Source organism: Bos javanicus, chromosome 19 (assembly GCF_032452875.1).
Source record: "Bos javanicus breed banteng chromosome 19, ARS-OSU_banteng_1.0, whole genome shotgun sequence".
NCBI lineage: Eukaryota > Metazoa > Chordata > Mammalia > Artiodactyla > Bovidae > Bos > Bos javanicus.
Window position 1 is genome coordinate 16,425,330 of NC_083886.1, and position 144,179 is coordinate 16,569,508.

The 144,179-nt window shown below is 45.0% G+C and overlaps 2 protein-coding genes across 8 annotated transcripts; one reads left to right on the top strand and one right to left on the bottom strand.

The window, feature by feature from the left end:
- Positions 1-13,085: 13,085 nt before the first annotated feature.
- Positions 13,086-14,491, bottom strand: ZNF830 (zinc finger protein 830). Its single transcript, XM_061390385.1, has one exon. The coding sequence runs from the start codon at positions 14,489-14,491 to the stop codon at positions 13,370-13,372; it is 1,122 nt and encodes a 373-aa protein (XP_061246369.1). The 3' UTR covers positions 13,086-13,369.
- A 20-nt stretch (positions 14,492-14,511) lies between these two features.
- Positions 14,512-50,505, top strand: CCT6B (chaperonin containing TCP1 subunit 6B). 7 transcript variants are annotated; one of them, XM_061390383.1, is made up of 14 exons: positions 14,512-14,595; positions 16,643-16,706; positions 17,259-17,393; positions 20,231-20,404; positions 26,509-26,612; positions 30,315-30,425; positions 30,587-30,746; positions 37,503-37,585; positions 38,085-38,181; positions 38,707-38,854; positions 45,871-46,004; positions 47,747-47,849; positions 49,754-49,826; positions 50,319-50,505. In XM_061390383.1, the coding sequence occupies exons 2-14, from the start codon at positions 16,704-16,706 to the stop codon at positions 50,389-50,391; spliced, it is 1,398 nt and encodes a 465-aa protein (XP_061246367.1). In that variant the 5' UTR covers positions 14,512-14,595; positions 16,643-16,703; the 3' UTR covers positions 50,392-50,505. The 7 variants fall into 7 exon arrangements, with proteins under 7 accessions (XP_061246367.1, XP_061246361.1, XP_061246363.1 ...); XM_061390377.1 differs by having other exon boundaries at positions 14,580-14,819; XM_061390379.1 differs by lacking the exon at positions 50,319-50,505 and adding an exon at positions 48,421-48,513 and having other exon boundaries at positions 14,580-14,819.
- Positions 50,506-144,179: the final 93,674 nt, after the last annotated feature.

Genomic DNA, 144,179 nt, shown 5'->3' on the forward strand with positions numbered 1-144,179 from the left:
TCCTGTGACACCAGTTCAATGTTCTGAAGTTTATTGTTTTTGTTTGTTTTTTGTCTTTGGCTAAGTCCCAAAACATGGCTAAGTCCCAAAACACGCGCGATTCTACTTCTCCGACCAGGAGTCAAACCTGAACGCATGCCCTCTGCAGTGAAGCCCAGCATCCTAACCACTGGACTGCCAGGGAATTCCCAGTGTTCTGTAACTTAATTCAGTTCTGGTGCTCTCTACCTGGAGCTAGAGTCAGGCCTCACATTTAAGGGCTCAGTTACCTGAGACTGCCCCCTCCCACCATGTCGATGCCAATCACAAATCCAGATTGTTACCTGTGCTTCTGACTGTCTATAGATCGGAATTTCCCAAGACCACATCCTTGGAGTTCGATTAATTTGCTAGGGCAGCTGACAGAACTCAGGAAAGCAAATTACTTACTAGATTCCCAGTTTATTATGAAAGGATGTAGCTTAGGAAGAGCCAGACAAAAGAGATGCACAGGGCGAAGTATGTAGGAAGGGGTGGAGAGCTTTTATGCCCTCTCTGGGCGTACAGTCCTCCCAACACCTCCCTCCCAGCACCTATGTTCCCCAGCCCAGAACCTTCTAATGCCATACTTGGGTTTTGATGGAGGCTTCGTCATATAGGCATGATCGGTTAAATCAGGGGCCATTGGTGATTGAACGTAGTCTCCCATCCCCTCCCCTCCCTGGAGGTCAGGTAGCAAGACTGAAAATTCTAACCCTCTAATCAGGGTCGGCTTCCCATGTAAACAGCATCTATTCTTGTTGTTCAGTCACTGAGTCGTGTCTGACTCTGCAACCCCATGGACTACGGTGTGCCAGGCTTCCCTGTCCTTCACTATCTCCCAGAGTTTGCTCAAATTTTTTCCAGTGCATTCTTTTCCAATCCATTCTTGAGGGCCTCATTAATATAAACTCAGGTGTGGTTGAAAGGGACTTATATATATATATATATAAAACAAAGGACACCATTGCCACTCCTCTCTCTAATCACTCGAAATTCCAAGGGTTTTAGGAACTCTGTGCCAGAAATGGTGATGAAGGCCAGCATGCATATTTCTTATTATAAATCTTATAATAAATCTTACTATAAATCACAGTATCACAATAATAAAGGCGAGACTGTCCTCAGGGAGTACTCAGACTCAGAGAGTAAAGCCCAGTACCCAGAAAGAGTAAAAGGAAGGCTGGGGGAGGAAACTGACTAGGTATTAATAGATACCACATAACTAATGTGGAGAAAGAAATAGCAACCCACTCCAGTATTCTTGCCTAGAGAATCCCATGGACAGAGGAACTTGGAGGGTTCCAGTCCATAGGGTCGCACAGAGACACAGAGTCAGACACGAGTGCAGCGACTTAGCATGCACGCATGCACATAACTAGTGAGTGGGAGTGATCTGACCCTAGACTTTTGATCAAAGTCCTGCCGGATATCTTTCTTTTTTTTGTAATTTTTTTTAAGTATAATTGATTTATAATGTTGTGCTAGTGTCTACTGTACAACAGTGAATCAGTTATACATGTATTTAATCTTTTTTTGGATTCTTGTATAGGTCATTACAGAGTACTGAGAAGAGTTTCCTGTGCTATACAGTAGGTCATTACTGGTTATCTATTTCATATGTAGTAGGGTGTATATGTCAATACCGATGTCCCAATTTCTCTCTCCTCCTGCTTCCCCCCTGGTAACTGTAAGTTTATTTTTTAATCTGTGACTCTATTTCTGTTTTGCAAACGAGTTCATTTGTACCATTTTTTTCTAGATTCCACATGTAACTGCTGGATTTCTTACACTGTTTACAATACAGCCAGGTTGCAGTTTTCTTGATGGTAAGGGCCATGTCTTAAATTTATTTACTTTAAAAATTTTATTATTACTTTATGTATTTTCGGCTGTGGTGGGTCCTTGTTGCTGCGACTGGACTTTCTCTAGCTACGCGGGGCTACTCTGTCCTTGTGGTGCTCGGGCTTCTCATTGCGCTAGCTTCTCTTGTTGTGGAGCTCGGGCTTGAGGCGTGGGCTTCAGAAGTTGCATTGCCTGGGCTTAGTTGCTCCGTGGCATCTGGAGTCTTCCCAAACCAGGGATCAAATCCGTTTACCCAGCATTGGCAGGCAGATTCTTAACCACTGGACCACAAGGCAAGTCCAAGGGCCATGTCTTCGAATATTTATTCAACTAACATTATTTGCGTGTAGGTACTAAAAACATTTACATGCGTTTAGCTCAATTAATCTTCTCCGTAATCCCAGAAGATAGAAACTGTTATTCTCTGTGTTTTGTAGTTGAGGAAAGTAAGGCTGAAGTAACTTAAAAATAATTTACAAGTAATTTAAAAATAGTGGAACTCGGGCCTGGTGTATCTATTGTCTCCCAGTTGGAATGTCTGGGAACTGAAGTCATCCTTCTTGCTCTGATCAGAGACCACTAAGGAGTACAATTTATTGCCGGTGAAAGGGGAGGCAGGTGAGGCAGGGCGATGTGGAGAGAATGTGACAACAAACTTCAAAATATTTGACTTCCCTGGACTTCCCTGGTGGTCCAGTGGTTAAAGGGGACTTGGATTCAATCCCTGGTCAGGCAACCAAGATCCCACGTGCTGCGGGGCAACTAAGCCCATGCTCTGCAGCAAAGAGCCTCCAAAGCAAAAAAAGAAAAAAAGAAAAAAAAATTTTGGCTTCCCAGCCCAACCAAGGTCTCTGAACAGCACCAGGTTCCCTTAACCTTGACTGTAAACTTTCCAAATCTGAACTTGCTATTTGCAGGTATCCTCTCCCATTTCCCACATTTTATTATTAAATAGAGAACACTGGACTGGGAATCAAGTTACACCTACACTCACTTTAGCAATTAACTTGCTGAGTTACCTTAGACAAACAATTAGACATTTAAAATGGAGGTGAAAATAGTTGTTTTCTCCAGGGGGTGTTGAGACTGGAAGAAAAGTGGGCTTCCCAGGCGGTGCTAATGGTAACCTGCCAATGTAGACATAAGAGACTTGGGTTCAGTCCCTGGACTGGGACAATCCCCTGGAGGAAGGAATGGCCACCCACTCGTGTGTTCTTGCCTAGAGGATCCCATGGACAAAGGAGTCTGGAGGTCCATGGGGAGTCCATGGGGTCGCAAAGAGCTGGACACGACTGAAGTGACTTAGCATGGTCTGAAGATTGCTAAGTAAATAAACCTCTCACTATGTAAATACAAGGTAATATTTCATAATTTGTTGTCGTTTAGTCGCTAAGTCGTGTCTGACTCTTTAGCGACCCCATGGACTGTAGCCTGCCAGGTTCCTCTGTCCATAGAATTTTCCAGCAAGAACCTACTTCAGGGGATCTTCCTGAGTCAGGGATCGAACCCGTTATCTCCTGCAGTGGCAGGCATTAGCAGGCGGATTTTTTTTTTACCGCTGAGCCACCAGGGAAATGATGCAGGGTTGAATTACTTTACTTCTGAGCATCAGTTTTCCATCTGTAAGATGAAGATACTGTATACCTTACAGGGTTGTTGGGAGGGTTAGAGATGGTGTATGTTAAGCCCAATGCCAAACACATGGAAGGAATCTAGGGAATGGTAACTATTATTAATAATAACCTGACAACCTGGTTTGATACTCTCTTATCACCACATTTGGCAGAACAACAAACAAACAGTACTTACACACACAAAAAGCATCAACCACCACCATCCACTACCCAACCAGCATGGTCCGCTGAACTCCCCTAAAGGTGACCGATGGCTCCCCAGGGGTGCTTGAAGCCCACCAAAGGCTGTGGCAAACTGGAGGTGCAGCCAGATGGAATTCTGTTCCTCCTTTGAGGCTGGGAGTGCTTTCAATGCAGGATGATGGCTTGGTGCAAAGACTCACTGGGAAATAGCTTTGACTGCCAAGTGACAGGGGTGAGCCAAACGAGATGGTAGCAGGGAAGGGGCTGAGAGCAGCTGGGAGACGATGGTCTTAACTCTGCTACCGAATCACTTTATTCCTCCTTTTCTCCACTTGAGAGGCTTCCAGGCCATCAGGGCTGCCCACCCGCTCCTGCTAACATATGGACATCCTTCTTCCCTCTTAGCTTGTTTGGTGCCAGGAAGAATTTGCTTTAGTTGCTAAATGCAGAGATGGCACATTATACTATCGGGGCTATGGTGTATACATTCCTTGTGGAGCTGCTCTCAGTTTAGATAAGGGCTTTCATATGTCTGAGAAAGGACACGCAGGACAGATTTTGCTTTTTTTTTTTTTTTTACCATGCCAGGTGACTTGTGGGATCTTAGTTCCTTGACCAGGGGTTGAACCCTGGCCCTCGCTAGTGAGAGTGCAGAGTCCTAACCACTGGACCACCAGGGGATTCCCTATGAGGCAGATTTCTTTCTTTTTTTTTCAAGCATTTATTTGGCTGTGCCGGGTCTTGGTCATGGCACGTGTGATCTTCAGTTCCAGCTTACAGACTTAGTTGCAGCCTGTGGGATCAGTTTCCTGACCGAGGATCAAGCCCTGGTGCCCTGCACTGGGAGCGTGGAGTCTTAGCCACTAGACTACCAGGAAGTCCCAAAGCAGACTTGTTATCCCTTTGTTTAAGTACTGAACTGACTTCTGTTTGGGTTCCGATGTCCATCAGTCAGTTTGCTCTTTTGATCACTTTTCCAAACCACTTCCTGCCTGATGGGTATTATTCACTCCACAGATATTTATTGAGCCTTATTATGTGCCCGGCATTATTTTAGGTTGTGAATAAGACAGATGAGCTCCCTGCCCTTGTGGGGTTTACATTCCGGTGAGGAGACATAAAATTTATGTATCAATAAACAAGCTAATTTAAGATAGTGATAGCAACCCACTCCAGTATTCTTGCCTGGAGGATCCCATGGAGAGAGGAGCCTGGCAGGCTACAGTCCATAGGGTCACAAAGAGTCAGACATGACTGAAGCGACTGAGCACGCAAGTTTACTGAATTCATAGGGAAGATGTGGTAAGATGACAGGCGGTGGGGGTGGGATGGCTGTTTACATCATTTGAGAAAGGGACATTAGGACTGGGAACTGAAGGATGAGAGGACTGCCATACTAGTTCAGATAGGTCCTGAGCAGAGGGTCAGGCGCAGGTCCTGAAATGGCATGTTTGGGGAAGAGAAGGTTAGCTGCTGAGCCCAGGGACACAGAGAATAAAAGGGGAGCATGAAGCACATGAAGTTAGAAAGTAGTTCACAAAGTGGGGGTCCCCTGGATCATATTTAGCTCACATGCTGTTTTTGAGATTTCACTAAAAACAAAAATGATCTTGACTTGCAATTTCTCTTGGAAAAAAACAAAACAAAACTTGGCCATGCCAGGCCTCTATTCTTGAATAACATTTGATTTCAACACAGAGCAGTTATATGCTCACTTGTCTGCTCCCAACCTCTTTTAATGAGGCTCAAGGTCAGCAGTAGGTCAAATAGTAAATATTTGAATTAGGAACTTCAGAGCTACTAATTGGACTATAAAGAAAGCTGACTACCAAAGAAATGATGCTTTTGAACTGTGGAGTTGGAGAAGACTCTTGAGAGTCCCTTGGACAGCAAGGAGATCCAACCAGTCCATCCTAAAGGAAATCAGTCCTGAATATTCATCGGAAGGACTGATGCTGAAGCTGAAACTCCAATAACTTTGACCACCTGATTCGAAGAACTGACTCACTGGAAAAGATCCTAATGCTGGAAAAAGTTAAAGATGGGAGGAGAAGGGGACGACAGAGGATGAGATGGTTGGATGGCATCACTGACTCAATGGACACGAGTTTGACACAAGCTCTGGGAGTTGGTATTGGACAGGGAGGCCCAGCATGCTGCAGTCCATGGGGTCAAAAAGAGTTAGACACGACTGAGCGACTGAACTGAACTGAACTTCAGAGCATCTTGTAGGCTGGAAAGGGCCTAGATTCTTTTTTCCCCCCTAAGTGTGATGGAAGCATATAATGAAGGGTTTTAAGTGACAGAGTGACTTGATCTATTTCACTCTACTTTGTAGATAACAGATTGTGGCTGGGAGCGGGACAGCCAACAATTAATGCAAAGGCTGTTGGTGGTGGTTAGGACCAGTGGAGACAGAAATAGACAGATTCTGGGCATATTTTAGAGGTAGAGTTGCCAGGACTTAACTAATACATTAGATTTGGAAAAGAAAAGGTAATGAAGGATGCGTCCCAGGAGAAAAGTCAAGCCTGGGGATATAAATTGGGAGTCATCAGTATATGGGTGATACTATTTTTTTTTTTAATTTGAAGTGTAGTTGGTTTATAATGTTGTGCTAGTTTCTGCTGTACAGCAAAGTCAATCAGTTATACATGGACATATATCCACACTTTTTAAGATTCTGTTCCTGTAAGGTCATTACGGAGTGTTGAATAGAGTCCCCTGTGCTCTACAGTAGCTCCTTATTATCTATTTTATATTTAGTGGCGTGTGTGTGTCACTCCCAGTCTCCCAGTTTATCCCTCTTTCTCTCTTTCCCCCCTGGTAACCATAAGTTTGTTTTCTATATCTGGCACTCTGTTTCTGTTTCATAAATAAGTTCATTTGTATCCTTTTTTTAAGATTCCATCTATAAGCAATATCATGTATTTGTCATTCTCTGACTTATTTTACTTAGTATGATAGTCTCTAGGTCTGTACACGTTGCTGCAATATGGATGATATTTAAACACACGAGGGCCTTCCCTGGTGGTACAGTGGATAAGAATCCACCTGCCAGTGTAGGGGACATGGGTTCGATCCCTGGTCCGGGAAGAGTCTACATGCTGTGGAGCAACTAAGCCCATATGCACCACAACTACTGAAGCCAGTGTGCCCTAGAGCCTGTGTTCCCCAACAAGAGAAGCCACCCCAATGACAAGCCTGCCCACCACCACAACGAGTAGTCCCAGCACAGCAAAGACGACCCAGTGCAACCAAAAATAAATAATTTTAAAAAACAAACCAAAACAAACCCGTGGGAATGAATGAGGCCACTGAGGGAGGAAATGTAGGTAGGAAATAAAATGTAGAGTTAGAGGAATTTTGTTTTTCTGTTCAAATTTAAAGTATCTAAATTCCTGGTATCATGCAGGCTACTAGAATCTCAACATTGAACAAGCAATCTAAGGTCATCTGGCCATCATTCCTACCCAGATGAGTAAATATGTATTTACTCAACCCCCCCTACATAATGTTCCACCAAGTTGGCACATCATTGTCAAGAAGCATACTATTTCCATTAAGACCTTCCATTCATTAGAAAGTGGCTTTTCCTCCTGTCAAACTTTTACATCTGCTAAGTCACTTCAGTCGTGTTCGACTCTGTGCGACCCCATAGACGGCAGCCCACCAGGCTCCCCAGTCCCTGGGATTCTCCAGGCAAGAACACTGGAGTGGGTTGCCATTTCCTTCTCCAATGCATGAATGTGAAAAGTGAAAGTGAAGTCGCTCAGTCGTGTCCGACTCCTAGCCACCCCATGGACTGCAGCCTACCAGGCTCCTCCATCCATAGGATTTTCCAGGCAAGTGTACTGGAGTGGGGTGCCATTGCCTTCTCCGAAACTTACATAGGTGAATATATATATATCTCTCTCCAAAAAGGGACAGTGTTGAGAGTAAAAGAACGTACTAATCATAATTATACCAAGACACCTGGGACTCTCCTGGACAAATCTTGTAACAATACCTTAGCCATCTCTGTCTCTAGATTGGCAACTGGATGACTTTGGAGCAAGTGAGTGAGTGTCGCTCAGTTGTATCTGACTCTTTGCATCCCCATGGACTATAGCCTACCAGGCTTCTCTGTCCATGGAATTCTCCAGGCAAGAATACTGGAGTGGTTTGCCATTTCCTTTTCCAGGGGATCTTCCTGACCCAGGGATCAAACAGAGGTCTCCTGTACTGCAGGCAGATTCTTTACCATCTGAGCCACCAGGGAAGCCTACTTTTAAGAGACATTTCTAAGTATAAAGACAGGTCAATTTAAAAAGTATCAGCAGATACATGCTTGACTTTATCTTATAATCTAGAGATAATACATTAGAATATGTAATGTACCCGTACACCTTTTCTATAGAAAGTACCCACATGTACACATTTATATCCATGTATGTCCATGGGATTATCCAGGCAAAAATACTGGAGTGGGTTGCCATTTCTTTCTCCAGGGCATCTTCCCAACCCAAGATTGAACCTGCATCCTCTGCATTGGCAGGCAGCTTCTTTACTACTGAGCCACCTGGAAAGCCCAGAAGAGGGAATTAAGGGGCATTAAACTATTAGCCTAAGATCAAGTTAGCATCACTTAAATCAGCATAACTCGTTAGCAAATTAGTAGTAGCATGGAGCAGGGTTAGACCAGATGCTACTAGTAGAAATACTTTCATTGCTTTATTTACAAAGTTCAGTTTATAAACCTCTTTCACATGCATGTGTCATTAGACTCTCACTACACTCTGCCAGGTATCATCATCATTTTCTGGTACAGCAAACTAAGTGTCAGAGAGGCCACTTGCCCAAGATCACTAGATGTTAAAAAGTAGAGGGTGGGGGTAACTCTATTCAGTATCCTGTGGTAGATCATAATGGAACAGAATATGAGAATAAATATATATAACTGAATCACTTTGCTGTACAGTAGAAATTAACATAGCATTGTAAATCCACTATTGTTCAATAAAAGAAAAAGAGTGGGAACTTGAACTTGTCTTTGGTTTTCTCTTGATAAGTCTTGTGTTCTTTCCATTACTCCATACGAATCTACTGAGTGCTACATTAAAAGTTTTAGGCCTAAATTATACTTTTTCACACAGTTTTAATTCCATAGCATCTAATTTTGTTCCCTGGTGTATAAAAAGTAGTCATTACCTATCGTTAAGTGAGATATATGTGAAAGTATATTATAAATCGTAAGGCACTAATAAACATTTGAAGCCTAGTTTGGAGATTGGCATTTTTTTCTCTCCCTCCAAGTTGGGGGAAATATATTCAGTTGATAAGTGAAATGGGTGAGAGGTGTACGAAGTAGTACTTACAATCATTCTAACACAGGCATACCTCATTTTATTGCACTTTGTAGTACTGCTTTTGTTTTTACAAATTGAAGGTTTGTGGCAACTTTGCATTGAACTAGTCTATAGGTGCCATTTTTCCAACAGCATTTGCTCATTTTGTGTCCCTGTGTCACATTTTGATAATTCCCATAATATTTCAAACTTTTCCCATATTGTATTTGTTCAGTTCAGTCACTCAGTCGTGTCCGACTCTTTGCGACACCATGAACCGCACCACGCCAGGCTTCCCTGTCCATCACCAACTCCGGAGTTCACCCAAACCCATGTCCATTGAGTCAGTGATGCCATCCAACCATCTAATCCTCTGTCGTCCCCTTCTCCTCCCATCTTCAATCTTTCCCAGTATCAGGGTCTTTTCAAATGAGTCAGCCCTTCACATCAGGTGGCCAAAGTATTGGAGTTTCAGCTTCAACATCAGTCCTTCCAATAAACACCCAGGACTGATCTCCTTTAGGATGGACTGGTTGGATCTCCTTGCAGTCCAAGGGACTCTCAAGAGTGTTCTCCAACACCACAGTTCAAAAGCATCAATTCTTTGACGCTCAGCTTTCTTTATAGTCCAACTCTCACATCCATACATGACCATTGTTATGGTCATCTATAATCAGTGATCTTTGAGGTTACTACTGTGGTCACTGAAGGCTCAGATGATGGTTAGCATATTCTACAAGAATTTTTAAATTAAGATATGTATCAATACTTTTTTCCAAGACAAAATGCTATTATACACTTGATAGACTACAGTAACTTTTTTATGTATTGGAAAGTCAAAAATTTGTGTGACTTGCTTTATTATTATAGTGGTCTGGAATAGAACTTGCAACATCTCTGAGGTATGTCTGTAAATGTTGGATGCATTAGTGTGTGTGCCCGCATGTGCGTGCTCAGTTGTGTCCATCTCTTTTGTGACCCCATGGACTGTAGCTTGGCAGGCTCCTCTCTCCATAGGACTTTCCAGGCAGGAATACTGGAGTGGATTGCCATATCCTCCTCCAGGGAATCTTCCTGACCTAGGGATTGAAATGTCTCTTGTATCTCTTGCATTGACAGGTGGATTCTTTACCACTGTGCCAACTGGGAAGCCCTGGCTGCATTAGGGGAAAAGTGAAAGTGAAAGTGAAGTCGCTCAGTCATGTCCAACTCTTTGCAACCCCATGGACTGTAGCCCACCAGGCTCCTCCATCCATGGGATTCTCCAGGCAAGAGTACTGGAGTGGGTTGCCATTTCCTTCTCCAGGGGATCTTCCCGACCCAGGGATCGAACCCAGGTCTCCTGCATTGTAGGTACACACTTTACCATCTGAGCCACCAGGGAAGTCTTTAGCGGGGAGTTTCTAAAAAGACAACATGACAAGAAGACATCTTTGGGACCAGTTCTTAGAATTTGGAAACATGGTTGGTATTCGTGGTCTAATGCAAAACCTGTTTCACATAGCTCTAAGAGGTATAAAGAAGCTGTCCAAGGCATGGAGGATCAAGGATCCATCAACTCCTGTTGCTGTCTACATCAATCTCAGATTCAACAAGAATTCACTGGCTTTTGATCAAGGCCCCATTACTCATGCTCTGAGTTTTGAGAGCTTTTGGGTCCTCCTAAAAACCCAGTGGGGGGCTTCTATGCTTGGCACTCCTTAAGCTCTTCTTTAACTGTTACAGTAAAGGACTCAATAACCTCAAGGCTACTCAACTGTTAACTGAGTGAAAGTGCCAACTCCTTAGAGAATGGCATTCAAGGTCCTCCTTGGTTTGTAACCTACCTTTACAATTGCCACTCCCACTGTTGTCAGGAATAAACACTGCTCCAGTTAAACTAAGCTGCTCACTACCTCCTGAGGATGTTCTATTTTCCATTTGGATACCTTTATTTTTTTGGCTGTTTGGTGCAAAATGTGGGATCTTTGTTCCCTAACCAGGGATCCAGCCCATGCCCCATGTGAAAACTAATTTCACATTCTTTTTACTTTTTCATGTAGGTACTAGAAAATTTAATATATGTATCTGGCTTGCATTTTATATGTGTGTATGCTCAGATGCTGTTGTATATGACTTTGAGACACCAGGACTGCAGCCTGCCCGGCTCCTCAGTCTGTGGAATTCTCCAGGCAAGAATACTGGAGCGAGTTGCCATTTCCTACTCCAGATTTACCTGACCCGGGGATCGAACCTAGGTAGCCTGCACTGCATGTGGATTCTTTACTGCTGAGCCACTTATTTTTAATTAAGAATACGTTTTTTTAAAAGATCTTTTTTTACATGGACCATTGTTAAAGTCTTTATTAAAAAAAAAATAAAGTTTTTATTGAGTTTGTTATAAGATTGCTTGTTTTATGTTTTGGTTTATTGTCCTCAAGGCATGTGGGGTCTTAGCTGCCTGAGCAGGGATCAAACATGCACCCCCTGTATTGGAAGGCCAAGTCTTAACCCCTGGACCCCCAGGGAAGTCCCTTGAATTACAGTTTTAATATACAGTGCTCCTCTAGATCATTAGCCTACTCTCTTAGGCCTGTGTAGAAGTGAGCCTACCCTTCAAGCCCCACCTTGTACTTTCTCACATCCTGAAATAATGATAAATGATAAAAAAAATTCTAAGCCTGGGTTCATATATTTGATGCACATACCCTTTACATTATCAAACTGAAGTTACTGTCAGATCAGCTGGACAGATCAGGAAAGCAAAACCTTTCTGCCAATGGCCATAGGACAATTAAAATGCTCTGGAAGTGTTAAGATAACTTCTTACAGGCACCCATACTAGAAAAACTCCAAACCCCTGAATTCCATCTATATTTCTCCTATTGTTCTTCACTTGTAGTCACTGTTAGCTCTTCCTGTGAAATTCTTCAATTCTATTGCCTTTCTTTCAGTACATACCTAGTTAGTCTTAGTTGCTTTGCTTTTAAAGTCTAGTTTCCATGTAGTTTCCCCTACCCATGTTCATTCCATTCTATATACTGCAACTAAAATAATCTTCCATATTTTTTGCAGATATAACTCTTGGCTCAAGAACTTTCTTTTTGCCCAGTGTCTGTAGGAAGAATTCTTTTGTTCAACATTCAAGGTTTTTTCATACCTTAACCCTGGACCTAAAACCTGGGCTTCAGGGAAATCAGATTGAGCTTATGTAAATAAATCACTTAGAACTCTGCCTGGTTTATATTCTAAGAAAGTCTTAGCTATTACCTCCTTCCTACAACTGATAGAACCTGTTAACTCTGAACCCTAATTTACCACAATGTTTAACAATAAAATCTAAGATTAGGTGTAATATAAATAAAAGATAGTATTTCTTTTATGTGACAGACAGTAAACTTGTGGGATGTGTCATTTAAAGAAAAAATAAAGCCTGGGAAAATGTAAATGTGTTCTGGATTTAGCACAATGGTTCCCAAATTTTAGCCTTATTAGAATAATGGGAAGCTTGCTTTTTTTTTGGCCAAGCCTCACAGCTTTCTGGGATCTTAGTTTCCTGACCAGGGTACCAGAGACTGAACCCACGCCCGTTGCAGTGGAAATACAGACCCCTGACCACTGGACCATCTGGGAATTCTCACAGAAGTACCTGGGAAGCTTTCAAAACTAACACAGGTGTCTGAGCCCCACTCTAGCTTTACTGAATCTCTTCAATGGTAGGGGCACATGAATTTTTAAAAAAGTTTCACACATGATTCATGTACACTTTTAAAAAAACTACATGAAATTTTCATGTGCATCTACAACCAAGAATTACTAGTTTAATACAGAAACTCTGGATTAAGGAAGTTGGTTATGCTTGGCATGTATTTTTCACTATGTTCTCCTGGAACATAGTTTTATAAAAGAGAGAACTAATTAGCTCTGAATAACTTATGTGTTCATGAGCAGTGTTCTTAAAAACAACAAAATAACCTTGAATTTGATTTAGGGAGTTGGAAAAGAACAAGTCATATATACCGCAAACGCCACACTGGTTTTCATTTAAAAGCTTGTCTGTTAGTCTGACTTCTATTAATTTATAAATTTCAAACCAGAATTCTTAAGTAAATATATATTTAGTATGTACAACATTTACAGTTTTTACAACCCAAACTTTAGCTATATAAGTGTGTGAAAAAACTGGCATTTAAGTATGTAATAATTCAAAAACACCTCTACCTCAAAAATATTTTACACTAATTTTCCAAAGTGGTCTCTTCGCAGACTCATTGTATCTCAATAATCCAGTTAGGTTACCAAATCTCTAGGCATGGAGTAAAGGGTACTGTACTGAGACAGCACTTTCTACACAACAGTACAAAATCGTAGGTCTCTGAAACCCTATAACAAAGCTCCCTTCACTCTCCAATCCTGAGACAACAAATCCTGTAGTTCCCCCTCGTCATCGCTGTCAACATTCTCCTCTTCCTTTTTCTGCAGTTCTTTTATGGTCAGAACCTCTTTAAGCTTATTTTTTATTTCATCCTGGCGATTCCGCAGCTTTTCCACTCGACGGTAACACTCTATCTGCTCATCGATCTCCCCAATCTGCCGGTCCAACCGTCCCTCCTCATCCTCTTCTGCAACTATGGCTTCGGAAATGGTATTGACCTGTCTCATAGCTTTTTGAAATTCGTCCCATTCTTTGTCCATCTGGTCCTTTGGGGCATCAACCTTTCGTACCCTCGCATCTATCTCAGGGTCGTCAAAAAACCCTTCCGGTAATGCTTCCGCAGTGTTTTCTCTTCTTTCCACTACTTTTTCATGTATTTCTGCTTTCTCAATTGACCCGGAATGAGGGATTAAAGGGGCCTTGGGAGGATTTGTATCCGAGAAATTGCTTGGCAGCCTGCTACCAGTTGCCTCCCGCGAAGAGGAAAGTGAGTGTTCCTTGCTCTGTGAAGTGGACGGCTGCTTACAGGCATCCCCCTTCTTCCCTTCTCCTCCTCCTCCTCCCTTCTCCTCCTCCTCGTCTTCCTCGTCATCATAATCAGGGAGTAAACCGAGTCCCGAAGCCTTACCGACGGTCGCCCTAGTGGACTCCTTTCCGGCTTTGTCAAAGTTGGTGGGCAAAGCGGACGTGGAGGGCTGTACCTGAGGAACCAGGGAGGCCTTCGCTCTTTTGGCATCTTGGCTTTCAGAGTCCGGCGCCTTCCTCTTGGTGGACTGAGGCACTGCGCTGGCAGACGGGCCCTGGTCTGCTTCCTTCGCGCCTTTCAGCTCGGCCACTTTCTCTCGGTGCTGTTTTCCCAGGACGTGAGTCTGCCACAGGAGCTCGCTCTTAACCGGAGTGTTACACAGGGCACAACTCAGCTGCCCCAAGCGGTTGTACTTCGCGAATGGAGATTCTATCCGTTTCCGGTTGGTGCTCAGACGCTGCTTCTCCTTCATCAACCGCCGCAGTTCGTCCTGATTCACCACTCGCTTACCCGCGGGAGGCCGAGCTGAGGCGGACGACGCCATCTTTGCGATCCGACCGGAGGCGATCCTGGCTTCCGTCCCGGCGACGCCTGATGACGTAACTTCCTGTCCGGACGCGGATTGGCTGAGGCTGCGGGACGTGAGAGGTCGCGCCTAGATTTCTTTCAGTAACGTATATTCCTTTAGTAACAGGCGATTTTTGCCTGTAGGGTCGCTTCTCCGACATTCTGTTCATGGCTGCGATAAAGGCCATAAACTCCAAGGCTGAGGTGGCACGGGCCCAGGCGGCCTTGGCCGTCAATATATGCGCCGCCCGAGGGCTGCAGGATGTGTTGCGGACCAACTTGGGTCCCAAGGGCACCATGAAAATGTGAGACGGCCGTTGGAGCGGCGGTTAGGGCGTCGGGGTTTGTTGGGCATCGGGGCGCCCTGTGAGGTAGAGGTTCCGCAGAATTTGGAGCGGTGTGGACGCATTTGTGGGCCTGTTTTCCCTCGTTTTCATTCCTGCCCTGAGTTCATCTCCTGCCTGATCGAGGAGAAATGCTCCCCGAAGAAAGGGCTCACGAGTGAAGCGGCGACCACCCCCCGCCCCCATCCCCCAACTTCTTGTTTAGGTTCATATGTAATTAAAAGTTCATTAAGTGTCTCGAATGAAACAAAAGCTATCTAGCTCTCTTGCCTTTAAAGAGTTTGGGTTTTGTTTGGCAGTGTGCTGTAATGGAGAGGGCTCGGGCTCTGGAGCCTGGCAGGCTTGGGTTCAAATCCAAGTTCTTTAGATTTTAAGTCCTTAGACAAGTTGTACGCTCTGTGCATAGGGTTCATCATATCTATTCATCCTTTAGCATGTATTTATTTAGGACCATTTGCTTTAGAAGAGAGTGGGGATGGGAAAGAGACTTCCCTGGCTGTCTACTGGTTCAGACTCCAGGGTTCCACTGAAGGGGCAGCGGTTAGATACCTGGTGGGGGAACTAAAAGATCCCTCATGCCGTGTGGTGTGACCAAGAAAAAAAGAGTGAGGGAAAGAGACTAGTGAGGGCAATGATGAAGTGTAAGAGGAGAGATACAGTCTCAGAAGAATGAGCAGAGTAATTAATATTAACAGTAAAAGAGGGCACTAATTATGTCTAGTTGGGATCCTGGGAATACAGAGATGACCAAGATACAGTTTCTGTTCTTAAGGAATTCTGATAGAGATGAATGTGCTAATGGTTATATATATATATATATATATATATATATATATATGTATATATAGCATATATTGTACTGAGGAAAGGGATTGTAACTGATGACAGAAGGGAGAAAGGAAAGCTTCTCAAATAATAGAATTTTTCCTCAATCTTGAAAGAGGATTAAAGTTCACCAGTTAGAGAAGGGAGTAAAGGCCTTCTAGGTAGAATAACTTCAGGACCAAGAAAGCCCAACGGTATAAATCTAACAGAAACGAAACCAAACATGATTTATTAAGGGAACCACACGATTTTCCCACAAGATCTCACTTGGTAGAAGAAGTAGAAAAGAATAGACATTCCCCAAATTGGGAAAGGTAAACTATGTCATTGTTAAATAGCTTGGCTTTTACCTTGAAGGTGATGGAGAACATGAAAATCATGGAATTTTTTTTTTTTCAGGAAACTTACTGAATCACATTGTCTTTTAGAAAGATAAATGCAGTGTGGAGGGTAGATTCCAATTCAGAAATATTAGGATGCTAAGTAGTCCAGATTAGAGATGATGATGACTGGAAATGACAGGAGAGGGTAGATTCAAGAGACCTTTAGATTGTAGGGTTGACAGAACTTGATCTTATAAACACGAAAGATGAAGGAAAAAATAGTTCAGTGAGTGAATGTAACATTTCACAAAAATAAGAAACCTGCAGGAAATTCACAAATATGTGGTTTGTAGACTTCCAGGTACTCTTCGAAGTACCAAACCACTGTTCATAACTCATTGACTGCTTCTATCCTTAGACTTGTAAATCCTCCTTTGGAAATGAAATCACCATTGCAGTCCATCTGGGGAGAAGTGATATTGTGGGTTGCAAATGGTGGTAATTACTGTGGTATCCCCCATGATATAATGGAAGTTTTCCACGCCCAGTTACTTAAAGATAGTGGAGTGGCAAATACTGGAAGTATCTTGTTTGGCTCTTGCCATATGAGGTTAATAACTACTGTTTTCTGAACAGGCTTGTTTCTGGTGCAGGAGATGTCAAACTCACCAAAGATGGCAATGTGCTGCTCCATGAGATGGTGAGCTGATGTTGCTGACTTAATAAACCTTGATAAGTCATAACTGAGGACATAGTGGAATTTGTATATCTTTAAACCAAGGCCATAAGCTAAATACTGCTGTCATGAGATATGTTTGTTGGATTAAACCTTAGGGGAAAAAAAAAGTCTATTGACTGTTTTCAAATCTTACACATAATAGCTTAGGGATACTTCCAAATTAGTTACATTTTTTAAAGGCACTGCAGTATGTTCTTTGCAATCATGGGGAAAAAAATTCCTTGCAATTTTAGTAAATATATTCATCTTCAAGATTGAAGGATTTAATCTTATTTTGGAAATGTCATTGCATTCTGAAGCAGAGATGCTTTTATAAGGTGTTCAAACCTCATTAGTTCTCAGTTTTTAACTTTTGGTTTTGACATGTATTATGTATGATAATACAGAACTTGTGAACTAATAGAATGAAGCTTATTTAGTTTCTTAATTTTACTTTTGACCCTTATGTTATCTTGCTTGTGGTGGACTCTTTCTCTCATTCTCTCTCTTTTGTAATCTGCTTACTTTTTTCAGCAAATTCAACACCCAACAGCTTCCTTGATAGCAAAAGTAGCAACAGCCCAGGACGACATTACAGGAGATGGTACCACTTCAAATGTTCTAATCATTGGAGAGTTACTAAAACAAGCTGATCTTTACATTTCTGAGGTATTAGAATTTCATAGAATACACATTCATGTGGTATTTTTTGAATAGAAAGTTATTTTTTGTTAGTAAAATGGTTTAATTTTAGACTGCAATAATTAATTTTTATCAAGATATTTTTGGACAGTTATAAATGGAAATAACAATGAATCTTTTTGCCAAAATAATGCCTTTTTATTGAAATGATATACATAACCTTAACCCTAAAAAATATTTGAGATACATAAAAGTTAAAAAATTAGCCATGTACCCATGACTAATGGCCTAAGAAAGAAAATACCACTGATAAAGCTGAAACCAAATTATGGACCTTTAAAAAAAATAACTAGAGGAAAATTATTGAAGCTTATCCACATTGTGAATTTACCTGCCTTTCTAATTTTAGTTTCCTTTGTAAACAGTCTACTGTAGCCAGACTCCTTCATTCACTGGCCTGTGAAATAATTACATAATTTCTACCTCCGTGCCTTTGTTCAATTTGTATTGTTTTCTCTGCATTATTTATCTGTCTTTTCTAATTAAGTAGTTGAATTTCTGCTCTTTCAAGGACCATTTTAGCAAAGCATAATCTGGTCAAAGTGCTCAAAGGATCACTTCTTTGTGTTTCATTTAGTATTGGGAATTGTCTATTAATTCAGTGCATGCAACTTATTTTAGGATGCTTTTGGCTGTAAGCAGTGGAAACTTGACTAAAAGTCACTTAAACAATAAAAAATTTTCTCCCATAGCAAAAAATAGAGCAATAAAGCAGGCTTCTAGGATTCATTGATTAAAAATTTACCAAGTCATCAATTGCCCAGGTCCTTTCTGTCTCTTAGCTCTTGCACTTATGAAGCTGTTTCATCATGGGCTTATTTCCATCCTGAATGAAAGACTGTCAGAAGAGATGAGGCTCCCTGCTTCCCTTACTAATCCTCAGCAGGAGAGGACAAGAGAAAACAATTCAGTCAGTCATGGACTAAAAGTTCTTCCTTTATATGATTGGGCCAACATTGGTCGTATGTCCATCCTAAACCAATGACAGTTTTTGGGAAACTGACCTAATCTAAAGGTAATCAGGAAGAACTCTGCAGGAAAGAGGCCTGGGCTGAATCTTTAGGATAAGGAGGAGTGAGCCTGATCAAAGAGTGACAGGTGAGGAGAATGACATTCCAGGCAGAAGGGACAGCATGAGCAGAGGCGCAGAAAAGAGGAACAGCCGGTGTGTGTGCACAGCTGCAAGCAGTTTGGTGTTGGTGGAGTTTAAAGTGATGCAGACAGTAGTGAATAGGCACTTAATATTAACCAAGAAGAATATTCATATTAACATATTAATGAGTTAATTAATGGTCAGATGGGCATTTCAGATATTTAGGGGACAGTTTAAGAGAGTCAAGACTGATGTTTTTCCTAGTAGTCCAGGTGAGAAGTTGTGAGGTCCTAGGCTGAAGAAATGTTTTGAAGATGGTTAGTAACACAGGCTCTGGCATCAGGTCTTATGGGTTTAAATCCTGACTCCGGCTCTTACTAGGCTGGTGATCTAAGCCTTTAAGCCTAAATTTCCTCATCTGTGAAACAGGAATAATATCAGCACCCACTTCATAGTGTTGAGGGGACTGAAATAATACATGTAAAGTCCTTAGAACAGTGCCTGGTACAAATGCTCAATAAATGTCAATTTTTGAAGTTACTGTAGGACTGATGTAAATGAATGGAGGATGGGAATAAATTAGAACTAGTTCCAGCCTTCCATAAGTTTATGTATTACTTTCCAGAATAAGCAACAGTGTTTTTTCAAAAAAAATTTTGTTATAATGTCAGACCTATAGAAAATTTGCAAGAATACTCCAAAGGGTAACATTTCTCTCTTGTTCATAAATATATGTATATGTTATATATATATATATATATATATATATATATGTATGTATGTATATGTACCATATATACCATATATTTATATAGTAATATACATATTTTTTCTAATGGTATAAGAATAAGTTCCAGACATGGTGATCTAAATATTTCAGTGCATCTTTCTTAAAATCATGGAATTCTCATATATAACCACAGTATAGTGATCAAAATAGGACATTAATATAAACACATTGCTAAAGTACTATTATCTGATCTGCGGGTTTTGTTCAAATTTCATCACTTATCCCAATACTGTCCTTTACAGCAGAAGAAAATTTAGGCTCATGCATCATATTCAGTTGTCATATCCCTTTAGTCTTCTTTAAGCTGGAATAGTTCCTAAGCCATCTGTTGTGTTTCACGACATTGCTGACATAGCTACTTTTAGAGTATAGGCTGTTTTTTTTTTTTTTTTTTTTAATGAAAGTCCCTCAGTTTGGATTTGTCTATTTCCTCACGATCAGATTGAGGTTATGAACTTTCAGCAGAAATGGCATGGAGTGCTGTTGAGGTCTTAATGCAGTTTATCAAGAGGCACATAGTGTGTGTTTGTTCCATTCTATGATGTTAACTTTGAACATTTTGTGAAGGTGCTGCCTATCTGTCATTTTTCTCCAAACTGTGCTGGTTCTTTTCCTCTGCATTACAAGGAGTTTTGTGCTCATTTGGAAGAGTACTACACAACAATGTGTTATAGTTTTCAAAAATAAGAATAACTTTTGTACTTCTTTATACTGTCATAAAATGTAAACACTTTTTCCATAAGTTTGAGATTGTTTTAAATATGAAGCACTGAAAGAGTACTTTTATAAATTACATATCTACACTTATATTTAGTGGCATTGATGTGGGTAATTACTTTTTTTGGACAATCCTATTAATAGGAAAGGATCGTTACTTTTACTTTGTATAACTTACTTTATAGTTTTATGTTGTTGTGTTAGGGCCTGCACCCTAGAATAATAGCTGAAGGCTTTGAAATTGCAAAAATAAAGGCACTTGAAGTTTTGGAACAAGTTAAAATTAAAAAAGAGATGAAAAGAGAAATCCTTTTAGATGTGGCTAGAACATCTCTACAAACTAAGGTTCATCCTCAACTGGCTGATGTGTTAACAGAGGTATGTAGTTAAACTTTTGCAGAATGAGTACAGACTAACACATGGTGACATTTTTCTTTTTCTTATAAGATAATCAACTATTCGTGTGTGCTTGTGTGTGTCTGTGTGTGTGCACGTGCGCGCACGCTCAGTTGTGTCCTACTCTTTGCAACACCATGGACTCTTTGCTTCTCTGCCCATGGAATTTTCCAGGCAAGAATAGTGGAGTGGGTTGCCATTTCCTTCTCCAGGGGATCTTCCCAACCCGGGGATGGAACCTGCATCTCTTATGTCCCCTGCATTGGTAGGTAGATTCTTTACCACTGTGCCACCTGGGAAGCCCCCAGTCAGCTATGACATGTGGTCCTTTTGAACATACAATAAAATATAGAAGACAGACATTTATTTATAGGCTTACTTATAGAATAGATTTGATTGGTCAGAACAGTATGTGTAATTTTTCAAAAGTGTCATGTTAAACCTTTTGTTATTAAGTTGGGCTTGGCTACCTGTGGATCACCCCCTCTGGACACCACTGGAATTATATACTGGTCTCCTAAAGCTAGAGGTCCATATTTATTATGCGAGGTTGGGGACATAGTTTTGACAGTGTACCTTGTAATTGAGATTACCACTTTAATGAACATGAGGGAGTTGATAGATAATATTCAAATCTGGGAAATGTATACATGTTTACTTATAAAGGTAGAATATATAAATATATAAGGTTGGGAATTCTGGGAAAGTTTTTTTTTTTATCAGATACCTATAGTTTGATGATGTCATCATTGTTCCTCCGCTTTACTGTTTTTGAAACGAGTGTGTTAGTGTATCAGGAATGAAGAGATCATAAGACATTGACATATAAATCAGAATTGTATCTTACTAATTTACTTTGGAAATTAGAAACTGAACTGAACTGAATTTACTTTGAGAAATACAAATACCAGATGGACCGAAACACCTGAGTTCTTTCTACTCAGTTCTTCAGTTCAGTTCAGTCGCTCAGTCATGTCCGACTCTTTGCAACCCCATGCACTGCAGCACAATAGGCTTCTCTGTCCATCACCAACTCCTGAAGCTTACTCAAACTTATGTCCATCAAGCGAGTGATGCCATCCAACTATCTCATTCTATCATCCCCTTCTCCTCTCATTTTCAATCTCTCCCAGCCTTAGGGTCTTTTCCGATGAGTCAATTCTTTGCCTCAGCTGACCAAAGGATTGGAGTTTCAGCTTCAGCATCGGTCCTTCCAATGCATATTCAGGACTGATTTCCTTTAGGATGGACTAGTTGGATCTCCTTGCAGTCTAAGGGACTCTCAAGAGTCTTCTCCAACACCACAGTTCAGAAGCATCAATTCTTCGGTGCTCAGCTTTCCTTTATAGTCCAACTCTCACATCCATACATGACTACTGGAAAAACCATAGCCTTGACTAGATGGACCTTTGTTGGCAAAGTAATGTCTCTGCTTTTTAATATGCTGTCTAGGTTGGTCATAGCTTTTCATCCAAGGAGCAAGTGTCTTTTAATTTCATGGCTGCAGTCACCATCTGCAATGATTTTGGAGCCCCCCAAAATAAAGTCTGTCACTGTTTCCACTGTTTCCCCATCTATTTGCCATGAAGTGAGGGGCCAGATGCCATGATATTAGTTTTCTGAATGTTGAATTTTCAGCCTACCTTTTCACTTTCCTCTTTCACTTTCATCAAGAGAATTTTTAGTTCTTCTTCACTTTTCTGCCATAAGGGTGGTGCCATCTGCATATCTGAGGTTATTGATACTCCTCTTGGCAGCCTTGATTCCAGCTTGTTCTTCATCCAGCCTGGCATTTCACATGATGTACTTTGCGTATAAGTTAAATAAGCAGGATGACAATATACAACCTTGACATTGTCCTTTCCTGATTTGGAACCAGTCTGTTGTTCCATGTCCAGTTCTGACTGTTGCTTCTTGACCTGCATACAGATTTCTCAGGAGGCAGGTCAGGTGGTCTGGTATTCCCATCTCTGGAAGAATTTTCCACAGTTTGTTGTGATCCACACAAAGGCTTTGGTGTAGTCAATAAAGCAGAAGTAGATGTTTTTCTGGAGCTCTCTTGCTTTTTGATGATCCAACAGATGTTGGCAATTTGATCTCTGGTTCCTCTGCCTTTTCTAAATCCAACTTGAACATCTGAAAGTTCATGGTTCACGTATTGCTGAAGCCTGGCTTGGAGAATTTTGAGCATTACTTTACTAGCGTGTGAGATGAGTGCAACTGTGTGGTAGTTTGAACATTCTTTGGCATTGCCTTTCTTTGGGATTGGAATGAAAACTGACCTTTTCCAGTCCTGTGGCCACTGCTGAGTTTTCCAGATTTGCTGGCATATTGAGTGCAGCACTTTCATGGTATCATCTTTTAGGATTTGAAATAGCTCAACTGGAATTCTATCCCCTCCACTAGCTTTGTTCGTAGTGATGCTTCCTAAGGCCCACTTGACTTTGCATTCCAGGATGTCTGGTTCTAGGTGAGTGATCACACCATCATGGTTATCTGGGTCATGAAGATCTTTTTTGTATATTTCTTCTGTGTATTCTTGCCATCTTTTCTTAATATCTTCTGCTTCTGTTAGATCCATACCATTTCTGTCCTTTATTGTGCCCATCTTTGCATGAAATGTTCCCTTGGTATCTCTAATTTTCTTGAAGAGATCTCTAGTCTTTCCCATTCTGTTGTTTTCCTCTATTTCTTTGCATTGATCGCTGAGGAAGGCTTTCTTATCTCTCCTTGCTATTCCTTGGAACTCTGCATTCAAATGGGTGTATCTTTCCTTTTCTCCCTTGCCTTTTGCTTCTCTTTATGTCTCAGCTCTTTGTAAGGCCCCTTCAGACAACCATTTTGCCTTATTGCATTTGTTCTTCTTGGGGATGGTCTTTATCACTGCTTCCTATACAGTGTCACGAACCTCTGTCCGTAGTTCTTCAGGCACCTTGTCTATCAGATGTAATCTCTTGAATGTATTTGTCACTTCCACTGTATAATTTTAAGGGATTTGATTTAGGTCATACCTGAATGGTCTAGTGGTTTTCCCTACTTTCTTCAATTTAAGTCTGAATTTGACAATAAGAAGTTCACCTGAGCCACAGTCAGTTTCCGATCTTATTTTTGCTGACTGTACAGAGCTTCTCCCTCTTTGGCTGCCAAGAATATAATGAATCTGATTTCAGTATTGACCCTCTGATGATGTCCATGTGTAGAGTCTTCTCTTGTGTTGTTGGAAGAGAGTGTTTGCTATGACCAGTGCGTTCTCTTAGTGAAACCCTGTCAGCCTTTGCCCTGTTTCATTTTGTACTCCAAGGGCAAATTTGCCTGTTACTCTAGGTAGCTCTTGACTTGCTACTTTTGCATTCCAGTCCCCTATAATGAAAAGGACATCTTTTTTGGGTGTTAGTTCTGTCATGCGAGTGTATGTTCCTCGGTTCTTTGTCTCGTCACAACAAAGATTTGGAGCAACGGACCTTAAAGCCCTCGGCGCATCACAGCTCTCGGGTCTTGGACAAACCGTGTTACAGCTCTTAGGCAAATCAGTGTTACTAATACACTAAATAAAATACTCTATTTTATTTAGAAGATAGCAGGAGAGAGAGAGAGAGAGAGAGAAAGAGAGAAAAAAGCACACGCACGCAGGAGAGAGAGTCCGAGAGAAAGCGCTTTGGCTCCTCCTTGTGTATGTTTTTTCCTCCACCTGGGCCTGCCCTATGCAAATTGGGCTTAGCCAGGAGTGCTGTTTGTTCTGTTTGTTCTGCCTGAAGTCTTCACTCTGGCCCTCGGACCTTCCTTGTCTTTTAGCCACCACCATTTTGGACTCCTTTTCCCTATTCTACCTACCTAACAGTTCTAGAAGGTCTTGTAGGTCTTCATAGAACCATTCAGCTTCTTCAGCGTTACTGGTTGGGGCATAGACTTGTATTACTGTGATACTGAATGGTTTGCCTGGAAGCGAACAGAGATCATCCTGTTGTTTTTGAGATTGCATTCCAGTACTGCATTTTGGACTCTTTTGTTGACTATGAGGGCTACTCCCTTTCTTCTACGGGATTCTTCCCCATAGTAGTAGATATAATGGTCATCTGAGTTAAATTCACCCATTCCAGTTCATTTTAGTTCACTCATTCCTAAAATGTTGATGTTCCCTCTTGCCATCTCCTGTTTGACCAGTTCCAATTTGCTTTGATTCATGGAGCTAACATTCCAGGTTCCTATGCAATATCGTTCTTACAGCATCGGACTTTACTTCCATCGCCAGTCACATCCACAAGTGAGTATTGTTTTCACTTTGGCTCTGTCTCTTCATTCTTCCTGGAGTTATTTTTCTACTAATCTCCAGTAGCATATTGGACGCCTATCTACCTGGGGAGTTCATCTTTCAGTGTCATACCTTTTTGCCTTTTCATACTGTTCATGTGGTTCTCAAGGCAAGAATACTGAAGTGATTTGCCATTCCCTTCTCCAGTGGACCACGTTTTGTCAGAACTCTCCACCATGACCCATGCATCTTGGTTGGCCCTACATGGCATGGCTCATAGTTTCATTGAGTTAGACAAGGCTGTAGTCCATGTGATCAGTTTGGTTAGTTTTCTGTGATTGTGGTTTTCATTCTGTCTGTCCTCTGATGGAGAAGGGTAAGAGGCTTATGGAGGCTTCTTGGTGGAAGAGACCTACTGAGCGGGAAACTGGAACTTGTTCTTATGGGCAGGGCTGTGCTCAGTAAATCTTTAATCCAGTGTTCTTTTGATGGGCAGGGCTGTGTTCCCTCCCTGTTGCTTACCAATAATAAAACTGACTGGGGAAATCAAACTAAGAAATTAAGGCATTTTCTTGCTAAGCAGAGTCTATATAAAGACTGCTATATTTTCTGCTGTTAGAGTACATATTGGAGAAGGTGATGGCACCCCACTGCAGTACTCTTGCCTGGAAAATCTCATGGACAGAGGAGCCTGGTAGGCTGAAGTCCATGGGGTCGCTACGAGTCAGACACAACTGAACGACTTTGCTTTCACTTTCCACTTTCATGCATTGGAGAAGGAAATGGCAATCCACTCCATTGTTCTTGCCTGGAGAATCCCAGGGACGGGGGAGCCTGGTGGGCTGCCGTCTATGGGGTCGCACAGAGTTGGACACGACTGAAGCGATTTAGCAGCAGCAGAATACATATATCACCTGGCCCCCATTAGGGCTATCTAATTAGGGTCCCCATTCTCTTTTGGAGCTACAGAAACACTGTATACTCTCACTTTCCAGTGGTTTATCATTATTCCCCTTAGGCATCAAACCCCTAAATCATATTCCCTCAGTAAACTTTTCCAAGATACAGATTTTTTTCCCTTTATTTATATTTTAGGATGGTTATACTACAGCACTTAATTTCTGTAGTCAGTTATTTTAGTATTACTTTCTGAGTTAAGCTATAGGCTGTGTTGTGTTGTGCTTCTCAAATTTCATATCCCTGGGGATATTTGGCAGACTAAATGAGACATATCTTTCTGAAGTGTCAATTTACTTTACAATTTTGAGGAAAAGCATTATTTTCACATTAAAACAAATGTGCAACACAATGCTGTAAATCAACTATACTCCAGTAAAAATGAAAAAACAAATGTATATATTGTGGCATGACATGGAAAAATTTCACAGTAAAACAGACTTAAAAATTTCATGTTGTTAGAGCGAGCATATTTGACCTCTTTCCTTAGATTACATTTCCTTCTTTTCCATTAAGGTGTCCTTTGGTGGAAAAGTCTGAGTAGTGTTGGTATAGTAGGCTTGGCAGTTAAAGACACCTCTGATTTCTAGTCCTGACTCCACTACTACCTGTTAGACTTTGTTTTAAGACCATAATTCTTAAAGTCTTCCCTGTTAAATGAAGGGTTTGGACCTGATAATCTCTGAAGTTCATGTAGGCTCTAAAATATCCACTGGCCTTGGTTATCATTAGTGTCCCTGAGAAAGTGGTATTTTTTGTCTTGCCCTGTGTTTTGGAGCCTGAAGCACTTTATCTGCTTAGTCTAGTGATCAGCTACTAGGGCCAGTGGTTTCTTTCAGTAGACCAAATAGTTTACTGTTCTAATTCATTTCTCTTTCAGGCTGTTGTGGATTCTGTTTTGGCAATTAGGAGACCGAATTATCCTATCGATCTCTTCATGGTAGAAATCATGGAGATGAAGCATAAATCGGAAACAGATACAAAGTAAGTGACATAAACTTTGACAGTGCATAGAATCTAGAATACTTGATTATCTGCAGATATTCTGTCATTAATTTCATTAGTTACTTTTATTCAACATCTTTCTATTTGTTTAGCATATATTAATTGGATACTTATCAGCAACCATTCACTTGTTTTAGGTGCTAGGAATGAAGAGTAAACAAAACAGTTTCTTTAAGAATCTTACATTTCCAATTGAAAGAGATAGCACATTATGCTAATAAGTGCTGTAAAGGGGCTAGAGCAGTTGTGTGTGTGAGCATGTGTGTGATTTTAGGATAGTCAAGGAAGAACATTGTGATGAGAAAGTAAACTAAATAGCTAAAGCGGTCTTTGAAGAAATTAGAGTGATAGCCGTGTGAACATCTAGAAGAAGAGTGTTCTAAGCAGAGGGAATAACAGTAGAAAATGTCCCAATGTAGGTGTGTTTTGAGGTGTTCTAGCGTGCCTGGGTCATAGGAAGAGAAAAAAAGGAGAAGATGGGGTCAGAGAGGTAAGATGGTCAACATTGTCTGAGTATGTATGTAGTATGTACTCAGAGTGAATAGCACCTTGTTGATTTTGGACTTGACTCATTTTAAACATTCTATTATGGAATAGTCTAAACACATACAAAAGTAGAATAGAATAGTGAATGAACTCCCACATATCTGTCACTCATCTTTATCAATTTTTAATATATGGTTCGTCTTATTTTTACCTTATATGCCCCCTTCCCTTTCTTTCTGTACTTCTCTTTCCTTTCTTTTGCCCCAAATTTGGATTATTTTGAAGCCAATTCAGATGTTGTATTTTATCTGTAAGTACTTTATTTTCAATATACGTGTGGGTGTTTTTACATATTTATAGAAGTTTTGTTTGGTTTGTCCTTCTTCTCATTTTGTATGGTTTCCTGTTCCCCGCAGATCTTTTCAAACTTACTTTTCACTTCTTTAAACATATAGCTCACGTTTAGTATTACAATATTTAAAGTTTTGTCTTTTCTGTTTCTGTTGTTTACTGTATTTTGTTGGTCCTCACTCATTGTGCGTTGTTTCCAGTGTGTGCCATTGATTGTGTTGAAAAAAGTATTTGTAGAAATAATTTGAGACCTAGGCTGAAGCGCCTTTGTACAAAGAGGATTTGAGTTTGCTGCTGCAAGAAGCCCAGAGACTACTTTAAACTAAAGCCACAGCTTGAGGTTTTTATTGAATATCCAGTTGTTGCAAATTCTAACTACAAGTTCACATGAGGGCTGCTGGTTTATACCCTGAGTATGTAGCCTTTGAAGTTCACTTAATGTGAAAAGAGTCTTCTACGAAACTCTTTACTTTGGATAATCCTTGAGCTTTTAATTCTTTCTCCCTCTCATTATAAGATCAAAGTTCAGATATGCTTGAATTGTGAGATGACTTTAGGGTGAGTACCTGCAGTTTTCTAGTTACCCTCTGGAGTTTCTATTTTGTTTTCAGTTTTGAAAAGAAAACTTTTGTGGCTCTGTACTGTTTTGTGGCTCTCCAGTGTTTTTAAGGGTTGTTGTTGTTTTTAATCCAGCATTTTTAGTTGTTTTTGGTAGTAAAATTGGTCCAAAGTACAATTGCTGAGGGCAAGAAGTTCTTTGTTTCTGTTTGAGAAGAATCTCCGTGGTTGTTCTGTGGCAAGGACACTGTGGAGCAGGGAGTGCAGTGCAAAGGCAGAGGCAGGAGATCTGTTAGGAATCTGCTGTAATACAGGGGAGAGATGAAAAAAGGTTTGCATCAGGGTACACTTAGAAAAAAGGAGCCCCGGGATTTGTTGATGGTTCCACACAGAATGTGACAGAAGCAGAGGATTCAAGATGTCTCTTGGGTTCTGAATGAGCAGCTGGAAAAGCAGAGATGCCATTTCTTGGGAAGGAGCAGGTGTGAGGCAATAAATCAAGAGCTTAGTTTGGGGACTGTTATGTTTTAGGTGCCTATTAGATGTCCATGTGGAGATGCTGAGTAGGGATTTGGAGGGAGGTGTCAGGCATTCAGGATAGAGGTCTGGACTGGAAATATTTATTTGGGAGTCATTGGTGTATGGATGACTGAAAGCTCTGAGAGTTAATTAGATCATCTGGAAAGTGATAAAGATAGAGAAAAGAGGAAGTTTAAAGATTGAGCCCTGAAAACTGCAGTGTTTAGAAACTGAGAAGATGAGGAGGACTGAACAAAGGAGACTGAAAAAGGGTGGTCAGTGAGAAAGGAGGAGAGCCAGGAAAGAGCAGTATTGCAGGAGCTAAGAGAATAAAGTGTTTCAAGAAGGAGCAAATAACCTGCTGTTGACAGTTTGAGCAAGTTACGAACTAATTGGCCATTAGATTTGGAGAATGTTTAAGGGGTGAGTGTGAGAGTCAGATTGAAGGCGGGCTCAAGAGAGAATGGTGTGGAAAGAAGTGAGGATGCAAATACTGACAACTCAGAGGAGTTAGCTCTAACGGGGAGCAGAGAAGTGGCACAGTAGCTGGAACGGAACGTGGGAATGGGGTCGAAGGGGAATCATTGTTTGTTTTAAAGATGAGAATTACCCTGATGAGGATGCTTGTGGAGGCAGAACAGTTGATGGGAGGGAAGAGGGGACAGTTGCAGAAGCTGAGAGGGGAAATGGAATTCAGTCCACAGGTTGGGGGGTCGACCTTAGAGAGGAGGGAGCATGGGCAGTTCATTTCTGTTCATAGGAGCTTGAGGTTCAAGTGCTGGTAGAGGTCGTGATGGGACAGAGTGTTTATTTTCTCAAGCAAAGTCACTTGCTGAGAGTGAGAAGCAGTGGAAGAGTGAAGGAGACTTGAAGAATGAAGAATACTGAACATGTAGTTTCTTTCCTTCTTCCTAAATAAAATGTCTTCACATTCAGTTAGGAGTTGGAGTAATCCAGTTAGAAGAAAATTTTGTAAACTTCCCTATAATTATGTTCAACTATTTAAAAAAATCACGTCTTTACATTAATGAATAACAAATATTGGTTATAAGAGATTCATAAGTAGAAATGCATTTCCTAGTTGGGTGTAAATGAATTTTTGAAAGTTATAGAAATATTTCCTCTTGAAAGGTCATTTGGAAAACAGGAAAAAAGCCCCCCGCTCCCTCCCCCCGCCAATTATCTCTGTTCCTACCACCCAAGCATAACCCTACTCTTAGTTTTCTTCTGTTTTTCCTTTTCAATGCCAAGAAGCTTATTAAGAATAGTGATAATCATACTTTATAGGTAATTTGTCATTCTCTGCTTATAAATATAGCTACCCCTGTAAATATTTTTTCCCTGTTATTACATGGTTTTCATGACTAGCCAATAGTCAAGTCCTTGTGTGCTGAACAATGTCCTATTGTTGGACATTTAGGTTAACAGTTTTTAGTTATTCCATATAATTAGTTTGAACAAATGTTCTTTAGAAACTCATTGTGTGTCTCCCTTTCATTACTTGATCAGCTGTGTCACATGTTTGAGGCACATAATTTAAAGAATAATTCTGGATTGACTTTTCATTGTCACTTCACAGTCACACTGTGTTAAAATAGGTTCTTTTTTCTAATTTTATGAATTATGTGTTGGGTTTAAAGCTGGTGTAAGGCAATAGTGTGTAACAATTGCTATGGCAGTTCTGTTACCACTTTAAAAGTATAATTTAATTTTATACTAAATTTACAGTGTATATTCAAAATAAGAAACAGTGCATATTTTTACTAGGTTGATCAAAGGGTTAGTTCTGGATCATGGCGCCCGCCATCCAGATATGAAGAAACGAGTAGATGATGCATTTATCCTTACCTGTAATGTATCGCTAGAATATGAAAAAACGTAAGTGTCCCAGTTACTCTTTGTATCCTTTGAAATTGTTTTTTTTCTAAAAGTGTTTTTTAGCCCCTATTTTTACCTACCAAATGTTTAATATAAACCCTTTCTTCTTTCCTGTTTTTCCCTGCCTTACCTTTACTAGCTTGTCTTTATTAATCTTCTAGTGAGGTGAGCTCTGGTTTCTTTTATAAGACTGCAGAAGAGAAAGAGAAATTGGTAAAAGCAGAAAGAAAATTTATTGAAGACAGAGTACAAAAAATAATAGACTTGAAAGACAAAGTCTGTGCTCAGTCTAATAAAGGATTTGTTGTCATTAATCAAAAGGTAAGAAAAAAGTTTAGATTTTTCACTGTTTGTAAATGTTCCTCAGTGTTTTGCCAAGTGTGGTTTGTGGGCCCCATGTTAGGGCATATCTGTGAGGTCAAAACTGTTTTCATAATAGTAATAATAATGCCTTTTACATTGTGTTGATGTGTGCAAGGATGATGCAAAGCAGCGATAGGTAAAACCACTGGCACCTGAGAACAAATCATAGCTGTAGCACCAAACTGTACTAGTCATCGTATTCTCTATTGCCACATCACCCGACATACAAAAAGGGCAGTTTCATTTAAGAATGTTTTGATGAAATGGGAAAACTTAATAATTTTATCAAATTTTGATCCTTGAAATTGCACCTTTTATTTTTTAATTGAAGTATAGTTGGTTTACAACACTGTATTAATTTCAGGTGTACAGCATAATGGGCTTCCCTGATAGCTCAGATGGTAAAGAACCTGCCTGATTCTTGCAGATTATACTCCATTATAGTTTATTATAAGATAATAGGTACATCCCTGTGCTATACAGTATATCCTTGTTGATATATATAAAAGATAAAAAATATAAAAGAAGGCTTATCTATTTTTTAAAAACTTAAAGAATTATTTTTATTTTTGGCTGTGCTGGGTCTTCGTTGGGCTTTTCTTTTTTCAGTTGCAGTGCACACGTTTCTCACTGGTGGCTTCTCTTGTTGTGGCGCAGGGGCTCTAGAGCACAGGCTCAGTAGTTGTGGCACACAGGCTTAGATGTTCTGGCATATGGGAGTTAGCCCATGGCCTGCGGGATCTTCCTGGATCAGAGGTCGAACTCCTGTCTCCTGCACTGGCAGGCAGATTCTTTACTGCTGAACCACTGGGGAAACCCTATCTGTTTTATGTACAGCAGCTTGTATGTGCCCATCCCATACCCTGATGTGTTCCCCCCCTGCTTTCTCTTTCCCCTTTGGGAACTACAGGTTTGTTTTCTACATCTGTGAATCTGTTTCTGTTTTGCACATACATTCATTTGTATTACTTTTTAGCTTCCACATATAAGTGGTATCATATAGTGTTTGTCTTTCTCTAACTTATTTCACTGAATGTAAAATTCTTTTGATCCATCCATGTTGCTACAGATGGCAGTATTTCATTCTTTTTTATGGCTGAGTAATATTTCATTGTATATATATATAGCAGTTTTCTCCATTCATCTGTTGATGGGCATTAGGGTTGCCACCATGTCTTGGCTGTTGTAAATAGTGCTGCTGTGAACATTGAGGTGCATGTTTTTTTTTGAATTACTGTTTTCTGGAAATATACCCAAAGTGGATGTATCCTTTTATAATTCTATGTCACAAAATTTGAGGTATGGACAAAATACTTCTGCTATGTATCAAAATAAGGGTCTTAAAGCTCTTGTGTAATTGAGTTGCAAGCTAACATAGCCACTTTTTTCATGGAATGCCATTTTTACTTGAAAGAATGACTGACAGGATGGTTATTTAGACATGGGTATTTGGTAGGTTTTTCTCAAAAATGACTGAAACAGTCTTGCCACTTCAAGGAAACAATAGACAGTATGTATTGGCAATAATAACATTTGAGCTTTCAAACAAAAGTTAGAATTTTGGAAAATTTGTATCTGTCACTTTGAGCTTGACAGTTTTCCAATACTTGAAAGACTTTTCTGATAATGTTAGTGATGACATTAGCAAATGTGATATTTTTGATGTTGTATAACCATGAAAATTCTTAAAGAGATGGGAACACCAGACCACCTTACCTGTCTCCTGAGAAACCTGTATGTGATTCAAGAAGCGACAGTTAGAACCTTACATGGAACAACAGACTGGTTCAAATTTGGTGAGTACGACATAGCTGTGTAATATCACCCTGTTTATTTAACTTATATGCAGAGTACATCATGCAAAATACCAGGCTGGATGAATCACCAGCTGGAATCAAGATTTCCAGGAAAAATATCAACAACCTCAGATATGCAGATGATATCTCTCTAATGGCAGAAAGTGAAGAGGGCATAAAGACCCTCTTGACGAGGGTGAAAGAGGAGAGTGAAAAAGCTGGCTTAAAACTCAACATTCAGAAAACTAAGATCATGACATCCAGTTCCATCACTTCATGGGAAATAGATGGGGAAACAATGGAAGCAGTGACAGATTTTATTTTCTTGGACTCCAAAAGTCACTGTGGATGGTGACTGCAGCCATGAAATTAAAAGATGCTTACTCCTTGAAAGGAAAGCTCTGACCAACCTAGAAAGCATCTTGAAAAGTAGAGACATCACTTTGCTAACAAAGGTCCATGTAGTCAAAGCTATGGCTTTTCCAATAGTCATGTATGGGTGTGAGAGTTGGACCATGAAGAAGGCTGAGCCCTGAAAATTGGTGCCTTTGAACTGTGGTGCTAGAGAAGACTCTTGAGAGGCTTCTAGTGACTGACCTGAACTGAATGATTTTATTTTAAAGGGATTAATAAATATTGCAGAAATGTCAATTTTAACTTTAGTGAGTTAAGTTCAGTCTCTCAGTCATGTAGGACTGTTTGCAACCCCATGGACTGCAGGCTTCTCTGTCCATCACCAACTCCTGAAGCTTACACAAACTCATGTCCGTCGAGTAACTGATGCCATCCAACCATCTCATCCTGTCGTCCCCTTCCCCTCCCACCTTCAATCTTTCCCAGCATTAGGGTCTTTTCCAATGAGTCAGTTCTTCCCATCAGGTGGCCAAAATATTGGAGCTTCAGCTTTAGCATCAGTACTTCCAATGAATATTCAGAACTGATCTCCTTTAGGATTGACTGCTTGGATCTCTTTGCAGTCCAAGGGACTCTAAAGAGAGTTCTCCAATGCCACAGTTCAAAAGCATCAATTCTTCGGTGCTCAGCTTTCTTTATAGTCCAACTCTCACATCCATACATGACTACTGGAAAAACCATAGCCTTGACTAGATGGACCTTTGTTGGCAAAGTAATCTCTGCTTTTTGATATGCTGTCTAGGTTGGTCATAACTTGTCTTCCAAGGAGCAGTGTCTTTTAATTTCATGGCTGCAGTCACCATCCACAGTGATTTTGGAGCCCCAAAAAATAAAGTCTGTCACTGTTACCATTGTTTCCCCATCTGTTTGCCATGACGTGATGGGACCGGATGTCATGATCTTAGTTTTATGAATGTTGAATTTTAAGCCAACTTTTTCACTGTCCTTTCACTTTCATCAAGAGGCTCTTTAGTTCTTCTTCACTCTGTGCCATAAGAGTGGTGTCATCTGCATATCTGAGGTTATTGATATTCCTCCGGGCAGTCTTGATTCCAGCTCGTGCTTCATCCAGCCTGGCATTTCGCATGATGTACTCTGCATATAAGTTAAATAAGCAGGATGACAGTATACAACCTTGACGTACTCCTTTCCTGATTTGGAATCAGTCTGTTGTTCCATGTCCAGTTCTGACTGTTGCTTCTTGACCTGCATACAGATTTCTCAGGAGGCAGGTCAGGTGGTCTGGTATTCCCATCTCTTGAAGAATTTTCCACAGTTTGTTGTGATCCACACAAAGGCTTTGGTGTAGTCAATAAAACAGAAGTAGATGTTTTTCTGGAGCTCTCTTGCTTTTTTGATGATCCAGCGGATGTTGGCAATTTGATCTCTGGTTCCTCTGCCTTTTCTAAAACCAGCTTGAACATCTGGAAGTTCATGGTTCATGTATTGCTGAAGCTTGGCTTGGAGAGTTTTGAGCATTACTTTGCTAGCGTGTGAGATGAGTGCAACTGTGTGGGAGTTTGAACATTCTTTGGCATTGCCTTTCTTTGGGATTGGAATGAAAACTGACCTTTTCTCATCCTGTGGCCACTGCTGAGTTTTCCAGATTTGCTGGCGTATTGAGTGTAGCACTTTCACAGAATCATCTTTCAGGATTTGAAATAGCTCAACTGGAATTCCATCCCCTCCACTAGCTTTGTTCGTAGTGATGCTTCCTAAGGCCCACTTGACTTTGCATTCCAGGATGTCTGGTTCTAGGTGAGTGATCACACCATCGTGGTTATCTGGGTCATGAGATCTTTTTTGTATATTTCTTCTGTGTGTTCTTGCCACCTCTTCTTAATATCTTCTGCTTCAGTTAGATACATATCATTTCTGTCCTTTATTGTGCCCATCTTTGCATGAAATGTTCCCTTGGTAGCTCTAATTTTCTTGAAGAGATCTCTTCCCCATTCTGTTGTTTTCCTCTATTTCTTTGCATTGATCGCTGAGGAAGGCTTTCTTATCTCTCCTTGCTGTTCCTTGGAACTCTGCATTCAAATGGGTATATCTTTCCTTTTCTCCTTTGCTTTTCGCTACTCTTCTTTTTTCAGCTATTTGTAAGACCTCCTTAGACAACCATTTTGCCTTTTTGCATTTGTTTTTCTGGGGGATGATCTTTTTTTTTTTTTCTTGGGGGATGATCTTGATCACTGCCTCCTGTACAATATCATGAACCTCTGTCCATAGTTCTTCAGGCACTCTGTCTATCAGATCTAATTCCTTGAATTTGTCTGTCACTTCCACTGTATAATCATAAGGGATTTGATTTAGGCCATACCTGAATGGTCCTAGTGGTTTTCCCTACTTTCTTCAATTAAAGTCTGAATGTGGCAATAAGGAGTTCATGATCTGAGCCACAAGCTCCCGGTCTTGTTTTGCTGACTGTACAGAACTTCTCCATCTTTGGCTGCAAAGAATAAAATCAGTCTGATTTCGGTAGTGACCCTCTGGTGATGTTCATGTGTAGAGTCTTCTCTTATGTTGTTGGAAGAGGGTGTTTGCTATGACCAGTGAGTTCTCTTGGCAAAACCCTGTCCGCCTTTGCCCTGCTTCAGTTTGTACTCCAAGGCCAAATTTGCCTGTTAGTCCAGGTGTTTCTTGACTTCCTACTTTTGCATTCCAGTCCCCTATAATGAAAAGGACATCTTTTTTTGGTGTTAGTTCTAGAAGGTCTAGAATGTCTAGAACTAACAGAACTAGAACTAACAGAACTAGAACTAACAGAACCATTCAACTTCAGCTTCTTCAGCATTACTGGTCAGGGCATAGACTTGGATTACTGTGATATTGAATGGTTTGCCTTGGAAACGAACAGAGATCATCCTGTTGTTTTTGAGATTGCATCCAAGTACTGCATTTTGGACTCTTTTGTTAACTATTAGGGCTACTCCATTTCTTCTATGGGAGTCTTGCCCACGGTAGTAGATATCATGGTCATCTGAGTTACATTCACTCATTTCAGTCCATTTTAATTCATTGATTCCTAAAATGTCAATGTTCACTCTTGCCATCTCCTGTTTGACTACTTCTAATTTACCTTGGTTCATGGACCTAACATTCCAGGTTCCTATGCAACACTGCTCTTTACAGCATCAGACTTTATTTCCATCACCAGTCACATCCTCAGCTGGGTGTTGTTTTTGCTTTGGCTTCGTCATTTCATTCTTTCTCGAGTTATTTCTCCACTGATCTCCAGTAGCCTATTGGATACCTACCGATCTGGGGAGTTCATCTTTCAGTGTCTTATCTTTTTGCCTTTTCATACTGTTCATGTGGTTCTCAAGGCAAGAATACTGAAGTGGTTTGCCATTCCCTTCTCCAGTGGACCACTTTTTGTCAGAACTCTCCACTATGACCCATCCATCTTGGTTGGCCCTACATGGCATGGCTCATAGTTTCATTGAGTTAGACAAGGCTGTGGTCCATGTGATCAGTTTGGTTAATTTTCTGTGATTGTGGTTTTCATTCTTTCTGCTCTCTGATGGAGAAGGATGGAAGCTTCCTGATGGGAGAGACTGAAGGGGAAACTGGTCTTATTGTGATGTGCTGTGCTCAGTAAATCTTTAATCCAATTTCTATTGATGGGCGGGGCTGTGTTACCTCCCTGAGGCCAAACTATGGTGGAGGTAATAAAGATAATGATAATGACGGCAAATCTCCTTCAAAAGATCTGGTGGAGGCTCTGCTGCACTCCCCGCCCCCGCCCCTGCAGTAGACCACCGCCAGCCCATCCCTCTGCTGGTGACTCCTGGACACTCAGGGCAAGTCTGAGTCAGTCTCTTGTGGGGTCACTGCTCCTTTCTCCTGGGTCCTGGTGCACACAAGGTTTTGTTTGTGCCCTCCTAGAGTCTTTATCCCAGTCTTGTGTAAGTTCTGGCAACTCTATGGTGGGGTTAATGGCGATCTCTTCCAAGAGGGCTTATGCAATACCCAGGCTGCACCCAGAGCTCCTGCCCCTGCGGCAGGCCACTGCTGACCTGTACCCCTGCAGGAGACACTCAAACACTCAAAGGCAGGCTCAGTCTCTGTGGGGTCTCCTGGGATGCACAGAGGTTTTATTTGAGCCCTCAGAGCATATCTGGTGTGTGTGGGGTTTGATTCTAAACGTGATTTCGCCCCTCCTACCATCTTGCTGGGGCTTCGCCTTTGCCCTTGGATGTGGGGTATCTTCTTTTGGTGGGGTCTTACATTCTGCTGTTGATGGTTGTTCAGCAGCGAGTTGTAATTTTGGAGTTCTCGCAGGAGAAGATGAGTGCACGTCCTTCTACTCCACCATCTTTTTTTTCCTTTTTTTCCATGTTATAATTTTAACTTATGATAAGTATTATAGATACAGATCACATAAACGAAAGCTCTTTGGGTTCTTAATAATTTTAAGATTGTGAAGCAGTGTTGAGACCAAAAAGTTTGAGAACTATTGGCTTAAAACATGCTTATAACTTTTATGCTAATTTGATTATAGGGAATTGATCCATTTTCCTTAGATGCTCTTGCAAAACATGGCATTTTAGCTCTTCGTAGAGCAAAAAGAAGAAACATGGAAAGGTAAGCTTGCTGATAATTATGTATCTTAAGTTTTTTTATAGATTAAATTGAAACTATCCTGTGTGTTCTTTTAGCTTTTATGTCAATGTTGTTGAACAAAAAGTAACATTCAGTTCAGTTCAGTTGCCTCTGACTCTTTTTGATCCCATGGACTGCAACATGCCAGGCCTCCCTGTCCATCACCAACTCCTGGAGTTTACCCAAACTCATGTCCATTGAGTCGGTGATGCCATCCAACCATCAAATAGTAGCATACACATTTCAAATTTTGTTCATAGTTTCAGTAAATAATGGAAGTGTTAAAAATCAAGATTGTTAATACATCTCAACTTTTTTTCATGAGATCCTCAGAAGGTTTTCATCTTCTTAAAACAGATTTGAAAATAATACAATATAATGACAATGCAGTCTTCTGTGTTAGATTATCTTTTTCACTTTTAACAAATTAGTCTGTATACTTTTCATAACCAAAGCTGTGATGTCATATATGTAATTTCAGACTCTCTCTTGCTTGTGGTGGAGTGGCTGTGAATTCTGTTGAAGACCTCAGTGTAGATTGCTTGGGACATGCTGGTCTTGTATATGAGTGCACATTAGTGAGTATTTCTGTGGGCAGTGGTTATAATGTGAACAGCAAACTTTAAAAAAAAAAACTAAACTTTTAAATTCACATTTTATGTTATGAGAATCCACAGGATACATCTTGCAGTTTATCTTTCTAAATGTTTGTTAATAGTTCAAATATAACTTAACTGTTTCAGCACATATTTGGTCAATGCTCTGTGATGTGCTCAGTTGCTTCAGTTGTATTCGACTCTTTGTGACCCTGTGGACCTCAGCCCGCCAGGCTCCAATGTCCATGGGATTTTCCAGGAATACTAGAGTGGGTTGCCATGCCTTCCTCCAGGGGATCGTCCCAACTCAGGGATGGGACCCATGTTTCCTGTGACTCTTGCATCGCAGGCAGATTCTTTACCTGCTAAGCCATCAGGGAAGTCCACATTTAGTTATACTTGATAAGAAAAATTCATATAAAGTTTGGATTCTGATAGTATCAGCTAGGTCTTGATTTCATAATGGCTTTATGTATTAAAGTTATATCTCCTTGTATTACCCTTTAGGGTGAGGAAAAGTACACTTTTATTGAGGACTGCATTAACCCTCGCTCTGTCACCTTGTTGGTTAAGGGACCAAATAAGCATACTCTCACACAAATCAAGGATGCTGTAAGGGATGGACTTCGTGCCATCAAAAATGCCATTGAAGATGGTAAGCTCTTTTTTGTGATAGATACAAAATTCGCATATTTTTAAAATAGTAATAATCTATTATGGGATGCATAGTATTTTAAAAGATATGAATGATTCAGTTCAGTTCAGTCACTCAGTCGTGTCCGACTCTTTGCGACCCCATGAATTGCAGCACGCCAGGCCTCCCTGTCCATCATCAGCTCCCAGAGTTCACTCAGACTCACGTCCATTGAGTCAGTGATGCCATCCAGCCATCTCATCCTCTGTTGTCCCCTTCTCCTCCTGCCCCCAATCCCTCCCAGAATCAGAGTCTTTTCCAATGAGTCAACTCTTTCACATGAGGTGGCCAAAGTACTGGAGTTTCAGCTTTAGCATCATTCCTTCCAAAGAACACCCAGGGCTGATCTCCTTCAGAATGGACTGGTTGGATCTCCTTGCAGTCCAAGGGACTCCCAAGAGTCTTCTCCAACACCACAGTTCAAAAGCATCAGTTCTTCGGTGCTCAGCTTTCTTCACAGTCCAACTCTCACATCCATACATGACCACTGGAAAAACCATAGCCTTGACTAGACGGATGTTTGTTGGCAAAGTAATGTCTCTGCTTTTGAATTCTCTTATTTCACTTCAGACTGTTTATAGTGAAGTTTTCTCCTTCAGGATAGTCTTTTCTATGGTTCATTTAATTAAAAAAAAATTTTTGACTGTGCTGGGTCTTTGTCTGGTTGTAGCGAGCAGGGGCTACTCTTCCCTGTGGTGCACGGGGCTTCTCGGGTGTTGGCCTCTCCTGTTGTGGAACACAGGCTGCAGGCGCACAGGTTCAGTAGTTGTGGCACATGGACCCTGGAGCTTGCAGCTCCAGTAGTTGTGGCTCCGCAGTTGCGGCTCCCAGGCTCTAGAGCACGGACTCAGTGACGTATGGGTTTAGTTGCTTCGGAGCATGTGGAATCTTTCCGGGCCAGGGTTGGAACCCATGTCCCCTGCAATGGCAGGCAGATCTTATCCACTGGACCACCAGGGACGTACTGAAATATTCTTAATAGTATGCTGCCTTTTTAATTAACTTCTATTTATTAAGTGAAAGAACTGATTTAATATTGTAGTATCATTTTTTATTTTTAGAAATTTATTTTTAAAACTATAAAAATGCTTTTACAGCTTAGGACCCATTCCATTTCCTCAGTGCAGTATAATTTTAAGAAAGATTAGGAAAGAATATTTATTGATAATTTATTACCAGCTTCCTTCTAAAAAGAGTTAGGGTTAGATTTTCAATAACATACTGTGTGAGAATAGTAAACACATCATGAAAAAATGCTCAACATCATTATTCATTAGGGAAATGAAAATCAAGACCACCAAGAGATACGGTTTCATGGTGATTAGGATGGCAGTAATCAAAAACCTGGACAATAATGAACATTGATGAAAATGTGGAGAAATTGGAACCTTTATACGTTGCTGGTAGAAACTGTTGGAAAACAGGCAGTTCCTCAAAGATTAAATGTAGAGTTACACTATGACCAGCACATCAGCTCTTAGATGTGCATACAAGTGAGGTAAAAATGTATGTGCACACCAAAAATACACATGAATGTTTACAGTAGCCAGCCAGTGGAAAAATCCAAATATCCATTAGCTGATGAATAGATAAATAAAATGTGGTATGTCTGTACAATGGAGTATTATAAAGGAATAAATACTGATATATGCTACAATATTGATGACCTTGAAAACATTCTATAATGTAAAAGAATCTAGGCACAAAAGTCTGTGTGTTATATGATTCCAGAAAAGGCAAAGCCATAAAAGTAGATTAGCAGTTGTGATTGTCAGGGGCTGGGGGAAGAGGAAATAGGGAATGATTGCTAGTGGGTACAGGGTATTTTTAGGAAAGTATTTTGGGATTAGAATGGTGATGGCTGCACAGTCATGTGAATATACTGGAAACTACTGGGAAGTACACTTTTTTTTTTGGCTGCATAGCACGGAATCTGGGATTCCCTAACCAGGGATTGGGCCCACGCCCCCTGTGGCGGAAGTGTAGAGTCTTAACCACTGCACCAGTGTAAAGGGCTGAATTTTATGGTGTGTGAATTGTATCTCAAAAAATAGAGTAACTCTGTAAACAACACATCAGATTTGTCTGATAAGCAAAAACATAAATGTGAAATAATGGTGAAACAGAAGTGGAGATGGAAAATTAGAACCTAGGAAAATAGAATATGGATATAGCAAACATAATAGTCACTGTAATATTTAATCTGCCAGAACATAGAGATACAATCAGATATATAGTTTTCATTATTGAAAAGGAGAAATCACAGCAGTTCCTAAATTGAAAAAATATGGGAGTTGGTATGAGAGCCTACTTCTTATAGTCACTTTTGATGAAAGCTAGTAGTAGTATTTGGAGAAGGCAATGGCCCCCCACTCCAGTACTCTTGCCTGGAAAATTCCATGGATGGAGGAGCCTGGTAGGCTGCAGTCCACGGGGCCGCTAAGAGTTGGACACGACTGAGTGACTTCACTTTCACTTTTCACTTTCATGCACTGGAGAAGGAAATGGCAACCCACTCCAGTGTTCTTGCCTGGAGAATCCCAGGGATGGGGGAGCCTGGTGGGCTGCCGTCTATGGGGTCACACAGAGTCGGACACGACTGAGGTGACTTAGCAGCAGTAGCAGCAGCAGTAGTATTTTTTAAAGAAGACAAACATATGATTCAGCATGAAGGCTTTGGTAGTTCAACCTGGTTCTTAGGCTTTAGAATACAAAGAAAAATGGACTATTTTAAAAAATCACTTCAACTTCTTAGTTTTTTAAGAAATAATTTATCTAGGTAATTGACATATTATGAACTACACATGTTTAAAGTATACAGCCATGAAACAGTCCCCTCAGTCAAGACAATGAATATATTTATCACCCCGAAAAGTTACCTCATTGCCCCTTGGTCATCCTTCCTTCCTCCTCTCCCTGTGTCACCCTGCCCGTAGGCAACCTCCTGGGTGCAACAGGAAGTCAGCTTTCTGTTGCTATAGATTAGTTTGCATTTTTTAGAATCTTGTATGAGTGGAATAATACACAATGTATTCTTTTTTTTTTTTTTTGCTTGGCTTCTTTTACTCAACATAATTATTGTAAATTAATTAATATTATTATGTTGATCAGAGTTCATTCATTTTATTGCTAGATAGTATTCCATTATATGAATATACTACAGTTTATTTCATCAGATTCACCTATTGATGAACATTTGGTTGTTTATAGTTCTTGGCTATAGCAAATAAAGTTGTTATGAACATTTGTATACAAGTCTTTGTATGGACATATGCTTTCATTTGCCCTGGGTAAATAGCTAGGAAAGCAACGCTATGTTTAACTTTTTAGAAATTGCTCAACTGTTTTGTCATGTACTGTTTTACATTCCTATTGGTTGTTCTGCATCCTTACCAACAGTACTGGGTATGGTCAGTCATGTTAACTTTAGCCATTCTAAAATTTAAAAAACCAAACTGTAATTGTAATTTGCATTTTCTTAATGATCATTGATGTTAAGCATCTTTTCATGTGCTTACTTGCTATCCATATCTTTGGTGAAGTTTCTGTTCAAATCTTTTGCCCTTTTAAAAATTGGGTTGTTTGTTTTCTTATTGTTGAGCTTGAGAGTTCTTTGTATATTCTGGATACAAATACCTTTTCAGATATATGATCTGTAAATATTTTCTGCTACTCTATAGTTTGTTCTGTTATTCTCTGAACAGTGTATTTCAAAGAAGAAATCTAATTTTGATGATGTATAATTTATCAATTTTTCTTTCATGGAATATGCTTTTGGGTGATATCTAAAAAATCTTTATCTACCCAAGGTCACAAAATTTTTCTTTTATAACTGTCAGTCTTAGGTTTGTGCAGTCTCTACCACCATCTATCACAGAACATCTTTCATCTTGCAAAACTGAAACTCTGTACCCATGAAGCAGTAACTTTCCATTCTCTTCTCTCCCAAGCTCCTGGAGACCACCATTCTACATTCTGTCTTTATGAATCTGACTGTTCTATGTACTTCATATGAATGGAATCATACAGTATCTGTCCTCTTGTCAATGGCTACTTGGCTGAGTATAATGTCTTCAGGGCTCATCCATGTTATATTAATAGCATGTTTCAAAATTTCCTTCCTTTTAAGGCTGAATAATATTCCATTGTAGATATATACCACATTTTATTTATCCATTCTTTGTTTTTTTCTTGGCCACAGCTTGTGGCTTGAGGGATCTTAGTTCCCCAACAGGGATTGAACCTGTGACCGAAGTCCTAACCACTGGACTGCCAGGGAATTCCCTATCCCCTCATCTGCATTGGCAGGCAGGCTCTTCACCACTGAGCCACCAGGAAAGCCCTGGAGTTTTCTTCATGGGAAGATTTTAACCACAAATTCAGTCTCTTTTATAGATACAGGACTATTCAGGTTGTCTGTTTTTCTTGAGTGAGCTTTAGTACTTTGTGTCTTTCAAGAAATCTGTCCACTTCATCTAAGTTAAGATCATACTGCCATGAACTAAATCTGATTTGCTGCCCATTTTTGGTAGGTAAAGTTATATTGGAATATAGATGCCCCTGCTTGTTTATGTATTGTCTGTGACTTTGTGGTACGCCAGCAGAATCGAATAGTTGCAGAAGAGATGGCATGGCCTACAGAGCCTAAAATATTACCTGGCCTTTTGCAGAAAGTTTGCTAACCCCTGATCTTTGTTTTCAAATTTACTGGCATTAAGTTGTTTGTAATATTACTTTATTATCCCTTTAATATCTATAGAATCTGTAGTGATAGATTTCTACACTGTTCTCATTTCATTTCATGGATCATTTTTATTTCATTGATTTCCACTTTGGTCTTTACTATTTTCCTTCTTCTGCTTACATTAGTTTTCATTTGTTCTTCATTGGTTTGAGACCTTTGTGCTTTTCTAATATGGGTCTTTAGTGATGTAAATTTCTCTTCAGTTACTGCTTTAGTAACTTCCCACACATATTGGTATGTTGTATTTTTATAGGAGAATGGGATCTGGGAAGTTTTCAAAGCTACTGGTAATGTTCTGTTTCTTAAACTGGGTGGTAGGTACATGGGTACATTTATTTGTTTATTCTTTATATCTTATGCATGTAAATACTCTTTTGTGTTTATTCAGTATTTAACAAGGAGCTTTTAGAAGTGTGAATGGGAGGTGAGGCTGTAATTACCTTGTGGGTAGATAATTCTCTTGAGCAGTTATGTTGTACAATGAAGCAGAGAAAGGGGGTTGTAATTAAAGAATGATGTAGGATAAAAGGAGAGATTCTCTTTGTGTTGTTTATTTTAAACATGGATGATTCCAAAGCAAGTTTACTAATTCAAAGAAGAGTAAATAAACTTTATAAAACCATACCAGCAGGTGTAAGAGTTATATCCTCAACTGAAAATTGATGTGTTTAACCAGAACTTTTGCCTTAGAATAATAACACCTAATTTTTTTCTCAAACAGTTTGGGTCTGCTTATACAAGGAAGCAAATACTTCCTTGAGTTCTGAGAATTTCATACCAAAAACTATGGCCAGTTTATGTTGGCCTAGCATTTTTTTTCAAATCAAATGCTGTTATTAGTTGTCTGCAACAGTAAATTTTAAGTAACTACATTTTAAGTGTAGTCATAAAGGAGAAGGATGAAGGTATGTCTGTTATTATAAACAATGAAATAAGCTGTTTGTAGCCAGCTGTTACCTGTTCAGTCCAGTCACTCAGTCATGTCCAACTCTTTGCGACCCCATGGACTGCAGCACGCCAGGACTCCTGGAGTTTATTCAGACTCACATCCATTGAGTCGGTGATGCCATCTAACCATCTCATCCTCTGTCGTCCCCTTCTCCTCCTGCCTTCAATCTTTTCCAGCATCAGGGTCTTTTCAAATGAGTCAGTTCTTTGAATCAGGTGGCCAGAGTAGTGGAGCTTCAGCTTCAGCATCAGTCCTTCCAATGAATATTCAGGACTGACTTCCTTTAGGATTGACTGACTGAATCTCCTTGCAGTCCCAGGGACTCAAGAGTCTTCTCCAATACCATAGTTCAAAAGCATCAAGTCTTTGGCCCTCAGTTTTCTTTATAGTCCAACTCTCACATCCATACTTGACTAATGGAAAAACCATAGCTTTGACTAGATGGATGTTTGTTGGCAAAGTAATGTCTCTGCTTTTTAATATGCTGTCTAGGTTGGTCATAACTTTCCTTCCAAGGAGTAAGTGTCTTTTAATTTCATGGCTGCAGTCATTATCTGCAGTGATTTTGGAGCCCAAGAAAATAAAGTTAGCCACTGTTTCCACTGTTTCCCCATCTATTTGCCATGAAGTGATGGGACCAGATGCTATGATCTTCGTTTTCTGAATGTTGAGTTTTAAGCCAACTTTTTCACTCTCCTCTTTCACTTTCATCAAGAGGCTCTTTAGTTCTTCATCACTTTCTGCCACAAGAGTGGTGTCATCTGCCTATCTGAGGTTACTGATATTTCTCCTAGCAGTCTTGATTCCAGCTTCTGCTTCATCCAGCCTGGCATTTCTCATGGTGTACTCTGCATATAAGTTAAATAAGCAAGGTGACGGTATACAGCCTTGATGTACTCCTTTCCCAATTTGGAACCAGTCTGTTGTTCCAATGTCCAGTTCTAACTGTTGCTTCCTGGCCTGCATACAGATTTCTCAGGAGTCAGGTCAAGCGGTCTGGTATTCCAATCTCTTTCAGAATTTTCCACAGTTTGTTGTGATCCACACAGTCAAAGGCTTTGGCATAGCACATCTGTACTGTGCTTAATTATTTAATGATGTATAACTTTAGGATGTTTCATAAGACATCTAAGTAATCACTGAGCTGTGTGACTTATTTTATTGCTCTCTGTATTTAAATACATTTTAGATGCAGGCAAGATAACAGAACATGAATATCTAGTTGCATTTTCCTCTGTTTCTTCTGTGTGGTATGTCTTGCCAATCATTTTTTCCCCCCAATAGGTTGTGTTGTTCCAGGAGCAGGTGCTGTTGAAGTGGCAATAGCTGAAGCTCTAGTTACATACAAGCACACGATACAAGGAAGAGCTCGTCTTGGAGTCCAAGCTTTTGCTGATGCTTTACTCATTATCCCTAAGGTACAACTATCCTAATGGCCAAAGAACAATTGGTTGAACATAAGATGTCTAATTAAATTGCCAATATTAGGTATCACAGTAGAGTAGGAAGACAGGTGTTTACTTTTATTTCCCCACATAGTTTTAGCTGAAGCAGGGAAGTTTTTAGTATAACAGCTCTGAATACTTGTAGGAGTTTCATGAAATGGCCAAATTACTACTTTGCTTCCATCTCTGAGCTCCAAAATTTGAAGTTAACTCCAAAAATTTCTTTCAAAAATACTTCATGATTAATCATAATGAAGAAGTTTAGAATGTAAAATTTAACTAGATTTTGAGTAGATCTTTATTTTTTTGGTGGTATCCAAAGTACGAGCACTTTAAATTATGGGAAGTGAGAACTTTTGGCTGTTTAGCACTTCCAGATACAGTACTAGAAAAGGAGAGAAACCAGTTTTTTTTTTTCCTGTGTCAATGGAAGGATGGAGAACTACCTTTTTTTCCCCCTTTCCCTTAATCTGTTTGTGAACCACTTGGAAACACAGAAAACTATTTCAAATATACTATTACCATGACTTAAAACATCTTACTAAAATACTAGCAAAATCTCTTTGATAACTGCTTTAAAATTATTCATAATTTGTTGAATTTTTGTGAATTAGATATCCGTAGTTTTCTTTCTCTGAAGAGGCAAAGTCAGTAGTAGTTGCTACACATTGGTAAATTTGAGTATACATTGGTACCTTTCTACTCACCTGCTGTTGGTTTAGGACCACTTGGAAATGAACTTGGCTTGCAGTGCAGGTGTCTCCATCTCTGTTGCTATAAGTCATGACTCCTCATGTGAACAAAGGGCACAGATATGTTACAAATAAGCAGATTTCCTTTAGAAAATGCTCAGGAAAAACCAGAAACCGTGTGGCTAGAGGGACCAAGCAAACAACAATACCTTTCTACTTCTTTCCATTAAAAAAAATCTTTTGCAAGGAGTTGTTATGGAGATGGACTCCTTCAAGGGCCCTTGTCTAATACTGGGAAATGAATTGTCCGAGGAGACACATGTACTGACAAAGCAAAAGACTATCTTGGGAAGGAGTGATCAAGCAGAAAGCAGAGTATGGGAACCCAGGAGAACTGCTCTTCCTCTTGACAGTCTCAGGTCTCTGGTGCCGGGGTTAGTTTCCAGGTTGTCTGCGGCCAGTCATCTTGCTTGTGCTCCTATTTGGTCCAGCCCAGGGCCCTTTCCTGGTGGGCGTGCACATGTCTCAGTCAAGATGGATTCTAGCCCGAGAGTTTCTGGGAGATTGTCAGGACATATGGTGGGCTGGTGTGGTCCCTGTTTTTAGCCCCTCCCAGAGTCTTCTGATTGGTCTTGGAGGCACCTTGTCAGTTGCCTGTTCTCTGTCAGGACGTCCTTTTGTGAAACAACTTATGCGAGTGGTTATTTTTATGCCTGGCCAGGGTGGGTGGTTTAGTCCTTAACAGAGGGAAATTAATTTAGCAGGCTGGGGTTGGGGAAACTCTAATGTCTTCAGAATTTAGTGTGATATACATAGGGGAAATGTTGAAGTGAATATAATAATTACTAGGTACACAAAATAATTAAATTTACATTAAGAATGAAATTCTTCAAAAGATGATGACTACTACATTATGGGTGTGTTTTCACAAGACTGGAAAGCAGTGCCTTATTTTTATCTGATATTCTAATATATATGAAGACATTCTATTCCAAATATTTATTATTATTTTTATTCGTATAGGTTCTTGCTCAGAATTCTGGTTATGACCTGCAGGAAACACTAGTAAAAGTTCAGGCTGAGCATTCAAATTCAAAACAACCTGTTGGAATAGATCTGAACACAGGTAAGACAGTGAGGAAAACTTAGCTGCTTCATAAAAAAGAGGTTATGCTACAGTGACCCAGAATTTATAGTAAGGGGGGATGTGGAGGTGGATGACTTTTGTATATTTTAAAAAAATTATATCTATTTATTTATCTTTGGCTGTACTGGGTCTTCATTGCTGCGAGGGCTTTTTTTTCCCTATAGTTGTGAAGACCAGGGGCTGCTCGCTTCTGGCGGTGCCTGGTCTTCTCATTGTCGTGGCTTCTCTTGTTGCAGAGCACAGGCCCTGGGGCTTTCAGTCTTCAGTAGTTGCAACACATGGGCTCAGTAGTTGCGGCTTCCAGGCTTGAGACCACAGACTCAATAGTTACGGCTCACAAGCTTAGCTGCTCTGAGGCATGTGGAATCTTCCCGGATGCAGGGAACCCAGGTCTCCTGCAATGGCAGGCAGATTATTTACCACTGAGCCACCAGGGAAGCCCTGACTTTTGTATTTAAAGAATGGGTGCCTTTAGTTTACTTTCGAACTTCTTAAAAGCAGATATTCATTTATTTAAGCAATAGTTATTGAGTGCTTGTTATTTGACCAGGGATTCACACAGAACGAAATAGACAAAAGTCCCTGCCCTTGTGAGCTTATGTTGCAGCAGGAAAAGATAGGCAGTAAATGATAACCTTAATAAGTAAGTACCTTTAACATTTTTAAAGGCAATAAATTATATGATAAAAATAAAGGAGCAGTATAAGGATGATTGTGGATGCTAGAACAAGAGCATGGGGAGGGTGTTTTAATTTAAAGAGAGTGATCAGAGTAGCCTCAGTGAGAATGCCTATTGAACAAAGTAAAAGAAAATTAGGAAATTAGCTACGTGGGAACTAGGGAAAGAATGTCCTAGGCAGAGGGAATAGCTGGCGGGAAAGCCAGTGTCTGGTGTTTTTTGAGGAGGAGACGGGAGATGAGAGAGGTGATAGAAGGTCAGATCACAGGAGGATGTGTGGACCAGTGTGCGGAGTCTGACTTTCTGTGGTGGAACAGGGAGCAATTTTGAGCAGAGGTGTGACATGGTGTGAATGTATTTAAAAGGATCACTCTTGCTATTCTGTGGTGAAGAGTCAACTGAACAACTGAAAGGAATTGCCATTGGCATTGGCTGCTTTGGAGAAGACTGTGTAGAGCAGGCTGTGGCTAGAGGTGAGCGTTGAGTTCCGACAAGGCTAAGTTTGAGGTATCTGTTGACTTTAAAATAGACAGTTGGATATACAAGTTTGACACTCAGGAAGGTGGCCCAGATAGGAGAAAACTTGGGAGTCATCAGAGTGTGTGTGTGTATTTAACATTAGATCTTTTGTTTAATTTGGGTCTTGTTGCACCAGGTGAGATCTTTCATCGCAGCACTCGGTCTTAGTTGCTCCGTGCCATGTGGGATCTTAGTTCTGTGACCAGGGATCAGATCCCTGTCACCTGCAAGGCAGATTCCTATCCACTGGACCACCAGGGAAGTCCCAGAGTGTATGTGTTTTAAATCCAGTAGATTGGATGAGATCACCTAGGGAGTGAGTATAGAGAGAGAAGAGAAGAATCTAGGACTGAGCCTTTGGGTACTCCGACATTAAGAGCTCAGGAGGAAGAGGAAGAACCAGCAAAACAGACAGTAAAGGAGCCACTAGTGCAGAGGAGAAAAACCAGGCAAGTGTGCTATCCTGAAAGGCAAGTGAAGAAAGAGCAGTGAGGAGGCTGCAGTCAGCTGTGCTAAGTGCTGCTGATAGATGAGGCCTGAGACTCGACCTTTGGATTCGACACCATGGAGGCCATTGGTGACCTTGACAGTAGTAGTTTTGGTGGTATATGAGATACTAGAATATATAGTCAATATTAACAGAATATGTCAAGACTGTAGTATTGAAATTGTTTTTGCTTTGCAGGTGAGCCAATGGTAGCAGCAGATGCAGGAGTGTGGGATAATTATTGCGTGAAAAAACAACTTCTTCACTCTTGGTAAGTTAATAAGAAGAGAAAGACTTTTAGGGACATAATTGTTAATATTAAGATTTTTCTATTATTTTTGCCACGCTACAGTGGAAAGTGGTGAAAAGGCATGGTATCCAGTTATTAAAACTGGCTTCTGTCATTTTCCAGTCCCTTTTACATTTAAGTCTAACTGTGTCAGTTATAGGAAATGTTAATATTACTGTTTATTTGAGAGAGAAAGGAAGGAAGTTTACTGAAATAGTACCACATGCATAGTGGGAAAAAAATCAAATGATGTGCTAAAAATGAGCTCAGTTTTGCTGGAATATAAAATTAGGCTTCTACTTTATCAACAAAGAAGATGGAATTTTAATACAAGAGTCTTTATTTATAATGTCTTTGTCTTATCTCACACCAACATCATTGCAGAACAAAGTGCCTTTAGTAGCTGGAGATTTCTGGGGGGAAAGGTAAGAGTGGGTTGGTGAGCTTTACTCACCCTGTCGTCTTTTCCCTCAGCACTGTGATTGCCACCAACATTCTCCTGGTTGACGAAATTATGCGAGCTGGTATGTCTTCTCTCAAAGGGTGACTGAGTTCAAAATCAACTCTTCTAGAAGCTGAGACTTAACACATCTTACATCCAATTCCCATTAGGGAGCCTGAGCCATTCTTAATTTTTACACAATAAATGCAGTTTATATTTGTTGGTCTTAGAAGTCTCAAAAGTATTTCATCAAGGTATAAAGAACATAGATATTTTCATAGGAAAGAAATATTGACGAAAATAGTTTTCCCTTACAAGTTCTAACTCCCTACTCTTTATTGTATGTATGATATTTTGATATAACAAGAAAAACATATTTGGTCTTTCTTTATCCCTAGTTCCTGGCACAAGATCTGCTAAAACCTTTGTAATTTCCTGAGTAATGGGGGTGATAGGAACATTTTTTATTATAATATTTAGTCTTGGTCCCTGGTTCCTAAGATCTTCTAAGACCCTTGAAATCTCTGGAATTCATGAGTGCTTTTTGTGCGCTAATGAGGTGAGTCTTGATGGGACTCTAGATGGCTTCAGGTTGGGGGCTGGTTACCAGAAGAACCAACCATGTGATCAGAGGGTTAGGACTTTAAGCCTCATTACCCTGAGAGGGAAGGGAAAGGGGCTAGAGATTGAGTTACTAATCAATTATACCTACATGATGAAGGTTTTGTAGACTAATCCCTAAACTGTGGGGTTTGGAGAGCCTCATAAAGAGCTTTTGGAGAGGTTGGTGAAAATATCCATGTGCTGGAAGGGTGGTACATGCCAACTCTGTGAAGACCAAGCTGCTGTACTCAGGACGCTTACGGACCACATCATATATACCTCTGCATCTGGCTGTTTATATTCTTTATAATATCCTTTATAATAAACTGGTAAGTGTAAGCAAGTGTTTCCCCGAGTTTTGTGAGCCGCCATAGCAAATTATCAACCCTGAGATGGAGGGGATTATGGGAACAGAAGTTGGACAGAGGTGTGAGTAACATGTGGACCCACTGCTTGTTGATTGGTGTCTGAGGTAGGGGGTGATATTGTGGAACTGAGCCCTTAACCTGTGGAGTGTCTGCCAAGTCTTGGTAGTTAGTGTCAGAATTGAATTGTAGGATACTCAGTTGTGTCTGGAGAGCTAGAGAATTAGTTGGTGTGGGAAAACCCCCACACATTTGGTTTCAAATGTTGTGAGTAGAGGAAACAATTTTCCTTTAATATGCTATTGCAGTTGCCATAAAATACACTCTATTCTGATTCCTGTACCTTTTGAGCAACTTTTAATGAAGAAAATATGGAGCACAGGTTTTAGAGCACTCAAGTCAATTTCCAATTTGTCATAGAGTCTCAGAGAAAAATGTTTTTTCTCTCAAAATTCCTCCAGTAACTTCCTGCTGCCACTCTTTCTGCTGATAAATATGACATCACTTTGTGAGTATAGCTTTGCTTTACTGATCCCTGAAAGTTTATTCTAAGTATAGTTTTATTAGATTTTACCTTGTTCTTTGGTGTGTATGACCAGCAACTTACACCACTGTTCTATTAATAGCTCTGGTAGCTCTCTGACTGGATGATTAGATAGGACAAGTCTCATCTGGAAAGATTGGGATTGTTGGCACCAATGCTGGGAAATTTTTTCTTGGCTTTGAATATAGCTATTCTGTATCAGTATTATTGCAATCTCTTTCTTATTCAAAATACTAGAATTAATATATCGTAGTTTTTATTATTTTGGTTAATGTCTATCCATGGATGCAAGTTGATGAGATTAAAATATGGCAGGTGCATTAATGGAACTTTGGCCTATTAGTGCATGTAGGGCAAAGTTCACTTAACCATTCGATGCCTTACTTGAAAGCATGTAGTCCTATATTCTGTTTTTCTCCCCCACTTAGTGTGTTGTCAGTATCTTTCCAAGTTAATAGCTGCACTTTTGAAATCCATGTGTCCATTCATCCATTCCCCTCATTTTTAGCTGTTTCTGAGCGTTCCAGTGTATGTCTGTGCTATAATGTATTTATGCATCAATGGGCCTTTGATTATCGCTAATTTTACGTCAGGGCTTCCCCGGTGGCTCAGTGATAAAGAATCCTGCCTGAAATGAAGGAGACAAAAGTTCTATCTCTGGGTCCTGAAGATTCCCTGGAGGAGGAAATGGCAACCCCTTCCAGTATTCTTGCCTGAGAAATCCCATGGATTTGAGGGGCCTGGTGGTCTAGAGTCCTTGGGGTTGCAAAAGAATTGGACACGACTTAGTGACTAAGCAACAGCAGCAATTTTACATCATTTAAACATCATAGCATTGAATTTTTATGTACATGTCTCCTTGGACACACATGTGAGAGTGTTTGTAGAGATTATACCTAGAAATGGAGCTGGGGTTTAGAGCTCTTCATCTTATATTTACTAAGTAGTTATACCAGTTTACATTCTCCCCTGTTTAGTTCCATGTCCCTACAACCTTGCCAAGTCTTGGTATTTTTAAACTTCAAATTTTTGCCAATCTGAAGAATATAAAATTATATCCCCTTGTAACAGCAATTGCCTTGATTACTAGTGAAACTGAACATATTTTCATGAATATTTTGACCATTTTCAGTTCTATAATGTTATCTATTCATATTGTTGCCTATTTTTTATTTTTTGGATTTTTTTTCTGGAATTAGATTATCTATCTATATTTCACAATATTTTCTCCCAGACTGAAACTTTTTCACTTTTGAAAAGTATACAAAAGAATTTGGTACACATACTTTTATATACTGAAATTTATCATTTTTTCTTTTTAGTTTATATTTTTTGTGCTTCTACAAAAAATTCTTTACTGCTTCATAATGTTTTCTTATATTTCATCACTTTTAAAAGTTTAATCACATTTAAGCTTTTAATTGATCTGGAATTTATTTTTGTATTCTATGGTATATGTTATGGATTCATTTCTCCGCCCCTGCCCCCGCCCCCCATATTGTTAACCAAGTGTTCTTACACCTGCTGATTTGTGAATATATACCAGTGTCCTTTGCATCCCATTTGACTGAAATATCTTTACTTGGGTTTTTGTTTCTCATTTAAATACTTTGTTCCGTTGGTCTAGTAATTGTTATTATATCAATACCACATTGTTTTACTTCTTAAAACTATAAAAAGTCTTGATGTGTGGTAGGGTGAGTTTACCAATCCCTTCTTTATTTTCTTCAAAATTGTTTTGGCTATTCCTAGGTAGAGGAAAGTGAAAAAGTTGGCTTAAAGCTCAACATTCAGAAAACGAAGATCATGGCATCTGGTCCCATCACTTCATGGGAAATAGATGGGGAAACAGTGGAAACAGTGTCAGACTTTATTTTTTTGCTCTCCAAAATCACTGCAGATGGTGACTGCAGCCATGAAATTAAAAGACGCTTACTCCTTGGAAGGAAAGTTACAACCAACCTAGATAGCATATTCAAAAGCAGAGACATTACTTTGCCAACAAAGGTCTGTCAAAAGTCAAGGCTGTGGTTTTTCCAGTGGTCATGTATGGATGTGAGAGTTGGACTGTGAAGAAAGCTGAGCGCCAAAGAATTGATGCTTTGAACTGTGGTGTTGGGGAAGACTCTTGAGAGTCCCTTGTACTGCAAGGAGATCCATCCAGTCCATTCTGAAGGAGATCAGCCCTGGGATTTCTTTGGAAGGAATGATGCTAAAGCTGAAACTCCAGTACTTTGGCCACCTCATGCGAAAGAGTTGACTCATTGGAAAAGACTGATGCTGGGAGGGATTGGGGGCAGGAGGAGAAGGGGACGACAGAGGATGAGATGTCTGGATGGCATCACTGACTCGATGGGCGTGAGTCTGAGTGAACTCTGGGAGTTGGTGATGGCCAGGGAGGCCTGGCGTGCTGCAATTCATGGGGTAGCAAAGAGTCGGACACGACTGAGCGACTGAACTGAGCTGAACTAAGATCTGTTTTCCCTCTTTTAGGATCAGCTTTTTATATGTTGTATGTTTTGATTAGAATTTTAGAATTTCAATGACTTTATATCAGGTAGAAATATATGTATTCTTCCCATTCATAAATATTTTATATCACTTTGTATCTTACTAACTGCTTCATTTTTTTTTTTTAATTTTAGTAAATGTTTTCATGAAGCTCTAAGTGTTTCCTATAAAAATGCATTACATCTCTGGTTACATTTATTCCTATGTATTTTTAAAAGCTATTATAAATACCATCTTTTATAAAAATTACATTTTTAATTGTACATTGCTGTACTATGGGCCTTCTGTGGGCTTTAATATATTGGCTTTTGTATTTCATAACCTTGCTGAACTGTCTTATTAGTGCAATAGTTTGCCTGTAGTTTATTTTGGATTACCTGGGTTGATCATAACAGGTTAGTTCTTTTTTCTTTTCACTTCTTATATTATCTCTACTATTTTCCTGTTTTATTGAGCTGCCTAAGACCTTTGTATAATATTGAATAGAGGCAATGATGGCAATTATGTTTATCCTGTTCTGCATTTAAAGGGCATGTTTCTAGCATTTTACTGCTTTTTGTTCGTTTTGTTTTTGCTGTGAAATCTTGGCAGGTAGTCAGCTGTGTAAAGTTAAGACTATTCCTTTGTATTTCTGTTTTGATAAGAGTTTTTTTAAAAACGTTGTGATTGTTGAGTTTTATTGAATGATTTTCTTCATGCTTTGAGTTGTTTTCTTTAATAAGTTTTCTTTCTTTTTTTTTTTTTTTTGATAGATGAGTGAGTGATTTATTAGGACACTTGTGAGGCTTACAAGCAGGCAGGTGAGAAATGCCACACCCGGGAACTCACTGGGCTACAGTTTTATAATCAAAGGAAAAGTGGGGAGGGGGAGAAGAACTTCTTTGTCTTTCGTGAGTAGATGTCATGCTTCCATCATCAGTTCCTCCTCCAGGTTAAGTAGGGATGTTTTTTTGTTCCTACATTGTCAAACTAGGTCCACAAATCACTGCTTTTCATGTGTGCAGAGAGCATGTCCTAGGGATCATGAACTTACTGAGCTCACAGGGCAGGATGTGTGGGTCTCATGCCACCATTGTTTTATTGTTTTGGGGCATGTCCCATGCTTCTGTTGCATGGTTTTGTTGCTAAGCAAGCCTGCTTGTTTAATAAATTTCCTAATGTTAAACTATTCTTGTATTCCTGCTACTGCTGCTGCTAAGTCACTTCAGTCGTGTCTGACTCTGTGCGACCCCTAGACGGCAGCCCACCAGGCTCCGCCGTCCTTGGGATTCTCCAGGCAAGAACACTGGAGTGGGTTGCCATTTCCTTCTCCAATGCAGGAAAGTGAAAAGTGAAAGTGAAGTTGCTCAGTTGTGTCTGACTCTTAGTGACCCGCATGGACTGCAGCCTACGAGGCTCCTCTGCCCGTGGGATTTTCCAGGCAAGAGTACTGGAGTGGGGTGCCATTGCCTTCTCCGTTGTATTCCTGAGATAAATCCTTTTTGATTGTGATGTTTGATCATGTTTGTTGATTCTAAGATGCAGACTTCTTACATTTTAACATTTCTGTAATTAGAACATGTTTTACAGTCAGTGGCATCTTCTAATTATTCTTGCTTGAACTTGGTTACCAGTTCAGTTCAGTTGGTCAGTTGTATCCAACTCTGTGATCCTATGAACTGCAGCACACCGGCTTGCCTGTCCATCACTAACTCCCGGAGCTTGCTCAAACTCATGTCTATCGAGCTGGTGATACTTTGAGTAGTTTTAGTTAACAACCATTTGAGGAAGGAATAGGAGTCTTAATTGTTGCCTGAAAACTTTCTGTTGTTAACTTCTGGTAAAGAAAATTTCAGCAGCAAAACTTTCTGAATATGCATCAGGGGCTTAGAAGAAAATGCAGAAACTATGTTATGAAATATTACATACCACCCATTCTTGATGGCAAGAATAAATATGAAAGCCTTTGAGTTGAAAAGTGATTTAGAAGAGTTGGACTACACTGTGAAGATCTTAACGTTATTTACTTTGCTTATATTTTCCTCATTATGAATGTATAAGAGTGATAGATAATAAAAGTAAGTGTAAATAAGTCTAAAAAACTCTTTCAGTGAGTAGAAAATAAAATGTGGGTGATAAGAAAGCATTATGTTATGGTTGAAGTGACAGGATTTTTCTTTTTTAGTATAAAAGTAATGGTATATCTTACAATCAGTGACATTTCTGATGTGGTGAAATATAGTATTAACGTTTTATATATTGCTGGACTTGATACTAATATTTATTTAGGTTTTTGTATGTATTCATAAGTAAGATTGGTCTATAATTTTCCTTGCTCACTATCCTTGTCCAATTTTGTTATCAGTGACATACTAGCCTCATAAAATGAGATGGAGAATTCTTCTTCTTTTTCTTTTCTTTGAAACAGTCTGAGTCAGTAAGATGGAGGGTTATCTCTTTCTTGACAGCTTGGTCTTAGCCCAGTAGTTTTTTAAATGGGAGGGATAGATTTTGGACTCTTGATAAAATTTTCTTCATTGCTTTAGGTCTTGAGTTTTCTATTTCCTTTTGAGTCTGTTTTCATAATTTATATTTTAAAGGAAATCTTCTATAAAATGATGCTTTTACCCTTTGTGTATTACTCTAGAGATGCTGTCCTTTTTTGGTAGGGTGGGCTGGTGGGTTGGGGTTGAGAGAGGGTAAGATTTTTCTAGTGTCTGTTTACTTTCTTTGTTTTTATTTATTTTTAAAAAAATATTAATTGAAGTATAGTTGATTTTTAAAAATTGTTTATTTTAATTGAAGTACTTTGTTTTGAGAACAATGTCTCAAAAAACAGCCTGTAGCTAGATTTTTATTATTTTAATCAGTTCAGTCTGACATTTCTTTTAACTGGCAAGTTTAGTTAATATTTTATGATTACTGATGTACTGAATTTACTTCTACCATACAATTTTAATACTTTCTGTTTGTCCTTTTTAATACTTTTTCTCCTTTACTACCTTCTATTGGATTGACCACATTTTTAAATTTAGTTTATTAATCCTTCTTTTCCCTCTGCTAGTTTGGAAATGATATATCTTATTTATTACTTTAAAATTTTTAACTTGTTAATATAGTTAATAACTCTGCTCCCCCCAACAATATAAAATCTTTAAAACATTTTAAATATAGTCATCCCCTCTTGTTTACCATGTGTTCTTATTCAATATTTTAGTTCCATTTTGTCTTTTAAATCCCCTGAATTAGTCATAATAATAATTATTGTTTTATACAACAATAAAACAGTTTCTGTTTATATTTTCCATTTGTTTTCAATTCATTTCTTTGTTTACCATTCTTCCTTGTAACTGTACTCTTCCCGCGGGGTTCGCTTTCTTTCTTTCTGATGTATGTCCTAGTCTTAGTGCAAATCTGCTAGTAATCTCTCAGTGTTTCTTCCCTCTAAAGGTCTTCATTGCCCTGAGCTACTGAGTAGTCACGTGTTTGACTGTGCGGGTCTTGGTTGAGGCGTGCAGGGCTTCTCTCTAGTTGTGGTCTGCAGGCTTCTCGGCGCGCTGTCCTCTCTTGGTGCAGAGCACAGGCGCTAGGCTCACAGGCTTCAGTGGCTGCAGCACCAGGGCTCAGGAGTTGTCACTCGGGGGCTTTAGCGCGTGGGCTCAGTAGTTGTGGCGCGTGGGCTTAGTTGCTCCAGGGTAGGTGGAATCTTCCCAGACCAGGGATGGAAACTGTGTCCCCTGTATCGGCAGGCGGATTCTTTTCCACCGCACCATGAGGGAAGTCCAGCTTCTACCTTTTGATTATTGTGAATCATGCTTCTATAAACATGTGTATGTAACTATCTGTGTCCTTATTTTCATCTTTTGATGTATACCTAGAAGTGAAAATTTTAGATCATTTGATAATCTGTGTTTAATTTTTTGAGGAACTACCATATATTTTCCTTTTTTAAAAAATTATTAATTGAAGTAGAGTTGATTTTTTTAAAAAACAGTCTACAACAGTTTTAATTTTTCTACATCCTCCCCAACACTTACCATTTTTTGTTGATTTTGAAAAATAATAACCATCCTAATGAGTATGAAGTCTTCCCAGGTGGCACTAGTGGTAAAGACTCCGCCTGTGAATGCAGGAGGTAAAAGAGATGTGGGTTTGATCCCTGAGTTGAGAAGATTGCTTGGAGGAGGAAAATGGCAACCCACTCCAGTGTTCTTGCTTGAAAAATTCCATAGGCAAGAGGAGCCTGGAGGGCTGTAGTCCATGGGCTCGCAAAGAGTTGAATGCGACCGAGCGACTGAGCACACACGGTAAGTATGAAGTGGTCTCTCATAATAAGCCATGTAGCTTTAAATGTGCTGCATTTTATATGGCATTTTTCTGTGTCTGTGAGTTGAGGGTGAGGTGGAGGGTTGTCCACACTGGCTAAATCTGCTTTGTGTTACAACTGCCAGGCCTAGCTATTTTTAATGCAGATTGTTTAACTAATTTTCTCTTTTGGAGAGTAGCCAACTTTCGAGTACATAAAAAATTCATAACACTTCCATTAAAAATAAAAAAGACTTTATCCTAAGTTTGTTTCATAAATCTCTGACTTTCACTTAAAGAATCATGAGCCAAGCACTGTTATCCTCTGCTTGCCATTCTCCCACTAACAGTTTGTTTCCTACCTATATATTTTTACTGTCCTTTCCAGGACAGCACTGTTTCTTTGAGATCACTTTATTGGTGCCATCATTATTGCTTCATGTTTTGATCCTGTCTGATAGTCATCCATTACTGCCCTCCCACAATACCACTGTCATCCCAGGGTTTTGGCTCTTGAACATAATTCAGTTTAATATCGCCAAGTATTAAGGCCTTGTAACAATCCATTCACTCTTCCTTTATGGCTGCCCATATAATTGTCAACGAGATCTAGGGGAACAAGGGTATAATCATTAGGGACATCCCAGTGATTCTGTAAATAGCCGTTGCTTTCCTTATCCTATTCTAGATTGAGGGCTTTAAGCTTATCAACCTGGAGACCAAGTGTCTCATGAATTAGATGTAATCTTCAATCATATTTTACCTGGTCAGATGTTTAGGCCACATAGGAAAGGGACCGAGATGGGAAACTGGAAGATCAGTGTTGTTGTGTTTAGAAAATCACTGATTTAGTGCTTTAGTGAAAAACAAACATATGCTCCGAAGCTATTTATACAGGTTGCCTTGCAATATGAACTTGATTGTGGATTCTTAACTATGCTGCTCTTGAGTTATTTCATGAATATTAGCCTTTCTTTAGAAAGGAGACGCTGGGACCTGAATTGGAGCCTTTACTGCAGGGCATTTTGTTAGAGGACAGAGAGGGAAGGGAAGTACCAGGGTGCTGGTATTTTCCTAGAGCCCACAGATGGTCAGAATTGTTTTCTCATGACCTGACTTGCCACCTTCTCCATGCTCAGCAGAGTCCTTGACAGTACAGAACTGAGCTGATGACAAATCACAGTGAACAATGACCGCAGTCTCATTCCTTCTGGGACTTTCTCAGCATTTCTCAGTTACTTAGTCCAAGAGTCAGCTGGCATAGCCCTGTGTCTACTCATTGCCTGGGCCAGGATGGAGCCAAGTGTCTTGTTGGACAAATAGCCTGTGGACCTGAATCTGGCTCCTCTCCATACCTTGGAGATAAATCTTGATGTGAGGTTGAGGAACAGGTTTGGGCCATATGCTTGCCTGGCAGGTGCTTCACAAAAGCTCAGGATGCATAAAGTAAGGCTTTAAAAGCAGTGAGCTTCAGAGGCTCTTTCCCGTTGCTCTTCCTACCTCCCTGGAGCTGCGTACAAGAGCCAGTTTGCCGTGCTGTGTTTGTTAGTGGCAGTGCTGTTGACGTCTGGGAGGCACTGTTTATTGTGGTATTGTTCTCTCCACTGTGGAATGTTTCACATTCTTGGCACCTGGGCACTAAGGGCTGGTATACCCCCATTCATTGTGACAGCCAAGAATGCCCCTGCATTTCCAGAGGTCCTATGGAAGATGGTCCCACTAAAGGAAGCTTGAACTGTCTATGATCCGCTCACTTGTGTATCATTGCTTGTATGCTTTGTCTTCACTAAACTTCAGCCTCAGTTAGTGCTCTTTTGACCTCACCCCCAGTCCCAGTCAAAGGATGTGACAGGCTATCCTGTGGGGAGGACGGTGTTGGAAACCCCAGGTCATGGTGTTGTCTTTGTGAAGCGGGGTTGTGCTGGCAGTTAAGTATGCTGGCTTAGGAGACAGAGTGCATGGGATCTTACTCCATCTCTGCTACCTATCCGCTGTGTTACCTGGGGCCAGTTACCTAACCTCAGTTTTTCCATCTTTAAAAGGGGGATAATATTGTTCCTATCTGATAGGACTGTTGCAGGAATAAGTTTGTGCAAATTGCTTCACAGACTGTTCAATTCATACTTTGTGCTTAACAACTGCTTAGCCATTATTATTATTTTTTTATGATCATCAATGATATGCATCAGAGAAGGGTTAGAGGTACAGTTTGTGACACACATAGAGTAAAATCGACTAGTGCAGGATAATCCTGCAAGCGTCTGGCTGTAGCCAGTAGAACTCAATAAGTGGTCAGCATCGCTTTGTCTGTAGGACCAGGATCACGCTGCCTGGAGGCTGGTTGGATGCCTGACCACGTGCCAAAGGGGGTGTCAAATGAGTGTTTACTCTCCTGTTTCCCCTTGGGCACACCTGAATCTCTACCCCAGACTCTGACTGATGAAACTTGGGCAGCTCTGGGCAAGGGGATAGGAGACTAATGTTGCCGAAAGACCACAGGCCTGTAAATCCACTTTCCCCTACAGTGCTGGGAAAGTATTTCTCCCCAAACACTGTACAACATGAACTGAGAGGCCTTTTTCTGTCAATCCAGATGGAATGTTCCAGAGACACAGGCTTGAACTTTCCACTTTCATGTGGGTAAGCTGAAGGAGTGTGAATTCATGGCACCAAGAACGTTATGATACTCAACCCTCCTGACCTCCTGTGGCTAAAATTCCAACATTAGCATTGAATTCTTTTGTATTAAGCATTATCTGCTTTCTGGTTTTTTGTTATAAATATGAATGTGCAGACAAGAGTGAACATGGCAGGCCTGACGCCTGTCCTTTGAAAGGTCTCCACGGTAGGTTCTTGGTTGGCATCTGGTACCTTGGATTTGAGGAGTATCCCACTGCCCTAACTGATAAGAGAGGCTCACTGTGCCTTAACTGTCAGCAAGACGGCTTAACATTTGCCTTCCTCTGGGAATCTGGAGTTGGGGTATGTGTCAGGCACCAGGTGCCCATATGACCAGACTCTAATAAAAACTTATGAACTTATGAATAAAAACCTAATGAACTTTCCTGGTTGGCAACATTTCACAGGTGTTGTCACAGTTTCTTGCTGGGAGAATTAAGAGTGTTCTGTCTGACTCCACTGAGAGGGTCCTTGAAAACTTGCACTTGGCTTCCTCTGGACTTAATCCCATACGCCTTTTCCTTTGCTGATGTTGCTTTGTATCCTGTTTCTGTAATAAATTATAGCTGTGAGTATGACTGTGCAGAGCCCTTTGAATTTTCCTAGTGAATCGTTGAACTTGGGTGGGGGTGGTCTTGGGGATCTCCAACACAGCAATATTCCCGATATTTAAGAAAACTGCAGAATAATATCTGAGCAAAAGTCCTCAATAAAATAGCAAGCCAAATCCAACATCACCTAAAAAAGATTATACATTATGACCAACTGGGGTTTATCCCAGGCATGAAAAGTTGTTTTGATATCCTCAAATCAATGAATATAATACTCCATATTAGAATAAGGACAAAACCCACAGTCACCTCAACATGCACACAAAAAGTTATTTACAAAATTCATGATACGATTCAGTAAACTTAGAGTGGAAGGGGAGTTCCTTAACCTGATAAAAGGCACCTGTTAAAAAAACCCACAGGAAAGAACATAGTTAATCGTGAAAGCCTGAATGCTTTCCACCTAAGATCAGGAACAATGCTAAGCAAGGATGTCCGCTCTCACCTCATTGATTCATTATATCACTAAGGTTTAGCTAGTGCACGTAGGCAAGAAAAAGAAATAAAAGGCATCCAGATTGCGAAGGAAGAAGTAGAATTATGTTTATTCACAGACACCATTATCTGGCATCTAGAAAATTCTAAGGAGTTGATATACACAAGTTGTAACTTAGAGTAGAGCACATTGTCAAGTCTGCACAAGAATGAGTTTAGGGGACTTTTTCCCAGGAGTCCTGAAAAGGCCTGGTGACTTGGGTCTTGGAGGCAAACGAAATGTTACATGGGAGATAAGAAATCTGTCCTCTGTCCAGTATAGAGTTAATTGATCTACTAGAGTGCGTAAATGGGGAGGAAGACAGTCTGCTCTGATGGGCATCCTTAAGACCAGAGCAGGGGATGTAGGGGTTGTTGGCTGTTTAGAACTCTACTGTGGACTTCCTTGGTGGGCCGGTGGTTAAGAATTCACCTGCCAACGCAGGTGACATGGGTTTGATCCCTGGTTCAGGGAGATTCCACATGCCACAGGGCAACTGAGCCTGTGTACCACACCTGTCAAGCCCATGCTCTGCAACAAAAGAAGCCACTGCAATGAGAAGCCCCTGCACCACAACTGGAGAGTAGCCCCCACTCTCCGCAACTAGAGAAAAACCCGTGTAAAGCAGAGAAGAACCAACACAACCGAATAAATAATTTAAAAAAGCCTCTCTACTGTATTGCTTGTGCCTTCTCATAAATTAAAGTGAACAGGCTCTTACCAAAGGGATGGGAGAATTGTGACTTTTGGAAACACGCAAATTCAAGTTTGAAAGCTGCTGCTTTCCCTTGCTTAGCTGTGGGATTTGGAGCAAACTGCCAGCTTCAGTTTCCATATGGGATGATGGTAATGACTACTGTATCTGTTAAGACATGCCCTTGACTTCCAGTAACTGGAATAAGTAACTTTAGCCATGTAGAAGTTTATGTCTTGAAAACAGGGAGCTCAGGGCTTGAATAGTGGTTCCTTAGTATCCTCTAAGGAATGTTCACCAGTAGGTGTTCATTGGTAGGACTTGTTCATTGGTAGGATTCTAAGGGTGTTCATTGGTAGGACTGATGTTGAAGCTGAAACTCCAATACTTTGGCCACCTGATATGAAGAGCTGACTCATTTGAAAAGACCTTGATGCTGGGAAAGATTGAGCGCAGGAGGAGAAGGGGACGACAGAGGATGAGATGGTTGGATGGCATCACCGACTCAATGGACATGGGTTTGGGTAGACTCTGGGAGTTGGTGATGGACAGGGAGGCCTGGCGTGCTGCAAATTCATCGGGTTGCGACTGGACTGAACTGAACTGAGTATCCTCTGGGATCCAGGGCCCTAATCTTTTTTGCTCCATGATTGTGCATGTGATTTCCATTTTTAAGGTTGCCTTTATGATCTGTGATGTCTGTCGGGACTTCAGCCATCATAACCAGTTCAGAACAGGAAACAGAAGAAAAAGGAGAAAGGGTGCAAACAGCCCACCTCATGAGGCTGTCATTGTTTTGTGGAGCCTTTCCAGAAGTCCCCCCATGATTTCCTCTGTAGTTTGTTAGCCACAGCTTAGTCTTATGGCCACACCTAGTTGGAATAAAACTTTGAAATGTCGTGTTTAGTGAGGCATGTGGACACTCTAGTTAAGACCAGGGTTCTCATGATGAGAGGTAGGGAAGCGTGAATGACTCTGGGTAGGCAAAGTGGTCCCAGCCACATCTTCCCCTGCTGAGCTGATGGAGGGCTCAGTGATGTCATCCCTGAAAGTACCAAGCACAGAGACGAGCTCATGTGTGTTCTTTCCTTCCCTCCCCCTGGCTCTAGAGTGCTTTAGCCAGGAGTAAGATGAGTGTCCTTTATTTATAGAGAGGGGCTGAGCATAGAGTGTAGGAGACAGGGTAACTAACTAAGGGATCCTCCCAAAGGCATTGTCTTCCCCACGACTGAATGCTTGGTCCAGTGCCTGCCACTTTATAATGTTGGTAAATGCTTTTTGGATGAAGGAAAGAGCGTGGGATTTGGAGTCAGGCAAACCTTGTATTTGAATTTTGGCTTTAGCACTTCCTGGTTAAGGTTACTTAACCTCTTGAGTCTTAGTGTCCTTATCTATAAATTGGGGAGGATGATAGTACCTGCTTCAGAGTCATTTTGGATCAAATAGGAAAGCACTTTGTTAAATTCCCAAGCACTGAATGGGTAGCCTCACCATTGACTTTTATGGCGAGGAAATAGTATGAGAGGCAAAATCTGTCCCCTGAGGTTCCCTCCTCCTCGCTCAGCCTGCTTCTCTTCACACCATCTTTGTTCTGTTTCTGCAGAGCTAATGAGTGTGGACTCTGAAGCCAGCTTGCCTGGGTTGAGTCTCGGCTCTCTCATGCGACAGGTTGACTCTCAGTGAACTGCTCTGTGCCTCAGTTTCCTCATCTATAAAATGGGAATCATAAAATAGCACCTAACTGGGTTGTTTGGAAGGCGAAAAGACTGAAGTTTTAAGAAGAGAGTGCCTGGCACACAGTGTTAGCTGCTATTACTATTTGGCATTCTCTTTCTCTCAGCCTACTTTGTCTACTTTTTTTAAAAAATGTTTTTTTATTTTTTTCCCTTCCCCATTGAAATTCACACCCCCTGTCTCTCATGAATGATGAAGCACCTCTTCCTCAGTCCTTGGAGCCGTCCAGGCAGCTCCCCCTCACCATTCCGCTTCTCTTTGGTGATGCCCCAGTGGATGACAAATAGTTTGCCACCTCCTTGTCCCCGCAGAATCTTAAGCAGCTGCAGAACATGAGCTTGGGAGTGGGAGGGCTTTGCTGTGGCCAGACTGGGAGGAAGACTCCTGCCAAGGAGGGGCTCCTGTATCCCCTGCCCCCACCCACCGTCACAGTGACCTCAGAGGCCATACATCACACAGCCCCACCTGCCTCTCCTGCCGCCTCTCTCACCCTCCCCAGCCCCTCCACTTCTTCCCAGCTACACCGGCCTCCTTCTTGCTCCTCCTGTCAAGCTTGTCTCCATCTTAGGGACCTGGCTTTTTCTCAGCCCAGAACACTCCTCCCCAGACCTTTGCCTAGCTGCTCCCTCACTTAATTTAATTACACTTCCCTTTTTAAAGAAGTACCCTGCCTTGGACTTCTCTGGTGGCTTGGTGGTCAAGAATCCACCTGCCAATGCAGAAGACACCCTCTTCCCTGGTGTGGGAAGATCCCACATGCTGCAGAGCAGCGAAGCCCGTTTAGCACAGCTATTGAACCTGTGCTCTGGAGCCTGGGAGCCATAGCTACTGAGCCCACCTGCTGCAGCTAGCAAAGCCTCCATGCCCTAGAGCCTGTGCTCTGAAACAAGAGAAGCCACAGAAATGAGAAGTCCGCACACTGCAACGGAGAGTAGCCCCTGCTTGCTGCAACTAGAGAAAAGCTCGAGCAGCCACAAAGACCCAGCACAGCCAAAAAAAAACATTTAAAAAAATTGCCTCATGCCAAGAGTTAACTCATTGGAAAAGACTCTGATGCTGAGAGGGATTGGGGGCAGGAGGAGAAGGGGACGACAGAGGATGAGATGGCTGGATGGCATCACTGACTCGATGGACGTGAGTTTGGGTGAACTCTGGGAGTTGGTGATGGACACGAAGGCCTGGCGTGCTGCGATTCATGGGGTCGCAAAGAGTTGGACACGACTGAGTGAACTGAACTGACTCATTCCCTCCTGAGATTTAAATAAAATGCTGATTTGTCCATTGTTCACCTCCCTTGCACCAGAAAGGAAGATGCTTTCTGTCCCCAGCTGAATCTTCAGTGCTGAGAACAGTCCTTGCCTCAGGGTAGGGGCTCCAGCAATCTTTGTTAATCTAATGATGGCTAGTTAATGCTGACCAAGGCACATTTTTTGTGGCTGTTTTCCCATTTGTTGAGCCCAAGAGGCATCTGAGGTAGATTAGGAGGTGGTGAGTTATCACCTGGTGGGGCTTCTGTAGCAAGGCTTGGGGTGCTGTTTGGGGACCTTGTGTTGGCTGACCCCCCTACTTTCTCCACTTCTGGCCCCAGATCATCTTTTCTCATAATTAAAGATAGTTGCAGTCAGTGTGCTTTATTGATTATGCCAAAGCCTTTGACTGTGTGGATCACAATAAACTGTGGAAAATTCTGAAAGAGATGGGCATACCAGACCACCTGACCTGCCTCTTGAGAAATTTGTATGCAGGTTAGGAAGCAGCAGTTAGAACTGGACATGCAACAACAGACTGGTTCCAAATAGGAAAAGGAGTACGTCAAGGTTGTATATTGTCACCCTGCTTATTTAACTTATATGCAGAGTACATCATGAGAAATGCTGGACTGGAAGAAGCACAAGCTGGAATCAAGATTGCTGGGAGAAATATCAATAACCTCAGATATGCAGATGACACCACCCTTATGGCAGAAAGTGAAGAGGAACTAAAAAGCCTCTGGATGAAGGTGAAAGAGGAGAGTGAAAAAGTTGGCTTAAAACTCAACATTCAGAAAACGAAGATCATGGCATCTGGTCCCATCACTTCATGGGAAATAGATGGGGAAACAGTGGAAACAGTGTCAGACTTTATTTTTGGGGGGCTCCAAAATCACTGCAGATGGTGACTGCAGACATGAAATTAGAAGACGCTTACTCCTTGGAAGGAAAGTTATGACCAACCTAGATAGCATATTGAAAAGCAGAGACATTAACTTTGCCAACAAAGGTCCGTCTAGTCAAGGCTATGGTTTTTCCAGTGGTCATGTATGGATGTGAGAGTTGGACTGTGAAGAAAGCTGAGCGCCGAAGAATTGATGCTTTTGAACTGTGGTGTTGGAGAAGACTCTTGAGAGTCCCTTGGACTGCAAGGAGATCCAACCAGTCCATTCTGAAGGAGATCAGCCCTGGGATTTCTTTGGAAGGAATGATGCTAAAGCTGAAACTCCAGTACTTTGGCCACCTCATGCAAAGAGTTGACTCATTGGAAAAGACTCTGATGCTGGGAGGGATTGGGGGCAGGAGGAGAAGGGGACGACAGAGGATGAGATGGCTGGATGGCATCACAGACTCGATGGACATGGAGTTGGTGATGGACAGGGAGGCCTGGCATGCTGCGATTCATGGGGTCGCAAAGAGTCGGACACGACTGAGTGACTGAACTGAACTGAACTGAACAGTCAGTTTGCAAAGCAACTTCATATACCACGTCTCCTTAATGTTCCACAATGATCATACTTAGGGAGGCAGAGTCCACCTTATCGTAAGGTCGACTTTTGTGTCAGAGTTGATTGTGCATAAAACTGGTTGCTGTGTGACGCTTGGAGGAAGTGGGGCCTTGGCCTTGGTGACCAGGCCACCTCTTTTTTTTTTTTTCCAGACCACCTCTTGGCAGGAGAGATTTGGTAGGTGTTCAAGCCCTGGGGGTGGAACAGTTTGGACTTTATGATTCTTTCAATCCTGTAGGTTTATGATTCTCCAATCCTTATCTCCCCCATGAGAATATTAAGGCTCAGAGACATTAAAAGACTTGCTCAAGATGTAGATCTGGGGAAAGGGGGCGTTCAGATTAGAGGGACATAAAATATCCTGAAGCAAGGTGTGCAGAGGCCCTTCATGTCCTTCTAGGTTTTACAGAGCTGCTTGCCCTTCCATGTGCCTTCCTTTCCTGTGTGCTGGTGTGGGGGCCAGAGAACCTGAGGTGCAAGGCTTTCTCATCCCCAGGGCTCGCCCGGTGCTGCATGCTGGGCTCAGGGCAGGGCTCCCGTCTCCAACCTGGACAGCACTCCCTGGCTCAGAGTCTGCCTGGGCCAGCTCTTCTCCACCCTTCCCCAGCCTCTACATTTTGCGGCAGGCTATTAAGGGTCCCCCATCTGCACATCTCTCATTAATTAAAAATGCTACAAACCATCTGTTGGAGAGGAAGCCTCTGAGAGGGGCTGCCTGCCCGAGGCAGCGTTCTCTCACACCTCTCAACTGTAATTGAAAACTTATTTTTAGAATCAAACCCAGGCCCATAAACCCTTCTTGCTGCTGGTGGCAGTGATGAGGGAGGGGGTGGGGCCATGGAGAGCCCTTAGGTGCCAGAGGCTCTGTCTGGAGTCAGGGACTCTGGTGTCGGGCAAAATTTGGGCCAGCCTTTCAGAGAGGATGAAGACACAGAGGCTGTGGTACACAGCGGGAGAGAGGAGCAAAGCTAGAGGGAAACAAGGGCAGAGATGTAGTGGAAGCCCAGTTTAGAGGAATACCCCTTGAGCATGCCAACAGCCTGAAGGCCCAAGTTGTCTCCTAACTACCCCGACTGGGTGTGGGCCAGGTCCACTTCCCCAAGTCAGTCACATCCCCTGGCTGGCATGTGGAGTCGGGATGGGTCCTTGATTCCTGCAATGGGGTGGTTTAGAGATGGGGATACACTGGAGGATCCGGTCCCCCTACTTGGGACCACCCACAGGGAATGGGGCAGAGCCCCATTCTTCGTCTTTGCTCTGACTCCACTTCCTTCTATCCTGGGTCCATTTCCCCCTTGTCCCTACCCTACGTGTCTCCCTGGGAATATTTTAAAAGCTTTGTGGTCACAGTCACTCATGAGATGGGGACAGGGGTGGTAGAGATTTCAGCCAACACCTGGCCCCCTGGGAACTCTGCCCCCTGGCTGGAGTTCTTGGAAATGGGCAGGGCCGCTCCCTGGCAACTGAATAATCCTTCTCCCCCATCCCCATGCAAAAGGCCCTTGGATTCACAAGAGGCGTTCTTTTCAATTACTCCTCTTGCAAGACAGAACAGGAATTATCATCATCTGCATTTCCCCCATATCCTAGAGAAGAAGACTCTAGAAATAGCAAGTGACTTGTCCAAGGTCACGTAACAGTTACAGCCAGAGCTGGTTCCAGAAACCAAGCCCCTGGCGCCAAGGCCACTTCTCTTTCTGCCCCATCTCACTGCCTCTTCTAGTCCTCTCCCTCCTCCAGGTCTTGGAGCAGAGGGGATGCTGGAGCCGGGGCCAGTGTAGTCTGAACCTGAGGCCAAACTGGTCCAGTCCACGGTGAGCACAGCTTGGCTTTGGTTTCCCTGAGGGTAACCATGCCAGCCCAAAGCAGCTAACTCCTATCTGTGTCCCGAGTGCCTACTGCAGAGCCTTGTGTGGTTCTAGTTATGTGTACTGAATGAAGAGGTGAGGGAATGAATGGATGAGGAAAAGAAGGAGGGAAGGAAGTTCGTCCTCTCCGAGAACAAAGCCATTCTGACAGCTTCTCAGACTCAGAGCTGTTCAAGCTGGGAGAAACAAAACCAACGGTGAGCCTAGACGAGCTCAACCTGCTCATTTTAAAGACGAGGCTCAGATACAGAGTGGCAGGCTCGAGGACACAGGTCCACTGCAGCAGAGCCAGCCCTGGAACCCGGGTCTCCTGATGCCAACTCTTTCTCCTTGCCCTGGGCAGGGATCAAGGACAGGAGGATCTGAGCTGCTTGGAATCGGCTTCATGTCAAGTCACGCCAGCCTCTCTCCACCTAATCTCCCCGAATCAATTTGCAAAACTTCCATTAATGCTATCAGGAAATCTGCAAGCTGTTTCCAGCCAGGGCACCACCGTAACTGCTGGCATAACAGCTACCTGGGGGGAGACAGACATTAACGGCATAATTAAAGATTAGCGTGGCCTTGGGCAGTTCAACAAAATTTACCTTTCTCTGCAGCCAGTGGCTGGCGGAACTTTGACGGTGGAAGAGCCTCGCAGCCACTAAACGGCTGGGCCAAGTGGTTTTGCATCCCTCCTATTAACACTGCTTGACCACAGGAGGTGGGGTTCTCTGGGGAAGGGGACAGTGGAGCAGCAACTTGTTTTGCCAGGTAGAGCGAGGCTGATCCTGTTTTCATAATACTATAGAGCCAGGCTTCTCTAACTGGGTGGGCAGCTACATCCCGGGGACAGCCTGTGAATACGAGGTCTCATTCAGAAAGATTGAGGTGGAGCCCGAGACACTGAATTTTTAACAGTCTCTCAGGTGATGCCCAGGCGGCTGGTTCTTGGAACACACAGTGAGAAGCAGAGCTGTAGAGATAAGTCCAGAGCTGAGGACAGGAGCTGTGACTCAGGCACTAATGAACGTAGGATGAAGAGGCCAGCTACCAGGCTGTTTAATGGTGTTTCTGAGCCAGCCCTGAGACAGGTTTCTTTTCTTACACAGGAACTTGTGGCACAGGGATTAAGACAAATGGCTCTGAAATTTCAACTGCCCCAGTTCAGAATCCTGGCTCCCACATTCTCTGCCCGGAGATGGAGATAAGGATGGTACCTACTTTATAGCGCTGTCGTAAGGACTAAATGAGATCATTCATTTAAAGCATTAGCTCTGAGCGTGTAGGAAGCACTCTATGTCAGCGTGAGATTTCTTTCAATCCTCAAAAGACAGTTTGTATGCACAGAAAAAAATATCCAGAAGATATTTTGGTGTTTTTTTTAAATGTATTTTTAATTGGAGGATTAAATGCTTTACAGTATTCTGTTGGTTTCTGCTGTACTTTGGGTTTTAAAAGGATTATTTAATTTATTAAAGTTATAAATTTCATAAAAATCTAATTCTTCCTTAAGTTTTGAGATTTAGCTTATAAATTTTCTTTTTTTTTTTTTTCCTAAGGGGCTTTAGGATGATGTTTGTTTCGTTTACCAACCTATTCAAACACCTTCACATATGTAAAATGCTTTTTAAGAAATTTAAGTAGTATGCTTTATTATCTGACTCATAAACCTTCCCAAGTAATTTTAAGTAATTCTTATAAATCCAAGAGAATATGAAATTATCTTAAGTGTTCCAAGACTGTATATGAGTTTGATGATTTGTTTTCAACTTAAAATCACATATCTAACTCAATTTTTACAATTTAGATTGGCATCAAAGGCTGGCTTGCTACTCAAATAAGCCAAATTCTCCAACATTACAAATATTGAAATACCAATATGCACAGACTCTTCACTTCAGCATCTAAAAATATTCATCCCGTGGGGTTGAGTCTTTCAAACTTTTCTGCATTTGAGAATGAAAGATCTTTACACATTAAGGAGATAATTATGCTTTTGCAAGTAGTTTTGGGGGTCACCTTCTCAGATGGTTGAGGTTATATAATAGAGTTATTGGCCACAATGCTGGCTGGATTCTTATCAGTGGCGTTGATGGACCCTACTAAGATCCAGTCTAAATGTTCTGTCAGGGACGTCACAGATTAAAAAGAAGGTGGTTGGGCCTTCCCTGATAGTCCGGTGGCTAAGACTCGTCGCTCCTAATGCTTGTGGCCTGGGTTCGATCCCTGGTCAGGGAACTAGATCCCACATGCCACAACAAAGATTGAAGTTCCTAAAAAAAAAAAAAAGATTGAAGTTCCTGTGTATCCCAACTAAGACCCAGCACAGCCAAATGAATAATTAAAAAAAAAAAAAAAAAGCGGGAAGGAGGTGGTCATGCACTCCATGCCCCAGGCAGGCTTTGAGGCCCTTCACTGTTCAGTTCTTCAGCCTGCTGCCAAGATGGGCAACCCCTTCCTGGGCTACCTCCACAAGTAATCAGGCTTTGCATCTGTTGGCCTTTGAGATATTGAAATCTCCTCCTATCTCCAGGCTCCAGAAACCCTTGACCTTGAGGAGATTCTGCAGTTGTGTTTTTATGGTTTCTATTTCTTAGGGTCGTACTTCCCTTGATGTTAAAATGGCATCCCTCGGAGTTCCGGTTTTCTCTCGTGGTCTGGTTTAACTTTGTGGTGACAACTGCCAGAATCATGCTCTGACAAATCAGTGTTAGCACTAAATTATTAACATTGACACTAATCGTCTTAAAAATGAGGATGAGGGCCTCTCTGCAGAGCCCTGGGACATTCAAGAGGAAGCTGCAGAGTAACCCTCAGGCGGTGTGGGTCCTGATGACCTCTGTTCCTTTTCTGAACATTTATGGTGAAAAAGAACGAGTGACTCAGGAGTCAGGTCAGAGACCTTGGGCAAGTAGCTTCATACTCTGGGACTCAGTTTCCTCCTCTACACAGTGGGGGTTGTAGTATTTCCTTTGATGGTGTTGTCAGGGGAGCCAGTGAGATGGACAGATTATCACCCAGTACATTGTAAGTGCTACAGAAAGTCATATCCTTGTTCCTTGTCCTTCAGTCCATTTTCAAAATAGCAACTGATTCTATGTAGTATATATATATAGAAAGAGAGAGAGAGAGAGAGAACGAGCCGTAATTACAAGGCAACAGCAAGTCCAAGCCACCAGACAAGACATCTTTCTATAAAAAACACGAACCATACCCACTGTCACACTGACTGCCAGGATGAGACTGTCATCTTGGGGGCAGGGGCTCTCCCAGCCCAGACCTAGTATGTGTGGATTGGCTTGGGGACGTAGCCGACCAGTTTTGGGGAGGCCATGGCTATTTGTCCACATCCCTCCTTAACTCCACCTGGACCCCATTCTATTCTTGCTGCCTCCCTGGCAGTACCCTTCTCCTGGGAAGCAAACTGGCATCTCTAGGGTTATAGAAACAGCACTGATCTTAGAGTCATATAAACCTGAGCTGGAATTTCAGTTCTATTACTGACTGACTATGGAGACCCAGGCAAGCCATTTCTCCTCTGTTTTTTTCTCTCCAGAATGGGTGTGATAGAATAATCCCTGCTTCATAGGGATGGCGTGAGGTTAAATGAGATGAGTGCAATAGCACTTTGCTAGCTGTAAAGCCCAGTACCTGTTTTACCATTGCAGTATTAGAATGCCATTAATTTAAAACATTTTTATTAAATGTCTTTATTTATTTATCTGCTGCATCGTGTCTTACTTGCAAAATCTTATGCTGTGGTGCATGGACTCTAATTGTGGCACGGTGGCTCAGAAGTTGTGGGATCTTAGTTCCTTGATGAGGGATCAAACCTGCTTCCTCTTCCATTGGCAGGTGGATTCTTAACCACTGGACCCCCAGGGAACTCCTGAGAATGCCTTTATTAAAGTAACATTTTCCCTTCCCAGGCCACGAGCCTGGTGAATTTCTAAGAGGCTGCACGAATGCCTCATTCACTGCAAAACCTCCCATAGCCAGAGTGAAGCCTTCCCATGTCTTTGCTCCCTCAAAGCCTAGAACTTTTCCCTATCAGAGTTCATGGAATTCTGTAATCTACTGGGTTGCCTAATAGATTTGGGTGTTTCCATAACATCTTATGGGAAAAGCTGAACAAACTTTTTAGCCAGCCCAATCGTTGGTGGCTTATAGATCAGTGTCTTCCCTTACACGGTGAATCCTGGACCATGTGTTTCTCTTTCCTGTCTGTCCAACATACACCAGGGCCTGCCTCAGTGGGTTCCAGTGGAGTGGAAGAATGATGACCGCAGCAGAGCGAGCTGCATCCTGAACCCCTGAGATTTTCCTTTTGAGCCTTTTCCCCTGCTCTGTCTTTCCCTGGATTCTACCTGCCTCTCCCCACCTTCTCCCTCCCTCCTCATTATGTGCACAGAACCAGATGTGTAGCTCCTTTTTCCTGCCTGAAGAATTAAATGCTGTGATGAGAAATGTGTTTTCTTATTGTTTTAGGAAGCCAAGCAGGGTGGGGGTGAGGGAGGAAGAAATTGAATCAGAGACAACAATTTATCTTGTGCAGAAGGGACTACGAAGATTCTGGGAAGCCGTGCTCTTACAGTGCACCATCCCCACCCCCCATGCTGACCCCTCCTTTATTGGGAAGGTAATTAGCAGGACAGCTGGCAGCCACGTGTGCGTGTGTGTGCGTGAAGGAATGGGGCGCCATGGCCTCAAGTGGAATTCTGGTTCTGCTCAGGGCCCTCTTGCCATTGTAGGAGCATGTGGAGGACTTCATTTCACCCTGCCTGCCAGCACAGCATTTGCCTGGGCTTCTTCGGCATTGAGGCGCTACGCAGAGATGCCGTAGGAAGTAGCGAGGGCGAGTTGGTTCTGCTGGCTGTGCTGCCTTGAGACCGTTTCTTTCTGAAGACAGAGATGAGGACAGAAATGGGAGTCTCACATAGGCTGGATGGGCCCCATGACCTGGCCCATGCCTCCTAAGCTCCAAACCCATTTATTTCCCCCCTTGGCCTTGCAGCAAGGCATATGGGATGTTAGCTCCCCAACCAGGGATCAAACTCACATCCCCTACAGTGAAAGCATGGAGTCCAACCCCTGGACGACCAAGGAAGTCTTCCAACCCCAATTTTGTTCTTCTGCTCAGAGAGGTCCTGCCTCTGGGGCTGATTCACAGTGACAGATATATAGAAGAAGCAGATGCACATGAGCCTAGATGCTACTCTGTGGTTTAAGCAGAAAAATACAATGAAATGCCTATCTGGGCAAGGCTGGTGCAGTAGAGACGCATGCCCAGATGTGGACTGTCACTTATCTGCTGTGTGAATATCCCCAAGTGACAGCCTCAGTTTCCTTTTCCATAAAACAGGAAGAGTAAGTAAGCCTTACTGAGCACCAAAGAATTGACACTTTTGAACTGTGGTGTTGGAGAAGATTCTTGAGAGTGCCTTGGAGAGCAAGGAGTCAATCCTAAAGGAAATCAACTCTGAATGCTCATTGGAAGGACTGATGCTGAAGCTAAAGCTTCAATACTTTGGCCACCTAATGTCAAAGAGCTGACTCATTGGAAAAGACCCTGAGGCTGAGAAAGATTGAGGGCAAGCGGAGAAGGGGTGACAGAGGATGAGATGGTAGGATGGCATCCCTGACTCAATGGACATGAGTTTGAGCAAGCTCTGGGAGATGGTGAAGGACAGGGAAGCCTGGCATGCTGCAGTCCGTGAGGTTGCAAAGAGTCAGATATGATTCAGTGACTGAACAAGAGCAACAATAAACCTACCGGATGGACCGGTATGAGGAATAATGAATGTTATTATTATGTTAAGTGCTTAGCTCTGTATGGCATTTAGAAAACACACCACAAGATGTTAGCTGTTGGGGGGACTTCCCTGGGGGTCTAATGGCTAAGACTCCACACTCCTAATACAGGGGACCTGGGTTTGATCCCCAGTCAGGGAACTAGATCCCACATGCCGCAGATAAAGATCCTGTATGCTGCAGTGAAGACCGAGGACCCTGTGTGCTGCAACCAAGACCTGGTGCACCAAATAAATAAATAAATGTGTAAACAATGTTAGCTGTTACTGTCATTATTAGTTGGTCTCAATTAAGCAGGGCTTTCACCCATCACTGGGGTAGACTTTCCAAGAAAGGAGGAATGGTTCAGTTTGCTTAGCCAAAATGCTTTCTCCCAGGATGAGAGCAGGGCAGGCATTGTCAAGATTTGCTTCTGGGAAAGCCATTTTTCCTGTTTATATTGCTGACCAGGCTTCTGTAATTGTTGCTGTTGTTTTAGTCGCTAAGTTGTGTCCGACTTTTGGCGACCCTATGAACTGTAGCCTGCCAGGTTCCTCTGTCCATGGGATTCTCCAGGCAAGAATACTGAAGTAGGTTGCCATTTCCTGCTCCAGGAGATCTTCCTGACCCAGGAATTGAACCCACGTCTCCTGCATTGACTGGCAGATTCCTTACCACTGAGGCACCGGGAAGCTTCTATAATACAAAGGGTGTAATACAAAGGCTGGGTTTCTACTTACTCAGCCACAGTTGGAATCTCACTTTGCCTTCCCGAGATTCCTCCTTAAAGGAAGACAATGAGAGGTTCTCAAACCCCTCACTCCTACCAGGAGAGCCAGTCTCTAGTTTGGGTTCCATTAGTAACAACATTAATTATAATAATGATATGAATGCTAATATTTGCTGAGCACTCACTACACCCGGAGTGACTCTTTGAGGGGCTTTTTGTGCATATTTGACAACAATCTCTGAGGAAGTTTCATTGTTATCCCCATTCTACAGATGAGGAAACTGAGGCCCAGAGAGGTTAAGTAATTTTGCCCATGGTCCCACGTTTGGTTAATGATTCCCACTGGTGTGGATTTATTATACAAGGACACCCTTGTACATCAGTCATTCTGCACACACGGAATGAAATCTGTAGGATGGATTTCTACAAGTGGAAGTGCTGAATCAAATTTTGCCAAATTGTCTTCCATATATGTTGTGTCAGTTCACAACAGCCAAATATGAGACTTCCTATTTCTCCAAAAGACTTAACAAACTTTAAAATGAAAAAATTTTTTTCTGGCTTTATTAAAATATAATCGACAGTTTTTTAAAAATGGCAGATGAAAAGCCATGGACATCCTGCTCCAGGTTTTGTGTGTTTCCTTGTTAATGAGGTTGAGGATCTTATCATATGTCTGGGAGCTATTTTTGTCCTTTTCTGTGAATTGTCTTATCATATTCTTTACCCATTTTTAAAAACTAGGTCTTTGGCATTTTCTCATTCATTTCTAGTTCTTTAAGAAATTAGCGCTTTTCTCCCACCCAAGTACTAACCAGGCCGGACCCTGCTTAGCTTCTAAGATCAGACGAGATCGGAAGTGTTCAGGGTGGTATGGCCATAAACAGGCCTTTTCTGAAATATGTTTTAAAGTGTATTTTCCTTGATCTTATCATTTGTCTTTTAATTTTGTTTATAATTTTTTTCATGTAAAAACAAGCCATTTTGTGTAGTTGAATTCATTCATCTTTTCTTTTTTGGTTTCTGGGTTTTGTGTCCTACTTATAATGGTGTTTTGCCCACTTGAAGATTCTTTGTTTTAGCACATTTATGGTTTCATTGTTTATGTTTAAATCTGAGATCCATCTGGAATTTATTTTGGTGTGTGGAGTGAGGTAAAGATCTAAGTTAAAAAAAAATTTCCCAGATGGCTAGTTCCTCAAATACAAAAATAACAGAAGTCCTTCATATTTGAACTCAAACCCAAATAAATCAGAGGCTGTGATTTGTTTCGATTCTCACAGATCATGGGATCCACGATAATTCTAGGTCTTTCTTTTTTTTTTTTAATAGTTAATTAGGCTGCCTCGGTCTTAGCTGTGGCACCTGGGGTCTTTGTGTTCTGCGGGATCTTTTGTTGTGGTGCTCAAGCTCTCCAGTTGTGGCTCTCAGACTCTGCAGTTGCAGCGTATAAGCTTGGTTGCCCCCATAGCATGTGGGATCTTAGTTCCCCAACCAGAGATCGAACCTACATCCCCTGTATTAGAAGGTGGATTTTTGACCACTGAACCACCAGGAAGTCCCAATCCTGGGTCTTCCTGACCATTGAGAGGCTGTAGTAATGTAACATATCCCCCAGGTGATCTCCTGGCACCCAGTGAAGGCTCAGGAACTTGCTACAGGAATTGCCCTGGGGGCAGGCGAATGATGACCCGGATAAAACATCCCTAGAACCTAACATGGTCAACACTTACTGAGTGCTGAGGGTCAGACAGTGTTTTAGGTGCGTTACAGGTATTCACTCATTTAATTCTGGTAACACTGCTAAGAACTAGTATTATTATTCCCATGTTACAGACTTAAGTTTGGAGAGAAGTGACTTGCCTGGAGTCCCCCTGCAGAGGGGCATCCCTAAGTCTCTGCTGCCTCTCTTCCGGTGTGAGCAGTGGTAGCCCCCAAGAGACTGAGCCCAGGGTTTCCCAGCCCAGTGCGGTGGGTGAGCCATGGAGACCCTGGCTCTCCTGCAGGTGCACACTGGAACCTCCTGGGACCTGGGAAGAGTTAACACGTGAAAAAGCCACTTCAGCCCTATGATCTTTGGAAATGAATCTCTTCTTTGGAAAACAATTTCGTTTTGGAAAATAAGCAAACCCCCAAACCCTTTATTGTTTTTCATAATACTGATCACAGAAAGGGTATGAGATTTTAATGTTACTTAAACAAGGGCATTCATTAAAAAGAGTATTTTAAGAAACACTGGACCAAACCATTTTGCAGAAAAGAAAAATTAAGATTGTAAGAGGCCCCCAAGGTTATGGGATGTGGTTGGGAAGAATGTCAGCTTTGAAGTCAGGGAGGTGAGAGGTTCAATGGCATATATACAGTGAAATATTATTACTCAGCCATAAAAAGAAATGAAATTGGGTCTTTTGTAGAGATGTGGGTGGACCTAGAGGCTGTCATAAGAAGTGAAGTAAGTCAGAAAGAGAAAAACAAATATGTATTAACACATATATGTGGAATCTAGAAAAATGGTATAGCTGATCTTATTTGCAAAGCACAAGTAGAGACACAAATGTAGAGATCAAACACATGGATACCAAAAAGGAATGTGGAGTGAGATGAATTAGGAGACTGAGATTAACATGTACACACTATTGATACTATGTGTGAAATAGACAACTAAAGAGAACCTACTATATAGCACAGGGAACCCTACTCAGTGCTCTATGGTGAGCTAAACGGAAAGGAAATCCGAAAAAGGGCGGTATGTATACATATAGCTGATTCATTTTGCTGTTCAGTATGCATTGGAGGAGGAAACGGCAACCCACTCCAGTGTTTTTGCCTGGAGAATCCCAGGGACGGCGGGGCCTGGTGGGCTGCCGTCTATGGGGTCACAGAGTTGGGCACGACTGAAGCGACTTAGCAGCAGCAGCAGCAGCAGAAACTAACAATATTGTAAAGCAACTACACGCCAATAAAAATTAATTTTAAAATGCCCTGCTAACTGCATGGCTTTGGGCCAGTCCCATGGCCCCTCTTAGGAGAGCTCTCATCTGTAAAACGGGAAGAAAGTTCAGTCAGCTCTCAGGGTGGAGGGAAGCAAGGAGTAATTGAGATTTTGTAATTCCAGTGGGTGGTCCACCTCTCCATGCATGCTCGGCTCTGTTATGTTGTTACTGTTTATTGGAGGCAGAGCTTTAACAAACAAGCCCATCTCAGGCTCATTGTCAGCCACTCTGTGTGACCTTGGCTGAACAGGTGTGGTGGATTGAACCTTGGGGGCCCTGTCCTGGGTTTCTCTCCTCTGCCTTCTGCCCTAGCTCTGACCCTTCCCCTCTGCAATGGAGGGAGAGGCAACCCCCCTGCAGGGGTTGACTATGAGAAGCTGGTCAGTGGGGGTGGGGAGCCTGCCTTGGAACTGGTCAGGAGCTGCAGCTGCTGGTTGGAAGTACAGACTGCAGCAAATTTGTTATCTCTGGAGAGACATTGAGTTTGGCAATTTCAATGTTTTTCGCGCTTTGATGCTCCCGTCTGTTTAAGGGGAGGGGAGAAGGTGTGGAGAGAATCCAACTGGCCTTCGGTGAGAGGGGGATAGAGGCTGGAAAGTGAGCAGGAGAAACAACTGAGGGGCTCTAGTGGCCATGATTTTTATTTTTAATGTTTATTTTTATTTATTTGGCTGTACTGGGTCTTAGTGGCCAGAAGAGCTTTGGAAGACCCAGCCCAGATGTGGGATCTTCAGTCTTTAGTTGTGGCATGCGGATTCTTACTTGCAGCGTGTGGGATCTAGTTCCCTGAGCAGGGATCAAACCTGGGCCCCCTGCATTAGGAGCTCGGTGTCTTAGCCACGGAACCACCAGGGCAGTCCCCAGCCGTGACGGTTTGAAAAGGCTCTTTGCTGGTCCTGGTGGCGGGGTGGGTGGGTCTGGGCTCTGGGGCTGGCATCTGTTGTGTGGGCCATCCTCCAGTCTGGTCGTGGCGGGGGACAGCCTGGGCTCACCGCTGCCGGTCACTGTCCCTTGGTGGTTCTTGTCCACAGGTGGGGGCTTGGGCCAACGATGTAATAAAATAATGCATCCGCTGGACAGGCCTTCAGTCCAGTGGTTAACATTCAATTGGTAGATAAGAATAGTTAACAAACAACAACAAAAAATAGTTAACAAAGTGCTTTGATAATAGCACTTACTCTGTACCCGGTCCTACTCTATGGCCTTAGATCTATTAACTCATTCATTCTCACAGCAACTCTATGTTGTTGCTCCATCGCCAAGCTGTGTCCGACTCTGTGACCCATGAGCTGTAGCCTGCCAGGCTTCTCTGTCCATGGGATTTCCCAGGCGAGAACATTGGAGTGGGTTGTCATTTCCTTATCCACAGCAACTCCATCAGGAGGGTACTACTATTTTTGGTTTTGAATTTTTGGCTGTGCTGGGGTCTTCATCGCTGTGCCTGCTTTTCTCTAGTTGTGAGCAGGCTGTACTCCCTAGTTGTGGCGGCTTCTCTTAGAGCACGGGCTCTAGGGAGCGTGGGCTTCAGTAGCGGTGACACACAGGCTCAGTAGTAGCTCCCGGGCTCCAGAGCACAGGATTAGCAGTTGCAGCACACAGACTTATTTGCTCCACGGCATGTGGGATCTTTCCAGATCAGGGATTGACCCATGTCTGCTGCATTGGCAGGTGGATTCTTATCCACTGAGCCACCAGGGAAGTCCCTGAGAAGAGTACTATTATTTCCCTCATTTTATAGATGGGACCTGAGACCCAGAGAGGTTAAGTGACTGGCCCAGGGTCATGCAGAAAATCGGTGGCAGGAGCTCATCATGTCTCTTGACTCTTGTCCTGGATTTACTGCCAACTGTTATCTGTGAGGTCAGTCCAGCCCAGACCCTCCAAGACCAGGTATGGGGGAAGGCAACCAGAGTGTTCTAAATCAAGTATTGTTGGGGTCCACCTGGTTTACCCTGGGGGTTTCCTGGAGCAGGAGAGATTTCTGGAGCAGTTAGAATGAACTGAGAGGTTTACCCAGGTTGGTGTGGTGGGCACCCCTGTGTAGGCAACAGCTGGGCAGCTGGAGTGGGATTATTAAGCAAAGGGGACTTGGGTAGCTTAGCAATCTGGGAGGTTTACTGAGGAAGAAGGGGAAGAGACATCGGTGAGCAGAGCATTAGCATGTGGGTTCCTTTGTTCATTCACGCATCCATGAATCCATCCATCCATCCATCCATGCGTGCGTCCATCCATTCAACATTTCTGAAGCTTCTGCATAGCAGGCCCTGTGCTGGGGATATAGCAATGAACAAGACCCAGTTCTGGCCTTGGAGTTGATTGTAGTCTCTGTAAGACAAGCTTGTAATAAAGTAAATTATAGCGTTTTGTGATAAGGCTGTTGATAGGTGGAGGTATCAGGGGACCTGGGAGCTCAGAGGAGGGGCATCTAGCCCAGGCTGGGGGGTAGAGGGATGGTTAGGAGAGTTGACTTCTCACCTGAGGTCTGATAAAAAGTAGGAGTTCCTCCAGTTGGCACACTAGAATCCCTAGGCAAGGTTTGAAAAATGCTGATGCCCAGGCCCTGCTCAGACCTATGGAGTCAGAATTTCCCTGGTGATTCTAATGTGCAGCCAACAGTGAGATCTGATGAATTACAGGAAGAAGGGAGGAGCTGATGGGGAAGGGGGTAACAGGGTGAGCCTGGGATGGCATGAAGGTGGGGGGAGGGAGGTGTGTTCAGGAGGCTGTGAAGCAGTGGACAGAGGATGGATGCAGGGAGGGTGTGAGGCTGCAGATGGGGGGAGCAGGTGCCCACCCCAGACCCAGGTCCTGGGCAGGGAGCCTCCATGCCGCCAGCTCACCCCATACCCTGCACCCATCCTGAGGGGGCTAGCTGCCTGGGTGAGGGGCAGACACTCAAGCTAATACTTCTGTTTCCGTCTCAACCTCTCCATAGAGCCAGCAGCCATCCCTCCCGCCTTGTGCAGAGCCTAACTCTCAGAATGGTGCTGGATCAGTAATAAAGAGCCCTGGCCTCTCAGAGGCAGCTCAGGACTGCCGGGAGGGCAAGGAGGTCTCCTGGGGTGGATGGGTATTGCTTGTTAGAGACCCTGGGACTTGGGGAATCCCTTGGAGGGGCCCAGTGACTCACCATGGTGGCCCAGAGCCCAGGGCTGGTGGGAAGTGGATACCACCATCTCTCGAGAGGAGAGGAGGGCACTTAGTCCTGAACTTCCGGGGCCTTGAGGTCAGATAGAGCTGAGTTCCGACCCCAGGGCTGCTGCCCATGTGCTCTTTGACCAAAGGGGAAGGGACCTCGCTCCTCGAGGCCTCGGCTGCTCTGAGGGTGAAGTGAGGTCCCAAGTCCTGACCTCGAAGGGGTTTGTGGATAGAGACTGTGTGTGTGTGTGTGTGTGTGTGTGTGTGTGAACTGTTTGGCACACAGTATAAGCTCAACACATTCTTCCTCTTCTTTTCCCTCTTTCACTCTGGCTTTCCCCAAAACTCTGATCCCAGACATGAAATAGTTCTGGGTTTTCACAGCTGTACCTTCTGAAGCGAGAGCTCCGGTGGCCCTGGGTCCTCTCCTTTGTCCTTTCTCAGGGTGGGGTTAGGGGCCTCTTTCTGGGCCCTGATCCTGACTATCCCAGGCTGGTGGCCCCTCCCCTCCACGTGGGACACCGAGATAGTCATCCCTTATCCAGAGCCTAGCACCTTGGCCATCATCCCTTCCTGCAGTTCTCCTGGCCCTGGGAGGTGGGCCTGGAGGGCAGGGGAGATGTGGATTTGCAGGTGAGGGCAGCTCGTGCCGGGAGGAGAAGGCTGAGGGGAAGTTATGGAGGGCACTGCTGGGCAGAAGACTACTGGCAGTGTGGGAAACATTCTGGAGAGAGGCTTGTTGCTCGGTGACCAGCAGGGGCCGGGGGAGAGGCGAGGAGGACAGCCTCTCCCCTGTCCCTTTGACTGTTCGCTTCTGGGTGAATCCCTGTCCCCTCTCAAGTCCTGTCCTCTTCCTGCTCTCCCGCTTCCCTGTCTCTCTCTGTCTAGTGCCATCAAAAGCAGAGGTGTGCAGGGATGGGACCAAGCCCCAGGTTGCTGGCTTGAAGTTTTTCTCTTTTTCTATTTTATGAATATTCGCAGTATGTGTTGTGTGTGTATATGTTTGAGTGGGCATGTTTGTGCACGTGGGGTGTGTATGCACCTGTGTATGTGTGACAATAAGAAGACAGCTTACAGAGGGGCGGCCATGGCAACTGCTTCCCCATATTGTATGCTCATCGGGTACCAGGCACTTGCTACATCCTTATCCCAAACTCCTCTTCCGTTATCTCCCAGAATCCTCACAGCCATCCTGGGAAGCAAGCAATTATGTTCTCATTTAAAGATGACAAACAGAGGCTCAGAGATCTTGAGGGGGTTTGTCTCAACCAGGAAGTAAAAGAGCCAGGATTTGAACTCAGGTCTGCAGTGCACTCTAGCACCGAGTGACATTGGGTAGAGACAGGGCTCCCCAGCTCAGTGAAGCCGTTCCTAGCCTCAGGAGAGAGGCAGGTACTAGGGTAAGGCCCTGGCCCAGGACTCAGTAGGTCTGAGGTCCTCTTCAAGTTTCACTGATGACTCCTTGTCCTAACCTGCGAGTGGTCCTGTTAAGTTGATGCCATGGCTCGCTCCTTAGAAGCGGTTGGGTCTCCAGCCATGACCTGACTCCTGTAGGTCTGAGGGCTCAGAAGGATCCTCTTAGCCCAAGGGCAGGCCAGCTCCGGAGGCTCCCCAGGACAGAGCCCTGAACAGAGCCAGGCAGAAGCTCACCCCTCCTGTCCAACTGATGGTTCCTGGGCTCAGAGAGACGTAGAGTACAGCTGATGTAAGGGTCTCAGAGCTGGAGCTTGGGGGTGAGCACAGCACTGTGTGTGGGTCTGAGATGCAGCCAGGGAGCTGAATTGTCCACATTGACTCTGGGAGAACCAGTGGTGACATCGCTGGTCCACAGGCGCATCTTGCTTCTGCCCTGATGAGGGCTCAGGGGTTCTGACCCTGGAATCCAGGGCCCTGAAACATGGTGCGTGCTGTGCTAAGTCATTTCAGTCGTGTCCGGCTCTGTGACCGTAGCCCACCAATGTCCTCTGTCCATGGGATTCTCCAGGCAGGAATACTGGAGTGGGTTGCTGTGCCCTTCTCCAGGGGATCTTCCTGACCCAGGGATGGAACCCCCGTCTCTCATGTCTCCTGCATTGGCAGGCGGGTTCTTAACCACTGGTGCCACCTGGGTGGTGGATGGGACTATTCAGGTGAGGGAAACTTGAAATCGGAGGCGCCATTGGGAAACCCCTCAGCTGGCTTCAGCGTGTCAACCCAAAGTGTCAGGGTTCCCTGCTCTGCTGAAAGATAGGTTGATGGCATCTGGTTACCAATAATCCTGATTCAGCACAGACCTGCTGTGTGCCAGGGGCTCTTACATGTGCTGCCTTACTTAAGTGGAATTACAGCCTTGTGGTGGGCATTGTTAATCCCTGCTCTACAGATGAGGGTAAGAGGGTAAGTAATTTTCTAGAATATTTATTTATTTGGCTGCACCAGGTGTTAATTGTGGCACGTGGGATCTTTGGTTGCAGCGTGTGGACTCTTAGTTATGGCGTGTGGGATCTGTTTCACTGACCTGGGGTTGAACCGTGACGCCCAGCATTGGGAGCTCAGAGTCTTAGCTGCTGGACCACCAGGGAAGTCCTGAGGGTAAGTAATTTCCCCAAGAACACTGAATCAGTTGGCTGAGATGGTTTGAGCCATCCCTAGAAGACCTTGTTCTTGGATGTGTGTGGGGCACTGAGCATGTCCCCGGCTTTGCGTGGAAACCTTCCAACATGCTACCGCGTTGAAATCCTTTCAAACACCAAATAAGGCAAGCATTATTCCTCCTCCATAACAGATGAAGAAACTGTGACTCAGAGAAGTGGTAGAGCTGGGGTTGGGGTCAGGTCATGCCAGGAAGAAACGGCCACATTGTGGTCCTGTCCTGCCAAGGGGTGGGCTCACACCAGCTTCTATGAGCTGCTTAGCAGTGGTTCCTGTCCATGTGGGCAGGTGCTCCTTGCCAATTAGGCAAAAGAGCAGTGAGGATAGTTTCTTTATGCAAAGGGAGCTTTGAGCCGAAGGCAGCGGAGAGATTCGTCTTAAGGAGATGCTCTGCTTTCCCCTTTGCTGCCCTTGAACTGGAGATTTCTCCTGGTGTTTTCTGCTGGCTCCCTTCCAAAACTTGCTATGCCCCCTTCTCCAGTTCCGGTAGCCCTAGGGCTGTGCCCATTCACTCATCTCCCCTCCCCTGACCAACTAGGACCAGAGCATTCCGACCTGGGCTTCAGTTACAGCAGGAAAGATTCTGGGTAGATCCTAGGAAGCACTTCCAGACAATTAGGGGTGGTGGGATGGTGCCCATAGGATAGGAGCTTTAGGGACAGTGAAAGGGGTGGGGTTAGAGGGTGGCTAATGACCTCTGACCCTGCATGGGATTGTGGGGAGTAGGGTTCTGACTCAGGGGTTATATGCAGGACTTGGAACCCCTCCACCCATATGCTGCCCACCCCTCCCCACTCTGAACCTGCTCCTAATGGCCTTTAAACAGATTTCTCCCAGCCTCCAGGTCCCAGGGACAATCCAACAAAGAGATTCTGACAGATCCCCACCCTACCCCCTTGCATACAAAGAGATTTCAGAGTGAAGCAACCTCCTCCCCTGACTGCCTGTGGGGGGCAGCCTTACCCCACAGACCCTCTGTAGAGCCCGGAGGAGCCTAGCTGCTCTCAGGGTTAGGTGGGGGAGAGGAGGGGCAATCACGGCTGAGGGCAGTCACAGCACAGTTTAGTGTGTGGGCGGGGACACCTGGGGATGCTGAGGGCCAGCTGGCTCAGGGGGTTGGCCTTCACCGCATTCCAAAGCTGTCCAGTGCCAGGCTGTGGCCACGCCAGGCCCCACTCTGCAGGGCCTTGATGTGTGCCCTGGAGACATGGTTTGGATGTGGCCGTGGGAGAGGAGATAGGAGTCGGGTCAGCTGGCCACGTGGGCAGGGAGAGATGGGAACCCTGTGGCAGGGTGTGTAAGGCAGGGCGTGGTCCGCGTCCAGCCTCTGGTCACCTCTCTGCCCATCCCCCAGGCACCCAGACATGCAGGGGGTGCAGGGTCTTTGGGCTCAGGAAGACACAGCTGGGATGGGCTGGAAGTAACCGGGAAGGGACACGAGAGGACCCTGTTCAAGTCCTTACCAACCAAGAGACCTTGGGTTTTCTTGCCTTCCATCTCCTGGTGCACCCACGAGACTGGGACACCTGCTCCCACCCCTACCCCCCACTGCTTGGGCTGCTGAATTAAGAGAGAGGTGAGGAAAGTGCTTGACACACAGCAGGCGCTTGCCCAGGGGCAGCTCCCTCTGGCCATCTTGTCCAGACAGGCTGACTCCCTGATCTCCTTTCTCCGCCTCAGACCATAGCTCTAGAGAGGCAATGTGGTCCCGTGGTCAGAGCAGAGCCTGGTGCCAGACCGTCCTCCTCCACAAGTGGGCACAGCCGCACACTGCCTAGGGATCCTCCGGGTCTCACTTTTCCCATCTGTAAAATGGGATAATTGTTCCCACTTCAGAGGGTTGCTCTGAGGATAGAATAAGTTAATATGCATGAGGCACTGAGAATAGTGTCTGCTCCACGTGAGCCCTCTGTGACAATGAACTGTCACAGACCCATATGTCTGCATGACCCTCAGGTTCTTGCAAAGTTTTCCCCCAAATGTGCTGCTTGAACTCCGCACAGCAGTGTTGACTAGGAAAAGAAAAAAAAAAAAGGCACAATGTGAGAGTTGCAAGTTAAGTTTTATTTGGGGCAATATGAGGACTGCAGCCCGGGAGACAGCACCTCAGCCAGCTCTGAGAGACTGCTCTGAGGACAGTATGTATGTGATTTTGGTAAAGGGGAAATACCTGCAATTAAGCACGTATTTTTTTTTTCACCGAACTTATTTATTTTTAAAAAATTTATTTATTTTTAATTGAAGGATAATTGCTTTACAGTATTGTGTTGGTTTCTGCCAAATATCAACATGAATCAGCAATAGGTCTACATACATCTGGGGCTTCCCGGGTAGCTCAGCTAGTAAAGAATCTGCCTGCAATGTGGATTGGGAAGATCCCCTGGAGGAGCGCATGGCAATCCATTCCAGTATTCTTGCCTGGAGAATCCCATGGACAGACGATCCTGGCAGGCTATAGACCATGGGGACACAAAGAGTCGGATATGACTGAGTGACTAAATACAGCACAGCATGCATATGTCCCCTCCCTCTTGACACCCCCCCACCACCTCCCTCCCTATCCCACCCCTCTAGGTTGTTACAGAGCCCTGGCTTGAGTCCCCTGAGTCACACAGCAAATTCCCATTCAGTTCAGTTCAGTCACTCAGTCGTGTCCGACTCTTTGCAACCCCATGAACTGCAGCACGCCAGGCCTCCCTGTCCATCACCAACTCCCGGAGCTCACTCAAACTCATGTCCATTGAGTTGGTGATGCCATCCAACCGTCTCATCCTCTGTCGTCCCCTTCTTCTCCTGCCCTCAATCTTTCCCAGCATCAGGGTCTTTTCAAATGAGTCAGCTCTTCGCATCAGGTGGCCGGAGTATAGGAGTTTCAGCTTCAGCATCAGTCCTTCCAATGAACACCCAGGACTGATCTCCTTTAGGATGGACTGGTTGGATCTCCTTGCAGTCCAAGGGCCTCTCAAGAGTCTTCTCCAACACCACAGTTCAAAAGCATCAATTCTTCGGCGCTCAGCTTTCTTCACAGTCCAGCTGTCTGTTTCACACATGGTAGTGATTATGCTTCTACGTCACTCTCTCCGTTCGTCCCACCCGCTCCTTCCCCTACCCCTGCCTGTGTCCGTAAGTCCGTCCTAATTGTCTGTGTCTCCATAGGTGCCCTGTAAATGGGTTCATCAGTACCATCTTTCTAGATTCCATATATAGGCATTAATATGTGATATTTGTTTTTCTCTGACTTATTCTGTATAATAGGCTCTAGGTTCATCCACCTCAATAGAACTGACTCAGATGCACCCCTTTTTATGGCTAAGTAATATTCCATTGTACATATGTACCAGAGTTTCTTTATCCATTCATCTGATGATGGACATCTAGGTTGCTTCCATGTCCTATTTAGCTATTGTAAATAGAAACACGTATTTTTTTGCACAAAGTTTCTGCTGGTCTCACAAAGCTTCTGCTAGTCACAAGAAACAGTCATCACCAGGAAGGATTTTAGTGCTTTTCTACATGAAGAAATATAAGAATTGGGCTCATAAAATCAGCTCCTGAGAATATCTAAGAATCTGAGGACCTGCCCTGCCCATTTTCCCAGAGAACAGAGTGCCTCGTTTCTGCTCTCTACCTCGAACTCCTTCAAGAGCTATTGAAAATCAGCAGTTGCAACAGCACATGATTTAATCCTTGTAGAGGCAGATGGCAGGCACCCATGGCAAGTGCCAGCTTGTGGCTAACAGGGCTCCCTCATGGTCATAAATCTGACAGCAGCGTCTGAGACAGGTCTGCCAGGAGTCCCACCCATTTTACAGGTGAGCACACGGAAGCTCAGAAGATGAAGTGATTTTCTTGTGATCACACTCTTTTCTAAATTTATTTTTTATCTTTTGGCTGCACCACACAGCATGTGGGATCTTAGTCCCCCAACCAGCGATTGAACACACGTCCCCTGCATTGGAAACTCAGAGTCTTAACCACTGTACTGCCACGGAAGTCCCACCATCTCCTTCTTTTAAAAGTGACTTTGAAGTTCTTTTAAGTGTTGTGGCCCTGAGCCCCCACCAATTCACCTCCAGCTTGGAACCTCCCCCACCGGCCGTGCAGTCCTTGAGTCTTAGGGCTGGTGAGGATGACTCCTCTCCCTCTGGGTTGTCCAGGGGTGGGACTATCAAGGCCTGGGGGTTTGGTGCAACAAGGCAGGCAGGTTCAGGAAGAGAACAGAGGCCTGGGTGGGTGGAGCCGAGGGAGGCAGGGCCAGGTGCGCCTGTGGGGCCCAGTAAGGAGTTTCAGCCGCCTCTGAGGCTGGGCTTCCCTGTAATTACCATTTGCAGGTGGTTGGGTGCCAGGGGTAAGGCTTTCATCTGACAGGTGAGGCTTACCTCCTGGGGCTGGAGAATGGACTCTGTAATTGACCGGGGTGTTTTACCTTTGATGGGTCCCCTGGCAGTCTGAGTCCCGGCTCACGGGGCAGGTGTGGCACTGTCCGTCTCGGCTGAGCCTCTCGTCCTTTCAGTCACGGACTCACACGGACCTCAGACCCAAACCGCAAGGGGGACACTGCGCAGTGGAGGTGGATGTGAATGCCCAGGGTGGGCGGGTGACTCCAACGGCAGACCTGAGTTGAGTATCAGCTCTGCCACTGAGCTGTCTCACCTCGGTCAGCTTAATTAACCTCTCTGATCTTCCGTTTCCCCATCTGAAAATGGGCCTAATGGTATCCATGTGACTTAGTTATTATGACGAGTAAATAGGATAATGGGCATGAAGTGCTTAGTGAAGCGCCCAGCACCCTTGTAAGTGCCCAGTTAAATGCTGTCCTTTCTCACCGTCTGTGAGTGTGGTGCTGGGTGCCCACGCAGTGCCTGGCTCTGGGTGGAGTCTGCCCTTGCCCCTGTAGCAGTGGTAGATCTAAAAGGCTTGAGGACCACCCCTCCTGAGGGCTCCCACCCCAGGGAAAGGGAGAACTGACCCGAGTGCCTACTGTGTGCTGGCCCCGTGTGCGCCAGCAAGACCCTGCCCTGCTGTCAAGGAGCTTGGGTCCCTGATGGGGATGGCAAAAGGAGGCGCATTGTGGAGGACACTGAGGCAGGTTAAAATGAACCTCGGGTCATTGTGGACGGCTGCACAGACGGGTGAAGGTGAGGAATGAAAGTGTTAGCCGCTCAGATATTTCCGACTCTTTGAGGCCCCGAGGACTGTAGCCCTCCAGGCTCCTCTGTCCATGGAATTCTCCAGGCGAAAATACTGGAGTGGGTGGCCATTTCCTCCTCCAGGGGATCTTCCTGACCCAGGGATCAAACCGGGCTCTTCTGCATTGCAGGTGGATTCTTTACTGCCTGAGCCACCAGGGAAGCCCACAAATGGATGAAAGTATCTACATTTTTACTGCACTTTTTTTTTTTCTTTTTGGCTGTACAGCACAGCATGTGGAGTCTCAGTTCCCCGACCAGGGACCGAATGTGCACCCCCTGCAGTGGAAGTGCAGAAGTCTTAACCACTGGACTGCCACCGAAGTCCTGTAGTGCACACTGAAGCACAGAAAGAACTGGGGGCAGGGAAGGCAGAGTGGGTCCCCTGAAAACAATACAGCATTTACAAAGGCCTGGACCTAGGGAGTCTAGGCAGCTGCTCCACTCTTCCAAGAGCTTCAGAGAGGCTCCAGCTCCAGCAGAGGGACACATTCCAGATGGCAGACGTGGAGCTGGGCAAGCTGCTCGGGAAAGGCTCCTTCTCTCGCAAGGGGCAGTGGGAGGCCAGGTTTGACAGACGGGCGACAGGATCAGGGAGCTCAGGAGGTGGCCCTGCTGCCTGGCCTAAGGAGGCTTATTTATTTATTAAAAATTTACTTATTTACTTGGAACTGTGCTGGGTTTTCACTGCTGCACGCAGGTCTTCTCTAGTTTTGGTGAGCGGGGGCTACTTTTTTGCGGTGTGTTTCTCACTGCAGCCGTTTCTCTTGTTGCAGAGCACAGGCTCTAGGGCTCGTCAGCTTCAGTAGGTGCAGCATGAGGCCTCAGTAGTCGTGGCCATAGGCTTAGTTGCTGCTCGGCGTAGACAAGCAGATTCTTATTCTTCTTCACTCGATCACCAGGGAGGTCTCATAAGGAGGCTAATTTATACGAAACAGAAATAGGAAGGTGAGGGCAGGCGTGGGAAGCAGGACCAGTCTGTGCTCTTGCTCTCCTGTGCTGGGTCACAGGGCAAGGGTTTGAGGGTGTACCCAGCCTCCCACTTCCAGTGGGGTTCCAGGATAAGGGTGCAAGATCTGAAGAGACTCGCTCATCCAGGTGGCAGAGAGGCACCTGCCAACCTGAGCCCAGGAGCCTGGCATTGAGGGAGTAAAGGACCGGCTCATCAAGCTTGACGAGCTTCTTGATTAGTCTTTTGAGAGGCCTTCATCTCCATGTGTCTCTCCTCACCAAGATTCCCCGGGGAAGGAAGGGAAGAGGGGTGCAGCCATCCAGAGAATCTTCCCAAGTCCTCATGCCTGCAGCGTTTGCCTGGGCCCCGCTTGCCTCTTGTCTCACCTGGAAGAGAGACCCCAGGACCAGAGCTGTGGAGAGAGGAAAGATAGTGGTGGGGTGTCTGCCTGCCACCTGCAGACACTGGATGCCCGAGTAGTAGGGACGCTGTGTTGGCAAAAGCCTAAGGACAGCCTGCCATACACTTTCTAGCTTTGCCACATGCCAGCTGAGTGGTAAGCATGACCTGTAAGCCTCTGAGCCTCAGTGCTGGTGTCTACAAAGTGGGGCAGTACTGCTTACCATCCGTAGTCATTCTGAGGATGGAATAAAATCCAGAGGAGGGATCTGGCACAGGCCAGACAGATCCAGTCATCAGCTTTGACATGCACTGGCCTAGAGGATATCTGGGAGAAGTGTCAGGTTAGGGGTTGGCCTTGCTGAGGACTGTGAGCAGGGGGGTGCGTGACTAACTGAGGCTTCCATCAGCTTTAGGGTACATGCATCTGTTGTAAATCCATAAAATAAAGTTAATAATAGTACTTACAAAGTTGTATGAAGACTAAATGAATTATAAGTCATAGTGTTTGGTTCTGATTTTGTTATTGCTATTAGCTTTCCTTGTGGCTCAGCTGGTAAAGAATCCGTCTGGAATGCGGGAGACCTGGGTTTGATCCCTGGGTTGGGAAGATCCCCTGGAGAAGGGAAAGGTTACCCACTTCTGTATTCTGGCCTGGAGAATTCCAAGGACTGTATAGTCCATGGGGTTGCAGAGTCAGACATGACTGAGCGACTTTCACTTTTCACTTTCATTAGTTAGCTATTGAGGCAAGCTCTCAAGTTCAAGGATTTGGTTGCAGATATCAGAACAGGGGCCTAGAATTGGACTTGGCCTCAAGAAGGAGGCAGAAGACCACAGAAATCTGGGTCCCAGTGAAGGCTGGGACCTCCAGGTCATGCCCAGGCCTGGATGAGTTGTCAGATCTGGGGTGTGTGTGTACAGGGCGGCCCTGTGGCTCACTGTCACCACCCCCTTCTTCAGAAGTCTACATTTCCTGCTCTCCTTGGGTGCCAGCCAGAAGAGCCAGATTAAGGTCCCCATGCCCGGGACACCTGCCTCCCAGGAAGCTCTCCACTGGGCTCCCAGATGGCCATGCTCAGCAAGGAGCAGGCCCAGCTCTGTGGACAGAGGTGATATTCAAGAAGGGGACCTTTCATCCTCCTAAGAGCTTCCCACTAGAGGATGCTCCTTTCCTCACAGGAGAGGCTGTGTCAGGAGAGGCCGTGGGGGCTGCCAGCCAGGACTGGGGAGTGAGCCGGCAGCCTCCAGAATGGCCTAGGCTCCAATCTAGCTGGCATGTGTGATAATGACCCTTCTTACCCCAAACATCTGTTTGCATCCATAGATTCATGGAAGAGTAAGACTTAGTTGGGATGGAGTGAGGGGACCCAAACCTTTAACTGTTCACAATTGAGGTTATATATTCAGAGTTGTGTCTGCTGGACCAATGGAAGGAGCAGTGGAAGCCAGGATGCTGAGGAACAGAGGGGTTCCCGAGAGAGAATTCATCACAAGGGACTGAAGAGTTCTAGTGTTGAGGGCTGGCTGCTATAGCATGTCTGAGGGCTGGAGGGGCAGTAGTTCTGGGCACAGGCGTGTGGCTGGTCATCAACCCCTAGAACCCAGTGACATCTGGAGCCCAAGTGTCCCCAGAGGGAAAAAACCGTGTGTGTTGACAGAAAGACTCATTTCATTTAATCTCTAATCCTTTGTAAATCAAACAACACTGAGCTGGGACTCCCGGCTTGTGTGCGTGCATGCATTGCTCAGTCACTTCGGTCATGTCCGATTCTTTGCAACCCTGTGGACTGTAGCCCACCAGGCTCCTCTGTCCATGGGGTTCTCCAGGCAAGAATGCTGGAGTGGGTTGCCATGCCCTCCTCCAGGGGATCTTCCCAACCCAAGGATCAAACCTGCGTCTCTTATGTCTCCTGCATTGGCAAGTGGGAAGTTCCCGGAAACACTGGGAAGTTCCCTCCTACCTGAATCTGAACATAATGCCTATTGAGGGTAAGTTCTTCTCACCCTGCAGGAGAATGCTGAATACTTAGCATAGTACCAGCTTCAAAGTAAATGCTCCAGGGACTTCGTGGTGGTTCAGTGGTTAAGTTTGCCTTCCTATGCAGGGGATGTGAGTTCAGTCCCTGGTTGAGGAACTAAGATCCCACATGCTGCAGGGCAACTAAGCCTGAGCCCCACAGCTAGGGAGCCCATGGGCTGCAATGCAGACCCAGAGCAGCCAAAAAAAAAAAAAAAGTAGGTTCTCCTCAGTACTTGGTTAAAGTAATAATAAGATACCGTACGCCTCCCCCCCAACCTCATGTATTGGAGGGTTTTGTCATAGCAAAGTTGGAAAGCAATCAAGGGAATGAAAACACAGACCTATTCATGGGTGAGCTACCCTCCAGGGCTCCCAGGTGCAGGGAGGGGGTTTGCAAAGGATTGAATCCCTGTTGGCAGACAGGTTCTTGGAACTAGCAATATTTGGGTGTTGTTAGTGCCATTCATACCCACAGGCTGGTGTAGAAAGGGCTCTCTCAGTGTTTTCCGATGAAGAGTGGTGTGCCAACTGGTGAGATGAGATCCAAGTGACAGCAATGGAAATCATTTGTCCACGCTGCTAAAGCATCACACATTCGCAGCTCAAGGGCTGTTCACGTTTCTGTTCTCTTTCCCGCTGGGCTTCCTGATGCACTGAGCCAATCGTATTCACGTGGCTCCTGATGTCCGGGCCAGGGTCCCCTAGTGAGGAAGGATCAGGGAGCCTGCCAGCATCTGGACTATGGGGATTGTCTCTGAGGAGACTTGACAGTCCAGATGGGTCACAAGGGGTTAAGTAATTGGCTCTCCTCCCTTCCCATCGTCTGGTTCCTGGTCCCCTCATGGTCTTCCCCCTCTCCTCCTCAGCAGTATAAGATCAAAGACTGTCAATTATTCATTCACAGTTGAGTGGAGCACATTTCAGCCAGGGCTGCTGGGCATCTCGATCTCAGAGTTGCCAAGGGTGAAGACCCACATTTTTGGGCCCAGCAGCTCTGTTCAGTCCCAGCCCTGAGATCTGGAGCCAGCCCTGCCTGAGCCCTGGCCTTCCCACCTCTCTGATTTCCTCCCTGACTTTGCCTTGTCCAGATTCCCCTGCCCCACCTTATCCCTGAGGAAGCACTTTCGTTGCTGTGGTTTAGTCACTTAAGTCGTGTCCAACTATTTTGTGACCCCACGGACTGTAGCCTTCCAGACTCCTCTGTCCATGGGATTTCCCAGGCACGAATACTGGAGTGGGTTGAGATTTCCTTCTCTAGGGGATGTTCCTGACCCTGGGATCCAACTTGTGTCTCCTGCATTAGCAGATGGATTCTTTACCACCGAGCCATCTGGGAAGCCCAGTATCAGTGTTATCACCTCCTAGCCAGGTGGGCATGGCTGCGGGCTCCAGGGACTTCCAGCTATCCCTTTGGGTGGGAGCGGGGAGCCTGTGTGTTTAGAGGAGTGTCTAAGATGTGCTGAGCACCGGACCAGTAGTCCTGTTAACAATCACTACAGCAAATATTTGTTGGATGTGCCGCACGTGTCAGACATTCCTTTTAGCATTTTTTATGTAACATCCCTATTGTGCCCGAAGCTTCCCTGATGGCTCAGACAGTAAAGAGTCTGCCTGCAATGTGGGAGACCCAGGTTCGATCCCTGGGTCGAGAAGATCCCCTGGAGAAGGAAATGGCAAGCCATTCCAGTATTCTTGCATGGACGGAGGAGCCTGTAGGCTACAGTCCATGGGGTCAAAAAGAGTAGGGCAGGACTGAGTGACTTCACTTTCACTTTCCTATTTTGCCCACAGCAACCCTGGGGGAGAGGTACTGTTTCTACTCTGGTTTTACACATGAGGAGACTGAAGCACACAGAGGTCAAATGACTTGCCGAAGGCCATACAACCTGCAAGTAGCCAAGCTGAGATTTGAGTCCAAGGATCTGATACCAGGGTTTGTACAATGTGCCATTCTGTTAAAGCATTTTTGTTGTTGCTGTTTGTTTGTTTAACTGTGTGGGCTTTTCACTGCAGTTCTTGCGCTCTAGAGCACAGGCTCAGTAGATATGGCACACGAGCTTGATTTCCCACTGGCATATGGGATCTTAGTTCCCCAACCAAGGACTGAACCTGAGTGTCCTGCATTGGAAAGTGGATTCTTAACCACTGGACCACCAGGGACGTCCCCATTTATCCTCACATTGACCTCACGTACAGATGGGGAAACTAATCTGAAGAAGATAAGTGACTCATTCTAGGCCGTGTAGCTAAGGAGTGGCTGAGTCAAGATTTGAATCTGAGATATTCTAATTCAGAATCTACATTTTCTGTACCTCCCTCCCTGAGACTGGCGGGTCAGCTGACATTCTAGACACCCTGATGAAGGGAGGGATGGAAGAGATTCTCTTGCAGACCCAAGGAGACTCAATCTGGGTGCTGGGTGGGGGCGGGGCAGCAGGGAGCCCTGGCTGAGGGATCCAGGGTCTGGAATTTCCTGAGCATGACTTGCAGCACGCATGCCTGTGATACGGATTCAGTGTAATGCCACCTTCGTTCAGAGATTCAGAAGAACAGACAAAGGAGAAAAACGTAAGCGCTTCCTCTCTGAGCTGTTGCTTACCAATGAGATTCTCTCTCCGAATAGCAGAATTATCATAACACATAGCACCCACATGTGGCTGATTAACTTTGTTGTAAGTTTCATTTGATTACACCAGGAAGGTCTGTCCCTGACTCCGCTCGCAGCTGTATGGCTGCTTGCTTATAACCGAAAAATAGAAGTAGAGGGACCAGTAGGGTCTGGGAACATCAGATAATGGGGTTGGTGCTCTAAGAGCACCTTCATCAGTGAAGCCATTTGTGCGGCCCCATCCAGCGTGCGGAGCCTCTGTGTACATCATCTTAATGGATCTCACAGCAGCCTGGCGCTTTCTTCCCGAGGAGCAGTGGTCAGTAGTTTCTGGCTATTCACAGAGGGTGGGGAGGAAGGGGGAGAGGATGCAGACAGTGTTTGGTTTACATAAAAACCGTGAATGTGTGGATCGGAGGGTGTGTGTTTCATTTTTAAGACAAATTAAAAAACCCAATCTTGTCTTATGCCTGAACCTGAATAGTACTAATCTTATTTATGGCCTTTTTTTTTTTGAGTGCTTGCTATATGCTGGGCACTGTGCCATGCATTTACTCTACAGAGCAACCTTATTAAGCAGGGAGAAACATTAACTTCATGGTGCAGGTGAGGAAAGTGAGGCTGGGCCAGGTGAAGGGAGCTGCCCTACCAGTGCAGCCAGTGAGGGAAGGACCTAGGATATGCAGGCAGGCCGTCTGGTTCCGGAGCTGCCCCCTTTCTCACTGGGCTGTTCTGCAGGGACCCTGATTTCCCCTCAGAGTCTGGTGGGCAGTGGGAATGAAGGGTCCTCTGGAAGGAGGGTCCTCTGACCCTCTAACCTGCCCTTTCCTCTTCTCTAAGATTCCCTGGGACTCCCCTGGTGGTCCAGTGGTTAAAAATCCACCTTCCAATATCAGAGACATGGATTCGATCCCTGGGAACTAATATCCCATGTGCTGAGGAACAACTAGAGAGTCCGTGGGTGCACCTAAGACCCAACCCAGCCAAATAAATAAATACATAAAATAAAATAAAATAACGTTTCCTGATCCATCTCACAGGCTGATTGGGGGGGTGTGGGGGGAGGTGGTGGTAACTCCTTGTTAGCTGGGAAGCACTGTTACCTGTTCGTGGATAGAAGTAGTGGTGAGCCAGGCAGAGGGAAATCTTTTCAAGAAGAGACAAGCCTGGACAAGAGGGCGCAGGCGGCCTGAGACCTGAGGCTCAGGTGTGCAGCCTTGGCATATGCTTTTCCCTCGGCCAGGAATGCCCCCTCCCCCCTCTTCTCATGACTGGGTCTTTTGAAACTTTCGGCTGTCAGCTTAAATGTCATCTTCTCAGAGAGACGTTCTCCCTTCCCGCCCATGCTAGACCGGCCTGAGCCCCTACCTTGGCCAGCCCTGGGGGCTTCCCCTGGCTCCTCCACTTCATCCCAAACCTCCCTACAAGATCCAGCCCTACCTGTGTATGAATTATTCAGGTAGAGGCCAAGGGCTCATTATGGGGACAAATATTCCAGCAAAAGTCATCTGACTGGAGCAGAGAGAGTAGGGTGGCATTTATTGTCAGGAAGCGATTTCCCAAGGTAATTAAATGCTCACACTGTGTGTGTGTGTGCGTGTTGGGAAGATGTATTTTATCCCTGTGCCCCTTCCAGGTCCTAAATCTAGCGTGTGTCACATCTTGGTCTAAATAGCACCACCCTTCCCCTGACTTGGGGGAGGAGAGGTGGTGTCGATTCATGTTTTTGATTAAAAAAGAGAAGAATCAGGGTCTCAGTGAGGTTTCCTGAGAGATGGCGGGAGCGGCAGGGTCGAGGAGAGCTGATTATGTAGATATGTTTTAGCTCTCAGCTGGGGACGGATGGCTTCCATAAACCCACCGGGGGGCTCAGAGCCCTGCTGTGTTTGCTGACTCTGATGCAGCTGGAGCCATTTCTCAAGTTCATGGAGCAAGGGGATGAGCAGGTGCACAGGAGGAGGGGCTACCTGTCAGGTGGGGGGCCCTGTGGGGTGGGGAAGAGTTGTGAGAAGAGCCCTTTCTCTTCTGGAACACATATTCAGCCTCCGTGCCCACAGGTGTCTGCCTCTGGGCGACATTTTGGTAGACAAATTCTAACCTGGCCTCTGCTTTAGACATGCGCCATAGCCCTGAGCTGGTCCTCTTGTCCTTCTGCATTTGGGTTTTCAGCCTGCAAAGCTAGGTGAAGCTTTGGAGGTAGGTGGTGGCGATAGTTGTGCAACAATGTGCTGTTGCTGCTGCTAAGTCGCTCCAGTCGTGTCGGACTCTGTGCGACCCCATAGACGGAAGCCCACCAGGCTCCCCCGTCCCTGGGATTCTCCAGGCAAGAACACTGGAGTGGGTTGCCATTTCCTTCTCCAATGCATGCAAGTGAAAAGTGAAAGTGAAGTCGCTCAGTCGTGTCTGACTCTTCGCAACCTCATGGACTGAAGCCTACCAGAGTCCTCCACCCATGGGATTTTCCAGGCAAGAGTACTGGAGTGGGGTGCCACTGCCTTCTCCGATAATGTGAGTGTACTTAATACCACTGAACTGTACACTTAAAAATGGTTAAAGTGGAAAATTTTATTATGTATATTTTAACACAAAAATTCTAAAAGAAAAATCAGGGGACTGTGTAGTTTTCTTCTGGTCTTAGTGTTTTTTTGATTGATGATATTGGATTCCAAGAAATGCCAGGGGATATATCTTTATTCCAAGAACAGGCTATGTGACCTCTGCTAAGTCTGTTTCCCCCTCTGAGTCTACCTCCTTTGGTGGGGCAGAATGGCTTTTCCGGAGCTGGCCGATGGCTCCCCCTCACTCTTTTCTGTAAGTTTCTTGCCATGTCTCTGATGCTTGTCCCCTCTCCAGAGCCTGCACACACTCGTAACTTTGGTTTCCCCACCATCACTTATCTGAGCCTCTAGTGGCTTCTAGAAGCTGAGTGGGACCTCTGCTTGGCTGTTAGCTGAGCCATTGAAAATTTCATGGATAATTCAGGAACACAAATCATACAGGAGGTTGGAAGCTCTGGATTTATGAAGAAAAATGAGTCAAACTTGACGATTTATGAGCAGCTCAGAATAGCAGCATGGTGGGAGGAGGGGAAGGCTGGAGAACTGGTCTGAAGGGTTGGGGGCACAGTGGCAGGAGGCAGAGGTGCCAGTAGGGTTGGACGGAGCATAGGGAGCCTGAACCTTAGCACCCAGACTGCTAGTTCTGTGGGAAGCTTTCTGTGCCCTGCATGAATGGAGCAAGTGGTGTCCAGTGAGGGGCAGGACTGATCAGGCATCGGGGGAGGGGCAAGCCCACAAATCCTGACTCGGTCCCCCTGTGACCTGGCCTTGATGGGTACCCCAGAGAAGGGAGATGAAGGCAAGGCGGGGGTGCATTCTCCAGCCTTGGGGGCAGTGCACTAGACCAGAATTGAGAGGCTTATCTGGTCTTCCAAGGGGACAGAGAAAGAGAGAGAGATGCTTCCTCTTATCCCACAGGCTTCATTTTGAGGTTTTTCTAGTCTCCCAGGTGGGACCTCAGGTGAAGGTGGTGAGATACTACATATAAATCCAATCCCAGCATCCCAGAGAGACATCCCAAATGCCACCCCAAGGTCAAAGCCCCAGAAGTTTTGTGGGTCCCAGTAGAGGTGGGGTGCATGAGAATCTGACTTTGCTCCCATGGCTGACCAATAGTGTCTTGTCCCTGCCACCTCCCAGCTTGGCTCCACCTTGTGTCCCATCTCCTCCACTTGGGATGGACTCCAAGGGTTGAATTCAGAGGCACGTGATCTAATAAAAATGGCTGTGTCTGAGGATCAGGGATGGAGAGAGGAGGGATGAGCCCCAAGTAGACATTGCTTGTCTGGGCATCATGGAAAAATTTCACATCACCCCTTAAGGCTCAGTTTCATCATCTGAAAAGTGGGAATGACATTCCTTTCCAACAGCCCCTCTTATATACTTACTCATACAACTCCTGAGCTTAAATAAAATTATGGATGAATATGTGCTTGTAATCCTCTAAGATATTATGTCAAGGTGGTAGTTTCTTTTATTAATTTTCTATGGATATCAGCCTCAATCACCTCTCCTTCCTGGGCTTTAGGTTCCTCAAGTCTGTGAAGAGATTAGACTGAGTCAACTCTCAGGCCCTTCCAATCTGAACAGCATCTAATGCTATGGATATCTTGGTATCTCAGTTCCTAATCAACACATTCCTCACTGAGGGTAGGGATTTTAGGGTCTGGATCTTGGAGGAGGCAGGACTTTGTTCAAAAAAACAACTTAATAAAATGACTTTTAGGTAGGGGGCCTTGTGGCTTTCTCTTAATCTCTTCCAGGGCCCTATTGAAGATCTGACTAGATGTGTGCATTCTTGTGACATAGATGGGTGGGGCTGTCCCTTGGAATGTATCAGAAAGGTTTCCCCAGAACTCAGGTTGTACAATACGGAACATTCCCATTTTAGGAACTGAAGCGATAGAATGTGAAGGGGCTTAAAGACTGCTAAGGGTGAACATGCACTGTTGACTTGGGAGTCATTATTTAGAGCCAACAAATAGTTACTGAGTCACACTATGTACAACATGCTGTTCTAGGTGCTTTCGTATTCATTTTTTTTTTTTTTTCATTTGGTTTCACAGTAATTATGGGAGGAAAGCAATGCTATTGTCTTTTGGTAGATGAGAAAACAGAAGCTCAGATAAGTACAGGAGCTGTCCAAGCTCACATGGCTGGGAGTGGTGGAGCTGGGACGCAAGCCCAGGTCTATCTGACCACAGAGTCAGAGCTTCCCCTGAAAAGTGACTTCTTATTCCAGGCTCGCTTTAAAGAAATTATTTATTTATTCATATACTTTTGGTTGTGTTGGGTCTTAGTTGCAGCATGCAGGCTCTTCATTGTGGCCTGCCTGCTTAGGAGTTGTTGCTCAAGGAGTTAGTTGCCCTGTGGCACGTGGGATCTTAGTTCCCCTACTAGGGATTAAACCCGTATCCCCTGCATTGGAAGGCAGATACTTAACCACTGGATTATCAGGGAAGTCCCCTTTGTTTTACCAGTGCCTTTAGGTGGTTTTAAAATATCTTATCCAGAGTTAATCGTTGTTATGTGTGGGAGGATAAGTCAGAAAGGAGCCACTTGACCATCAGTGGAAGTATTGTTCTACTTTGGAGCACCTGTTTCCTCTAATAGCTCTTACTAGACAGGGTCTGTTCTTTTTTTTTTTTTTTTTAGGGTCTGTTCTTAAAGCTATACCAGGCCTGGCAGTCTGGGAATCTAGTATTTAACTTATACTAGTAGGTATTTCGGAGAAGGCAATGGCAAGCCACTCCATTACTCTTGCCTAGAAAATCTCATGGACTGAGGAGTCTGGTAGGCTGCAGTCCATGGGGTCGCTACGAGTCAGACTCAACTGAACAACTTCCCTTTCACTTTTCACTTTCATGCATTGGAGAAGGACGTGGCAACCCACTCCAGTATTCTTGCCTGGAGAATCCCAGGGATGGGGGAGTCTGGTGGGCTACCGTCTATGGGGTCGCACAGAGTCGGACACGACTGAAGCGACTTAGCAGCAGCAGCAGCAGGTATTTACACTAAGACAAGAATGTATTGTCACTGGTTTTTGGAAATGTGCACCTGTGTTCACGATAACCTTCCGGGTGGCTTTGTCTCAAGTGCTTGTTTCCCTCAGTACCACCTTCCTTGGCAAGGATCACTTCCAGACTACAGAGGGCATCCAACCTCAGGGCTCCCTTCCAGATGCCCTCATGTGAGGAGGTGGAGGGCTAGGCTCTGTCCTTCTCAAAAGCACACTCTTGGCAAAGTCTCCATTAGGAGGCGAAGAGGGGTCAGGAGGGAGAAGGAGCCAGATTCTTCTACTCACCAATGCCATCCAAGTCTATATCTCTTTAAACTCTGCCTTAGGGAGTTTGTCAGATGGCCACCACCTGTCCAGGTTCCTCCAGACACTTTCTGGGGCTGCAGGTGTGTGCCAAGGGCTGGAGAAAATTGGCTCTTCCCCTAGTTCCTTTTCTCTTTTGTTGGTGGTATCAGAAAGGCCAGAGCCTGATGGCAAAATCCATGTGTTTATAGAAATGTTGCTTCTTTGTAGAGCGGTTGTTTTTCTCTCCCTTTTCTTCTTAAAAAAAAAAAAAAACTAAACTAAAAAACCTTGTGTGTTTAGACATGAAGCCAAAAAGAGAAATGTCCCTTTGATGGCTGGGAATTATTGTTTTAAAGGCTTTATTTAAGCTGCTCTTAACAAAACTCAAACATCTGGCTTGCAGTGCCTGTGTGCCAACTTTCAGTTTGCACGGAATGCGGGAAGATGGCAGGCACCCAGGCTGGAGGGAAAGAAGGCGAAGCCCGCTGTGGTCTGCCTGGCTGTCATGCTGGTCGCGGCTGCTGTGGCCACTGTCTCTACGGCGCCTCCTCTGTGGGCCAAGGGCAGGGGACGGAAACCACCTTCCTGAGTGTGTCTTTATGTTTGAATCATTTAGCTAAGGGAGATGGACCTATGCTCAGCTTTCAGGGTTTAAAATCTAAGAATCAGAGAAGCAGGGCTGGCAGGAAAGAGAAGGAGGGTTGTATTTATCTATCACATATTCGGTGCCAGGGATTTCATATTCATTGTTAGGTTCAGTTCTTGTAGCAAATCCGTGAGGTTGATGTCCTTTCATTCCAGATAAGAAAACTGAAGTTATAACTCGCTGAAGTTGACTCCATTGGCAAGTGTCAGAGTCCAGAGTTGATCTCAAGGCCGGTGCCTCCAGAGTCTAGGTTTCTGCCACTGTCTCTGGCTGCTTCTCACATGAGCCCTAAAGCCTGGCTTCTCAGAGCAACATGCTGTCTTCCTCTTCTAACAAGGACGGGGCTGTTCTCTGACTGTCAGGGGAGGGTAGGGAGGGGCTTCTCACTGTAAGTGACTTTTCTGATGATGCAAAAGCAACATGCACTGTTTCAGGTGGGAATTCTGGCTTTGCCCACCAAGAGCTGTGTGATGTTGAGTAAGTTACCAAACTTCTCTGAGCCTTAGACGTCTCAGGTAGGGATGACTACCCATTGGAAGGATTCCAACCAGAAATGCGTGTAAAAGCCCATGGCTCTGTGCCTGACGCAGATGAGGTGCTTAGCAGGTGCTGGTCTCGCTTCTCCTTCTCTCCAGCTGTGAGAGGTCCTGGGCCCAAGCCCCTGAGCCAGAGGTGCAGAGAGTCCTAGGAAAGCAAGGGAGGTTGGGATGGGAGGCACCTGGAGGGACTCCAGCTTTGTGCAATGCTTGGTCAGAGGGAGCCAGCGTCCAGTTCAGTCAGGGGGCTGGGTGAAAGGGTGAGAGGCTCCATGGGAGGCTGCCCGCGTGGGTCTCTTACGTGGTGGGCCTTAGAGCCTGGAGGCTCTCCTGCTGGAAAGCTGCCTCCATAACCTCATCAGGTTCCAGCTTTCACACTTTATAGGCAGGGAGATTGAGGCCAGAGAAGAAAGGGCCTTGGCCAACCCTCCTGAGCAGAGAGGAGGCAGAATTGGCGCTTGGCCTCCGTTCTTCAGCTGCGGAGCCAGAGCCGGGTCAATGAGGATGAGTGGAGGATGGTGCAGCCTGAAGGCACCAGGGCTGTTGCCTCTCAGGAGCTGGATGGCTCCTGGGACCCTGTGGCCCTTACCCGAAGCCAATAGGGGTGGAACGACAAAGAATGCCAGTGTACCTCCTGCTGACGCACCGCCCAGCTGTCTGTGAGCATCCATTTGCTGGTGCTCTGATCACTGCGTGGGTGGAAACTGCCCATTCCTATTTCACACCCAGGGTCTCGGCACAGCTAGGCAATTAGGATGCCCACAAGCAGCATCTCCTGCAGCTGCCTCTGAATGTACTCGGAAAGCGTTCTCTTTTCTTGAGCCTCAGTGCTTCCAGCTGTAAGACGGAGGCAAAGGACTTGCCCTGGAGGATAGGAGCAATGGACGAATTCCTAAATGATGCTTCAGAGGCCCTGGTAGTTAAATCAGATAAATATAGAGCAGCCCTGTCATGAGCTGTGCATTTGGTCTTCTTCTCCCCACTTTCTGAGCCCTTCCCTTCCCCCTTTTTCTTCCTTCCTTTTTCCTTTCATGACATTTGGGCATCTGAGAAGCCTGGGATAGTGGCAGAAGCCTGGACTGGGCAGTGGGACTGCTGCTGCTGCTGCTAAGTCGCTTCAGTTGTGTCCAACTCTGTGCAACCCCATAGACAGCAGCCCACCAGGCTCCCCCGTCCCTGGGATTCTCCAGGCAAGAACACTGGAGTGGGTTGCCATTTCCTTCTCCAATGCACGAAAGTGAAAAGTGAAAGTGAAGTCACTCAGTTGTGTCTGACTCTTAGTGACCCCATGGACTGCAGCCTACCAGGCTCCTCCATCCATGGGATTTTCCAGGCAAGAGTACTGGCGTGGGGTGCCATTGCCTTCTCCGGGGCGGTGGGACTGGGCAATGGAATTATGTAAGAAAGGGGGGAGTTTGTTTGGAGAATTTCTTGGCACTCCCAGGAACTGGGGGAGGCATAAGAAAGAATAAAAATAAAGTACAGTAAAGATAAAAGTGGCTATCAGATCAGAGCCAAGCCCCAGGAGAGCTGGAGGAGGGGAGTTTAAGGGGAAGTTGGGTTTTCATTTATCGAGAGCCAGGCTGAGTCTGAAGAGACCCCAGTTGGGGACAGGGAATTCTGTGTCCTTTTCCATCGAAACCCCACCTCGGAGTCCTTTCATCCAAGATTACCTCCAAGGAACCCAGGGAACCAGACAGAGGCTGCTCTAGCTCCTGCTGGCCAGGACCCACTCTGGACATTGTGGGGTCTGTGTCCTGAGTCAGGAAGGGGACCTGCTCTGCTGACACTTGGCAGGAAGTATTTGTGTGTGGTCTGTGCTTACTGCTTGGTCTCTCAGTCGGGTCCAACTCTCTGCGACCCCATGGACTGTAGCCCCCCAGGCTCCTCTGTCCATGGGGATTCTCCAGGCAAGAATACTGGAGTGGGTTGCCATGCCCTCCTCCAGGGGATTTTTGTGGTCTCAATCTGCCAAAAAAAAAAAAAAAAAATCCAAATGTTTTGGCACCAGAGACCAATTTTGTGGAAAACGATTTTCCCATGGACCAGGGTCAGGAGGATGGTTTCAGGATGATTCAAGCGCGTTACATTTACCGTGCACTTTATTTCTATGATTACTGCATCAGCTCCACCTCAGATCGTCAGGCATTGGAACCGGAAGCTGGGGACCCCTGGTCTAGATCCCAAGGCGGCATGTCCGAGTATGGCTGCCCATGGGATCCTCTAGCACTTGGTCCACTCTGTTCTTGGCACCCTGTTCCCACCAGTGAGTTGATCAGGGGAACCTGTTCTTCCTGAGAACTGCAGTGTCTTGAAGACAAGGACTCTGTCACGTTCACTGACAAGCCACTAACCTACCTGCGGCTGATCAAAATCAAGGCTGAGGCGGCGTGGAAAAGCTGAGAAAATAAAGATGTTCAAGTCGGTCAAGTCTGAGTTCGAATTCAAGTTCTGGCACCTTTGAGCTGCATGCCCATCAAAGGTCAGATTACCCTAGTAGCGTGTTCTGCAACCTAAGTCTGTGTGGGAGGTTTCTCAGGGTGTGTTCTCAGGGAGAATACTATAAGGGGGTGAGAGCAGCAGAGTGGAGCAGAGGGGGAAACTGAGTCATGGTGCCATTCTAACAGAGGCCTCAGCTGATGCCGTGGGAAGTCCTGGGGCTGGAGTGGTCCCTGAGAGTGCTCCCAGACTGAGAGGGAGGAGCCAGATCTCTGTACCCTCATTGTCCAGTCATTGGGTGTGGGCTCCCAGGGAAGGGGTTGGAGGCTCTGACAAGGCAGCTTTAGGCTGAGGGCAATGCCTGAGCAGGACCAACTGTGAACTTCAATTGTTACCAGTGTTGGCCTCTGGGGGAGTGAGCACCTCAGTCCTGGAGGGACAGCATTGATCGCAGTGACCTTGAGTAAGCTGCTTAGCCTAACTGAGCCTCAGTTTCTACAATCGTGAGACGGAGGCCATGGATTTATCTATCCAGCACCTCTTTCCGGTGCTGGGAAACGTGGCAGCAAATAAGACAAATGTAAACGCAGGAGCTTACGTTCTAGCTGGAAAGAGAGAGGACTAGAGTCAGACGGGGCTAAGTTGTATGGACTCCTTAAAGTTTCATGAAGGAAACCTAAGACAGAAAGGAGATAGACTGCTGAGTTGAGGCGTTCTCTACTTTATACATGGAAGGCAGAGCAGGAACCTGGAGGGAATGGAGGGTGCCGTGACACCATCTAGGTCAAGGTTTCTCAACCTTGACACTACTGACATTTCAGATGGGATAATTCTTTTTTTAAATCATTTTTTTATATTAAAAATTTATTCATTTCTGGCTGCCTTGGTGAGGGGGCTGCTCTTTGTTGTGGTGGGCAGGCTTCTCATCCTCTTGTTGCAGAGCACAGGCTCTAGAGGGTGGATTCAGAAGTTGTGGCAAACAGACTTAGTCACCCCTAGGCAAGAGGGATCTTCCTGGACTAGGGATCAAACCTGTGTCCCTGGCATTGGCAGGTGGGTTCTTAACCACTGGACCACCAGGGAAGTTCTTGGATGGAATAACCCTTTGTTGTGGGGGACTGTCCTGTGCATTGCTGGATGTTTAGCAGCATCTGTGGCCTCTACCCACCAGATGCCAGTAGCATCCTCTATCCAGCTGTAACAGCTGAAGATGTCTCCAGATAGTATCCTTTGGGAAGTCCCCTGCTTGAGGACTACTGCTCTAGAAGAAGAGATTTCTAGGCATGTGGGATGACAAGTGCAAAGTCCCAGAGCTGAGAATGTACTTGGGACGTCCATGAAACAGTGAGGAGACCAGTGTGGCTGGAGTGGAGTGGGCTGGAGGGAGAGAGGGGGTAGAGGGATGGAGAGATGGCAGCTCATGTAGGACCTTGTAGGTCAATGTCAGGATCTGGGCTTTGACTCTAAGTGAGAAAGAAGCGCTTGGAAGGTTTTGCACAGAGAAATGATATGATCTAGCTTATAATTAAAGTGAATTCCTCTGACTGCTCCTTCATAGTGGTGATGGAAGATTAAAGATGAGGTTTATGACATGGAGCAGGGGCTCAATACATGGGCCTGTCATCCTCAAGAACAGGTGAGGTGCACCCTTGGATTTGAATTTGATGTCATTGTGCAACATGGCTACCATCCCATCCCAACCATATATTGATTAGATACGTGTCTGTGACTCAGGCCTAGATGAGGACCTAAGAATGTTAAGAGCTGGAAGGGACTTTCAGGTGAGCAGAACCTACACCAGTGATTTGAGAGAAAAATACTGAGCTTTGGGAGGCCATGTGACCTGGACACAGTCACCCCTGCATCAGTGGCAGTGCTAGGGTTAATGTCTGTAGAGTGGCTCTTTGGGAAGGGAAGTCTTTGATGGTGACCTACTTTGCGCTGCCTTGTATGAGTGTTTTTTTTTTTTTTTAATTAAAAAGAGAGATAAAATTCAAAGACAAGAAGAAAAGTGCTCAAGGCTGGATGGGCTTTTGCACAATAAACGATTTGACTGGAAAATTAGTCGTAAAATAATAATAGTCAAAAGATGGAAGCCAGGAAGCCAGATCGCCAAATCAGCATCACAGTAGATCCTTTCTGAAGCTATGGAGCTGCCATGTTGTTTCTGCAAAAGGAGCAGAAGGAATGGTTGCTGTGAGACCCACTTACAGCCGACTTTGTGTTCTGGGGCTTGAGTGATATTTTTCTGATGGGTGAGTCCCATTCTTAGGTGGGAAACAAAGGCAGAGGCAACCTTGAATTTGACCCCATTGGACTAATGATGTTCACTGTGGTGTAGACAGAGTGTGGACCCTCGGGCCCAGGGACCTGGGCTCTGTGAGATCACCACTGTCTGGTTTTGTCATCTTGGTCGAGTTATGAAACATTCTGATGCTTCCATTTCTTCATCTCTTAGCCAGGGTCAGTAGTTCCTCCATTTCGCCAGAGTGATCTAAAGAGAAAAACACTTCGCCTTTCAGTTTCTCAGCCCAGTGCTTTGCCTTAAATGAGTGCCTGATACACATGTGTTGAAAGAAAGAATATTTATAGGGAAAAATGAGTTGATGCATGGGAAACATTAAAATAGAACATAAAGGATTTTTTTAAGACTCTCTTAATATTGTTGGGAGAGCTCCCGGTCTCTGGTGAGTTGATGGGTTGATTGAGAGGTTTCTTTTGTCCATCCACCTGCCACAGGCCACACTGTGTGGAAATTGTCCAAGTGGGAGAGTTTCTCTTCTCTGCCCTGTGGGACTTGCCGAGAGGTGGGTGGTTCAGGTGTCCGCATGTGGGGCAGGGTAGCATATTTCATTGCCAGGGCTTGACACTGGGGCCACTTCTGACTCCTGTGGGCAGGGGTAGGAGTAAGCATCCTTCTGGGGCTTGGGGACCTGCAGCAGTTCCGGCAGGACCACAGGAGACTCAGCACCTGCTCACAATGACTTCCTTGGGCCCTCAAAGGAAGTTTTGGAGCCTGTAGACCTGGAATAGAATCTTGGCTCTGTTTTCGGGCAAGGTGCTAAACATCTGTCTTGGTTGTTTTTTTTTTTTTTTTCATATGTAAAGTGGGATTATTATAAGCAATGAAATAAAAAGTAGACAAATTAGACTTCATAAAAATTAAAAACGTTTGTAGATGCTATCAAGAAACTGAAAAGACAGCCTACAGAATGGGAGAAAGTATTTTCAAATCATATATCTGATAAAGAACTTGTATTTAGAATATATAAGGAACTCTTGCTGCTGCTGCTTGGTCGCTTCAGTCGTGTCCGACTCTGTGCAACTCTATGGACTGTAGCCCGCTGGTCTCCTTTGTCCATGGGATTCCCCAGGCAAGAATACTGGAGTGGGTTGCCATGTTCTCCTCCAGGGGATCTTCCAAACTCAGGGATCGAACCCAGGTCTCCTGCATTGCAGGCAGATTCTCTACTGCTGAGCCACCAGGGAAGCCCAAAGAACACTTAAACTTAAAAATAAAAAAAGGCAAATGACCCAGTTAAAATGGGCAAAGGATCTGAATAGACATTTCTCCAAAGAAGATGTGCAAGTGGCCACAAGTGCATGAAAAGATGCTCAACATCATGAACCATTAGGGAAGTACCAATCAAAACCACAATGATAAACCACTTTATAATAGTCGGATGACCATAATTGTAAAAGACAGATAGTAACAAGTGTTAGTGAGGATGTGAAGGAATTGGAATACTCATACACTGATAGAATGTAAAGTGGTACAGCCATGGTGGAAAAAGTTTGGGAGTTCCTTAAAAGTTGAACATGAGTTATCTGTTTTATGTATCTATGATTCTGCAATTTCACTCTTATGTACACATGAGAAATGAAAATGTGTCCACACAAAAATTTATACACAGATTTTCACAGCAGCATTATTCTTCTTTCATTTCAGTTCAGTCACTCAGCCGTGTCTGACTCTTTGTGACCCCATGAACCGCAGCACGCCAGGCCTCCCTGTCTATCACCAACAGCCGGAGTTCACCCAAACCCATGTCCATCGAGTCGGTGATGCCATCCAACCATCTTATCCTCTATCGTCCCCTTCTCCTCCTGCCCTCAATCTTTCCCAGCATCAGGGTCTTTTCAAATGAGTCAGTTCTTCGCATCAAGTGGCCAAAGTATTGGAGTTTGAGCTTCAACATCAGTCCTACCAATGAACACCCAGGACTGATCTCCTTTAGGATAGACTAGTTGGATCTCCTTGCAGTCCCAGGGACTCTCAAGAGTCTTCAGCGCCACAGTTCAAAAGCATCAGTTCTTCGCTCAGTTTTCTTTATAGTCCAACTCTCACATCCATACATGACCACTGGAAACACCATAGACGGACCTTTCTTGACATTCTTCTTTAAGAAAACTTTTTATTTTATAAAACTTTTTAAAAAAACTTTAAGAAAACTTTTAATTTTATATTGGCGTATAGCTGATTAACAATGTTGTGATAGTTTCAGGTGGACAGCAAAGGGACTCAGCTACGTATATACATGTATTCATGTTCCCCCAAACTTCCCTCCCATCCAGTCTGCCATATAACATTGAGCAGAGATAGAAGCATTATTCCTAATAGCCACAAGGTGGAAACAAACGGAATGGTTGTCAACTGATGACTGGATAAACAAAATGTGGTGTGCTCAAGGCAATGGCACCCCACTCCAGTACTCTTGCCTGGAAAATCCCATGGATGGAGGAGCCAGGTGGGCTGCAGTCCATGGGATCGCTGGGAGTTAGACACGACTGAGCGACTTCACTTTCACTTTTCACTTTCATGCATTGGAGAAGGAAACAGCAACCCACTCCAGTGTTCTTGCCTGGAGAATCCCAGGGACGGGGGAGCCTGGTGGGCTGCCGTCTATGGGGTCGCACAGAGTCAGACACAACTGAAGTGACTTAGCAGCAGTAGCAGCAGCATGCAATGAAATAATATTCAGCAATAAAAAGGAATGAGGTACTGATACATGCTACAGCACGTTGCACACACTGTGCTAGATTAAAGGAGATAGTCACAACGGATCACGTATTATCACCATCTATAATGTCAAGTATCCAGAATAGGCAAATGTATAGAGATAGGAGGGTTTCCCAGGTGGCGCTAGTGGTTAAGAACCTGCCTGCATCAGAGATGTGGGTTTGATCCCTGGGTTGGGAAAATCCCCTGGAGGAGGGCATGGCAACCCACTCCAGTATTCTTGCCTGGAGAAACCGACGGGCAGAGGAGCCTGGCCAGCTAGAGTCGGACACGACTGAAGCAACTTAGTATGCTGGCATGCATAGAGATAGGAAGTAGACAGGTGATTGTCTCTAAGGGGATGGAAGGGTGGGCAGGGATGACAATTAAAAGGGTGTGGGTTTTGGGGGAGAGGTAAGGAAAACATTCTACAATTGATAGTGGTGACAGTTGCACAACTCTGAGAAGACACTAAAAACCATGGAATTATGGTCTTTAATGGGTCAGTTGTAAAATATGTGAATTATAGCTCAACAAAACTGTTAACCAAAGAAAAATGGGGTTATGAATAGGTCTACTTCTCAGTTTTGTTATGAAGATCAGTAAGATAATGCAGAGAAGGTAGTATAGAATCAGTTCGTTCAGTTCAGTCACTCAGTCGTGTCCAACTCTTTGTGACCCCATGGACTGCAGCATGCCAGGCTTCCCTGTTCATCACCAACTCCCAGAGTTGACTCAAATTCATGTCCACTGAGCCGGTGATGCCATCCAACCATCTCATCCTCTGTCGTTCCCTTCTCTCACCGTCAATCTTTCCCAGCATCAGGGTCTTTTCAAACGAGTCAGCTCTTCGCATCAGGTGGCCAAAGTATTGGAGTTTGAGCTTCAACATCAGTCCTTCCAATGAACACTAGGACTGATTTCCTTTAGGATGGACTGGTTGGATCTCTTTGCAGTCCAAGGGACTCTCAAGAGTCTTCTCCAACACCATAGTTCTAAAACATCAATTCTTTGGTGCTCAGCTTTCTTTATAGTCCAACTCTCACATCCATACATGACCACTGGAAAAACCATAGCCTTGACTAGACGGACCTTTGTTGGCAAAGTAATGTCTCTGCTTTTTAATATGCTGTCTAATAGGCTGATCATAACTTTCCTTCCAAGGAGTAAGTGTCTTTTTATTTCATGGCTACAGACATCATCTGCAGTGATTTTGGAGCCCAAAAATATAAAGTCTGCCACTGTTTCCACTGTTTATCCATCTATTTGCCATGAAGTGATGGGACCAGATCCCATGATCTTTGTTTTCTGAATGTTGAGCTTTAAGTCAACTTTTTCCACTCTCCTCTTTCACTTTCATCAAGAGTCTCTTTAGTTCTTCATTTTCTGCCATAAGGGTAGTGTCATCTGCATATCTGAGGTTATAGATATTTCTCCTGGCAATCTTGATTCTAGCTTGTGCTTCATCCAGCCCAACATTTCTCATGATGTACTCTGCATATAAGTTAAATAAGCAGGGTGACAATATACAGCCTTGACGTACTCCTTTTCCTATTTGGAACCAGTCTGTTGTTCCATGTCCAGTTCTAACCATTGCTTCCTGACCTGCATACAGATTTCTCAAGAGGCAGGTCAGGTGGTCTGGTATGCTCAGCTCTTCCAGAATTTTCCACAGTTTCTTGTGATGCACACAGTCAAAGGCTTTGGCATAGTCAATAAAGCAGAAATAGATGTTTTTCTGGAACTCTCTTGCTTTTTCCATGATCCAGCAGATGTTGGCAATTTGATCTCTGGTTCCTCTGCCTTTTCTAAAACCAGCTTGAATGTCTGGAAGTTCACGGTTCACGTATTGCTGAAGCCTGGCTTGGAGAATTTTGAGCATTACTTTACTAGTGTGTGAGATGAGTGCAATTGTGTGGTAGTTTGAGCATTCTTTGTCATTGACTTTCTTAGGGATTGGAATGAAAACTGACCTTTTCCAGCCCTGTGGCCACTGCTGAGTTTTCCAAATTTGCTGGCATATTGAGTGCAGCACTTTCACAGCATTATCTTTTAGGATTTGAAATAGCTCAACTGGAATTCCATCACCTCCACTAACTTTGTTCGTAGTGATGCTTCGTAAGGCCCACTTGACTTCACATTCCAGGATGTCCAGCTCTAGGTGAGTGATCACACCATGATGATTATCTCGGTTCCCAGATTATGCTACTTGTTTTATTATTAACTTTATATAGGAGGGACTTACCTGGTGGTCCAGTGGTAGGACTCAGTGCTTCTACTCTGAGCACGGGTTCTATCCCTGGTTGGGGAACTAAGGTCCTGCAAGCTGCACATTGCGGCCAAGAAAAAAAAAAAAAAAAACCAAAACATTATATAGGAGCTAAGAGACTGAGTAGCTAGCACAGTTCCTGACCCAGAGCTGGAGGCTGCCATGTTCGTGCCTGTCCCATTCTTTGTACAGAAAACCTGAGAGGTGCAGAGAGTCTCTCACTGAACCCAGGTCTCTGGTCAGCTCACGCCTCTGGATCTTCCCTGCTCCAGGTGGGAGACCTCCCCTGGCAAGCAGCCAGGGGAAAGATGGTTCAGGGCCATTGTTGTTGTTTTGTTGCTCATTTGTGTCCGACTCTTTGTGACCCCATGGGCTGCAGCCCACCAGGCTCCTCCGTCCGTGGGATTCCCCAGGCCCTATTAAGGGTTAGTAAAACCACAGGCCTTCATGTTTCTCTGGAGAAACTCAAAGGAACATCTGTGGGCTAGAGCCCGGTCTGTCAACCTGTCCCCATTTTGCATCCCCTGTCCCCCTTCCTCACTCAGGTGGAGACTCAGCAATTTTTCTTTTTCTGGGATTACCCAGTAAGGAGCAGAATTATTATTTTTATTAATGGGGCCCCCTGAGCGTTTTCAATTTGAATCTTTCCCTGTAGCCTCAATCTCCCCACCCCAATTTTCTCTTTGTAGTGCAGATTAGCGACTTGGAAGGATATTTTACATTATTTTGCTCCCAGGAGGGATGGGGAAGACAGGGCTGGGCTGGGGGTTGTGGCGGCAGGCTTTGATACCGAAGTGGTAGTTTTAGTGGTTTTAATTCTACCCCCACCTCTGGTCCAGGACAGAATCGTCGTTCGTCCTCCTTCACCTCCAGTATCTCCCTGCTCTGCCCCATCCTTCGGTTCCAAACAGTGGGTGTGGGTATAGTGAGAGGGAGTTATGGGGCGGAGGGGGAAATGTTCCACGTGGATTCCTTCATTTCCCCAGCGTGAGGTCTTGTACAGACTCGGAGCTTCAAGGTCCTCCTTTCACCCAGGACACATGTGCATGAGAGAGAGAGAGACTGTGTTTAGTGGGTCCTGGTTGTTCTCTGCGGTAACTGCAGCCACAAATGAGCTGCCTCACCTGAGGTCTCACCTCTCCCCGGGGTGGTCTGCCCTCAACAACTGCTCACTGTTGGGAGGGTGGTACAAGGGCTCAGCTCCTTCCTTAGGCAGGGACAACTCTGAAGGGGCTGTCTCAGCCCCAAAACTCGCTGTGGGATCTGCTGAGGCCTTTGCTGTGACTGTATCACAGTTCAGTCCCTCCTGCTTCCTTCACTCCTGAGATGGACACAAGCAGCTTCTGACATCCAGGAGCTGACCCCACACTTAGACCCAGGGCCGTTAGAAGTAAACCTTCTCACAGAGTGCTGGACGAGACCACTCATGACCATAACCACGGGAGGCACAAAACAAGACCAGTCTGTAATCTCGTCTGAGCAGAACATGACCACTGTCCAAACTACAAAAATACCAAACATCCTCTATACTGACTAATGTGAATGAGCTGCTTCTTTTCCAACCATGGCTGTAGCCTCACTTTGGTCTCCCTCTTTCTAGATTAGATTATTAAGACATCTGATCACAGAACATAATCATAGATGCATATGAAGCATTGAAGAACCCTTGCTTCCTAATAGCCAGTTCAGAGCAAAATTAAAGCATCCCCTAAATCATCAAACTCGCGTCTAATACCTGTAAGTTGTCTTTGCTGCTGCCGCTGCTGCCAAGTCGCTTCAGTCGTGTCTGACTCTGTGCGACCCCATAGATGGCAGCCCATCAGGCTCCCCCGTCCCTGGGATTCTCCAGGCAAGAACACTGGAGTGGGTTGCCATTTCCTTCTCCAACGCATGAAAGTGAAAAGTGAAAGTGAAGTCGCTCAGTTGTGTCTGACTCTTAGCGACCCCATGGACTGCAGCCTACCAGGCTCCTCCATCCATGGGATTGTCCAGGCAAGAGTACTGGAGTGGGGTGCCATTGCCTTCTCCGGAAAAGGTGTCTAGCATATGTTAAATGAGAAGTTAGTTGTTAAATAACGAGGATGATAATAATCGCATTTTTATAAATCACATGTAAAACAGTCAAGCTGCTCTAACCAAGAGACTCCAAAAGACAGTGGTTTAAACAAGTCAGGAATTTATTTTGCTCTTGAGTAACAGGTGAAAAGGAAGCAGTTTGTGACTGGCAGGCCAGACTCTCCATCCTTTAGCATCCCCTTACTGAGATGCCTTGGGGCTTCCTAGGTGGCGCTAGTGGTAAAGAACCGGCCTGCCAAAAATGCAGGAGACATAAGAGAGGGGTTTGATCCCTGGGTTGGGAAGATCCCCTGGAGGAGGACATGGCAACCCACTCCAGTATCCTTGCCTAGAGAACCCCATGGACAGAGGAACCTGGTGGGTTACAATCCATAGGGTTGCAAAGAGTTGGATATGACTGAAGCGACTAAGCACACACGCACACACCACCCTGAGTAGGCTTCATTCAACAACTGACAATGAGGTGGGGAGGATAAAACTCCTGCCCCCTCTCCTCAAAGTGGGATGACCGGAGGACCCTTCCAACTCCAGAACTGTCTTTGGAAATCAAGTGAAGCCTCTGGTGCAAGTGCATTACAATTCGCCTCCTCATCTGCCCATTTCTGCTTCCTTCACCCTCTCCTCAGGGTTGATCCTGGGGGCACTCCCATATATTTCTTGTGTGTAAATTTCTGTTTCATTTTCCCAGAGAACCCAATCTTAGACAAGAAAGAGAATGAGAAGAAAGAAGATGTGAAGCAGGAGTAGTGGAGGAAACGGGATGGACCTTCTGAAGATATGGGTCCCTCTCTGGCACTCCAATGAAGGCCAGATGTTTCCGCCCTCATTTCAGTGCAGAAGTCTCTGCAGAGGGGAGAACAACCTGCTAAGTGACATAGAAGGGCAGCTCTCCTACCGACTAAAAGTGGAACAAGAACAATGGGAAAACAAGATAGAGGAGTTGTAAATGAAAAACATTAATGTAGAGATAAAATTCAATACAAATATTGAAAGGTAAAGTTGAAGAAAGTAAAAAAGGAGAGGAAAATAAGAGAAAAGAGAAGAGATCAAGAGGAGCAATTCAGAGCTAACATCTGAGAGATAGTGCTCCACCCAGAGGGGTGAAAATTATCAAGAAATAATGCAAGATAATTTCCTAAAGCTGGAAGACTTGAATCTACATATTGAAACAACCTATGAATACTAGACCAGTTGGATAGCCATACAAAAAAAAAAAAAAAGAACTTTAATTCTGATCCTATACCATATACAAAAATTAATTCAGGAGGAATCATAGACCTAAATGTGAAAAGTAAAATGCTATAGTTCCTAGGGAAAAAAAAAAAAAAAAAAAAACCCTCAGAAGAATAGCTTCATGTCTTTGGGATGGGCAAAGATTTCTCAGATAGAATACAAAACCCACTAACTATAAAAGAAAAATCACAAAATTTAGGCCCTAATAGAATTAAGAACTTCTCTTCAGTAGAGATGCTATTGAGTGAAAAAGACAAGCCAAAGACTTGGAGAAGTATTTGTAGAACATATACACAACACAGAAGGTACCTCTATAGCATATATAGAAATCCTACAAACTCATAAAGTAAGAAACTGTAAGAATGAGCAAAAGATTTACAAAATAAGTCAATGTATAAAACATCAATAAAGGAAGCACAAAATGGTCAATAAATATACTTAAAGCTGCTCAATATTATCGGTCATCTGAAATGCTAACTAAAACCACAATGAAATACTATTATACCCCCCTACCTGTATGGGAAAAATAAAAGGTCTGAAGGTCCTGGTGAGAATGAGGAGCGACTGGAACTCTTAGTCATTGCTGCTGATAGTTTAAATTTGTACAAACTCTTTGAAAAGCTGTTTGGTAGCATCTACAAAAATTAAATTGTATGACTACCCAGTGATCCAACAGTTCTACTTCTAAATGTAGACTGAAGGGACGTGAATACTTATTTCCACTAAAAAAACATACACAAGAACGTCACAGAAACATTGTTTATACTAGCTCAAAACTGGGGATAATTCAAAGGTCTATTGCCATTTCTATAAAATGTGGTATATGTACAATGGAATATTCTGCATCAGTGAAAAAGAGTCAATAAACTCTACATGGAACAACAGGGATGAATGTCAGAGACAATTGTTAAGCGAAATAAGCCAGGCATAGAAGGATACATACTGAAAAATTTATTCATATGAAACTGACAAAACTAGTCCATGCCAATAGGAGGAGAGAATAGGGGCTACTTTTGGAAACCTATCAGACAGGAGAAGGCATGAATGAACTCCTTGGGTACTGGAAATGTTTGTATTTTGCTATATATTTCTGTAGTTTACAATAAGTAAGTTACAAAACTACACGTAAATTCCAACTTAAAATAAAAAGCGATCCACTGAGTCCTCAACACAATAAAAGAAAAAAGTCCACACCAATTTTGCAAATCACTGTGAGTCAGAAGAACAAGAAGAGAAAGAAATATTCTAGAGATTTCCAAGAGGGGAATCAGGTCCCTTACAAAGCAACGAGAATCAGGCTAGCATTAAACTCTCATTAGCAACACCGGATACCTTTAAAATTCTGGAAAGAAAAAAAAAAAGATTTTCGATCTAGGATTTCTGTATCCAGCCAACACAATTGTGCAAATTGTAAGGACTCATTCAAATTTATCTCCTGTGAATCCTTTTTAAGGAAGCAACTTGAGGATGCATTACAATAAATGAAGGAGTAATCCAGGAGAAGGGGAAGACTGGGAAGCCAAGAAGCCATAGATAGAATTCAGAAGAGCAAGGATAAGCTCCGGGGTAAGAGCTGTGCACAGGCCTGGAGAGCAACCAGTCCAGACTGAAGCAAGAGGACCAAGAGTCCCAGCAGGCAGGGGCGGTGGTGGTCTCCGAGGACTGCAGTGAATAGTCTTTACTTAGGTATAATAATGTGCCTAGTGATTTTCAATTCTTTTTTTAAAAAAATATTTATTTATTTAGTTGACTGTGCTAAGTTTTAGTTGTGGCACGTGATATCTTTGTAGTGACATGAGAGGTCTTTAGTTGCGGCATGAGAATTCTCAGCTGTGGCATGTGGGATCTAGTTCCCTGACGAGGGATTGAACCCAGGCCCCTTGCACTGAGAGTGCAGTTTTATCTGCTGGACCACCAGGGAAGTCCCTCCATTCTTAGAATTAATCCAAAAGGCTTAATCTGGTTTTGTGCTTAGTTGCTCAGTCGTGTCTAACTCTTTGTGACCCCTTGAACTGTAGCCCGCCAGGCTCCTCTGTCCATGGGATTTCTCGGGCAAGAATACTGGAGTGGGTTGCTATTTCTTCCTTCAAGGGATCTTCCTGACCCAGGGGTTGAACCTGCATCTCCTGTGTCTCCTGCATGCAGGCAGATTCTTTACCTGCTGAGCCATCAGAGAAGCTCCAATCCGGTTATAGAATAAGTGTAAATATTGTCAACTTTACCAACATAAAAGTAAAAGTATGGATGACAGAAGTTAGGAGGTATAAGTGGGAGAAGTGAGGTGAAGGGAAGGGTATAGGAGTATTGATATCTTATTTTTACAAAGTGCAGATTCTCTTTTGCAAAGTGCAACTCTAGAGGGTAGAAGATCACAGAGGTAGCCAATGGAAGAACTAAAAATAGAGACATGGTGGGAGGGGGTGGAGGTGGTGCAAGACAGATAAATCCTCGTCTGTTACAGTAGGAAGTCAATAGATTGTGTCTAAAATTGATGCATCAAGAAATATCAGCAGAAGCATATTATTTAGAAAAATGAAGATAAATATAAGAAGAGACATTTTAAAAAGTTAGACATGGCTGCCCTAGGGGAACAGATCTGGAAGTAGGAAGCAGTTTAGCAGGATGCTGTATTTAACCTCGTGCATATAGTATTTGGAATAAAACAGTTTTGGGAGGTATTTTTTGTTTTGTGCCGAGGAAGATAGACACGGGTCAGATGAAGGAGGAGATTATAAAAGCTTTTCTCTTTTTCTAAGGATCATCAAGGTATCAAGGGACTTTGTGACAGGCTCCACCTGGAAAAGGACTTGAAGTTACGCTTTGACATCTGGGGATTGAACACATTCAATTTTTATAGGAGCAGGGATTTGGGGACTTTGAAATGTCACTAATTTTCTTGCCAAGGCTTCTCTGTGATAAACTTCATCCCCCCCTTCTTCCCCCTCAAAAATACAATTTTCAATAAATAGCAAGCTCATAAATAACATGGGGCACCGCGACTCCTAATGAAACAGTGACAAATGTGATATCTTCATGGGATCAGGAGAAATAACAAAGGGGAGCAGTGGGAGGGGACTGGAGCCCCCAGAGCTTGTGAGGTTTTATTAAAAATCCTTTAAGTTTCCTGCAACCCATTAAAGCAATTCTCTCGCAAAATAATTAAACATCATTCAGAGACGTCGCGGCCTTATTAGGACGCCGATCCTCAGCTTCTGCAGGTAAAGGGTGGACTTCGAGCCTGCCCAAGAAACGTGGAAAACAGGCGGGCCTGGGTCCTCACCTTGGCTCACCTGCTAGATAACTATATGTCCTGGCCGGGGGGTGGGTGGGTGGCTGGGGGGTCTCTGCTCTCACCTGGGCCCCAGTCTCTATCTGTAAAAATGGGAGAGTTGGACAGGATCTGTGCTCCGAATCTGTTTGGGATGGTAGATTGTTCTCCCTGCACAAAATCCGTGGCCACACATACAATTTGGTAAATAATTTCAGAGGGCTCATGGCTCCCTGTTGCCCATCTGTGATCCTCTGAAGTCATTTCAGCTCGGGTACTCCGGGATTCTATTCTTTTCCTTCTCTGTGGCTTACAGGCTATAGCAACTGGCTGCAGTTTTTGTAGACAGTTGTTCTAGCAGCGTGAAGCAGAGCTCTTCAAGGAAGTCCTTGCTCTCCACAGGTATCGCCTTTCACGCAGCCCTGGCTGGTGGTATGTGCAAGCTCCCCTGACTTGCAGACATCTGACTTGTGGATGTCCTGTATGATCAGCCAGCTGGCCAGTGCTGGACTCGGCCCTGGTTCCCTTCAGATCTTCTTACAGGAGACCAGCTCTCTGGGTCTCCAAATCCCTGAGCCTCCAGCCTGCCTCCTGAAGCTGTGATGTGAATGGGAGCTCTATGTGACTCACTCTCAAGGATCCTAGTCCAACATCTGCAGGCTCTGCACTTATTCTATGCCCCGGACTCTCCCTGTTATACTGCTGCTGGAATCCAATGAAGTAAATGATTTGCTCTACTTCATTAACAAATCCTCCCTCCCCTGCCCAGATTGGGAGGGTCCACGTACCTTGTCCACTGTCTCTGCCCCGTGTTTAGATCTACTTATTTTTAGATCTACTTATTTCCTTGGGTGTGCCTGGCTGCTCATCAGCCTGACTTGTCTCTCCTGGCCTCTCAGTCTATCAACAGCACTTGCTGCTGCTGCTGCTGCTAAGTTGCTTCAGTCGTGTCTGACTCTGTGCAACCCCATAGATGGCAGCCTACCAGGCTCCCCCGTCCCTGGGATTCTATAGGCAAGAACATTGGAGTGGGTTGCCATTTCCTTCTCCAATGCATGAAAGTGAAAAGTGAAAGTGAAGTTGCTCAGTCGTGTCTGACTCTTCCCGACCCCATGGACTGCAGCCTACCAGGCTCCCCCGTCTCCAGGCAAGAACACTGGAGTGGGGTGCCATCGCCTTCTCCACAACAGCACTTAGAAGAGTTAATAACCACCATTTCTTGAGCACCTTCTGTGTGCTTGATGCTGATCACAGCACCCTCATCCTTAAGGTTGTAGAGGAGGAAACTGACACTCAAGAGAGGTTAAGAAATGTGGCCGAGGACACACGACTGGCAAAAGCTATGGTAGGTAGACTTATAAGACAGTCTTCAGCGATTTTTACTTCCTGATATTCACACCCTTGTGTAATTCTCTCTGCTTTATAGTGGGCTGGACCAAGTGACTTGATTCTAATAAAGAGAACATGGCAAGGACTTCCCTGGTGGTCCAGTGGTTGGGAGTCCACCTGCCAATGTAGGGGACATGGATCTGATCCCTGGTCCGGGGGGATTCCACATGCCACAGAGCAACTGAGCCTGTTCACCACAGCTGCTGAAGCCCACACACCTAGAGCCCCTGCTCCACAGTAAGAGAAGCCACCGCAATGAGAAACCCGTGCACTGCAACAGAGAGTAGCCCCCACCTGCGGCAACTTGAGAAAGCCTGCACGCGGCAGCAAAGACTCAGTGTGGTCAAAGAGAGAGAGAGAGAATATATGGCAAGGGTGATGGCTGTCACTTTTATGATTTGCTTACCAAAGTTTGTGACTTCCTTCTTGCTCACTGTTGTTGTTGTTTAGTTGCTAACTCGTGTCCAACTCTTTGTGACCTCATGGACTGTAGCCCACCTGGCTCCTCTGTCCATGGGATTTCCCAGCCAAGAATACTGGAGTGGGTCACCATTTCCTTCTCCAGGGGATCTTCCCAATCCAGGGATCAAGCCCGCATTTGATTTCCTGCATCGTCAGGTGGTTCTTTATGCGCAGCCACCAGGGAAGTTGCTTTTCTTGCTAGCAGACTCTATTTATTGTCCTCTGGCTTGTACACTCTAATGAAGCAAGATGCCAGGTGGAAGAGGCCCATGAAGCAAGGAGCGGAGGCCCTCAGTGCAATAGCCTGCAAGAAACTCAGCCATGTGAGGAGCTTGAAAGTGAATTCTTCCCCAGTTCAAACCATCAGATAAGACTATAGGCTCTGGTGGTGGTTTAGTCGCTATGTCGTGTCCGACTTTTGTAAACCCATGGATCATAGCCTACTAAGCTCCTTTGTCCATGGGATTCTCCAGGCAAGAATACTGGAGTGGGTTGCCATTTTCTTCCCAAGGGGATCTTCCTGACCCAGGAATTGAAACTGGGTCTCCTGCGTTGCAGGCAGACTCTTTACTGACTGAGCTACGAGGGAAGCCCCGGACTGACATCTTAACTGGAGCTTGTGGGAAACCATGGCTTGTAGAGGATCAGATAATCTGGACCCAGACTCCTGACTTGCACAAAATGTGAGACTATGAATATGTACTGTTTCAAGCTCTTAGGTTTTGGAGTACTTATTGCACAGCACAATAGATAACTAACATAATGGCCAGGCTAGGATGTGAAGCCAGGTCTGTTTGGTACTAACATTCTGCATCGATGCTGCTATGCCAGGCTGCCATTCTTGACCTCTGCTCTTAAGCCATGGTGTGGAGGAGCTATTGGTGATTGGCAGGCCCTGTAGCACCTCAGCTTCCAGCTCCAGGGCTCACGTATGCAGTGGGGAATCCAAGGGACAGCTACATAACTCAGCCTGGAGGCTACAGTTATGGTGAGTGAAAGAACCCTGGATCAGGAACCAGGAGAACCACTTCTCATCCCGGCTTTATTCGAATGAGGCTAATGACTCTTCAGGCCTCCATTTCTCTGTGCGTCAGTGGGCTTGTCGGATGAGAACACGTTCATTCCCACTGGTTCTTCTGAGTTCAAGTCAGATCCTGTGGCTGCAGGAGGCCCTTCCCCGCAGCCCGTGCCCTGGGATGGGTTTGACCTCACCTGAGAGGCTTGAGGCTTGGACAGAGATTGTGGGAAGCTGCCCTGCCTGCTTTTGGGGAGGAGCAGTTGTGACTGGGGCCTTCCCTGCTGGCCCAGTTGTGAAGAACACGCTTGCCAGTGCAGGAGACGCATGATCCTTGGGTCTGGAAGATTCCCTGGAGAAGGAAATGGCAACCACTCCAGTATTCTTGACTGGGAAATGGACAGAGGAGCCTGGTGGGCTACAGTCCATGGGATCATGAAAGAGTTGGACACGACTTAGTGACTCAATAATAACAAGTTGTGACTTGAGCCCCTGGTGGGGTCCTGCCTCGACCCCTGAAATTCCTATCTAACCACCATTTCCTGGGGGTCTTTCAGTGACCTTTGGATGGGGGGACATCCAGTGGAGTGAAGATGTTTTTCCCAGGGCAAAGGGCAGTGGCAGTGGGACTGTAAGTGTGTGTGGAGAAGGGTGCTAACTCACCGAACTTCAATAGGGAGAATTTATTACATGCAGGGGGCTGTGATGAATGCGATCCCACCCTCCCTCTGTCTTATTCCATTTCCCTGGCCCCGGCGAGATTTATGCAGCTGCACTTACGGTCCTGCGAGGCTGAAACAGAAAAGTTATTCAACTTCTTTCTTCCTCTTCTTTCCTTGCCCTTTTCCATTTCTAGGCAGGAGCAGGGGTGAAAGGAGGTTTTTACCACCTCCTGTAAATTATGACTGTGGATACTCACACAGCCTTCTGTACTATCTTTGAACTGCATATAGTCCCTGGCGTTCAGAGAGATCTCCTTTACTGCTCTGAGGAGACAGAAAAGCGGAGGACTTATGAGGACCCTTCCGAGGCTCAGAGGCAGACCATTCTGCTTGAAACTTGGCTCTACCACTTACTAGCTGTGTGACCTCAGGCCAAGTTCTTAACCTCTCTGACCTCAGTCCTGTAACACGTGGGACTATAGTACCTTATCTCATAGAGCTGTTGTCAGTACTGAATGTGCCAGAGTACATAAAGGGCTCAGCCTGGCCCTGGCACACAGTAGGCAGGCAATAAACGCTAGTGATGATGACTACTCCTCCTCACAGCCCTGAGAGGTGAGCGGCCTGAAGTCTGCTGGTCTCGCACTCTGCTTCTTCCAGGAGCTGCCTCTCTGTCAAGTTCTGCTGCTCTTCTGAAGGTGGCACTTCGGTTCTAACGCAGCCTTGTTTTCCTGTCACTGCTTGAATGGGTCCTTTGGTCTTTCCTTGGAGGCAGCAGAGGTGGGAGGATAAGGATGAAGTGGGGAGAGAAGAGACTATGGTGCTGGAACCCAGAGGCACGAGGTCTGACTTCCGAAGCCCATCTTTGCAAATCTCTATAATTTAACAGTAGTTTTCACTTTAGTCACATCCTTTCCCCCCTCACTTATAGAATGGGAGTTATCAACGCGTGTCAAGTTTTTTCATTTTTAAAAGGATATATATGCACATATATACTTATGTGACTGTGCCAGGTCTTGGTTGTGGCATGAGAACTCTTCATTGTGGGATCTGGTTCCCCGACCAGGGATTGATTGAACCGGGGCACTCTGCAATGGGAGCACACAGTCATAGCCTTCACACATAGCCCAACATGTGTAATGTTCTATTCTTACTTGACAGAAGAGAAAACCCAAGACTCAGACAGGTAGAGCTGGTTGCCCAAGATGACACAGCTAGGAAGAAGTAGAGCTGAGTTTGAATCCTGATATGTGGACCCCTATCTCAGCCCTTTACCGTTTCCCCAGGGCTTCAGGCGACTCTAGGTGAGCCCCCTCTGTTCTTTTGCCTGGAAATGAGGGGCTGGGCCTAGATCGTTCCTGAGACCCCTTCCAGCCTGGGCTTCTTGTTCCCAGGTGGACTCTAGGTGTGTCTGGTGCTCAGATGGGAGGAGCAAACTTCTCAAACTCTCTGGCTCAGTTGCTGATGGAAAATTTCTGCCTCAGCTTCGCTGTGCCTTTGGAGTTTTGGGCCCTGGAAGCTGAGTGTCGTACTTAATTATTCAGAAACCCATATATCCTCTGTAAGCAAGAAATCTACTTCGACAGGCAAGAAGTGCCACAAATTGTTTACTGCTCTTTGCTTCAAATTTAGAGTGGGAAGCAGGTGTTGGGAGGCGTCTCTGGCTGCTGGAGGCAAGTTTCTGTTCACTTGCCTCATTTGGGTGTAAACGCTCTTATCTTATCCAGCTGTGTTAGGGGCAAGATGGCCCATGGGTTGGGTCAGGGGAGGCGGTCCCACTGAAACAAGACAACTCAGACTGGGACTTGAATTCTTTCAATTGCAATCACACACCTGGTCTCAGGACTTAAGCTCTGGTTCTTGATGTCTCATCATAGAAAGATTTAAGGCAATGGCAACCCACTCCAGTACTCTTGCCTGGACAATCCCATGGACGGAGGAGCCTGGTAGGCTGCAGTCCATGGGGTCACTAAGAGTCGGACATGACTGAGTGACTTCACTTTCACTTTTCACTTTCATGCATTGGAGAAGGAAATGGCAACCCACTCCAGTATTCTTGCCTGGAGAATCCCAGGGATGGTAGAGCCTGGTGGGCTGCCATCTATGGGGTTGCACAGAGTCGGACATGACTGAAGCGACTTAGCAGCAGCAGCAGCAAGAGGAGGGAAGAGAGCAGGGCACAACTTCCGAAAGAATAACACAGCCCAAGGAAAGATTGAAGGCAGGAGGAGAAGGGGACAACAGAGGATGAGATGGTTGGACGGCATCACTGACTCAATGGACATGAGTTTGAGCAAGCTCCAGGAGTTGGTGAAGGACAGGGAAGCCTGGCGTGCTACAGTCCATGGGCTCACAAAGAGTCGGACATGACTTAGCGACTGAACTGAACTGAAGGACATGACATAAACTGATTAGAGCCAAATAGGTCCAGGGTGGTGGACAAGTCGACTTCCACTAGACCGTGAGCCTCAGTGTACACTCACCGTAACCCAGCAGCAGGCTAAAGGGCACACCCACAGGTGCCTTGACAGCTCCAAGCTAACCATCAAAGACCAAAAAGCGGGTTGTGGCCCAATTTCTGGAAATCCCCACCCCTCCCCAAAATAGTTGGAATAATCCTCCCACTCACTAGCCTGTGAAATTACCCAGTACATAAAAGCTAACCACGTCACATCTTGAGGCCACACTCTGTGGAGTGTTTCTCTCTAAATAAAACCACGTCTTTATCTACCACTTTGTCTCTCACTGAATTCTTTCTGCAACGAGACATCAAAAACCTGAGCTTTGTTAGGTCCTGAAACCAGGTGTGTGATCTCAGTTGGAAGACCATGGGTTTGGCTGGGTTCAAGTCCTGGCACAAGGGTTTAAGTCCCAATCTGAGGTGGACAGTTTTACCCCCTTCCCTCCTGTTTCACCAAGACCCAGGTCCCCACTCTCCCCATATATCTACTGAAGGGCTTTTAGAAATCTGTCATCTCCTTGGAGCTTCAGCTTTCTCATCGAAAAATAGGTTCACGTACACTCTGCCCTGTAAGGACAGTGAGGTTGTGAAGATCACCCAGGACCTGAGGGAATTCCTGAATTTGTGGAGTTTAAGAATATTGGTGATAGGATTCATCTGGTCCCTCTTCTGACCTGGGGCTGGGTGGGGTGTGGAGGGTAGAAAGCTGCAGGAGAATGGACAGAGATGATCGTTTCAGAAGTTTTTTGAGAGTCAGGATGCTCAGGCACCCCTTCTATGAGTCCCAAGATTTCTTCTTGGGCTCTTGGGGACATTCCACACCATCTTTGAATGGGGTCTTGGTGTCAAGTTGCTTTTGACTCTCCAGGTCAGGCGGACAGTGAGGAGAAAAACAAGTGCTTGCTAGGTGTTGGTCACTGAGCTGAGGACTTTGCCTGAGTTAGCTATTCTCTTTCAGCCACTTTGTGCAGCATAAATGATTTCATCCACTTTAAAAAAACAGAGGCTTAGCAAAATTATCACTTGCACTGGGTTACATAGTGGAGCAAGGATGTGATCTGAGAGACATGCGTCCCCTAGTGAACTTTCCTATCAAATCATGGAGCTCTGTTAGGAAAGTCAGCTTTCCAGGTGGAAAATAACTTGCATGGCATCCCAGAGCCCTGGCCCTCTGCACTGATGCAGTGCAGTCAGAGCCAACTGTTGGTCCCCGGCCAGTCATCCTTGTTTCAGTTCCCTGTCTCCATGCCTGGACACCCACCAGGTCAGAACTCCGAGAGGAGGAAAGAGCGCCCCTGGTGGTCACGGTGTGTGGGCATCTCACAGCCTCTCACCATCATCGATGCATCTATGGTCCCTCCTCGTCCTTGCACCGGGCCAGCGGCCACATGCTGCCCTGGTCCAGAGAATTTCCCAAGCTGGGATCATGGCACCACTCTGAATGGGTTCAGTAACTTAGTCACTTAGATATGCATTTGACCTACACATAGTAAGCTTGACTGAGTCAGGCTCTAGGCTCAGCTCTGAGCAGAGTGTGTGTGTGTGTGTGCATGTGTGTGTGTTACACACATACACTAAGACATGACTGAGACTCAGTCTTCCAAAGAGGCAGTCACGCACTGGAGGCTGGGGTAGTAGCCTGAACTGGACAGAGCAAAGGGGACTGATCAGTTCTTCAGTAGGAGTGGTGCAGAGGGCTACTAGAGAAGCTAGATCCCCTCACTGTAAAGCATGCCTGGGAGGATTTACTTAAAATGCAGCAAAGTTCACTGAGAAACCTGTCTGTGGGTCAAGAAGCAACAGTTAGAACAGGACATGGAACAACTGACTGGTTCAAAATTGGGAAAGGAGTATGACAAGGCTACATATTGTCAGCTTGCTTATTTAACTTATATGCAGAGTACATCATGCAAAATACCAGGCTGGATGAATCACAAGCTGGAATCAAGATTGCCAGGAGAAATATCAACAACCTTAGATATGCAGATAATACCACTATAATGGCAGAAAGTAAAGAGAAACTAAAGAGCCTCCTGATGAAGTTGAAAGAGGAGAGTGAAAAAGTTGGCTTGAAACTCAATATTAAAAAAAATTAAGATCATGAAATGCAGTCCCATCACTTCTGGCAAATAGAAGGGGAAAAAGTTGAAGTAGTGATAAGATTGTATTTGGGCTACAAAATCAGTAAGGACAGTGACTGCAGCCATGAAATTAAGCTTGCTCCTTGGAAGAAAAGCTATGACAAACTTAGACAGCATATTAAAAAGTAGAGACATCACTTTGTTGACAAAGATCTGTATAGTCAAAGCTATGGTTTTTCCAGTAGTCATGTATGGATGTAAGAGTTGGACCATAAAGAAAGCTGAGCACCAAAGAATTGATGCTCTCAAGTTGTGGTGCTGGAGAAGACCCTTGAGAGTCCCTGGGACTGCGAAGAGATGAAACCAGTCAATCCTAAAGGAAATCAGTCCTGAATATTCAGTGGAAGGACTAATGCTGAAGCTCCAATACTTTGGCTACCTGATGCGAAGAGCCAACCCATTGGAAAAGACCCTGGGAAAGATTGAGGGCAAGAGAAGGAGCCGGCAGAGGATGAGATGGTTAGACAGCATCATTGACTCAATGGACACGAATTTTAGCAAATGCCAGGAGATAGTGGAGGACAGAGGAGCCTGTCATGCTGCCGTTAAGGGATCGAAAAGAGCCAGATTCAACTTAGTAACTGAGCAACAACAAAATTCACTGAGTGCCTGATGAGCACCACATCCTGCCTTAGGCACTGAGGGAGGATTCAAAGATAGTTCAGACCCTGTCATTGCCTTCGTGTGGTCAAGAACCACCCCCCGCCCCCACCTTCCCTCTCTCCCCCTACCTCCCGGACTGTCCAACCAACTCTTTGCTATGTGGACTAAGGTGGAATGTGCCTGTTGTCTGAGGCTGGGCATATGTCAGGTGGGGTAAGACCAAGCCGGGGAGAACAGTTAGATGACTCCTGTGCTTGTCCAGGTTAGGGTCTGAGCAGAGAGGTGCTGCTCGTGCTCTGCCCACGGCCCCTTGCACCCACTATTTTCACGCACGGGGACCCAGTGGCTGCCAACTGCCAACATGCAACCTGGCACTCTGCCCCAGGGCTTTCTCTGGCTCCTGGAATCTGCTTAGCCATCTCAGCAGGGGCAGTGAACACACATCTCTAATTACACAGAGAAGTCTGGTAGATACAAACAGCTCCTTGCTCACGGGGTGGGGTTATCCTGAGGTGTGCTCTACCTTGTTCCCAGAGCCCCCCAGTCATCTTCTGTGCTAACCTGCTCATAGCACATTCTGTATTGGCTACTTTCCTCCCCCTTTTCTCAGCTCCATCTTCCTACGGGTTCTTCCTGGGCTTGCCTCCTACACAAAAGTCTTGTCCTCAGATCCTTATTCTAGGATCTGCTTCAGGGGAGCTTGACCTAAAACCCGTGGCCATGGAGACAGTGGGACTTGTAGTCAGAAAGGTCACAGCATGACCTTGGGCAAGACACTCAGCCCTCTGAGCGTCAGCGCCCTCCCCTGAGAGCTGGGGGTGGCGATAGTGCCGTGAGGGGTTTTGAGAATGAAATGAGCCAGTGCCCTTGACCCATGGGCGATGCAGAATAAATGGCAGCTAGTACCCCACTCCAGTACTCTTGCCTGGAAAATCCCATGGACGGAGGAGCCTGGTGGGCTGCAGTCCATAGGGTCCCTGGGAGTCGGACACGACTGAGCGACTTTACTTTCACTTTTCACTTTTATGCATTGGAGAAGGAAATGGCAACCCACTGCAGCGTTCTTGCCTGGAGAATCCCAGGGACAGAGGAGCCTAGTGGGCTGCCGTCTATGGGGTTGCACAGAGTCGGACACGACTGAAGCGACTTAGCAGCAGCAGCAGCCCTCCCATGGAGAAGGCAACAGCAACCTACTCCAGTACTCTTGCCTGGAAAATCCTGTGGACGGAGGAGCCTGGTAGGCTGCAGTCCATGGGGTTGCGAAGAGTAGGACACGACTGAGCGACTTCACTTTCACTTTTCACTTTCGTGCATTGGAGAAGGAAATGGCAACCCACTCCAGTGTTCTTGCCTGGAGAATCCCAGGGACGGGGGAGCCTGGTGGGCTGCCGTCTATGGGGTTGCACAGAGTCGGACATGACTGAAGCAATTTAGCAGCAGCAGCAGCAGCAACAGCAGCAGCAGCAGCAGTATGATTACTATCTAATTGTGAGAAACTGGGAAACAAGCTAGATGTCCAGGTATTAGCATAGTGGCAGTGGGATGGAAAGGGGGCAGGGGAAGGGTAGGGAGATGAGAAACTCTTGAGACAGGTCAGAACCAGATGTGAGAGTGAAGGAGCAGGCAGCTGCCTGGGCTGTTGGTTTCAGGCCCCGATGGCCTCTGGGGAGAGTTTGGCTCCAGGAGGGAGGTGCTTGATTTCCCAGCAATGGTGGTGAGGCTGGTGGGGGCGCTGTGATGCCTCACTGGCTGGTAATCCCTAAGGAATTTCCCAGTTCCAGGGTTCTGGTCCTCTGGGTGCCCCTGCCATGGACCAGAACCCCAAAGCCCAGTCATGCAGCCTCATCTAAGGTCTTTCACCCACCCCCTTTTGCGCCCAAGCTTCACTGGGAAGTATTTATTACACGTCAATGTGATAAATGAAAAGTCATATTTTACTGTGAATTATCCCCAGCCCATTCGAAGCACAGATCTACAGCCTGGAGAGTTATTAAGTGCTTACCACGGAATGCTATAAAATCCTCATCATTTTCCCAATGGCCTCTTCCACCAGGGAACAAGGAGGGGAGGGGACTGGGGAGAGAAGGGAGAGAAGGGGCAGCTGCCTCAGTGGTGGGAGGGGGTCAAGGAAGGATGGCCTGGGCCCATTGGATTGATCTGCTCAGGGAAGGCACCCTGGGCTGGGATCCTGAGGTTCCCGGCTTCCTGTGTTTGGCTGTGACCTTGGGTAAGATTCTGAGAGACCTCAGTTTCGGGTCTGTAGACAGTGGCCGTGAGCAGCAGTGGTTTTGGAAGTTGTAAACCACACACTGGGCTTCCCAGATGGTGGTAGTGGTAAAGAACCCGCCTGCCAATGCAGGAGATGTTCGAGATGTGGGTTCAATCCCATGGTAGGGAAGATCCCCTGGAGGAGGGGATGGCAATCCACTCCAGCAATCTTGCCTGGAGAATCCCATGGACAGAGGAGCTTGGTGGGCTACTAGTCCATAGGGTCAAAAAGAGCTGGACGCAACTGAAGTGACTTAGCACATACATACACAAGCCACAAGTTCCATTTGATAATGGCTGATAACATAAAGTTTAGTACTGTAATGAAATAAGGCCTATGACAAAGTGAATCTGCCTCACATTTCATGGTACTGTTGAATTAATTGTACGCTGTGGAGAGGCCATAGAGTTTAGTTTTGTTCTCTGATGGGGAGCCCCCATGTATCAACCAGGATCGTAGCAGAAACAGATGGCATACTCACATTAGGATAATGTTTTAATAAAGGAAGGTTTTAATAAACGTGCAATTTACAAAGGTCGGGCAGGGCGTAGGGAAGCCACGGGGGCAGTGCAGCCCCTCAGGGCTGTCTATGCCCCTCCTTGGGCTGCAACATGGGGAGAAGGGAGTGCAAGCGGGAAGCTAGAGGCAGCCTGTGTGTGGTGCAGAGTGCTCCACCAGGGGGCTGAGACCTTCTGCCTCAAGGTCCTGAGGCCCACGGTGGCCCTGCAGGGAAGGCGTGTGGGGAACAAGGACCTCTCCCCTCTCCTGTGTCCTGCCACGGCTCCCACTGGCCAGACTGAATAAACCAGATGAATTCTTCTGTGCTAGAAGAGGATCAACTGCTTGAGATGGCAAACGACGGGGGCCTTCGAAGTATGTTTGAGACAACTTCAGTTCTTACATTCTGGATGAAAGTCAAGGCAGGATATCCTGAGATGGCCACAAAAGCACCAAAAAGACTCCTTCCATTTCCCAATGTCCTATCTTTGTGAAGAAGGGTTTCCTGCAACCAAAACGAGATGACCGAGAAGACTGGACATAAGCGACACGCTTCAGTGTCACTGTCTCTCATCATCTTCTAGATGGGACCGTCCAGTTGTGGGAAAACGAGCTCAGGGCTCCCACTGATTCTGCACTGTGGTGAGTGGTACACTTATTTCATTATAAAACACAGTGTAATAGCAACAGAAATGAAGTGCGCAAGAAATGAAATGTCCTTGAATCATCCAGACCAGGCGGAGGGAGTCAGGCTGGGATGGAGTCCACGCTGGGCCGAGGGCAGGGTGAGGATGAGAGGGGATCTGAGGGGTCAGTGGAAGAGACCCAGCCAGCTCCCCATCACGGACAGCCTCTGCTCGAGTATTTCAGGGCAGGGGCATCCTGGCCTCCCTGAGCGACAGGCCCGGCTGCCGGGCCGCCCTAATTAACTGGGGTGTTCTTCCTTCCAGCAAACTCGAGTCAGCCTCTCTATCAGTCCTCCCTATCTAACAACCAATGCAGTGGTTATTCTATCTGGCTGCCTGTGAGTGGTAAACAGGGTGGCTATATTAGTATCCGTTCACTTTGCATGACCCTGTTTTCGCTTTGCCGATTCTCCTGTATCCACAACCAGTAATGGTGCTGATGTTTCCTCTTATTCCAGGTCACACTAAAGGCTCTCGGGGGTCCGTACTTTCACCTCAGTGCACTCGCTGCAAGACTAATGTTAGAACAAGGCTGATATTTCAATTTGCAAAGTTCCCTGTGGCCTTATGAACTCCCCTTCCCTTTACACTGGGCATGTTTTCTTTCCTCCTGGCCCAAGGCAGACCAGACCACCCCTCTGACTGAAGCAGGGGAGGGGCGCCAGGCATGCAGTCTGCCTCTGATCCTGCCGATGAGGCTGGTGCGGATGGGGGTGGGCACGTTTCTTTCTCCTGGCACCTTCTTTCCAGCCACTGCTGCCTAAAACCCCATTTTCACGGACTCAGACGATGTCAGGAATGAGAGGCACTGCAGAGGTCTGACTGTCCTTCTGATGCATAACTCTTGAGAGCAGGCCAGGATGGTGGCCTGATTTCTCTTTGAATACCTCCAGGGACAGGAAGCTCACTACCATTAAAGATAACCTATGGGTGTTTTAGAAGTTCTGCTTATGCCATCCAGGAGAGTCCCAGCTGTTTTTAGGGTTTTACTGCCAGGTGGAACTAGTGGTAAAGAATCCACCTGCCAGTGCAAGAGACGTAAGTGATGCGAGTTCGATCCTTGGGTTGGGAAGATTCCCCGGAGGAGGAAATGGCAACCCACCCCAGTGTTCTTGCCTGGAGAACCCCACGGACAGAGGAGCCTGGAGGGCTGCAGTCCACGGGGTCGCACAGAGTCAGACATGACTGAAAGGACTTAGCATGCACACACACTTATATCAGAGGAAACAGAAGCGGGTAAAGAGAGTAACAGACACATGATGCAGGCTGTCACTACCGTGGCTTCTGCTCAGTCTTTCCTATCTTGCTCTCAGAGAAGAGCTGAGAAGGCTCACCCTCCGTTCCCTCCCCAGCCTGGAGCTCATTAAACTTCCCGTCAGATCAAGTGCTTCCCAGGGCTTCCCTCCCTGGCAAGTCCTGCCCTTGGTGGTCACCCGAATTAACCTTCCAGGCTGTCTCTGCCATCACCCTGGGCCCCTGTTCCACACCAGGTGCCCTTCTGTCTCTGAGGCGCGGCTTTCTCTCAAAACTAGCTTTGTTGTTGTTGTTCAGCTGCTCACTTGTGTCCGACTCTTTGCGACCCCATGGACTGCAGCACGCCAGGCTCCCCTGTCCTTCGCCATCTCCCAGACCTTGCTCAAATTCATGTCCATTGAGTCGGCGATGCCATCCGACCATCTCATCCTCTGTCATCCCCTTCTCCTCCAAAAGGCTAAACTAGCTTAGCTGTCCAAATTTGCATCTCTCCCGGGACCCCCAGCTGACCCACCCCCTCCGCTCTGTCCTCTATCAGAAGGCTGTGGGCTTCCAGACTGGACCCTTCACTTCCAGGGGCTGGGAAGACCTCTGGGCTCTGAGGAGACTGGGAGGCAGAAGATGGAGGAGACTGGGCCCCATGAGCTAGGCCTCTTAATAAGTCCTTTGAGGACTTCCCTGGGAGTCCGATGGTTAAGACTTTGCACTTCTGCAGGGGGCACAGGTTTGATCCTTGGTCAGGGAACTAAGATCCTGCATGCCACATGGCATGGCCAAAAAATTAAAAAAAAAAAAGCCAAAAAGAAAAAGTCCCTTGTCCTGTCCAGGAAACATGGTCTTCCTCCCCACCCGACCCTACCCCATCCCCACCTCATCCCCATCCTGGTGAAGCCCTGCCATCCTCTCCTACCACTGCACCTAGGTGGCTGGCCCATTTCTTGTCCTGCCTACACCACCCTGCCAAAATCCTCAATGTGTTTACTGCACTGAAAAACAAACTTAAAAAATTGCACTGATAATGCGTGCTATTGTAGAAGAATTAGAAGATACAGGTACATGTAAAGAAGATAAAAGTCATCCACAGTCTACTGCCCAGAGATAACCGCTGTTGAAGTTTTGGGTGTATATCCTTCCAGACTTATATAAAGATATTTTTCTTCCTGCAAGAATGGCATCATAGCATACATATTATTTTGCAACCTGCCTTTTCACTTGAAATATATGTGAACATTCTTCCCACGTCAATAAATATCCTCCCCAGCACTGTGGTTTATGTCTGCACAGTGTTCCGAGTGTGCACGGGTCACCACTGGGGATTTAATTCTCAGAGTGCTGGGGCAACGGCCTTCACCTCCCCAGCGTGTGCCATGCGCCCTCCTCCCTGATCTGCTGGCAACTGCCCCGCTGCCCTCTGGCTTCCCCTTTGCCCCATTTCTAGGAGCTCGGCCAAGACTTGGTTTGGGACGCCGCCTTCTTCTTTCTGCCTCCTCCCTCTCATGCGGCCTCTCATCCTTCTTGCCTCCTCTATCAGCGCTGCTGTTCAGGGGGCTGGTCTGGGTTCTGCCGCTCTCCTGGGGGTGTGCTTGGTGGTTCTGGCAGAGAGTAGGGGCTAAGTGCTATTGGAACTTCCAGTTAATAGAATTTCTTTTTTTTTTTAATTTTAAATTTCTTTATTTATTTTTATTGAAGGATAATTGCTTTACAGTATTGTGCTGGTTTCTGCCAAACACCAACAACAGTCAGTCATAGGGACACATATGTCCCCTCCTTCTTGACCCTTCCCTGCCACCTCCCTCCCATCCTACCCCTCTAGCTTGTCACAGAGCCCTGGTTTGAGTTCCCTGAGTCATACAGCAATTTCCCATTGACAATCTAGTCAACAGAATGTCCTATTTCCCCATCCTTAAGTATTTGTATGTTCAAATTGTCCCTGTCTTTCAAAGGCTCAGATCAGAAGCCACCTCCTTCAGGAAGCCTTCTCTCTCCTGATACCCACAATATTTTGTCTTTACTCTTATCTGGGCTTTGCTACTTACTAGCGGTGTGACCTTGGGCAATTTGCTGAACCTCTCTGAGTCTCAGTTTCTTCATCTGTAAAATGGGGATCATACTAGCATCTCTGTCATAGGGGTGACCTGGTAGACAGTCGGTGCTCCATCACTACTATCTGTTAGTATTATTACAAATCTCAGCTTCTCTACTAGACTGCAGGCTCCCTGAGAGTGGAGCCTGTGTCTTTCTCAGTTATCTCCTGGTCTCAGCTGTGCTCTCCCTCCCCAGGACCTAACGCAGGGCCTAGAACCTACATAGTGTCCATTGTTCGTCGCATGAATGAGTCCAAACTCAAATCCTGGTGTTCAGACAAGAAAACCAAGGCTCATAGAGGGGCCGTGATTTCCCAGGGTCACACAGCAAGCTGGTGGGGAAGCCGAGTGCCTTCTGGGCTACTGCCTCTCTCACTGAGTCTTCTCTGCCTGGCTGGCTTCTGTACTGGCCGATCCTATCTTCTTTTAACAGCAGTTAAAAGTTCAGAGGTCTCACCCTGCCTCTGAACAGATCCATCTGAGGATCGCTTGACAGCAATGGATCCTCTTTCCAGAAAAGTGCAAGTGTGTCCAGAAATGTGGCAGGTGCTTTCAGACATCACCACGTCCCCTCGTTAGAACCCTTGAGTTAGAAGGTGCAGTCACGTTGTTCCCCCTGAGTCCTAAAGCAGGGTGATCGACCTGCCAAAGGGAGAGAGCTGGGGAGGCATGCTTTCTGTCATTAGGAGGGCCTGGACAGATTGGGGAGACATGTCCTGTCCTGAGGGAGCTCCTGGTCTGGTGGGGGAGGCAATGAGCACTCTCTGTGAGTTCCTGGGCCGTTTATGGAAAGAAGAGAGTAAACAATTACAGAATGACCTAAACACATCGGGGGGCTGAGAAGGGGCCCAAGTTAAAAGCCTGGGCAATAGATGAGCATAATTTTTTTTTTAATATGTATTTATTTGGCTGCATTGGGTCTTAGTTGCAGCATGTAGGTCTTTGTGGCAGCGTGAAGGCTTCCTAGTTGTGGCAAGTGGGCTTAGTCGCCCTGTAAACACGTGGGGTCTTAGTTCCTAGACTAGGGAGTGAACCTGTGTCCCCTGCATTGGAAGGTGAATTCTTACCCACTAGGCCACCAGGGAAGTCCTGATGAGCATAATCTGGGAAAACTTCCTGGAAAAGGGGTTGAGGCTGATTCAAAGCGAGATAAGAGGTAGGAAAGTCAAAGGGAGGTGGTGGGGTGTGTGTGTGTGGGTGTGCACAGCCAGGAGTGGGTGCAAAACCAAACCCAGCCAAGTTGCCAGGGAGGACGAGATGCACCCACACATCTGCCCTGATTTACAGGGTTCACCTTTAGGAACATCTGGTTGTTTTCTCCCCTGACAAAGGAAAACAGTTTCAAACATAAATCCCGGAATGGCTTGGATGGGTTTTTTTCCACCCCCCCTTCTCCCTGATCGCAGGGCCTGAGGGGGTAGGAAACGTGTTGCCTCATGTTTATCACAGCCAAGCAGAGCTCAGGGTGGCAGGCCTGACAGCTCGGTCATGTGGAGGTGATATACCGAGGTTTGGGAGAGGGCCCTGGAGAGGAAACTTGGCATTCGTCCTTCAAACACAAAGTCACACTATTTATTTATTTATTTGCTGTACAAGGAAAGCTTGCTCACCGCTCACTGCGCTGTCTGGGCAGGAAGCTTGAGCACAGGGAAGGGGCAGGCTTGCCTCTCACCTGGGCATCTCCAAGAAAAAGAAGAGGAAGCCAGTGGCCCCTCTGTGGGTTAGGCCTTGGGGCTGAGCAGGCTGATGACCCTGTTTTTTGCTGTCCTGTTTATTTTTTCTCCCCAGAACTGTTCTGTTGCTTTAAGGTTCTTCTGACTGTGGAATTCTGTGCTGCTGTAGGCTCATGATCGATGCTAGGGTCTTTGATTTAGGATTGGGGCAATCCAGAATGATTTCCTAACTCAAGAACTTTGAGATTTTTTGCTGTTTTTTTTTTTTTTAAATGAAGCACAAGTTCTGTAGGATCCCTTCACCCTGTAGAGATGAGAAACGAGCCATTTCTTTCCCACATCCTGGAGTCCCCTCTAGGAGAAGGCAAAGGGAAACCTTCTAGGGGGAAGATTTGTGGCTGAGAAGGGGGAAAACCCAACTGGACTTCATTCTTCTTCACTGTGCTTCTTGAGAGAGTAAAACCCATACCCAGACACTTTCTTTGCAGTTTTGAAATTCAGATTCATTGCGTGAGCCTTCCATCACTGGACCCATTTTTTTTTCTCCCTCTTTGTAACTCATCAAGTGAAAACTGAGAACGTCTGATCTCTCATCCTCTACCCTGGTTCCCATGGTTGGGATTGCTTATAGATTTCTGGTGCACTAAAGTTATTTTTAAGTCCCCTACTCGAAAGGTTATGCGGAGCCTGGTGAGGGGGCCTTGGGAGGATCACTCATCTTATCGTTGAGCCAGCCTCATTGTGACAAAGTCCACTCCGTCTTGCTATTGTTGTTGTTGAGTCACTCAGTCGTGTCTATCTTTTTTGGGACCCCATTGCCTGCCAGGCCCCTCTGTCCATGAGATTTCCCAGGCAAGAATACTGGAGCAGGTTGCCATTTCCTCCTCCAGGGGATCTTGCTATACATAGTACACCTCTTTTTCTATGCGTACTGTGAATCAGTTACTTCCTAAATCCTTTATTAAAAAGCCCATCATTTGAATACTTTGGGGAAAACAACTGTATGAGGCAAGAGGCCAGCTTTAGTTATAGTAACAGTAGCCTGTAAATCTTTAAAAATTTTTTATTTCTTTATTTTTGGCTGTGCTCGGTTGCTATGAGAGGCTTCTTATTGCTATGGCTTCTCTTGTTGCGGGGCATCGGCAATAGGGCATGGGGCTCAGTAGTTGTGGCACATGGGCTTAGTTGCCCTGCAGCATATGGAATTGTCCTGGACCAGGAATTGAACCCGTGTCCCTGGTGGCTCAGACAGTAAAGCATCTGCCTACAATGCGGGCAACCCGGGTTCGATCCCTGGGTTGGGAAGATACCCTGGAGAGGGAAATGGCAACCCACTCCAGTACTTTAGCCTGGAAAATCCCATGGATGGAGGATCCTGGTAGGCTACAGTCCATGGGGTTGCAAAGAGTCGGACACGACTGAACGACTTTCACTTTCACTTTCTTTCCCCTGCATTGGAAGGTGGATTCTTAACCACTGGACCTGCAAATCTTTAACGCCATAACACAATTAAGGTTTACTTCTTACCTCTGCTGCAAAGTCCATTGGCTGTCTCCTCCAAGAGGCAATTTGGCAATCTGTGCTGCTCAGCTCTCAGCTCAATTCCTCACCTCCCCTCAAAGCTTCACGACCGCAGTACGAGAAGAGGCTGTGGGGCAACTTGAGCCAGCTCTTTGCTTTGCTCCGGAAGTGACACAGGTCACCTCTGCTCACAGCCCTGGGCCAGAACTGGTTATGTGGCCTCATCTAACTGCAAGAAAGCTGGGAATGTTCCCTGAGTACCACTGTCTCTGCCAATCTCCTCTCATACTTCCTCGCCCTCAGGCTGCCTGTGATGCCCCCAAGGAACTGGGCAGAACTCCCAATCACTCTAAAGAGAACCTGCCATGGGATAATCAAAGTACAGTAAGGTGGGTGGGAGCTAGAAGGACCCTCAAGAGCCTCCACTTCCTCATTTTATAGGTGATTAAAGTGCAGCCTGGAGCCGTTCAGGGGCCAAGCCATGGTTGCACAGCAAGCCAGTGGCAGGGCTGGCTCCAGTCAGGGTCCCCAGGGCCAGTTTGTTCAGCACTCCTATCTCTACCCCATCTCGTGCCTGGTCGAAAGGGGCAGCTTGGGAGGGCAGTTGGAGGCCTGAGAGCTCCCTGGGGCTGTGCAGCTCGGGGTCCTAGGGCTGAGTCCTGGCCGGCCTCCACCATCTGACTCCATTCATCTGAGCGGGATGGCCAACTGGGCAGCACGCGCCATTATGCTGCTTTAACGACTGCTTTAGATACAGCGGTCGTGTGGCAGCTGCAATGGATGGCAGCCGTTGTAATTAGCAGGGAATATGGGGAAGGACAAATGTGAGGCTTTTCTAGTCAAGCAAACCTCAGAATTCAAATAACGTTGCTAATTGTGCGTCGCGTGCTTATTAACGTGACTTCAGTTAGTATTGCTAAACAACGAATCCCCCTCTGAGGGTTTCTCTTTAGAGGCTGAGAATAAGGATGAAAGGAGTGAGCCCTCGTTTATTGATGCCCTACTATGTCCACTACTCTAAGTCACTATTCTGACTTCTTTATGTGTCAACTCATTTTTTAAAAATTTATTTTTAACTGAAGGATAATCGCTTTACAGAATTGTGTTGGTTTCTGCCAAACATCAACATGAATCATTTTTTTTAAAAGCTCTCATCTTTTAAAAATAAAAAAAAATATTTATTTATTTTCATTTTGGCTGCTCTGGGTCTTCATTCTGGTACGCATGCCTTTCGCTGCAGTGCTCGGGCGGGCTTCTCTAGTTACGGTGCATGGAATTCTCTCTAGTTGTGGCATGTGGGCCCCAGAGCATGCGGACTCAGTGATTGCTGTACTCGGGCTTAGTTGCTCCAGGGCATGTGGGGTCTTAGTTCCCTGGCCAGAAATCAAACTCACGTCCCTGGCACTGGAAAGCGGACTCTTAACCACTGGACCACTAGGAAGTCCCTCTGTCAATTCATTTGGTTCTCGCAGGAAACTGAGGCACTGGCCAGCGGGGATTTTGGTGTGAGGTCCTGTGGCAGGAGGAAGCGGTCAATGCGCTTAACCCCTGTGCTCTGAAAACAAAACTGGGCCTTCCTGAAAGGCGAGGGTTTTGTTTCTGGCATCCTGGGGACCCCAGGAGAACAAAGAGAACTCCGGGGCTTCAGGAACTTGGATTTGAAAACATTACGTCTTCATTTCCCCTAACATTTAACTGCAGTTGGGTACATTATTATTATGCAATTGAGTATAATATTATTTATTATGAATGTAGGCAACAAATCACAGCGGAATTAGCAGTACTGGGGCTTTGTCACCAATAGAAATCATAGGCGCTTTCTCATCATATCATAGTTGTTCACATATCTTGAAAACCAATTTTTTGCTCAGCCCTACTTCCTGCCACTAGGTCTCGTCATTTAATGCATTGATAAAGAGCCTCATATATTACTAGGAGCTCACATTTATTTTTAAAAATCTTCGGAAAGTAAGAACTATTTTTGCTGTAATTTGTTCCCTTTGCAGTTCTGTATACTTAGTTTTATGCTTTTAAAGGCAAGATCCCATGGACTTTACCAGACTGCCGGAGGTGGCCGCAGCACAAGGAAGGCCATGGACCCCTCTGAGAGGGTCTCCCTGAGCCCCCTTCAGTTGCTGCGGAATTCACTTCACTGAAGCGAGTGAGACCCTGGTGGACTCTGTTCCCATCATGTGTAGAGCTACTGGCAATTCCGAGAATGTGCCAAGTGCTTTCTTTTCCACACCTTCGTTCCCGCCGTGGCACCCCCATCCCATCACCGGGCTCCTTGGATTTATTCAAGGTGCACCTCCCTCTGGGGAGGCCTCCCTAGTCCTCCTGGCCTCCTTTGCTTCCCCAGACCAGAGTAAGCTTCAGGATAGGATTTATCACGTTAGATTGACTTAAAAAAACTAACTATGATGAGCCCTTTGAAGAGGCAGGCTTTTGGAACCACGGGGTGATGGCGAGAAGCTTGGCTCTGGGATCCATTTTATCTGCTTAGCTTCCTCCTCTGGATAAAGATGTGGCTCTGTTAAGAGTCTAGAGTGTCTGTGAATTTTCTGAAATAAGAGCACAAAGATGGTCAGGGTCTAGGGTCTGGCTGGTGCCATAGCCCCCTGGGCCGGAAAGCTCAGTGATGTGGCTGGAATGGGAGGGCCCTGCCTCTGTAAAGAAGGTCTCCGGGGGACCTCCCTCCTGGTCCAGTGGTTGGGAATCTGTCCCCCAATGCATGTGGGTTCGATCCCTGATCAGGGAATTAAGATCCCACGTGCCGTGGGTCACCTAAACCCCCGTGCTGCATTTAGAGAGGCCCTTCTGCTGCTACTAGGAAAGCGTGTGTGCTCTAGAGACCTCGGGCTCCAAAGCAAGAGAAGCCCACACACCGTGATGAGAAGCCTGTGTACTGTTACCAAGACCCAGCGCAGACAAAATAAAGGGGTTAGGGGGAAGGTCTCTAGTAGCTGTGCGACCTTGGGGACCTCAAGGGTCAAGGTCTTACAGGGAGCTGAGGCAACTGCTTCTATTCTGGGCAGCAGTTCATGTTCCTCATAATAATGTGGGTGTTGATGACCCTTTCCTGCCAACCCACAGCCTGGGGAGATGCTGAGAACACCGCCTGCTCCAGTTGGGGCAGGCTGTCTCCCCAGCATGGTGCCTGGAAGAATGCATTTAATCCTTCTAATGCCCCTGGAGGGCTTCCCAGGTAATGCTAGTGGAAAAGAACCCGCCTGCCAAGGAAGGAGTTGTGGGTTAGATCCCTGGGTCGGGAAGATCCCCTGGAGGAGGGCATGGCACACCGCTCCAGTATCCTTGCCTGGAGAATCCCTTGGACAGAGGAGCCTGGGGGCTACAGTCCATAGGGTCACAGAGAGTCAGACAGGACTGAAGTGACTGAGCAAGCACGCATGCACGCACACCCCCTAGAGGCAGCACTGTTATCTTGATCGTGCATGTAGGGAAAGAGAGGCGCAGAGAGGCTCAAGAGCTTCGGCCAAGATCACACAGCAGTGGAGCCAGGAGTAGAATCCTGGCGCTCTGATGCCACAGCCAGAACTCTGACACCAGACCTGTCACCTCATGTGCGAAACACACGCTCCATCCAGAAGGCCCTGTATAATTCAGAAAGCTGCATAATTTAAGACAAATCCTGACAGAGGTTGGTAGGTGTTCCTGTTCATCTGCTAAAGTGGAGTTGCCGCGTGGCGAGCGTGCAAATGTAGTTTACAATTCACTGCCAGCTTCAACGTCCTTCATGGTTAGAAAAAAATGTTTGGGATACACATTATTTCAAATTTTGCATATAAAGTGAGACTTTATTAATCTCTTTATATCATGGCGTCAAATTCATATACTGCAAAACCTCATAAAACATGAGGACACCAGGCGGAGGAACTTGGATTCTAATCTGTCAGGGGAGACTGGGCTGTGGGCGGCTCCAGGGTAGGTGTGTCTGTATTCACCCCTGTCCCCACGGTGCCTGGCACCCAGATGGCACTCAGCAGAGGTCTGTTGGATGCACACGGTCTGGTTCAAAGCAATGCAGTTCTGTTGGTTATGATTTATTTTTTGGAGAGGAGCTACCTTCGTGGTTATAGTTCTTTTTTTAAAAAAAATGTTCTTTTAATTGGCCATGGTAAGCATGGCATGTGGGATCTTAGTTCCCCAAACAGGGATCGAACCTGCATCCCCTGTACTGGGAGTGTAAAGTCTTAACCACTGGACTGCCAGAGAAGTCCCTATCCTGCTTTTTTCTTTTTTCAGTTAGGTCTTCTTTAATTTCTCTGAACCCCATACTTCTTAATAGTTCATCCTGGATATACCGCCTTCTTTTTCTTCCTTAAAAATAGGGAAAGACATCAATAACTGATAATCATGAAAAGGAGTGGGGACAGGGAAAAACGAAAGGATGTGCTTTAGGGCACGTGTGCCATCCCAAAGAACGGTTCTGTGTGCTCAGGGCATGGGCATGGCTTACGTATCAGCCAGGTTATCTGCAGCAATGGAAACTCTGGAAACTAACGAAATGCGAATGTAAATTTCACAGGGCCTCCCTGGACCCTAAGGAGGTGGGCAGGCTAGTCTCGGGGACAGCAGGAACCCAGGAGCACCCATGGAGCAAGAAGAGGACAGACAGCTTCCCCCTGCAGGCCAACCCAGTCAGGATGCTCCCCCAGAGGGGACTCTCCACCCTTGCCCCCAGCACACATAGTCGGGGGCTTCCCAACCGCGAGGTTAAGCTAAGGGGAAGTGGGTGTGGGTGCTGCTGTGCAAAGGAGACATGTGTCTACCACTCGCATCATCAAACAATCAGCCTGGAGGAGACCACGAGGGTCATCTAATCCCTCCTGGTGTCACCGCTGAGGGATTTGAGGCCTTGGCCTCACTTCCGGTTAGTGACAGAATCAGGACCTCAGCCTCCACTCCTGGGTGCTCTGCCCAGAGAAGGGGCAGAAATGTTTTAACACCATAAAGGGCCTTCAAAGCACCATCAGTCTCTATCACGATGGATCAAAGGCCCTCCTGCCAATATGCCTCGATGGGGTTTCCCTCCGTCTCACCCTGGTTCTCTCTTAATCTAGAGAATGTAGTGTTTGGAGTGGCCCTGAGGTCCTGGGTTAGACTTCTGATCAACCCTTGGGGTGGCGGATGGATGGCACTGTCACAGATGGATGGGGTTGGGGGTTGTGGCTCAGGGGATACAGCCACAGGGGCCTCTAGCCAAGGCCACCCCTGCCAGTCTTCCAGGTGGGCCAGAATTAAGATGAGAGGGAAGCCCTAACGGAAAAAATAAGAGGAGGCATCTCAGAAATGTATAAATCCTGCCTTGGTGTGGGAAGGGCTTTGGGGGGCAAATCCTGACAGAGGTTGGTAGGTGTTCTGGTTCATCTGCTAAAGTGGCGTTGCCATGTGGAGAGTGTGCAAACTTAGTCCACAATTCACTGCCAGCTTCAACACCCTTCATGTTTAAAAAAATGTTTGGGATACACATTATTTCAAATTTTGCCTATGAAGTGAGACTTTATTAATCTCTTTATATCATGGTGTCAAATTCACATAATGCAAAAATCCTCATAAAACCCAAGGACACTGGGCTGAGGAACTTGAATTCTAATCTGTCAAGGGAGGCTGGGCTGTGGGTGGCTCCAGGGAAGGCGTGTCCATATGCATGCATGCCCCCATATGGATACTCGAATCCAAGATAACTTTTACCTCCAGAAGCATAGAGCCACTGCTTGCTCGCCAATTCACTGGGCTGTATCCTGGGTCGGGGCGGGCAAAGGAGAGGGAAACATCCACTGCATGCCAGCCCTCTCAGTTAGGCGGTTGTTGTTCACCTGCTAAGTTGCGTCCGACTCTTTGCGACTCCATGGTCTGCAGCCTGCCAGGCTCCCCTGTCCTTCACTGTCTCCCGCAGTTTGCTCAAATTCATGTCCATTGAGTCAGTGGTGCTATCTAACCATCTCATCCTCTGCTGGCCCCTTCTCCTTTTACCTTCAGTCTTTCCCAGCATCAGGGGCTTTTCCAGTGAGTCAGCTCTTTGCATTGGGTGGCCAAAGTATTGGGGCTTTAGCTTCAGCATCGGTCCTTCTAATGAATATTCAGAGTGGATTTCCTTTAGGATTGACTGGCTTGATCTCCTTGTAGTCCAAGAGGCTCTCAAGAGTCTTCTCCAGCACCACAGTTTGAAAACATCAATTCTTTGGCGCTCAGCCTTCTTTATGGTCCAACGCTCACATCCATATGTGACTACTGAAAAAACCATAGTTTTGACTATACAGAACTT

Excerpts from the sequence above, each read along its gene's own strand:
- CCT6B (XM_061390377.1), top strand. The coding sequence starts at position 14,683 with ATGGCTGCGATAAAGGCCATAAACTCCAAGGCTGAGGTGGCACGGGCC. Across the intron at positions 30,426-30,586 it reads TCGCTAGAATATGAAAAAAC|TGAGGTGAGCTCTGGTTTCT; the intron begins GTAAGTGTCCCA and ends TTAATCTTCTAG. Across the intron at positions 38,182-38,706 it reads TTGTATATGAGTGCACATTA|GGTGAGGAAAAGTACACTTT; the intron begins GTGAGTATTTCT and ends ATTACCCTTTAG.
- ZNF830 (XM_061390385.1), bottom strand. The coding sequence starts at position 14,491 with ATGGCGTCGTCCGCCTCAGCTCGGCCTCCCGCGGGTAAGCGAGTGGTG.